At 34.4% G+C, this 120908-nt stretch overlaps 8 protein-coding genes across 12 annotated transcripts; 7 read left to right on the top strand and 1 right to left on the bottom strand.

The window, feature by feature from the left end:
- The first annotated feature begins 2408 nt into the window (after positions 1 to 2408).
- LOC135834472 (low-density lipoprotein receptor-related protein 2-like) lies at positions 2409 to 16967 on the top strand. Of its 2 annotated transcripts, XM_065348352.1 has the most exons (17): positions 2583 to 2907; positions 3185 to 3356; positions 3437 to 3767; positions 3856 to 3895; positions 3989 to 4102; positions 4188 to 4349; positions 4554 to 4771; positions 4922 to 4976; positions 6600 to 6713; positions 6792 to 6923; positions 6999 to 7219; positions 7306 to 7560; positions 15079 to 15228; positions 15335 to 15459; positions 15913 to 16092; positions 16189 to 16351; positions 16486 to 16967. In XM_065348352.1, exons 2-17 carry the CDS (start codon positions 3231 to 3233, stop codon positions 16908 to 16910), a joined length of 2811 nt encoding a protein of 936 aa, XP_065204424.1. In that variant the 5' UTR covers positions 2583 to 2907; positions 3185 to 3230; the 3' UTR covers positions 16911 to 16967. The 2 variants fall into 2 exon arrangements, with proteins under 2 accessions (XP_065204425.1, XP_065204424.1); XM_065348353.1 differs by lacking the exon at positions 16486 to 16967 and having other exon boundaries at positions 2409 to 2907; positions 16161 to 16299.
- Positions 16968 to 17846: 879 nt separating this feature from the next.
- On the top strand, positions 17847 to 31075 carry LOC135834474 (modular serine protease-like). Its single transcript, XM_065348354.1, has 17 exons — positions 17847 to 17991; positions 18275 to 18320; positions 18525 to 18656; positions 21229 to 21396; positions 24189 to 24403; positions 24499 to 24714; positions 24818 to 24970; positions 25091 to 25212; positions 25304 to 25483; positions 25567 to 25723; positions 26111 to 26335; positions 26412 to 26477; positions 29808 to 29905; positions 30021 to 30127; positions 30198 to 30460; positions 30529 to 30695; positions 30776 to 31075. Exons 1-17 carry the CDS (start codon positions 17937 to 17939, stop codon positions 30935 to 30937), a joined length of 2532 nt encoding a protein of 843 aa, XP_065204426.1. The 5' UTR covers positions 17847 to 17936; the 3' UTR covers positions 30938 to 31075.
- A 1098-nt stretch (positions 31076 to 32173) lies between these two features.
- LOC135834469 (uncharacterized) lies at positions 32174 to 52690 on the top strand. Its single transcript, XM_065348348.1, has 24 exons — positions 32174 to 32429; positions 39720 to 39768; positions 39890 to 40003; positions 40078 to 40257; positions 40604 to 40818; positions 41096 to 41314; positions 41417 to 41569; positions 41658 to 41782; positions 41901 to 42080; positions 42156 to 42312; positions 44606 to 44834; positions 46522 to 46736; positions 46843 to 47058; positions 47163 to 47315; positions 47432 to 47553; positions 47639 to 47821; positions 47986 to 48142; positions 48735 to 48959; positions 49043 to 49090; positions 49182 to 49279; positions 49417 to 49523; positions 49596 to 49864; positions 51950 to 52116; positions 52374 to 52690. Exons 4-24 carry the CDS (start codon positions 40184 to 40186, stop codon positions 52533 to 52535), a joined length of 3474 nt encoding a protein of 1157 aa, XP_065204420.1. The 5' UTR covers positions 32174 to 32429; positions 39720 to 39768; positions 39890 to 40003; positions 40078 to 40183; the 3' UTR covers positions 52536 to 52690.
- A 968-nt stretch (positions 52691 to 53658) lies between these two features.
- Positions 53659 to 63495, bottom strand: LOC135834479 (venom protease-like). Of its 2 annotated transcripts, none has more exons than XM_065348363.1 (8): positions 63240 to 63495; positions 62707 to 62839; positions 55604 to 55949; positions 55384 to 55525; positions 55134 to 55300; positions 54948 to 55052; positions 54695 to 54840; positions 53659 to 54595 (listed from the first exon to the last, which is right to left on the bottom strand). In XM_065348363.1, the coding sequence occupies exons 2-8, from the start codon at positions 62803 to 62805 to the stop codon at positions 54425 to 54427; spliced, it is 1176 nt and encodes a 391-aa protein (XP_065204435.1). In that variant the 5' UTR covers positions 62806 to 62839; positions 63240 to 63495; the 3' UTR covers positions 53659 to 54424. The 2 variants fall into 2 exon arrangements, with proteins under 2 accessions (XP_065204435.1, XP_065204434.1); XM_065348362.1 differs by having other exon boundaries at positions 62707 to 62819.
- A 612-nt stretch (positions 63496 to 64107) lies between these two features.
- LOC135834470 (uncharacterized) lies at positions 64108 to 73826 on the top strand. Its single transcript, XM_065348349.1, has 17 exons — positions 64108 to 64369; positions 65300 to 65348; positions 65462 to 65575; positions 65649 to 65801; positions 68393 to 68607; positions 68860 to 69075; positions 69150 to 69302; positions 69524 to 69645; positions 69747 to 69926; positions 69998 to 70154; positions 70344 to 70568; positions 71342 to 71517; positions 71633 to 72394; positions 72491 to 72600; positions 72674 to 72936; positions 73015 to 73178; positions 73339 to 73826. The coding sequence occupies exons 1-17, from the start codon at positions 64303 to 64305 to the stop codon at positions 73555 to 73557; spliced, it is 3345 nt and encodes a 1114-aa protein (XP_065204421.1). The 5' UTR covers positions 64108 to 64302; the 3' UTR covers positions 73558 to 73826.
- Positions 73827 to 74346: 520 nt separating this feature from the next.
- Positions 74347 to 83531, top strand: LOC135834475 (uncharacterized). 2 transcript variants are annotated; one of them, XM_065348355.1, is made up of 5 exons: positions 74347 to 74502; positions 75277 to 75353; positions 77263 to 79435; positions 82774 to 82849; positions 83106 to 83531. In XM_065348355.1, the coding sequence occupies exons 2-4, from the start codon at positions 75340 to 75342 to the stop codon at positions 82843 to 82845; spliced, it is 2259 nt and encodes a 752-aa protein (XP_065204427.1). In that variant the 5' UTR covers positions 74347 to 74502; positions 75277 to 75339; the 3' UTR covers positions 82846 to 82849; positions 83106 to 83531. The 2 variants fall into 2 exon arrangements, with proteins under 2 accessions (XP_065204427.1, XP_065204429.1); XM_065348357.1 differs by having other exon boundaries at positions 82774 to 82853.
- A 377-nt stretch (positions 83532 to 83908) lies between these two features.
- Positions 83909 to 89834, top strand: LOC135834478 (uncharacterized). Its single transcript, XM_065348361.1, has 3 exons — positions 83909 to 84227; positions 84844 to 84894; positions 88482 to 89834. The coding sequence occupies exons 2-3, from the start codon at positions 84881 to 84883 to the stop codon at positions 89695 to 89697; spliced, it is 1230 nt and encodes a 409-aa protein (XP_065204433.1). The 5' UTR covers positions 83909 to 84227; positions 84844 to 84880; the 3' UTR covers positions 89698 to 89834.
- Positions 89835 to 92719: 2885 nt separating this feature from the next.
- On the top strand, positions 92720 to 104168 carry LOC135834471 (uncharacterized). Of its 2 annotated transcripts, none has more exons than XM_065348351.1 (17): positions 92720 to 92984; positions 93751 to 93814; positions 93937 to 94050; positions 94339 to 94491; positions 97315 to 97529; positions 97617 to 97832; positions 97930 to 98082; positions 98202 to 98323; positions 98405 to 98584; positions 98817 to 98973; positions 101395 to 101619; positions 101916 to 102097; positions 102287 to 102565; positions 102675 to 102793; positions 102869 to 103125; positions 103227 to 103390; positions 103486 to 104168. In XM_065348351.1, the coding sequence occupies exons 1-17, from the start codon at positions 92861 to 92863 to the stop codon at positions 103663 to 103665; spliced, it is 2904 nt and encodes a 967-aa protein (XP_065204423.1). In that variant the 5' UTR covers positions 92720 to 92860; the 3' UTR covers positions 103666 to 104168. The 2 variants fall into 2 exon arrangements, with proteins under 2 accessions (XP_065204423.1, XP_065204422.1); XM_065348350.1 differs by having other exon boundaries at positions 102869 to 103131.
- Positions 104169 to 120908: the final 16740 nt, after the last annotated feature.

Genomic DNA, 120908 nt, shown 5'->3' with positions numbered 1-120908 from the left:
ATTCGTGCAGTGCCAATAAATAACCTTAACTATGTAACACCCATCAATAGTTGATAATGCTGTTTTTCGCATTTCCTGAACAATTTACAAAAATGGAGTTAGATATTTTACGTATTAGGGTGATGAATAGCTGTTTAAAATATCTATTATTGGTTTGATCATTGGTTTTATTCTCGATATTCGCGGTATTGATTGTAAATCCATCTAAATAACTCTATAAATAACTCGTGAATTCGTGAAAATAACTCTTAAATAACTCGTGAAAACTAAATAAATAACTCTAAAATTCATTCAAATAATGCATTAACGTAATTTAAATATCTCTGCTAAACGATGCTGAATAAAATTATCACTTTGATTAAATATCGCGAACAACTCTTAATTGTCATCGAATGCCTCAAGTATTAGGAGTGCAATGGAGAGATGGCTGGACAGTGACAGTGTCAGTAAATATTGCATATTCCCCAGTTAATTGCAATGTGTTGCAATTAACCAATCTCAGTAAGTCTGCATGAATATTTTACATGTTCTCATTTAATGTATTTGTGTTGGTTTAATAATAATGCTTTGACCCCAGTGAATAACATGAATATGTTATATTTCCCATTTAATATGTTCGTGCTATTTTAATTATGCTTAATCTAGGAATCACATATGTGACGCGGCACAACAAAATCGACCTTCGAACTGAAAACAAGTTTTTGAGTTATGGGGGGTTAAAGTTTTCAGTCCAGTTCTGCTCGTTTAGCGGAAGCGCTTGCGTTCTAATCACGTTCTCCGGCTAAACTGAGCTAAACATAGTCTTGGATAACGTTTCTTGCCTGTTTTGTGTGAATATCACTGGGTAATAGTATACTATTTTAATTTCATATGAGAGGAAAATAAATGCTGAAATTTAAAAAAATGGCTAATTTCGAATTTGTAAACATGTGAGGAAAACAGTTATTTTCCTCCCTAGGGAGGAAAGTAACTGTTTTCCGCACATGTTTAGATAGATGCGTTAAAGACGTATTTTCCAACCACAAAACTGTGTAGGAAACTACTCATTTTCCGATCATATGAAATTAAAATGGTTATTTACATTGATACAGGGGGCTCAGTCATGATTGCGCTCATTTTTTCAATTTATTTTTTATTTTTTCATTATTTTCAATTTTGAAATCGATCTGGAGGCGAAACAAAACGTTCTACGAGAAAAATATATCGAGCAAAGTTGTAGAGAATTAAATTTCCAAAAACCTATAAGAGGTTTATTTTTCTACAAAATGCATAGTTTTTCCGTTTTTCTCAAAAAACAGAAATTTTATGGTAATCATCATGAGGTTTTTGTTTTTTGAGAAAAACGGAAAAACTATGCATTTTGGAGAAAAATAAACCTCTTATAGGTTTTTGGAAATTTAATTCTCTACAACTTTGCTGAATATATTTTTCTCGTAGAACGCTTTGTTTCGCCTCCAGGTCGATTTAAAAGTTGAAATAATGAAACAATTTTTAAAAAATCAAAAAAATCAAAAAAATGAGCACATTTCTGACTGGATTACCATGTATATGGAGCTATGCAAATCATAGGGACTTCAGGGTGGTTTTAAATGATTTTTGAATGTCCGAGGACCAAAAATCCGTCAAAAAGTGAAAAATAATTTTTTCAGTCGGAAGGTCGATTTTGTTGTGCCGCGTCACATATGTGTGTGATTGCCTAAAGACATCTGCTTTATAAATACTGTGTATTACGACGATTAAACATATTCAGTACACCTTACGAGTATGGTTTATTTCTAGTTTTACACTCTTTAGTATGATGTATATGGAGGGTTGGAGTTATCCCAGTGTCCGAATTTGAGCTAGTCTGGACCATGTAATTATTCCCCACATAAGGAATAATTATTGTCTTAACCACCATATAAGGAAATGTCGACCCTATTCCCCTATAGCAATAATTCCAATCTCCTATATAACAGCATTAGTTTTAAAATGCTGCTTGCACAACTTTTGTCAATAGTGAAAAATAAAAAACTGAAATCAGAATCAAAAGATGGAAGTAAACCTAAAAACTTTGAAAATAAAATCTCAAAATAAAAATTCATGAAATCAAAAATTGAAAACGGAATTTAAAATTTTGAAAATCAGATCAAAAATTGAAAATAGAATTAAAAAATTCGAGTAATGCTGGAAATGAAATGAATTTGAAAACCTAAAGTGAAATAGAAAATCCAGAAAATTGGATCACAATGGGGGTGGTCTTCATATTGAAAGAAAAGTTATCGGTATTTAGAGAAATTCTAATGGAAAAATTGAAGGAAAAAAAACTATAGGTAGGGGCTACCTACCTATGTTATTTCCATTTTAATGATTTAGTATTTTAAAATTTTATTTATCGGGAATCTCAAGGTCACTTTTCTTTTTTGAACCAACGAGAGAAATCCACTGAAGCTCATTTGATATAGTCGATAATCCCTTAAGTAGGTAAACCTCATCAATTTCGCATTTAATCATTAAATTTAAGATTGTCACTCAATAATATAATATTCATAATAATCAACATTTCCATCAGATTTATCGCTCGAAGATACCTTGTGTACCTACTCGTATCACACTAATTCACACACAAGTGAGGCGAAAAAATTGTTAGGTAGTTATCTAGTTGTAAAACAAGTACGTTTACATTTTTAATGAAAAATCCCCACAATTATTTTTATAGAGACAAACGACTTACCTTCGAATTAGGAAGAATCATTGGCAGATTTACAAGTATTTGGAGTGGGATTTACACACTCATGCGAACATTAGATTATCATAACTTTTTTCCCGAGTTTTATTTCGCGTTATATTCGATCACGAGTTGAAAAAATTAAAGAAATACAAGTTCTGCCGTCAACAATGTAATCTGCTACTCACACCTACAAATACGTAAGTAAAACATGTCTTTTTTTTTATTCGTTGGTTTAAATTTAACAAGTGGTCTTTGTAGACGTTTTCTTAAAATTATTTAATTTAAATTTCGCCTACCTCATGATTGAAGAAGCTTCACCGCAATTCAAAATTCATAGCTCAATGATAATACAAGTGGCAAAAAAAAAAAATTACAAACAACAGCTTTCTCCAATATCTATTTGGGTAGTTTAATCATTTTTTTTCCAACGAATTTTCATCTCTTCTAATAGCATTCTGCCATTTCTTTACATAGGTACTTCAAGACTACTAAAAATTTGTTTAAAAAAAAAAAGAAAAAAATGAACTTCAATATTGAAATGTTCAAATGGTTTCACTTTCAGTATCTCGTTATTTTATTACTGGTTTGCGATAATACAATACTCAATCACCAAATCAATGGAAAAGAGATAACTGAAATTTACGATGTACGTATTCATTAATTTTTTAAGCCTCAATCACATTTTCATCAATTTGATTATAAATTTTTAAAAATTGTATTTTTTAGAAACCTTGCATCACACCGGATAACCAGCCAGGATATTGCATAAGTTTAACAAATTGCAGCCATCTCCAAAGTAAACTGGGAAAATTTCCAGTTCTACCAGAGCTGGTTACTTTTTTGAGAAAATCCCGTTGCGATCAAGAAAGTGTCGAAAAAACACACAAAGTTTGTTGCAGTGTTTTAAATTCAGCAGATACGAGTTCATTTCTCACTTCAGAATCACTCTTATCCCAACATGAAAATGGAAAAAATACCACCGGGTGTGGTAAAACAAACAGAGCTGTATGGAAATTAGCTGGAGGATGGAATTCAACTTTAGATGAAAATCAACAAAGTATGCATGGACTTGACCAGAAATTGAAACACTACGATTCATTCCTCATTCGCATAATTATTAATTATTTTTATACCCAATTTTGCAGCCGATTCGGGACCGAAAATTCAAGCAACGGAATGTAAATCGTGAGTACAATATTACGAGATTAAATTATTTTTACAAAGAATTAGATGTTGAAATGTTTGCTTCAAATGAAAAATTTTTCGAACATATTTCAGGTGGGAATTTAAATGTGACAATGGACAATGCATTAGTAAGTGGGATGCTTGCAATGGAACATCAGAATGTGAAGATAAATCTGATGAAACGTGTCATCGCTGTTTAAATACAACGTCGGTACACTAGACAGTACTGCATCAGCACATCCATGCATTTTATTCTTTTTGAAATACCGAAAGAAATTTTTGCTCTAAGCAGATGCGGCCATTCACGTTTCCGATGCGATTATGGCGCTTGTATATACGAGAACCAACAATGTGATGGGTCAGTAGACTGCAGAGATGGGTCAGATGAATCACTAAGAGCATGCAATATAACTATTGATGAGACTGAGAAAGAACAACTCATTGGATTTGAAGGGTAAGTCTTTATGGAATTCTTGTGATACGTTAATGAAGGAAATTCGCTTACCTATTTTTACTTCTCACTCCAAGAATATTTCCAGTGGCATTGGGAATTGAATTATTGATCATCGGGAGCAATACTGATTACTGATAGATCCTTTTTTTTTCATTTCCTGATACCTGCAAAAATAATAAAAACATGTTTTTTTTATGTACCTAGTAACTTTTGCACCGTGCTTATACCAACTCCTGATAAGACCATCACGTACCAATGTAATGAAAAAGATTCGCAGACGTGTGGAAAATCTGGAATTGTTCACGAAAACACAGTTGCATTGATCAAGTGCAACACTGGTTATTACACAATATACAACAAAACTGGATCCAGTTCTGTTTGCAAAAATACAAAATGGGTTCCATCGATAGCTGATTGTTTCAGTAAGTTGAAAAACATTTATGAAATACGTATCTGAATGCGAGATTTACTTTAGTTACCTACTCATGAGATGGTCAAACATAATACTACCTATCTATTTATTTGATGAGTTATTCATCAAAATCTTTTTCAATTTTTTTTTTTTATTTTAGCTCCTGCAGATGTGAAGGCAAAAATTCGAAAAATTCAAATGGAACCATGTTCAGAGTAAATATGTACCTACCAACCTACATATCTACAAGTAACAATATAAAACCTCTGTAACCAAAATATCAGTCACCTAAATTAATTTTTCGATTTTTGGTGAATTTTTGAAAATCCAAAAATGGAGATTTTGTGAGAACATTTTTACGTTTTCAAATGTACATATTTTTCCATTAATGAAGAAGAAAATCAGTTCTAACGTGAAGATGAAATCTTAATCAAAATGCAATTCAATTCAATTCAAATCATTTATTGAAGTAGACAGCTTTCACTGTATTTACATTTTACAATGTCAATAAGGTAGATAAGCTACGTACAAGGGTGCATCATTCAAATCTGAATGATTTTTTTCAATTTTCAAGAAAGTTTCAGAACAATGGGGACGTTGGTGAGGCCAAACCCAAAAAATGAGTTCATATTCGTATTCAGCATCCCCAAAAACCAAATAAACCATATGTCACACGGTTTTTTTTTCAATTTTTGGGATATTTTGGGGGTTGACGGGGGAGTTGGAGGGGTCAAATCAAAAAAATAAGCCGATATTCGAATTCAGCGCTCCCAAAAACCTAATAAACGATATGTCACACGATTTTTCAAATTTTTGGAAAATTTCTCAAAACCAAGGGGGTTCAAAGCCCCAAAAATTTTGGTCAAAATGTAAAAAAATTCCAAATATCGTGTGACATATCGTTTTAAATGTTTTTAAAGCTCTGAATTCGAATATGAGCTTATTTTTTCGATTCAGCCCCTCCAACGCCTTCATCAACTCCCGAAATTGCCAAAAAATTGAATAAAACACGTGCAACGGTCAATTAGGTTCTTAGCAGCGCTGAATACGAATGTTGACTCATTTTTTTTATTCATCCCCTCCAAAACTCCCACTGGCTTCCAAAATTTTCTGAAAATCTAAGAAATCGTGTTATATTAGAAACAAATTTATCAGGGTTTCAGGAATTCTGATCATGGGGAAAAGAATGATCTAAAAGTTGCCAGAAAAAAATGGTAAAATTGTATTTTTATGTTATGGTGAGTGTTGATAATGGAATATAAACCGAATTTCATCTCTCTACCTCGATTTTGATTCAATTCTGACTTTTTTTTCAAACAGAAAATGAGCTGTTAAAGTTTATTGAAAAATTGCCGAAAATCGAAACAATTAAATTTACTACCTGGACCTACTAGTGCATTTTCGGATGCTTTCAAGACTTTTCTTCTACCAGTTCAAATGAAATCTGACCAGACCAGTTTGATTAACTTATATCTGATCAGACTAGTCTAGATGTCACATCACATATCAGATTCAGACACTCTCTGGATCCAATTTGATCAGATCTAATTATTTGTATTTTCCCTCGAAAACTCAGGGAAATAGCAACTTGAATTTCGGTTATGGGATAATACATGTGATTTTCTTTTCAACCAAAGTAGATACTATCTATGTATTTTTGTGTATAGTCTAAAAGAACTGATCCAAGTAATAAATCATCATCTCATCCCTTTTCAACTGAATGATTTTCGACTGGGAAATACACTGACTTTCATTTTGGTTTAATTTAATGGAACTTTTTAAAAATAGACTCTCATTTTGGTGCAATTCAACAGAATTTTTCAAAAATAATGTTTCAGATTTGAATTTAGATGCAGTAATGGGCAATGCATTTATGAATGGTTCCTGTGCGATGGAATATCAGACTGTGTAGATAATTCAGACGAAACACTTCGCCAATGCTCAGCTACAAGGTGGGTAAGGTGGCATTGAAGAAATACTCAAATTATTTGTATCATATCTATTGATATTCGATTATTTATTTTAATCAGATGTGGAAAAGAGCAATTTCGATGCAATTATGGTGGCTGTATTGATGCACAATATCGATGCGATGGCTTAAAACAGTGCAACGATGGCTCAGATGAAGCACCTTCAACATGTGCAACAAAACAAGGATCCAAGTACCGAATTATTTTTTCAAATTTTACTCGTCGAAGGTTTCACCACTTCTTATTCTCTGATAATATCCATTACAGTACTAATTCATGTGCAGTACCCCAACCATCGCAAGGCGAAACTATCACATACACTTGCAATAACAATACGTCCAACCCGTGTCAAGTCAATGGGTATATTCCTGAACACTCATTCGCTGTGATTCAATGTAATCCTGGTTATTTCCTATCAAATAATGTATTAAGTTACCAGTCTCGTTGCATTAATTCGAAATGGGTACCTCAGATTTATCAATGCCTGAGTACGTGACCAGATGTAATTGATTGTTTCGACAAAATTTACTCATTTTTCACTTTTATTCGTATTTATGTTTTTCTTTTTCTACAGAACAGTGCGGTGAATTTACTTCGACGAACATGGGCGGGCGATGTTATTATAAAGGAATCCAAATCTCTTGCAATTCAAAATCATTCTTGGCTGGTACTTTAATACGTCCTAAATGCAAAGTTTTCTACACTGAAGCAGACACAGATAATACAGGCATTGGACCCGACTACACACAATTTACATGTGACCAACAAGGACAATGGAACCCAGAGATTACGTCTGAGTACGGAAATAGAGCTATATCTTGTGTTCACGGTGAATAATTCATCCATCTTAAATCGTACTTGTACACGCACTGGTGAATTATCTTTGCAATCAGGGTGACCACGTGAAGATGACCCATAATATTTCTTTTTTTTCTCATGTGTCTCACTAATGAAACTATTCAAATATATCAACATGCCCCAAATTTAAAAAAAAAGTTTTGCCCAAATTTGGGTGAGGAGGTTCTCCCCTTCATTAAAAGATCTCATCTTGAAAATTGAATATTTCAAAAAGCATCAAAAGGTACATCTAAGGAAATTTTTTTCAGAATTTTAAAATGGTAGCTCCCACTTACAGAGTCATTATGAAATCTGAACTTACAATTTCAAAGTTCAACTTTCAACTTTTGAACATTTTAAAACGCATGAAAAGTTCAAAATGCGATGCCCTTTCGATCTGTGAAGTTAGTTTGGATCAAAGTATCATATCTTTGGAGGCATGCGCTGCTGAAGTTGAGTACCTCGAGACAATGTGAAAATAATTTAAGCCCCCTCACCCACCCTCTGAGGGGTCTGGGACCAAACTGATTGCGATCCTGTACAATCAAGCTCTGGAAGTGCCCCAGGACAGGACGTCCACTCATTTCTGGAAATGATTTTCCCTGACTTTTCCAGGGTTTCCAGACCAATTCCTCCAATTTTCCAGATTCTTGAAAATTGAATTACACATGTGATCAGAGGGGGGGAGGGGCACCAAATTTTTTCAAACATCATGAGATCATGAGCTCCAAGAACTGTTATCAAACTATACAGAATATAACTTATGCTACACAGATGGTTCAAAAATTTCTAACATTCATACTGGTTATGCTTACTCAATTACTGACAAAGTTCTCAGTTTCAAAATTCACAACTGTGCCTCAATTTTCACTGCTGAACTCACTGCCATAAAACATTGCCTAAAAGATATAATTTCCATTCAATCAGAAAATAAAAAATTCTTAATCCAAAGCGACTCACTAAGTTCACTGCTATCTATTCAAAACATTTTTTCTGGCCATCCCATAGTCCAAGACATACATAAGTCCCTTTTTAACCTCCACAGTTATGATTACTCAATTAGCTTCATGTATGTTCCCAGCCACATAGGTATCACTGATAACAAAACTGTTGATAGATCAGCAAAAACATCCACTGTCCCCTCTCCTCTTACCTCTCTCACTCCTCATGATATTGAATCTTTAATTACTCACAACACATTTACCAACTGGCTGAACTTTTGGTCACAACAAACTTCAAACAAACTCTTCCAACATAAAAAAACGACCCTCCCATGGAAAAATCTAGGCCACCTGAACAGAAAAGAGGAAATCCTTATTACTAGACTAAGAATAGGCCACACAAAAATTACTCATAACCACTTATACCAAAAAGAACCAAAACCCCCATGCCAATTTTGCAGAAACGAACCCACATCCATTTAACACATATGTTTGAACTGTCCCCAACTGAAACAAAACAGACTTACTCTACAGATAAAAGAAAATCCACCTACTATATACATATCCCTGATGAACCTTCTGAAATACAAAAATTCATCTCCCTAATAAAAAACATCAACCTAACAAACCAAATCTACCTCCCCTTTTTCCGGGTGTAATAATCTTGTAATTATAAACACACCCCCCCCCCAAAAAAACCACATCGTTAATACGTAGATGTACAGTTGTGCCCATGCCCTTTTTTGCAAGCATGACTGTGTGCTCAATAGGGTGGCCCTTATTCAAACTTGGTGAGAAACTTTTTTATTGGTTTTTTAGTGGGAAAAATCAAGATTTTAACTTGCTGAGCTCAATCAATGGTATCAAAATTTTTAAAAAGAGAGACGAGAGACGTTCTGTTAAAAGAACAAAAATTGTATTGATAATTTGCATTCAAGCATAGACACAATGGTAGAACATCATTTTTCAAAAACTTTTTAAAATTTTTATTCCAACCCCGCAAACATCTTTCATTGGAACTTGAAATGATTGATGAACTGGACAGAATATGGAATTGAATACCTACTGAAATTTTATTTTATTTCATTTTATGTTTTTATTAATTTATTTTTTCATCCAATCTTTCTGTCATTCCGTCTTTCCACCCTAGTGAAAAAATACCTATCGTTTTAAAAATAACCCTAGGTTATCAATGATTAACCTATTGTAAACCATAAGTACATATGACAAAAATACCTATCACCATATTTTTGCCTTTTTGTTATTTTTTCCTTTTTGCCTTTTTGTCTTTCCATCTTTTTGTCTTGTCATCTTTTTGTCATTTTGTCATTTTGTCTTTTTGTCTTTTTGTCTTTTTTTGTCTTTTCATCTTTTTGTCTTTTTGTCTTTTTTTAACTTTTCATCTTTTAGTCACTTAGGTCTTTTAGTCTTCTAGTCTTTTCGTCTTTTCGTCTTTTCATCTTTTTGTCTTTTCATCTTTTTTTAACTTTTCATCTTTTAGTCACTTAGGTCTTTTAGTCTTTTAGTCTTTTCGTCTTTTCGTCTTTCCATCTTTTCGTCTTTTCATCTTTTCATCTTTTCGTCTTTTAGTCTTTTAGGTCTTTTAGTCTTTTCGTCTTTTCTCTTTTCGTCTTTTCGCCTTTTAGTCTTTTCATCTTTTCATCTTTTCGTTTTTACCGACTTTGCCGTGAAACGGAAAAGTAAGGTATTGTATTTGTCATGATGGTTGAGGATTTGGGTGGGGGTGGGTTTTCTTGACGTTTTGGAGTGTGCTGATCACGATAAGACATATGGCGCAAAACGAGATAAGTTTATATATATATTTATATATATACATATTCTAGGGGGCAATCTCGTAACCTTTTTCTAGATTAACCAGCAAACTCATAACGTTTTGGCAAACTCGTAACCTTTTTAGGACGTGACTTTGCGATGAGGTGCTATATGAATCTACAAGGTGTGGGGAGTCTACTGGCAAAGTTTGAGCAGGGACGTGAGATTGCTGTTTATACAATTTCTCATTCGACTCAATTTTCAAATGAGTGCATAGCCTAATTATTATCTACGAGGACATGAGAAAAAGGTGCTTATTGCCAAGAACCATTTTATTCATTTTTCAAGTTCTGTTTGGTGATTCTGGTGGTTGAAGGTCTCCTCTTTCACATGGCGTGGTCAAAAATCGTCTAAAATGAATTTTTGACTGCTCAATTTCAATTTAAAGTTGATTATACAGGTCCGCATTTTCGTGTTTTTCAACATTAACATTGATTTTACGAGGAAAGTATGCATCCTATGAAAAAAATGCTATGAAGGAAATTGTAGAGCATAAAATTTCCTTTCTGCTCAGAGCTGGTTATTTTTTTGTAGGATGCTTTGTTCAAAATGTGTTTGCGAAAAACATGGATGCATAGGACTTGAAAAAAAAGCTTTCCTGAAAAACTGATGTTTCGGCAATGAGCAACTTTTCCACAGGGCCCCCAAAAATCAAGTTAACGAATATAACGCGGCCTAACATCGAGTACTATCAGGCCTATGGGGTGACGCGTCGAGCGTATGCACAGCAACGAAGTTATAGAGGGGTCTTGAGATTGCTGTTTATACAAAACGTTACGAGTTTGCCTGTATGCGGCTATATATTTGCTAGCGACCAGACATGTCAACTATGCTTGGCATATATGCAGAAAAGTGAACAAAATTTTAAAATTGGTATAATTTCTGTTCTAAATCACTTATTAAAATTTTATTTGCAGATTCAGTCTAATATTAAAAAAATCTATGTTTTGAAAAAAGTAATCAGATTTTTAGGCTAAATTTTGAAGAAAATTTTTGAAAATGGAGTCAAAGTAATTTGAATTTTGAGAAAGTTATGACACCAAAAGAAAGCTTAAACAGCATAAAAATTTTTGATGTTTTTAAATTTTCCATAGGCCAATAAAATACTGAAAAATTTCAAGTCAAATTTGTTGTTGTGTACACTCAGGATCGATGTATTTGCATACATCTCCACCAGCACATCACATTCTACTCACTACAAATTGACTATAGACCCTGCGTTCGTCCTCGCGCCTTGATTTCTAAGCCATGCGCCCTCTGGTGGAAGTTTCTGAAAACTCATAGTTGACTTGTATAGCAAAATTAACCCATGACTTGTCAACTATAGTTGAGAAGTTGGTCAGTCCACTTGTATAGTAAAATTAACCCATTCAATAGTTGACATGTCTGGATACCAATACCTATATATATATATTTATATATCAATTTATGTATAAATTTGTGTCACGCTGAACTCAAAAGCTCCGAACTTTAAGTCGAACCTGATGATGGCAAAATATTGCTTTGATACTGAACTAGAGAAATTTCTAATTTGGTCGAAATCGGTTCAGCCGTTTACGAGATATGAACGTTTAAGTGTGTTTCAACGTTATGGATAAGCAGAAATTTCTGTAAACCCTTATATCTCGCAAACGGCTCACCCCCAACAAACAGATGGGGTGGTTAGGGTGTGTAGGTTGCAGATTGGTACGCCGAAGGTCGGGTGTTCGAATCCCGCGCGAGTCAAGAGGAGAAAATTTTTTGTTGATTTTTTTGTTAATTTTTTTGTTAATTTTATCCGTCCAAAATTTTTTTGCCATAAAAAATCAAAATTTTTCAAAAATTTCTAGTGTAATTTTTGTTTTAACAAAAAACATTAAGTTTTTGGTAAATAGCCAGTAAATTTTGATAATTTTTTTTTTTTTGTTAATTAATAGTAATTTTTAGTAAATGAAATGATTAGTTATTTTTGGTGAATTACTCGTAATTAAAGTTGGTCGAAAATTTTGGTAAATTGCTTGGGTAATTTTTGGTAAATTGGTAAAGTTTGGTAAATTGGTAAAAACCTTTGACAGTAAATTACTGGGGTAATTAAAATTCGGTAAAAAAATTGGTAAATTAGTGAGGAAATGTCTCGTAAATTACTGAGGTGAATGTTGGTAAATTGCTGGGGTAATTTTTGGTAAAATGGAAAATTGGTAAATTAATGGGTAATGTCTGGTAAATTACTGAGGTAAATGTTAGTAAATTGCTGGGGTAATTTTTGTTAAATTCGTAAATTTTGGTAAAGTGGTAAATTTTGGTAAATTGATAAATTTGGGTAAATTCGTAAATTTTGGTAAATTCGTAAATTTTGGTAAATCGGTAAATTTTGGTAAATTGGTAAATTTTGGTAAATTGATAAACTTTAGCAAATTGGTAAATTTTGGTTAATTGGTAAATTTTAGTAAATTGGTAAATTTTGGTAAATTGGTAAATTTTGGTAAAATGGTAAAATTTTGGTAAATTGATAAATTTTGATAAATTCGTAAATTTTAGTAAATTGGTAAATTTTGGTAAATCGGTAAATTTTGGTAAATTGGTAAATTTTGGTAAATTGGTAAATATTGGTAAATTGGTAAATTTTGGTAAATTGGTAAATTTCAGTAAATAGCTAAATTTCAATTCTGGATAAAAATTAAGCCATTAAAAACCTCTAAATTTTGGTAAATCGGAAAATTTAGGTAAATTGGTAAATTTTGGTAAATAGGTAAATTTTGGTAAATTGGTAAATTTTGGTAAATTGGTAAATTTTGGTAAATCGGTAAATTTTGGTAAATTGGTAAATTTCGGTAAATTGGTAAATTTTGGTAAATTGGTAAATTTCGGTAAATAGGTAAATTTCAGTAAATAGGTAAATTTTGGTAAATAGCTAAATTTCGGTAAATAGGTAAATTGGTAAATTTTGGTAAATTGGTAAATTTTGGTAAATAGCTAAATTTCGGTAAATTGGTAAATTTCGGTAATAATTTTGTTTTTTGTCAACAATTTTCCTGATATATTATTCCACTTGTAATATGACGGTTACGTCTTCATAAGTACGCTAATTTTTATTTGAAAATCAATTTCATAAAAGTGTAATATGATGGCTACTTATGATTGACTATTTTATTTTGTCAATGTTTTCGACTTTTCGTATTCATTAAATCGGTAAATTTGGGTACTTCTGCGCATTTTGATAAATTGGTAAATTTTTAAGTAATGTCTGGTAAATTACTGAGATAAATGTTGGTAAATTACTGGGGTATATTTAGAGCAAAGTCGGTTGATCTTGCGAACTGCGCAAGATGTTTTTTTTGTCTTTCATCTTTTCGTCTATTGGTCTTTTCATCTTTTTGTCTTTTTGTCTTTTTGTCTTTTCGTCTTTTTGTCTCTTCATCTTTTTGTCTTTTCGTCTTTTCGTCGTGTTTTCGTGTTTTTGTCTTTTCATCTTTTCGGCTTTTCGTCTTTTTGTCTTTTTGTCTATTTGTCTATTTGTCCTTTTGTCTTTTCGATGTTAAATGGCCCCAACAAAGCAAGGGCAAAAACTCTGGAAAATTTACAATTCCAAAAAAAGGACGACTTCATGAAGAAATACATTTTTTTAATGTCAACATTACTTGAATTTAATCAATACTTTTTTGAAATTCCAGGCCTCTTACATGTTTTTTCTTGAAAAAAGTGACTTCAGTAACTTAAAACGCTTAAAAAAGTAACCGAAAAGTAACCAAAAAAGTGACAAAACATAGGCAAACATAACTTACTTATTAAAAAAAAAAACAGAACTTTTCAATTGAGAATTTCAGCAAAATATTTTTTTTTTTTAGCAATTTCTGTCAAAAAAAACGACACATTAGAACTATTATTGGGAAAGAGTGGGAGTTTTCAGATGCAAAAAACAACACTATTCTTAGCATCTTTTTTGCAAAAAAAAAAAGAAGAAAATTCTTGACAATTTAGGCTAAAAGCTAGGCTTTTTGCTGTTTTTGACAGAAAACGAGACTTCCACAATAATTTCAGTAAAAGGCAGATTTTCTTAACCATTTTTATCAAAAAAGCGAAACATTTTAGCGCTAAAGAGCGAGATTTATTAATGATACTCAGTATACTCATAACTCGTAAGTTGATAAAATGCAATACATACTTTGACAATTTTTGCAAAAAACAAGATTTTCTGGGTATTTGGCAATTTATGACAAAACCGACCAGGGAAAAAATGGCCTGGACAAAGCGAAAGTGAATTTTTTCATTGTGAAAAATGGAAAAATCTGTTTGAAGTAACCTTTCACAAAATTCCCTGACTTTTGAGTAAAAAATGCTGTGAATTTCCAAAATTCCCTGACTACCGACTAAATTTCCTAGCTTTTCCAGGTTTTCCAGGCTTGTGGATACCCTGCAGGAAGGGCTGAACAAATCTTAACCCCCCCCCCCAAAACGTGGGGTTTTCGCTTCTGTCTCTAACCAACCTGTTTTGGGAGAAATGACTCAGTACCAAATGAAAGTATATACCTATTTGAGATTCTGCGCGCAGTGGTGCTAATTTTTGGCCATTACTGCCAAATTAAAAAAACTTGTAAGTTTTTGGCTATTTTTCTAGTTTTTTTTAATTGGCACCACTGAGCTATCAATATTTTGGTTCAACTTTTTTTTTAGCGATCCACCCAATTGTACAACTAACAAAGCTCTTTCAACATGCACTAGATAACTTATTCAACTCCATCATGTACTTTTTTTTGCAGAATGTGATCAGAATTTCGTTCAACGACAGTTTATAAGAACAGCTGTCGTAGAACCTGAAGGAAAGTCACCCTGGCAAGTTGCAATTTACAATGTGGATAAAATATTAATCTGCGGCGGTACAATAATTCGTCCTAAAATAGTTCTGTCAGGTTGGTAAAACATTCTCGCAAGTAAAAAAGCTACAAGGACTTGATTTCAAAAAAGAAAATTTTCAATTTCAAAACTAACAATAAGCATAATGAAAAATATTTTCAGCTGCGCATTGCTTCCATACGGATGCAAACAAAGGTGAAGTGAATATTGCTGATTACGAAGTCGTCGTTGGAAAAATTACTAGAGATTATTCGTTGATAGATAATGAAGAACAAAAGAGTTTCAAGGTGTGGTATCACAAAACCCCTTTACTGTACTGACCCGAAAATCAACTTTTTCGATTCTGGAGAGAAATCGAGTACTTAAGGTTGGAAGGTTGGAGCCTACAATAGGCACGTGGCACCTTTTCTGGTACCTAGTAGACCTTGTTTAAAAACCGTTCCCAATCAATTTGAAGGCTCCAAAATATGAATTTCAGCTTTCTAGATCTAATTCGTAAGATTACGATTTTTTCCCTAATTTTTGTATAACAACTTTGATTTTCAAAAAGTTATCAAAAATCGAAAAAAAAAACAACTGAAAATGTATTTAACATCCTTTTTTGATTTAGCTTTGTCTGGTTGGAAAATTTTTCAGCTAATTGGGAGACTTTCGCTTTTTAGAACTTCTCAGAATACGTTTTTTTTTTTTACACTAGGATAATTTCGGTGTGCTCTCACCTACTCAATTTTTCGTTTCAGATCCGAGAATTACGATTCTCCAAAAAGGGATATTTCGGTCTAAGTAATAATTTCGCAGCAGATATAGTAATAATAATCCTCGAACAAAGCATCACTTATGGTAACCTAGTTAAACCAGCTGAATATAAACCCGATTCATTATATTCTGCGAATCCTCCTGCAGAAGGCAATCCAGGCAAAGTAATTATTCTAAAATACCTACAGCTGTCTATCTCTTGCACTTCGAGGAGTCGAGATCGTTAAATCAGTTGGGTTGAAAAATAAAATAATTTCTAGGTTTCAGGATGGGGTCTGGATGAAAATGGCGACCTAAGCAGAGTACTCATGACTGCCTATTTGACTTTCATAAATCGAGAAAACTGTTTGAAAATTGTACCTGTTGATATTCAAAGGTTCATTACTTTGGATAAATTTTGCGCTGGTTCAAATACATATAATGGTAGGTATCCAGACACATTTATTTTGGAATGACCAATTCAAATATATTTTTTCTACAATCTCTCACACCTCACACCTGATAGAAGTAAAAATTGCAACTGATAAGATATCTGTTTGTGTTTTTTTTTGGTCAAGGTTCAACTGTACTTCAAGGTGACAGCGGCGGAGGAATATTTTTCAAAGTATACAGTACATATTATCTCCAAGGCATAGTAAGTGTGAAAGAGGGATCATTAACAGCCATATCAGCATTCACTGACTTAGCCGATCACGCCAAATGGATTTCCTCAGTCGAACAAGAAGTGTACAACTATTATGAGAAAAAACAAAGATCGAGGATGGATCTTATACCAGGAACAAGATTTTACACCGAGTCAACGGAGTGTCGAAATCGACAACAGAATAGTAAATTGATGAAAAATAGAATGAAATGTTTTTTGAACGCGAAAAATCGAAATTTTACAGAGTCGACGGGATGTCCAAAAATTTTAAACGTCAATACGCCGCCATTTTCGGAAGCATACGCGTGGTTATCGTATTCACGAGTTGATCGTTGTTAGCTTCATTTAATGTAAAAAAAATCAAATTTTGTACCAATAAAAATGAGTCATTTCCTATTGATTTTTTTTTTTTTTAATTTCACTAGAGAGTCTTGCTTGAAAATGTTCCAAAGGGTAGAAGGTACTTTGAACAGGTGGTTCAAGATTCAAAATAGAACTTTCACCTGAGCAAATCAACGTAAAAGTTGAGAGAAAAAAATACACAAGTGGAAGCAAAAATTACCATGAGAATTCAAACGTAATCGAGTAAAACCAAGTCTTCATTGAAAACCAGTTTTAATATTTCTGGTAATCCTAAACTCGAGATATTATGCATTATGACGTCTCTAAAATCACCCACCAACTTTAAATTCGTTCGACGATTAATAAAAAAAAAATTTCATTTGTAAATTTACTCAACTTCTCTACCACAAAAAATTTGAGAAATCGATTTTTCACATTCGCATCACTAATTAATGTTTTGCCTTTGGCAATAATTTACCTACCTACCTGTACAGGGTGGCCAGAAATATCGGGTACCCCTAAAAAAGTTTTCTAACTAAATACTTCGGTTGGTCACAGTGAATGATAATAATGATAACACATCATTGGTTGTTGGACTGGAGAGATAACATTCCACCAATCATATGCATCTATTTCACGTTGCCAACCTATATTTTTAATGAAAAGCTTTCTTAGGGGTACCCGATATTTCTGGCCACCCTGTACCAGTCCTTCAAATTTAATTTCGATTACCTATACTTTTAAATACCATTACCTATCTAAACATGTTGAAAAACAAGTTAAACGTTTAGATCGCAGTTTGTGGCATTCTTTCGACCGGAATCGCGTAAAAAATTTGCTTTGATTCTCCCACAGGAACGAATTATGATAACATAATCTATCAGAGATGATAAAATTATTTATTCAAGATGGGTGACATATGAATTGGTAGATATAAAATTATCATTTTCTCGCTTTCATTTTACAATTATTCGAATAATAGTAGTTTAATAATTGCCTAAAATTAATCGATTAGTTGTGAATATGAATCATTTTTTCATTTTTTTGTTCATATCGAGTGGTCACGTGTCCCTAAGCAGTGAGTTAATCATGAAATTATTATTTTTATTCGTCATTTTACAGTGAAATTATCCTTCGTTTAAATTTGTATTATAATTTTTAAATTAGAACTTTTACAATAATGAAAAATAAAAATAAAAATTTAAATTCGAAACTCATTGATGTTGGTGAATAGGGCGGGGAGGGGTAAAGTTAATTGTATATTCGTTTACATTCATGTATCATCAACGTATTAGTTTTGCTCAAGTCAAACGGAATTGTATAGAGTACGTCTTCATTTAATGATTGGTGTAATTTTTCAGCTCTTACAGAATTCGAAATCCAAGAAAAGCATAATGACATTTACAAGTAAATATTTGATATTATATTATTTCGTTAACTTTCCAACGAGGGCAAGAAATAGCACACGAAATGATTTGGAAATTAAAAAAAAAAATATTTTTAAACTGCCAGGAAGTTATTTTAAAATATTCTAAAAACAGACAATTAAAATAATATGATTGAAATATTGTAGAAAATATCACTTGGAATGCCAAAATAATGAACCAAAAGTCTATCTTCATATTTCAGGTCCAAGTTCAAATGTGACAATGGAAAATACATCGAAAAATCTTTTCTTTGTGATGGAATATCCGACTGTAAAGATAACTCAGACGAAACTCATCAACATTGCTCAAACACAAGGTGAGTAGGTACATACTTGCAGAATTATTCGTCATTAATACCTACCTATTTATTTATTTGCATGGTCCACTCACATTTTAACCCTTAAAGACCCAGGCTAATCCTGAGATGTTGTGTGAAAATGCTTTCAATTTCCTGAATTAGATCATCACAAGCATCACTTTAACCCACAGTTTGCCCCCCAGCCCCTTAAAGCCGTCTCGTAAAAGCCGTACCATTTTATTTAATTTTCCTTGAAAACCGAGAAAGCAAAAACCCCAATGAGGTCAATCATGGAACTGAATGCTATAGTATCATTAGGTGTACTGAATGAGTGAAAGCATATCCCCAAAGAACACCCCACCCCTTTTTGGGGGGCAAATTTTCAAAAAAGTTGGGATAAAAAAATTGGACCCATGCTCCATTTTTGGATAAACATATTGATGGTAGACCCTTCACAAAATGAAATCATGAAAGGTGTGAAAATGGTGGACCAGAGCGATTTTTTGAAAATTTTATTCGCTTGTCTCGATAAAAACCCGAAAAAACAGAGCATGAATACGCAAAGTACATAATATGGGAAATATAATCAAGTAGGCTTGAAATGACAGAAACAAGAATTGAAAGGAACACAGATGCTTTTAACAGCACATAAGTTCAGATAATCTACAATCCACCCATCAAATCTGTTTATCACTCCGTGGATATTCTTTCTCGATATTTGTCACCAAATAGTTACATCCTACAAAGGTTAGCAGTAAGATTGTTTTTCTGCAGAAATATCGAAATAGGTTTATCAACCACTTCGAAATGCTTTACACAGTCAAATTGCAGCACTCCCTGGCATTTCATAATGTTCAAGCATTCATGAAGAAGTCACTATCCCTTCTCGATCATAGATAATGTAGTTCTACATCATGAAAATTGCACGAGCAGAAGTCGAGGTTTACAATCATGAGATTGTGTCCAGCTTATGACTACAGGATTTAGGGGATTTGAGATTCAGTAAAAAGCTTTCAACTGTTGTTCAACCACAACTCTGAACTTTTGAATGTTTTGAGAAATTCCTGGTGAAGTTGATATTCTTTCTCGATATTTGTCAACAAATAGTTACATCCCGCAAAAGGTTAGTGGTACGATTGTATTTCTGCAGAAGTATCGAAATAGGCTTATCTACCACTTTGAAAAGCTTTACACTGTCAAATTGCAGCTGTCTCTGGCATTTCATAATGTTGAAGCATTCATGAAGAAGTCACTATCCCTCCTCGATCATTGATAGTGTAGTTCAACATCATGAAATATTATGATTGGAAACAACGAATTCTGCTCAAGCAATTTTCAAGATGTACAACTTCACTATCAATGATCGGGGAGGGATAGTGACTTCTTCATGAATGCTTCAACATTATGAAATGCCAGAGACAGCTGCAATTTGACAGTGTAAAGCTTTTCAAAGTGGTAGATAAGCCTATTTCGATACTTCTGCAGAAAAACAATCGTACCACTAACCTTTTGCGGGATGTAACTATTTGTTGACAAATATCGAGAAAGAATATCAACTTCACCAGGAATTTCTCAAAACATTCAAAAGTTCAGAGTTGTGGTTGAACAACAGTTGAAAGCTTTTTACTGAATCTCAAATCCCCTGAATCCTGTAGTCATAAGCTGGACACAATCTCATGATTGTAAACCTCGACTTCTGCTCGTGCAATTTTCATGATGTAGAACTACATTATCTATGATCGAGAAGGGATAGTGACTTCTTCATGAATGCTTGAACATTATGAAATGCCAGGGAGTGCTGCAATTTGACTGTGTAAAGCATTTCGAAGTGGTTGATAAACCTATTTCGATATTTCTGCAGAAAAACAATCGTACTGCTAACCTTTGTAGGATGTAACTATTTGGTGACAAATATCAAGAAAGAATATCCACGGAGTGATAAACAGATTTGATGGGTGGATTGTAGATTATCTGAACTTATGTGCTGTTAAAAGCATCTGTGTTCCTTTCAATTCTTGTTTCTGTCATTTCAAGCCTACTTGATTATATTTCCCATATTATGTACTTTGCGTATTCATGCTCTGTTTTTTCGGGTTTTTATCGAGACAAGCGAATAAAATTTTCAAAAAATCGCTCTGGTCCACCATTTTCACACCTTTCATGATTTCATTTTGTGAAGGGTCTACCATCAATATGTTTATCCAAAAATGGAGCATGGGTCCAATTTTTTTATCCCAACTTTTTTGAAAATTTGCCCCCCAAAAAGGGGTGGGGTGTTCTTTGGGGATATGCTTTCACTCATTCAGTACACCTAATGATACTATAGCATTCAGTTCCATGATTGACCTCATTGGGATTTTTGCTTTCTCGGTTTTCAAGGAAAATTAAATAAAATGGTACGGCTTTTACGAGACGGCTTTAAGGGGCTGGGGGGCAAACTGTGGGTTAAAGTGATGCTTGTGATGATCTAATTCAGGAAATTGAAAGCATTTTCACACAACATCTCAGGATTAGCCTGGGTCTTTAAGGGTTAAGTAGGTATTCAATAAAAAAATGAATCATTATAAATTGCATTCGATTATTTTATTAGATGTGGAGGGCAGTTCTTTCAATGCGAATATGGAGCTTGCATTAATAAAGAATACTTATGCGATGGTTTAAAGCAATGCAACGATGGATCAGACGAATCAGTAAAAATTTGTAATAAAACTACTGACGATCGAACCGATAATCAAAGAAGAAGGTCAAGGGCTACCAAGTAAGCTACTTGAAAATTGTACAGAAACATTTTGAAGCTCAGAAAACTGTAGTCCACATAAATTGAGGCTAATATCAAAATTATGAATACTACCAGATTTCTTTTAATATTTTTTAAAATAAACTTGTTCGAAAATAATTATGATAAATTAACACCACAAAATATTTACGACCAAATCCACCTATTTGACACCCAAAGGAAGAAATTTGAGTGCGATCAAATCATAAAATTGATCGTTTCTGAGCAGATCTGATGTGATCTGATTATATGCGAGCGTTTATATGAAGTCTGAATGGATGAAATTATATGACCATGGGAAAGTGATCAGATCTCTTTTAGTCGAGAGACTGGAGGCTCCAGAATGACTTAAATCCACCTGAAGTTGTCTTCACAGGGTGTTAAAATTGTAGTGCAGAGTTAATTTTAGCTTTTCATCTCCATTTGATGAAATTTTGGGGAAATTTCAAGTTCCAAAAATCTACTGTAGGCTCCAGTAATTTTCAAAAATTCGCTGCAGACTCCAAAACAACTTGAAATTCGCCTGCAATCGACTTCGTAAAGAATTGAAATTAGTTTGCAGAATGAATTTCGGCTTTCCAACTCCATTTGATGAAATTTTGTGTGAATTTCGAGTTTTAAAAATCTGCAGGAGGCTCCAGAACTGCTCAAAACGGTTTGAAACAGTTTTAATCGATTTGACAGGTCAAGAATAGGGTATATCCCAAATGTCAGCTTTCTAGGTCAATTTGGTAAAATTTTTATTTTTTTCCACGTTTTGGCCAAAATTTGATTTTTGAAAATTCACCAAAAATCGAAAAAGGCACTTTAGCACTTGAAATTTTGACAGATGATAAATTAGTGCCTGCTGTTTCGATTTAACTTTGTACAGTTTAAAAATTTCGTGCAAGTTCTATGTTGGAACGCAAAATCTGTGATTTTGGCTAACCTGTCAATCAAAATGGCCGCCATTTTGTAAGTAGGGCAACTTTTTTTTAAGGACAACGGCTAGAAATGTTCCTTAGGACTCTCTCTTCAAGAAAAAAGTTGTCCCGGAAGATTGGCAGGGGGGTGCAATTGATTCTTATGAGGGCCCCCCGAATATTTGGTTTAAGATGCAATCAGAAGAGCTAAGACTTTTTTGACTCACAAGGGGACCTCTCGAGGTGCGAATTTGTTGACCAAAAATCACTACCTTTTCACAACTTTTTCACTACTTACGTTTCAAAAAAAAAAAATTGCTACTTTCTAAAATATTTCCAACTTCCCCCTCAAAAAAATCGATTTTTTAAAATTTTTTTACCTTTTTTTTATATGTTTAGTTTGGAGTTGAAATTATTGACTCAATGATTATGAAACCATCGTCACATTTATTCAAGTTGTTAAAATTTCTCATGACCAAAAAAGTGAGGCTTGAGGGTGATTTTGGCAGAAAAATCATTTTGTTAGTAATTTTGGTTGAAAAAGCAGAACGTTCAGAAATGTTGACCTACAAAACAGAAATTTTTGGTACCTATATTTTGACAAAAAAGCAGAAGTTTTTGGCAATTCCCCCTTCCCCCCCAAACAAGACTCTCTCGTCCATGTTGGCAAACAGAGGCTTTTCAGAGGAATGATGACCGGGGGGGAGGGGGAGTCGTCGATTTTTTTACAATTTTTTTATTTGTGATAATTCATCATTCGAAAAAATGGCAATTCGATATTTTTTCATCCGGGAAAGTGTGTTCGGGGAAATTTTTAGGAACCTGAGTCGACTAGAAATTAATGGTTTTAAGCTGTTTTGAAGCCTCCAGAATTTTTTTTTGGAAATTCCAGTTTTCCACAACATTTTATAAGGAACTGACAGGAAACAGAGGAAAAATCAAAAATCGAATTCAGTCGAAACAATAACGATTGAAAATAAATACAGGTCGAAAGTTCAACGAACTTTGACCATGAAAATTATCATAGCGTCTAATGCGCTCAACAAGACTCGCCAAATAAACATCAAACAATGTTTTCACTCGATTAAAATTGACAAATTTGAACTATAAAAAACTAACCAACTATTTTCCATAAAGCGAACGTGTCATAAAAATCAGGTATGCAAACAGTGAATTTTACATAAAAATATCTACTCGAAATAGCGACAAATTTTGAATTTAAAATAACGAACCAATCAAAACGATCAAAACGTAACAAGAACTGTCTTAATGAACTTTGCCACTTGGTATTTCAAATTTTTCATTTTTCACTGCCTTTCCAGCAAAATAGCTAAAAATCACTACTTTTTCACTACTTTTACTATCGACTTTCAAAATCACCACCTTTTCACTACTTTCACTACTTTCAGTACCTGTAGATACCTTGGATTTGAACCGCGGAAACATGTTTTTTTTGGAAAGAACGTGGTCTCAAACTAAGTACATAACCAAAATTTCAGTCAATTTTGAATATCTTTCAAAAATAAATTCGTCAAAAAATGTATAAATCAATTCCACAGCTGAAACAATGTACATACATGGGTATGATCTTTCCAAAAATCACGACCCCGTTCAAATCCGAAGCAGACTCGATCCTCCAGATGTTCCCTCTTCAGACTTTCTTAATCAGATCTGATCAGTCCTGCTTACTTAGACTTGTTTGATCAGATTTTTCAATCAGAATTGGTCAGATTGAAATTTTGATTGGATTAGATCTATTCAGACCTGATCAGATCCAATTGAGGAAACCTGATTGGATTCCAACTTATCAGACCACATTGTTCAGACCTGATCAGACTAAAAAACCACGGTTTACGTATTCATATTTTACAGCAACATGTGTGCTGTGCCTGCATCTACTCCAGATAAAACAATAAACTATCGATGCAATGGAAAACAATCATCAAAATGTATTGTGAATGGATTTGTTCAAGAATCAACCGTTGCTTCAGTTGTATGTAATCCAGGGTATTCCACCACTGATGAAACGTACTTAGAATCTGGCTGTCTGGACAAAAAATGGTTACCACCAATTGCTACATGCACAAGTAAGATACTTTAACAATATACTTACCTCAATTTTAAAATAAAATTAGAAGGAATCATCAGTTTGTTTTTAAATGTATAAATGTTTTTTGAACAGAAAAATGCGAAAAGCTGACACCAATCAATGTTGATTTACTTTGCATTCGAAAAGGTATAGAAATCTCTTGCGACCTAAATTCGCTACTTGCTGGTACAGTGATTCGTCCAACATGTAAATATTTACACACCTACAGCAGCTTTCAACCAGATTATATAGAAATCAGTTGCAAAAGCGATGGAAATTGGGATAAACCACTTTTTTCATGCACTCCTCGTAAGCAAAAATGAAAACATCAATCAATAATTTCAGAAGAACAATACTCTGATAGCATCCTAGTAGGTTGAAAGTGACATTACCTCGATATAAAAATTTTCAGAATGCGGACGACCATATTCCGAAGCTTCTACCTTGATCACAGGAGGACAATTGGAACGTTTTGGAGATTCACCCTGGCATGTGGCGATTTATAATCAAGATAAGGAGTTGATTTGTGGAGGCACCATTATCAATCCTCAATTAATTTTATCAGGTCGGTGTTGAAAATAAAATTAGGATTCGATTATTTGATTTGCACGTCCGTAGAAAAATTTCCCCACCCATTGAAAAAAAAAAGTGCATTAAAATAGACCCAGACGTTTGCCTATTTTAGCTGCTCATTGTTTTGGTGAAAGTGCTTTAAGTAAAGTGAATGCTGCCAAATATGAGATAGCTGTAAGCAAAGTAACCAGAAACTATACGATAAAAGACAATCAAAACCAGAAGATTCATAAGGTATGGTAACTTTACTTTATTGGTTCGCAGAAACCAATACTGAGAATCAATAAACGTCCTCCAAGTCACTCTGAACCCTATTCAATTTCAGATCAAAGAGATACGTTTTTCTAAAAAAGGTTACATCGGTTTGAACAATCATTACGCAGCCGATATAGTAATTCTGATTCTTCAACAGCCAGTCACCATCAGTCCTACAGTTTTACCTGCTTGTATCGATTGGGCAACTTTGAATAAAGGAATTACTCCTTTAGAAGGCACACCGGGGAAAGTGGGTGCATTTATTTTTTTCAAATCGAAGTGGCTTAGAGACAAAACACGATGTTTAGATATATAAGCAATTTAACATTTCAGGTTGTAGGATGGGGACTCAATGAAAATGGTCGTTACAGTGAAAATCTATTAACTGTTAATCTACCTTATATAGGTCGTGAACGTTGCCTGAGCACTGTTCCTGATGATTTTAAACCGTTCATTACTCTGGATAAATTTTGTGCTGGTACTCAAACTGGTAGGTATGATCAATTTTAGCGTTCAATTTTATATTGGGTACGATTTTTCAACCTTCAAAAATCTACCAGAGGCTCTAGAACTGCTCAAAACGGTTCGAAACCGTTTCCAGCAGATTCAGGGGACTGCAAATATGTAGAATAAACATCTTCAGCTTTTTTTCCATTGCTGTTCTTTTGTGTATCAAAAATTCATCAAAATCCAAAAATGTACTCTGCACCTGAAATTTTGTTGTTTGGTTCAAAAATTGTACAACCACCCTCAATTTTTCAATTGGGCATCATAAGCAACCTTATGAATTTTGATGCTTTATTCATACTGAATGGTTACAAGGATCTGTAAATAAAATGTAGATATTATATTTCAAGCTCACCTATTTTATGTCAAGGTCCTGGCGTTCTCCAAGGAGATAGTGGCGGAGGTTTGCTGTTCCGGGAGAACGGATTATACTACATCAGAGGAATCGTCAGCTTGAAACAACCATCAATAACTGCCATTGCCGCATTTACAGATCTAGCTGATCATATTCAGTGGGTTCTGTCATTAGTAAATGAAGTGAAACAGGGCCTTATTGATCAAGAAACAACCCTGCAAACAAAAGCAAACCAAACGGGTGAATTAAACGTTCAATTTGTCTATGATTTATTATTAGAATAAAAAATAATTTGTTGAATTTTCCATAATTCCAGGCAGTGAAACACCCACACCCACACCCACACCAAACACAAAAAAATCAGAAACTATTGCTCTTGCAAGTAAGTAGGTACTTAATTCACATATCCACGATGAAAATTGATCTAGTTCTGGGTCATTCCACGACAGTTCGACCAAGAAGTGGTAGGGGGAGGGGGTCGGCGATTTTTTTTGAAATTTTTCCTGTGGAAACACCTTTTGAAGGGATGACCAATGACGCAAATCGCAGCCCTCTAGCCCTTTTTTAAAGGCTGCTAGGGGGTGTCAGTTTTCAGTGAACTTGAAATATCAAGGAGTTTTGAAAGGCTTTTTGTTGATATCATAAAAATCAGTATTGCCACTTTTTATTGTACGAAAAGTTAGCTCGAAAAATTTCAAAAAGTAGTTTTCATATCGTTCCGATTATCAAAAATTCTGAAAAAAAAATATTTAAGTATTTATTTATTTATTTATTTATTTTTTTTGACATTTTTTTATACTGGGCGTGTATAATTGCCAGGATTTTTACGCCCAGTTTCGAGGGGTTAGTCTAGATTTGGTTTGAAAGATATTCATTTTATAATTTAGGTGTCTCCAACAGCGTATGCCAATTACAGCAGAGACGTATATAGCTAACAAGTAAGAGATAAAACTAAAAATATAGATCTGAAAAACTATAACTTACAAAAAAAAAACAAAAATAAAGCAAAAAAAATCCATAAAAATAGACCAACAAGAAACAAAAGAAACAAAAAAACTAAAGGCAAAAAACCCAAACAAAAGGCAGAAAAAGAAAAAAAATCTGTGATATGAAATGGCTCATAAGCAGCTCCTACCACACCACACGCCTAAAAGCAGACCTACCCATACTATAGATATCGGCATCAGCACACCTAGAGATGAAAGCGTCAGAGATACCCATGATGTTATTCATAGGGGACCCCTTCATATGTACTTGATGTATTGTAATTGTGTAGGTAGAATATTCTTTTTTGCCTGGGGTGGACTTTTTGGGGCCCAGAAATTAATTTTTCCCAAAAGGTTAGGTACTATCTTTTACATTGCAGTGGATGAGATCATATAGGTTCTTTTTACAAACAAATCTACTTCAAACCCTTCTAAAAGCTCTTTTTGTGATAGATCATGGGGATAATATTCAAAAGTTTAAAATATGTGACAGGGCGTACAAAAAGGTTACCCCGAGCAAAACGTAGTTTTTGAGAAAAACCGGTTTTAAAGTTTTTGAAGCGTTTTTTCCATTTTTCCAAAAGTATTTTCATCAGCAATAAGTATTTCAACGTATATTAAAAAAAAAACCAAAAATTTTTTTTGCAGATTTTTCTTGGAGCTACCTCACTTTAGAGCAATTTTTTACAGGTTAAACGTCAAGATAGCAAACTGGCGATGGTTTTATTGGACTGTACAGCTAATTTTACATAAAAATAGTAAATAAACCAAACAATCAATTTTTTTGCTAGGGCTCACCTTTTTGTACGCCGTGTCACAATAGGTATTTCAGAAATCTGTTTTGAATTTTTTCAAGCTCTTTTATAAATTTTTTAGTAATGAGGGAACCAAATTAGTACACCAAACTCAAGTATTGATCTTATGAATGAGAAGTATAGGACTTTGAGTGTACTTATACTCTTAAAGGCCATTCTCCTTGCCTTCGCTAACACAGTATCTATTAATGTGATATTTAAAGGTAAGTCCCACATCAAGATTTATACCCAAGTCCCAAACAGTAGTCAAGCAACAAAGTTCTTCCCCATTAACTGTGTAAGTATACTTCGAAACATTTTTTTTTTCGAGTGAATGTCATTGTTGCACATTTGGAGATGTTAAGGGACAGTTTGTTCTCAATACTCCATTTCACAAACCTATCCTCTGCTTGAAGACCTTGGCAATCCTTTATATCCTTAATTTTCCCACAGATGGTAGGTCATTTACAAACAGAAGAAAGAAAAGGGTACCTAAGTTGGAGCCCTGAGGGACACCTGATGGACAGGGGTAAATTTTGGATATTTTGTTTTCATAAGAAACATATTAGACTCTACCATTAAGATAAGACCAGAACAATTTACACAAATTTTGGGAGAAACCAAGTCTAGCTAGTTTTTAAATCAGTAAACTGTGGCTTACACTATCAAATGATTTTTTAAAATCAGTAAGTATATATTGCATCTACTTGACCACCATCATCGAGGGAGCTCAGACTATATTCAACAAAGTTAATTAAATTTGTGTTGACTGATCTATCTTCAACAAAGCCATGCTGATTTGCTGAAATACTATTCTTAATTTTAGGATATAGTCTGCCCTATAAACAGTTTTGAGGGGATAGGGATTGATGAGATGAGTGGCCTATAAGTACATAGTTAGTAACTTTCCCTGGTGCCTCTTTTTTTTGGAACAGGAATAACTTTTGAGCACTTCCATGCAGTTGGGAACTTACACTTCTAGATTATCAAATTGAATATAAAGGTCAACGTTATGGACAACTTTTTATGCTGAACAACATATTGAAAAATTGAGATGGCATTATGTTATAAAGTCAATTAAAAAAATTGAAAGTTTCCAGAAAAAATTTGATTTTTCGATTTAAAGCATAAAAAAAAGTTTTGACTGATGAAGTTGACCCATTTGATCACTATTTTTATGTACTCGTTGAAAAAGTTGAAAAAACCCCTTCACTCAATAAAATAAACTCATCACAAAAAATCAAAATTTGAAAAAATCATTTTTAATTCCAAACATCAAAAAAAGTTTAAAATTCAGTTGTCTTATTATACGAGTATGACCTCTTTGTGGCGTATTTCATGAAAAATTTGATGAAAATCTCACTCATAGTAAAAAATTTAAACTAATTTATTTTTTGAATTCTTTCACATTTTGTTTTTTTGTTCTGATGAGTTTATTTCATCGAATGTAGGGATTTTTTCAACTTTAAACCTTAGATTTTTTTAAATCGACTATACGACATAATGCCATCCCAATTTTTTGATATGTTGTTTACCATAAAAAGTTGTCCATAATATATTTTTTTCAGAATTTTTGAGAATTGGAACGATATGAAAACTACGTTATGAAACTTTTCGAGCTGAATTTTCGTACGAAAAAAAGTGGCAACACTGATTTTCATGATATCACCAAAATGTCTTTCAAAACCTTTAACTATGGGAACAAGTTCCATTTTAGTAGGTATCGCGGTTATCGAGTAATCCGCTGCTGAAATGGATGATATTTCAAGTTCACTGAAAACTTTGACACCCTCTAGCAGCTCGATTTGCGCCATTGATTATCCCTTCGGATTGCCAAAACCTCTTACCACTTCTTGGTCGAATTGACGTGGATCAATTCAAGATGTAGTGAATGAAAATTACCATTTTCTTGTACATTTCTGTACTCTGCAGATTGTGAAAAATACTCAAAATATGCAACGGATTGCGTTCATGTGGTGATATCAAATAAAGGGGCAACAAACGCTTTACCAAAAGAATATCCGCACAACGTAAGTACCTAACATTATAGATATTCAGTTTAATGAAATTTTATACGTTCAACTTGACGGATAAAAGGTCTATTAAATGCTGACCATAAATCGACAAATTTATCATCTCCAACAGGCGTACATTGGAATTGATGTTGATGGAGATCCGGATTGGAGATACAGTGGTGTGTTGATCAGCGAAAAATTCGTTCTGAGTGTGGCTCATTATGCAAACGTCTCAAAGTAAGTGAAAATTTCCACAGCTAAAAGTAATTAATTCTCAGTTTCTTGATACCTATATCTTTTTTTTCAGAGAAGAATCAAAGTGGGTGTTGTTGGGTGAACTAGACAAATCGTCAAAAAATGACGACGCCAAACCAACAGTTTTCAGTATAGTAAAACAATACCTTCACCCGGACTTCAAACCAAATACGGTCTACAATGACATAGCACTTTTTCAGTTGAATGCTTCTGTCGTAATAAGTCCATATATAAGACCAGCTTGTTTGTACACTTCAACTTTCAACCCAGTAAATATCGAAGGCAAAGTTACAGCTTTTGGGGTGACGGTTCAAGGTGAGATTTCATTGAAAATAGGTACTCTTGCTTAATAAGGTATAGTGTAAGTACATAAATGTGTATAGGTGAACGAAATAGTGATCATTTACTGAGAACAACAGTTACAATACTCAATGATGAACGCTGTCGATCAAAGTACAAACTCGAACCGAATACTCGTATAGAACGTGGATATGATCCAAATACCATGATATGTGTTGGGAATTCATCCCTGCAAGAGAATTTATGTGTGGTAAGAAAATAATGATTGCATAACTTCACGCAAACAATTATCCAATAAGAATTAATCAATTTAAAAATCCTTTCTTGTAGGGTATCTCAGGAAGTCCATTGCAGTTTCCTAAAAAAGATCAGCCATGTATGACAACAATATATGGAATCGCAGCTATTAGCAATCCATTTTGCGAAGGTCCAGATATTTATATAAAAGTGCCTTATTATTTGGATTGGATCCAGAGTATTGTTTGGCCTTGAAATAGGCTTCAGGATCATAACGAATATTATACTCTAAAAATGTGTGTTACACGGAGAAAAGCTATCACATTGATAAAGGGAGAAGACTGAAAAATATTATTTCAAACATTTCTAAATAAAAAGAATTAAAATGTCGAATATCTTTCGTTATTTTTTGTTCAAGTTTGATTTCGATATTAATTTTTCTCTCAAATGAAATAGGTACGGGTACAATAGGTGTATTTGCAACTCGTCAATTCAGGATCGAGCTGAAATTCGGCTCACTGAAAATAATTTCTCAATTTAAGCATCTATGGTGAATTTTTTGAAATGGAAACGCCGAGATTCAAACCTTAAACTCGGTTTACTCACACACTATTGTATTAAAGTCAACTTGTTGAATCGATTGCCACCGTTTTCCTGTCGACAGAGAGCCTCCGGCAAAACTTGCCTTTTCTTCAGGAATTTCCAATCGCTGCAGAAAGCGTTGTAACCAACTTAAGTAGCTGAAAATTTTTCCTGTCACAAGATCGACACTTGGAATGGACTGCCTACGTACAACTCTGATGAGCTTCAAATCCGGGGAGATGAGTTGAAAAGTGTATTTTTTTACAAGCTGGGAAATCTAAAATTCTCAAGAAATCCAATGTCGTCAATTTTGAAGCAAAGAGCACAGAAGGACGAGTAGGGTGAAATTGCCTTTTGGAGCTAACGAGACGAAACTCCAGACGTAAGCAGGACGTAGGTATTATTATCGAGGTACATTGATCGTTGAAGTTTCAGACCTTCACATTGAGTAGTTCTCGAGTAAAAATACCTATAATTTTGTAATCATCTTCTTAACATGCTTAAAATTGAAGAGAACCTTTTTTTCACACTTTCTTTGAAAACTCTATGAGAAATGCCACCTACAAAATATCGCAGGATTTTGACCAAATTCAGTAGGAGCTGCCTCTGAAGTAGAGACAACGGTCCGCAAACAGGAGAAATTTCCAAAAAAAAAATAGAAAAAATAGCGGTTTATTCGCTATATAGTCTCTCTCAGGCGCCATTCACCCCGATGGGCATCTGGCTTGTCGTGACCTTCCTCGTTAGATGTTTATACCATATCACACCTAATTCAGTACATAGTTGAAAAACGAGTTATGTACAATACTTACATGTATATTTTCCCATTCGCAATACCTAATCGTTTAATATCTTTCAATAATATTTGTTCCTTTAAAAAAACGAATTTGCTGACTACTACTCGTACGAATAGTCCAGTCATGCTACGTACGTATGCACGTATGTACAAGTAGTTTCTTCTTCCATTTTCCCGCATTTAAATTGAAAATAATGTTGACAAATTTACGTAAACTTAATTTAATTTAAAAAAAAAAAAAACATTTTTTAAAGTAGTCTATTTTTGTTCATACATCTAAAACGAGAGTCGTGAAAATGAATAGATTAATCGAACTTGTAAATATACGAGTAGTTTTCTTCACTGCAAGTCTTCATTTGCTTTCAACCGGTGAGTTCAATATGAAATATTACAAATCACCTAGATATTTATTCGTCGAATTAAGTTTGTTAACGCTTATCTTTCTTATAAACTTGTCTCGTTCAATTTTACAAAGCAAAGCTTATAGTGCATTTATTTTTATTTTTGCCGCCAAAAAAAGCTCTACAGAGAGTTTCTCAATTGATGGATTAGAATTGAAGAATGATACGTACTTACTACTTAGTACTCTACCAGATTCGAAAGTCCAGCCAAGTTTCAACTTTTTTCAACGTTTTCTTTTCTAAAAGATTTCAAAAATAAAGTAGGTACTCGCTTTTTTCAAAAATTGATAAAAATTCTTGTCTTTCAGGCATATTGTTCAAAAAATTTCATCGCCAAAATAATTGTCAGAAAAGTGCCATTTTTGCCAAAATTTTACAGAAGTTTATTTTTTTTTTTAAATTACAAAAAAAAAATCTTAACCTTTTTCAAAATTTCCAAAAAAAAGTCTGTTTCTTGCCAAAATTATGGAAAAATACCTTTTTTTTGACGTTATCAAAAACGTCCTAATATTTTTTGCAGAAAAGACCAAAAAACTTTGTTGTTAGATAGCCAAAATTTCGAAAATTCCCGCTTCTGCCAAAATTATCCCAAGAAGTCCTTGTTACGTTTGTTGCCAGAAATTGTTTGCAAAACTCTGTTTTTGTCTAAATTGTCAAAAAATCTCGTGCATGTCAAAATTGGTAATATATACCACAATCCATACACGAAAAAGTGCTCTAGAAGTTGATTTTGTATTTTTTTTTCAGGAACCAAAAAAACGCGCTGCCAAAATGAAGGTACTATGTGCCCCATTCAGAAAAGTGCAATTTTGAAATTTTTCCCTTGCACAAATGGGGGGTGGACCCTCAAAAAGGTGATTTTGGGGACACGGTCGGAACCACAAAAACTCGACGGGGTTGTGTTGGGGGACTTCTCCCGATACCAAATATGTGATTTTTTTCCGTGGCACCCTGCACAACTGCATACTGTGGCACTTTTAATGCGATTTTTATGCATTTTTGGCCGATTTCGACGATAAAACGGCTCTGATGACCAGAGTATGGCCTGAAACCAATGGATTCTTGGACGTGTGTTGAACGGGGATATTTGAAGCCCAACTACGCAAACACGGTGAAAAAATACTTGCACAACGCGATTTTATGTGTACTAATAGGTTTGTTACCACTCCCCTCCCCCCGGTATTCAATAATGCATTGTCTATTTGATAATATCGATGCGACCCATCAAAGTGATATGAAATTTCGCGCTGAACTCAAAAATCGTAATCATTTTCAATTCTGACCCCCCCGCGGTGGAGTTTTGACTCCGAAACTGAATATAACGACGATATTAAACAAGTTTACCACATTACACGTCGATACTGAGGATTTATGTGTACGCAATAAGAATTATTTCTCATATTCGTTGCTGGGAATATTTTTGCTTCAAAAGTTTTCATTCAATCTGCACCCCCTCCCCTCCCCTTCCAAAACTATGTTTGAACATGGATTTGAAAACTTGATAATGACCTATCAAAGTGGTATAAAATTTCGCGCCGAGCTCGAAAATTGCATTCATTTTTCATTTGCACCCCCTCGGTGGAGTTTTGCCCCCCTCCGACCATAAATTTAACTACGAAAATGAACACGTTGCACATTACGTGTCTGTATAAATGAGGATTTATGTGTAGGTACGTATTTCAAATGATTCTCACATTTGTTATCTGGGCATGTTTCTGTTTCAAAATTTCTCATCCCATCTCCGTCCCCCTACCTTATGGGTTTGAAAACTTGACGCGACCCGTCAAAATGATATAAAATTTAGCGCTGATCTCGAAAATCTCATTAGTTTTTCATTTTGACCCCTCCCGCCTCTCCCTACAGTCGATCGATTGTTGTTTCTCATGACTGAATCGAAGTTTGGAAACGACGAAGCTCGAGAAAACATTTTCGTGTATTTCTATTGTTTTTAAAACACCCACAAATGAATGGTTAGTGAGACTCTAGTGAACCATTAATCAGCTAATTTCATAACACCATTTGATCAGCTAATTTCATAAAAACTTTTGTGAATAATTGTGCTCGGATTGCACAACATGTACGTGTTAGTTATGAAAAAATGAATTTTACCGAACCTATATTTTTTTCATCTTTCATTTTTTTTGCTTGCATTTTTTGTATTTTTCATATACGTTTCATTTTTTGGGTTGTTTAGGTATATTTTTTTCTCGTTTTTCATACCTATTTTGTATCTTTTGATGTTGTTCCATTTTTCTTGTTTACCTATATTTTTTCATCTTTCATTTTTTTTGCATGCATTTTTTGTATTTTTCATTTACATTCCTTTTTTTGGTTTGTTTATATTTTTTTCTCGTTTTTCATACCTTTTTTGTATCTTTTGATGTTGTTCCATTTTTCTTGTTTATCTATATTTTTTTCATCTTTCATTTTTTTTGCTTGCATTTTTTGTATTTTTCATTTGCGTTCCTTTTTTTGGTTTGTTTATATTTTTTTTTTCGTTTTTCATACCTATTTTGTATCTTTTGATGTTGTTCCATTTTTCTTGTTTGTATTATTTTTTCGTTATTCTTTTTTTCTTATTTCATCTGATTTATTTTCATGTATATTTTTTCACGTTCTTATTTTTCTGTTTTTTTTTTTTTTTTTTTTTTTTGTCATTTCATCTCCTTTTTTCATTTACATTTTTTGTATCTGTCATTGTTGTTCCTTTTTTTTTTCATTTCATCTCCTTTTTTTCATATACATTTTTTGTATCTGTCATTGTTGTTCCATTTTTCTTGTTTGTATTTTTTTCTCGTTTTTTCTTTTTTTCTTATTTCATTATCTGATTTGTTTTTATTTTTTCTTTCAATTTTCTCATTTCTAGTTTTTTCTTTTTTTCTTATTTCATTATCTGATTTGTTTTTATTTTTTCTTTCAATTTTCTCATTTCATTGAATGTTTTTCTCGTTCTTATTTTTCTGTTTTTTTTTTTCATTTCGTCTCCTTTTTTTCTTTTTTCTTTTTTGTATTTTCCATTTTTCTGTTTTTTCTTTCATTTTTGTATTTTTTTCCACTAATATTTTTTTTATAAATCCTCATGTACCCGATTAGCGCTCGGTGGCAGTAAAATTGCCAACTGCCAATTGTGAACTTTTGGCAAAAATTCGAGTAAAAGTTGGCAAAATCTCCACCAATGAAAACGCTTTATTTAATAGCCAACTTGACAATTTGTTGGCAAAATTTTTGCCAACTAATTGTCAACAGAGGCATATTTTTGTCAATTACATATACATTTTGTTTTGCCAACTAATTACCAAAAAGGCAATATTTTTGTCAACTACTCACATTTTCAAAATAACGGATACATTTTTGAATTTTAAATTTCAAAAATCAAAAATGAAGGGAAGGGTTGCATGTTTCAGCTTTTTGACTTCAGAAATGGTATTTTTCCATCGTGTTGCATTTTTCCTACCTATAATATATCACTAAACTTTCCTGACCTAAGGGGGGTTCGAACCTGTGTTCTCCTGCACCTAAAACCCTACACCTAACCCTACAGCTACCAGTACTACAAGAAGAACTGGACATAAAATGAATTCTTATCATTTGCTTGCAGGCTCGTGTTGCTAATTGCTTTGATTTAGGCCATGTCAAAAAAAATTACGAATATTTTTGGTGGTAAAAATTCCTTAAAGTAGTACCTAGATTTTTTAAATTTTAGTGACACTAGAAATTTTAAAGCTAAATTCAGAAATTTTTTAAATTCTACTTCAGAAATAAAATAAAAATAAGAAAATCAATTTTAAAAATTGATATCAATTAAACTGCAATTATTTTTTTTAATTTGTTGAATTCTGTGAATTGATTTTTTTATTTTCATTGATTTGGAAAAAATTATTTTGTAAAATGGAATTAAAAAAAATATATGAATTTAGCTTTACAATTTTTGGTTTTACTGGAATTTTTTTCGATCCATTATACCCATTCGGAATTTTTTTAGTAGTTTTCAAGCAATTTTAAATCAATTATCTTTTTAAACAAAAATTATTTATTACGTTGGAATAAAAAAAATTGAAAAGAAACAAAAACACGTTTTCCAATACAGTTATTCCTTTGTTTAATTTCTAAAATGAAATTTTAAAATATTTTCAGTCATACTTAAGTACCTATGTACCTAGTACCTACATATCAATTTTTATTATAATTTTTTTACGTTTCTGCCAAAAACAAAAAAAGGTTATAGCCTATTCTCAAAAAATGTTTAATTAAAATTGAGTACCAGGTATTGAAATTATAATTTTTTGGGGGAGGGGGGTGGGTTCAAAATTTAAGTGGCTGCTTGCAGTAGTTTTTTCAAAAACTGAGTACATATTTTTGGATTGAGCTTCAAAATTTTTGTTCTTAAATTATTCTGCTCAGATTTTTCTGATGATTTGGTTCAAAATATTATTTTGCATTAAATTGTTTCCTTTTTGAAATTGGCGATGACTCTGTGGAGAATTTTTTTTTTGAAAGTTTGAAAAACCCCACATGGGGGGGCTTTCTTGGTTAAAAATATTTGAAATCGTTCATAAGCCTTTCTTTTTCGTTTTTTTTCTAATTTGAGTGATTGCTGTGAATTTAGAAATGTTTTAAAATAGGTACCTACCTCGTAAATTATTTCGCATTTGTTTTTTTTTGTTTTTCCTTTTTTTTTTACAAAGTTTGACTGAGTGTAGGGATTTTTTTTTGAAATTTGAAAATACGAAATAGGTACCAACTTTGAAAGAAAAACTATAGTAAAAACCAAAAAAATAATTTAAAAATGTTAAAAATTTCTTTGTAATTGAATTTAAAAATCCAAACTAATACTTAAGATTTTAGTTTAATTTTAAACTTTAAAACCACCAAAATATACTAATTATTTCAATGAAACCCAAAAAATTTTTAGCACTGAAACATACTTGAATTTTGTAGCGCTTCAACTGAATTGTAAAAAAATTTAGTATCTGTAATGTCTTGCTGCGCAAGCGCATGGTGCTTATGTTGGCAAGAAATTGTCAAAATGTTGGCAATATTCTTCTAAGGAAATTATTGCCAACTTTTTCGCAATTTATTGCCAACCACAGCAAGATGCGCATGCGCAAATAAAATACGTGGCAGTGTTTTGACATTCAGGTGGCAATTTTCTCTTACCATCATTTTCTATTTCATAGGTGCCAATTTTATACTCGAAAATGCCAACGTGGCAGTAAAAATGACAAAAATAATTGCCACTGCGCTAATCGGGTACAGACACGTAATGTGCAACGTTTTCATTTTCGTAGTTAGATTTATGGTCGGAGGGGGGCAAAACTCCACCGAGGGGGTGCAAATGAAAAATGAATGCAATTTTCGAGCTCGGCGCGAAATTTTATACCATTTTGATAGGTCATTATCAAGTTTTCAAATCCATGTTCAAACATAGTCTTGGAAGGGGAGGGGAGGGAGTGCAGATTGAATGAAAACTTTTGAAGCAAAAATATTCCCAGCAACGAATATGAGAAATAATTCTTATTGCGTACACATAAATCCTCAGTATCGACGTGTAATGTGGTAAACTTGTTTAATATCGTCGTTATATTCAGTTTCGGAGTCAAAACTCCACCGCGGGGGGGGGGGGGGGGGTCAGAATTGAAAATGATTACGATTTTTGAGTTCAGCGCGAAATTTCATATCACTTTGATGGGTCGCATCGATATTATCAAATAGACAATGCATTGTTGAATACCGGGGGGAGAAGAGTGGTATCAAACCTATTAGTGCACATAAAATCGCGTTGTGCAAGTATTTTTTCACCGTGTTTGCGTAGTTGGGCTTCAAATATCCCCGTTCAACACACGTCCAAGAATCCATTGGTTTCAGGCCATACTCTGGTCATCAGAGCCGTTTTATCGTCGAAATCGGCCAAAAATGCATAAAAATCGCATTAAAAGTGCCACAGTATGCAGTTGTGCAGGGTGCCACGGAAAAAAATCACATATTTGGTATCGGGAGAAGTCCCCCAACACAACCCCGTCGAGTTTTTGTGGTTCCGACCGTGTCCCCAAAATCACCTTTTTGAGGGTCCACCCCCCATTTGTGCAAGGGAAAAATTTCAAAATTGCACTTTTCTGAATGGGGCACATAGTACCTTCATTTTGGCAGCGCGTTTTTTTGGTTCCCGAAAAAAAAATACAAAATCAACTTCTAGAGCACTTTTTCGTGTATGGATTGTGGTCTAATAAGTTTTTTTTTCAAAATTATAAAAAACTCCAAAATTATCCTAAAAATCCTGTTTTTTGCCAAATCATTGTCTAAAATTTTTGAAAATTGAAATTGAAATCGAAAGTATTTTGTGCAGTTACTGATTTTGAGTTAGGCTTCTGAACAGTGAACAATTTTTGAACGGTTCAAAGTTTTCTACCCCCACCGATATGATAAAAAATTTTGAAAAAATTGTGTTGAATGGTCCAAGCTTCCCCCTACACATACCGCGTGGTACCAGAATGTTCTCCCTACTACTCATGGATCCCGAATTTTTCTCGCAAAAAACACTGTCCAAGGAAGGTGGGATGGGGGCGGTAACTTCGCTCGAATTTTTTTTTTTTTAGAGGTACCCCAACAATAATCCGTCATAATTTTCCAAATCTGGGAACAGGGCAATTTCGCGTATCTTACCTGGAAATACCCTTTTCAAAATCTGAAGTATTTTATAGGTATGTACCTACTCAGTAAAATCCAAAATCCATTTTTAAAAGCTGCTATCATAGTAAGTACCTAGATTCTAGTGGATTGTAGATCTGCCAAAACCCAGTTTCACGAGAACCTGCCAAAATCCATGTAAAAAAGGCTTTATTTTTAAACAGAAAACAGTTTTACTTTGTATAGTTTAAATAGTTTACATAGTCTACATGTAAACTATCGTTGTCTACAGTAACCTTGTTTGTAGACTATCTACTTGCCAACCCTGCCGACGAGACAAGACGAAGCAAATTTTAAAGACGTAAAATTCCCTAAGTATTCATAGTCTGGACAAAAAATGACGTGAAAAACGAGTTATTCATCTTAGTGAATAATCCATCAAGTTTTTCCCCGATCATTCGCGGAACACATCAAATGAACAAACATACAATTTACCCATTATATGAATTTAATGAGATAATATCAGTTTCAAATTTTAATTATAAAGCATGAACGTACAACTATCACGAAGCCTATTAATTTCTGATCAAATAGGTATTACGTACCTACTGATGTATTCCTTTAATTTTTTCAGATGCTTTGGAATTATAAATTGATGGAAGAGATATTGGTGACTGCAATAAGTAAGTGAGCAGAAACACCGTCAGTTGCACTAGATTTTTGTTCATACGAATGCATTAGAAAAATTATTCTAAAGATGAAAAAAGTCCTTAGGCACTGAAGTGTTAATGAAAAATATTTCAGATTCGAATTGCAATGCGGAAATGGTCAATGTATTCCTAATTCTTTTCTTTGTGACGGAATATTGGATTGTAAAGATGATTCGGACGAGACTCGCGAGCAGTGTTTGAATAAAAAGTCGGTGATCATTTTTTCAACTTCAAAAACATACATCTCGAACTTACGCTATAATGAAATGGACCTTCTTTTAGATGTAATGAACAGTTTTTTCAATGCGACTATGGGGCTTGTATTCGTAAAGAATATCTATGTGATGGGTTTAAACAATGCCACGACTGATCTGATGAAAATGCGAAAATGTGCAGCGCTGCTTTAAATGGGACCAAGACGAATCTTGCTTTGGATGGGACAAAGACGAAACGAGCCGCTAAGTAAGTTCTTCAAAAACTTTCTTTAGCAAGTTAATAGGTACTTGGAAGCAATTTTTATCACATACGAGTACTAGTGAGGGAAGAGAGTGGGTGAAGAGTGTTTCATCAATCAACGGTTCAAAAAGGTTTTGTTTTTTGTCAAAATTGCAAAAAAATCTCATCTTTTTTTCTTTATCAAAATCAGCAAATAAAACTCAGTTTCAAGTCCAAATTGTCAAATCGACTGGTTCGTTTTTCATCAAAATTGCTAAAAAGTTGTTTTTTGTCAAAGTTGCAGAAATTTTTTTGTCCGAATAGGTAGATTAAATTTTACTGACGTCACAACATTTCTGTCTGCCCCTTGCAGTGGCTCTTGTGCTGCACTTCCAGTCACAGCTGATAAAACAGTCACCTACTCCTGCGGCATCGGCAATGGCACAAATAACAATTATTCCAATTCATGTAACTCGACGAGTTTTGCTTCGACAGTATGCAACCCAGGTTACTTGGAACCAGCATATGCTAAATTGGAGTCCCATTGCTACTATGGAACATGGGAGCCCAATATTCCTACATGCTTAAGTGAGCACGTAAAATATCAACCATAAATAAGGTCATAGGTAACACAATAACCAGAAATTCCACAAAATATCGAAACATGTTACTCATTTCAAAACCTCAATCTTTGATAATAGAAATATCATTAACTAAACGTTTTAATATGTACCTACTATTGCAAAGTTGTCCGTACAAAAAAATCACACATGCTGGGTACTTATTGTGAGAAGTCAATTTTTGACGTTCGAAGTCACACTATTCTGCATAAAAATATATTTGATTGTTTTTTTATTACTTTTAGGAATGTGTGAAAAACTAAATCCTATAAATGTCAATCTCCAGTGTTACTACTACGCCAAAAACATTCCGTGTGATACGAATAGAGCACGGTCAGCTGGTACCATAATTCGACCAACTTGCATACCATTGAATACGTACAGAGATTTTGTTCCTACTTATCAGGAGATCATCTGCCAGGATGATGGAAAATGGGATAATGATCTTTTTTCATGCGTTCCTGGTAATTCAGCGTTTATATTTTTCAATGGCAATATCTGCGTGTATGCAGTTTTTGATATTTTCTGTACCTGATTGCGTTATTGATGTTGATACAAATGCATAGAATGTGGACGGCCATATATCAATCATACTGCCTCGATTAGTGGGGGAGTTGCAGAACAATTTGGCGATTCTCCTTGGCACGTTGCAGTTTATAATGAAAAAAAAATTCTTATTTGTGGAGGAACAATTATACATCCATACATGATTATATCAGGTAAGATGACAAGACTTTCAAGTACCTAAGTGCGTATTAAGGGAACTTGAAAAACTGAACTTTTGTAATCGAATGCGTGTTATTTCAGCTGCACATTGCTTCTACGACCGAATCAATAATATAAAATTAAATTCCTCAAATTATGAAATAGTTGTCAGCAAATTTACTAGAGAGTATTCTGTAATTGATAATCACAATCAAAAAGCTTTCAAAGTAAGCCAAACACAACGCAATCCCCCTCCCTTCGAATTCACTTTCTTATTCTCACTATATGATCGTCCATGTTTACAAATTGATCATTGTGATCGTTTTCATAAAATTCAATTTTCAGATAAGAGAAATACGATTTTCCAGGGAAGGTTTTTTTGGTCCCGTCGACTATTTTGCAAAAGATATTGTAATCCTGATTCTTCAAAAAGAACTCACCATAAGCCCAACAGTATTGCCAGCTTGTGTCAATTGGGAAGGCTTAAGTGCAAAAATATACCCACCTGAAAATACACCAGCCAAAGTAAATTATGATGAATTTTAGAAATATTTCATCTCACTGTTTAACTAAATGAATAGATAATCTGCATCATTTCAGGTCGCAGGATGGGGACGGGATGAGCATGGACAGTATAATGAAAAACTAAAAACTGTCAACTTACCGTACATCAGTCGAGAACGATGTTTGAAATGGATTGATATAGATTTCAAAAAGTTTGTAACATTTGACAGATTCTGTGCTGGTCCAGAAAATGGTAAGATTAGACGGGGCAGTTATATTTCTTCAAAAATCCAAGCTTGCTTCATAGTGATGTAGTAGTCTATCATAAATGACTCCATCAAATATGCAGGGTTATACGGGTGTGCAGAAGTATCTATGCCGGAACGTAATGTAGGCATTCGTGAAATAGATCGAGGATGGGAGCGCGAAAGAAAGAAAGAGAGTCGAGGCGAGGCTGGAGTTAAACGTTTATATTGGCATGAGTACATGTAGCCGTAAACATAAGAACTAAATCTACAAGGTGTTGTCTGTATACAGGTACATGGAAGCGAGCAATGAGAGATACAAGCGAAGGAACGTGTATAGATGGCGATGAAGTGAAGATGGTTGCCGCAGTACAAGGACAATGACGAGAATCAGTTCCAGGAGAGGAATGCAAGCAGGAGCAGCGGCAACCCCCCCCCCCCCTTAGAAAGGAATTAAGGAGAAAGCTAAAAATAATTCTAACAATATGTATTTATACAATAGGTTCCGAGAAACGAAGATAAAAATATGCTAACAATAGACATTTATTGTAAATAGTTCGACAAAATAGAAACAGATTAAGTAGGTATTTACAAGTTCGAAAAAGATAGTTTATGAGATGATATTCAGAGAAACGTTTTTATAAATTTACGAAAAATACAAAGTCAACTGAAACGTAGTTGTTTAAAAATAGATCGAGTCGAATATTATGTGGCTATGCAATGGAAAGACTTCAACTCAAAGGTCTTGTCTCCCCATGCGTTTTGCCGTAGGTTGAGTATAATAGAGTGATGAAATAGTGTTTGGAGGAATCGAACAATAGGAAGGCAAAGAGTCGATAGGATAGGCGATGACGGTGTTTGCTGTATGTTTTCATGTGGGCTTCGAGCACACATGAAAAGATGATAGCGTTGCAGGTTGCTGGCTGTTTTCATGTGGACTTCGAGTGCACATAAAAAGGCGATAACGTAATTTAGCCTAAGTTAAACCTGACCATAGGTTTGCTCTGTCTACCCGAGCGTGTATAAATAGGGATAAGATTTACAATGGCAGGTTCTGTCACAGCAGGATCTGATGAGGTAAATGAGATGTTTGGCTTAAGCCTGTCAACCGAAATGTTGACTTGCTTGCCATCTTGATTGATAGTAAAGAATTTATCTGTTTGACAAAGTACTTTGAAAGGGCCAGTATATGGTGGCATCAATCGTCTCAAACAAATACGTGCGAACAAGTGTGTAGTTTCGAAGGGATAAATGATTTCTTAGAAGTATTGGGATGGCGAATTTCTTTGAAACATTTTACTGCTTCAGAAATACATTCGAGAAATTCGTGACAATGTGAAGATTGAGTATTGGCGAAAAAGTCTCCAGGCAGACGTAGCTGCTGCCCATACTACTTTGAAAGGGCCAGTATATGGCAGCATCGATAGTCTCGAGCACCAAAACATGAAATCCATGTCTCAAACATGGCTTTCCCAACAGTGTTGGCTCGTTGGTCAGGGATCGGTATCACTTCTGGCCAACGAGTCACGCGATCAATCATAGTGAGATAGTACTGGAAACCGTTAGAAATAGGAAGTCTCCCGATGAGATCGATCCATGTATGTGTTCTAAACGGCCAGCTGAATGAGTGATAGGTGTCAGAGGTGCAACAGTGTGTCATGTTACTTTGCACCTCTGGCAAGTAGTACAAGATCAAGTGAAGTTACCAATGTCCTTTTGGAGATTGGGCCACACGTAGCGATTCGAATTAAGGTGTCTGGTTCGTTTAATACCAGGATGAGCAAGATTGTGATATTGGTCAAAAATTTCCTGGCATAAGGACTAGGGTACATAAGGACTCTGATACCCTGTCTTGGAGATGTCACAGTAGACATCGTGACTTTGGAAATTGATTTTAATTTAACCAGTTCGAGCGAAGAGGGTTTTGCAATTAATTTGCAAAGTTCAAGGTCGTTTTGCTGGGCTTTTGAAAGATGAGCAGGAGAAATGCAATGAATGCTCCAGATAGATTCGATTTGAGAGAAACAATCTGCTACCTAGTTATCAGAGCCTTTGACGTAACAAATGTCGGTAGTGAATTGCCCAATGAAGTCGAGATGTCGAAATTGTCAAGGAGATGCTTTTTCTGGATTCTGAGAGAAGGTGTGAATCAGGGGCTGATGGTCAGTGAGCACTGTAAATTGGCGACCTTCCACCATGTGCCTGAAGAATTTCAATTTAGAACCTAGCTCATCTTGAATATTCCATCCCAAGATGAGCAAAAAACCTGACTCCACAAAATAATTTTTTTTTGTTTTGAAGGTTCTAGCATAGGTCCAGGAGACAGCGGAGGAGGTTTACTAATTCGAGAAAATAATTTGTACTATATGCGTGGTGTTGTCAGCCTACACAGAGGGTCTGCAGTGGTACCCATGACTGACTTGGCAGAACATGTAGATTGGATTTTAACCGTTCAAGATGATGTTGATCGTAGAATTATAGGCCTAAAAAGTAACTCGACCCTGCCAATACAGCGGCCTGCAGTAGTCAAGTAAGCTTCTGGAAAATGGAGCTCAGATGTTTTTGATTTTTTTTTTTAAATTAAACCCCCGTCACACTAGGCACCGAGGGTTTATTTTCATTTAAAAAAGAAAACAATCTTAATCGATTAAGAGGTTACTAGAGTAATAAATATATTATAGCTATACAGCTTCACCCCAAGCTTGGAACGAGAAAGGGAAAGGGGGGAGGTGTGACGGATTGTCCACCGTGACCCAAACCCCTAGGAAGTTGCCTAAGGCCCACTTGTCACTTCCCAGGTTTTGTTTGCACACGTACCTGATCAGATCACAACCGAGCCCCCAACCAGTCATGGGGTGAAGTTTGAAGGGGAGTGATCTCCAGATCCCGGCAAATTTGGTCTTGAGTACTTATTTCGTGTGTTGAATTCGGTTTCGGATATAATAATAATAGAAGTAGTAGAAAGCGTTGTTATAAAAGAATTAAAAGAAATAGGAAATAAAAGAAATTAGAAGATCAGATTAAAAAGATTTGATAGAAAAGTTTTAAATAGAGTGAATTAATAGAGAAGATTTAAATGAAAAACATCACTTATAGTATTTAAGCTGAAACCCTATTATACAGAGCACACACAAATATACAGTGGACCAGAAAGTGTCTAACTTTAAGTATACATAATTAAATCCGATCAGAATTATGTGCTTAAGGGAACCTTTCGAAGTGCTCCCTTTGGTTTGAACCGCGGAAACGTAATTTATGGATACAGCATGGTCCCTATAACTGAAATTTCAAATGGCTAAACTGATTTTCTGATTTTTGAAAACTCAAAAACAACCAATTTTCAGGCAAACACCGCGAGTGCTTCATCAACTAGCATAATTTTAATGGTGAGTGGATGTTGAACAAGATAATGCGCAAAACGAATCCTCAAACCACAATTCTGCAATTATATTTACGAGTGAAGAATTTTAAATTTTTTCAAAACGTGTGAAAATTAATGTAGGCAGCGGGCATCTCGAAAGGTCTCTTTGTCTGACCTTCTTGATCTGATCTGATCAGATCTACTTGGACCCTCTAATCAGAATCAGCTAGATAAAAATTATGATGGATTATTTAAGTATCTATGCAGACCTTATTATTTTTTATTTATTTTTTTTTTTTTAGTTTTCCCCAATCCGCAACAGGCGGTGGGTGTATTTTATTATTAAATAAAAAAACAATCTTAGACTAAGGGTTACTAGAATAAACATAATTATGTATCTAAATATAATTATAGCTTCACCCCAAGTCTAAGCAGGGGGAGAGGGGAGAGGGGGGAGGTGAGACGGATTGTCCACCGCGACCCAAACCCCTAGGCAGTTGCCCAAGGCCCAGTTGTCACTTCCTAGGTTTCGTTTCCACACATACCTGTTCTGATCACGACTGAGCCCCCAACCCGTCTCAGGGTGAAGTTTGAAGGGGGAGTGATTTTGCCTAGGGGTGATCCCAACAAGTTAGGTCCCCTAGTTATTGAGTAGTGGTCCTGATGAGGAGAATAAAAAGTCGATGATGCTAGCCTTGGATTCCCTAGTAATAGAGAGGATCTTCTAGAACAGGAGGCCCGTTTCATTATTTTCAGCACAAGACATAATTTCATCGCATACCTACACAACACACAAGCTTATAGATCTGCTCAGACAGCAGTTCCTTTTAAATCAGATTTTCCTCATCTTTTACAGCAAGATGTGTGCTGTACCTGTCTCTACTCCAGATAAAACAATCAACTATCAATGCAATGGAAAACAATCATCATCATGCATTGTGAATGGATTTGTTCAAGAATCAACTGTTGCTTCGGTTGTATGCAATCCAGGCTATTCCACCACTGATGAAACATTCTTAGAATCCGGTTGTGTGGACAAAAAATGGATACCACCAATTACTACATGCATAAGTAAGATTCTTTTGCAATAGACCTAGGTCTAGGTAGATAATACGAGCCTTAGTTCTAGAATAAAATTTGAAATGAACATTTTCTAATTTAAAATCATTTTGACCAGGAAAATGTGAAAAGCTGACTCCAATCAATGTTGATTTAGTATGCTTTCGTAAGAATACACAAATCCCTTGTGATCTAAATTCACTACTTGCTGGTACAGTGATTCGCCCAACATGCAAGTTTTTGCATACCTATAGCAGTTTTAAGCCGGATTATATAGAAATAAGTTGCAAAAGCGATGGAAATTGGGATAAACCACTTTTTTCGTGCGCTCCTCGTAAGCAAAAAAGCCAACATTAATAATTTATTTTGAAGTTGATATAGACAGCTTCTCTAGATCCAAGGTGACAGTGACTAAGACTATGATACACAAATTTTCAGAATGTGGACTACCATATTCTGAAGCGTCTGCATTGATCACGGGAGGACGATTGGAACGTTTCGGAGATTCACCCTGGCACGTGGCGATTTATAATCAAGATAAGTTGTTGATTTGTGGAGGCACTATTATTGATCCTCAATTAATTTTATCAGGTCGGTGTTGAGAAACAAATTTACAATTCGATTATTTTTGATTTTCATGCACATAGAATAATTTTGCCCACTTGAAAAAAATGCATTAAATACACCAACACGGTGGTCTGTTTTAGCCGCTCACTGTTTTAGTGAAAGTGCTTTGAGTAAAGTGGATGCTACCAAATATGAGATAGCAGTGAGCAAAGTAAGCAGAAATTATACGATAAAAGATAATCAAAACCAGAAGATTCATAAGGTATGGTATCTGTTGTTCGAATATAACAACATTTTACTATATTGATTCAAACAATCAAAAAACAAATGTTTTTATTTGATTCCAGATCAAGGAGATACGTTTCTCCAATGAAAAAGGTTACACCGGTATAAACAATTATTATGGAGCTGATATAGCGATTCTCATTCTTCAACAGCCAGTCATCATCAGTCCTACAGTTTTACCTGTTTGTATTGATTGGGCAAATTTAAATAAAAGAATTGCTCCTTTGGAAGACACACCGGGCAAAGTGAGTGCATATTTGAATTGTTTCTCAAAAAACAAGCCAGTCAACATTTTATGTTCATGTTTAAAATACCTAAGAAACAAATTGGACATTACTGCTTTGATTTAAGGATTCTAGATTTTTCACAAAAACACATGCACCATTCATTAAAGCCATTATCATTTCAGGTTGTAGGATGGGGGCTCAATGAACATGGCGACTACAGTGACAATCTATTGACTGTTAATCTACCATACATAAGTAACAGACGTTGCCAAAACACAGTTCCTGATGATTTTAAACCATTCATTACTCTGGATAAATTTTGTGCTGGTACTCACACTGGTAAGTATGATTGTAAATCAAGACTTTGAAAATATGTGAAATTATGATTGTGAACTATACAGGGACATACATAATGTAGTTTACTGGAAATTCGAGAAGGTAGTAAATACCACTGACCATCAGTCCCATTCAGTAAAACCCAGTTGAAAAATTGTTGTATAACGCAACATGAGATCTCACAAAAAAGATTTTAATCACAAAACGTGTTTCTATAGTTCCTTCTTTTTTGTTATTTAAATTTTCAAAAATAGGAAAATATTTTTGTGTGGGAAAAAAGCTGTTTTAAATGGTCTATAATACTTGAAATTCTGGAGGGTAATTTTCTGCATGTTTTTCCGATTTAGTTTTTTTGGTTCAAAAATTCTTCTGTCAGTTATTTGGAATCTTCTTCTGTTAGAATATTGTAAACTTCAGTAATAGGTATACCTATACCTACTCTTGACTTTTCAATTGGGAAGTTGCAATTTTTTGAAAGCAACATCCTTATGAGTCCATTTCCAAGATTTATTCAGCATGCTGAGTGGTCGAGCCAAATCGTACCTAAGTAAATTTAATACAATAACGATTTCAAAATTACCCTTTTTATGTGAAGGTCCCAGCGTTCTCAAAGGAGATAGCGGTGGCGGTTATTTATTCCGGGAGAATGGATTATATTACATCAGAGGGATCGTAAGCGTGAAACAACCGTCACAAACTGCCATTGCAGCATTCACAGACTTAGCTGATCATATTCAGTGGATTCTACGAGTAGTAAATGAAGTGAAACTGAACCTTATTAATAAAGAAACAACCCTGCAAACAAGAACAAACCAAACAGGTGAATTTAACGCTCAAATTCATCTATGATCAACGTATTACAATAAAAGAATAAATTAATTGTTGAATTTTCCACAATTCCAGGCAGTGGAACACCCAAAACAAAAAAATCAGAAACTATTGCCCTTGCAAGTAAGTAATTCACGTAGGTACCTCCAGTTACTATCAATTTAAAGTAGGGAAAAAAATTTACCATTTTTTCGTACATTTCTGTACTCTGCAGATTGTGAAAAATACTCAAAATATGCAACAGATTGCGTCCATGGGGTGACATCAAATAAAGGGGCAACAAACGCGTTACCAAAAGAATTTCCGCACAATGTAAATAAAATTATAGATACTTATTCAGTTTTATGAATCTTTTCGCATGATGCTGAGATGCACATTTCTAGATAGCAGATAAACAAAAAGGTAGATATAAAATGATCATACATTGACAAATTTATCATCTCCAACAGGCGTACATTGGAATTGACGTTGGTGGAAAAGTGGAGTGGACATACAGTGGCGTTTTGATCAGCGAAAAATTCGTTCTGAGTGTGGCTCATTTAGCAAACACCTCGTAGTAAGTGAGAGTTTCCATTTTTAAAAGTACCTATAGGTAATTCTCAACCTGTTGACATATCTTTTTTTTCAGCGGTGAATCAAAGTGGGTATTATTGGGCGAACTGGACATATCGTCGAAAAATGACGACGCCAAACCAACAGTTTTCAGTATAGTAAAACAATACCTTCATCCGGACTTCAAACCAAATTCGGTCCACAATGACATAGCACTTTTTCAGTTGAATGCTTCTGTCGATGTCGTAATAAGCCCATATGTAAGACCAGCTTGTTTGTACACTTCCAATTTTAACCCAGTAAATAAGGAGGGCAAAGTTGTAGCTTTTGGGGTGCCAGTTCAAGGTGAGAAATAGCTTAGTCATTTCTCTTAACCCTTAAACACCCAAGGAAATCCTGAGATGTTATGAAAAAATGCTTTCAATTTCCTGAATGAGATCATCACAAGTACCACTTTTACTCAAAGTTCACCCCCCAGCCCCTTGAAGCCACCTCGATAATGATGGACTTATTTATTTGATTATTTTCAAAAATCGAGGAAGCAAAAAACCCGATTGGGTCAATCTTGGAACTGAATGATATAGTTTCATTAGATGTAATGAATGAGTGAAAGCATAATTCCAAAGAACACCTCACCCCTTTTTGGGGGGCAAACATTGATAGAAGTTGGTATAAAATACAGGGACCCATGTCCAATTTTTGGATGAACATATTGATGGTTCAGCTTTCACAAAATGAAATTAAGAAAGGTGTGTGCATGGTGGACCAGAGCGATTTTTTAAAAATTTGATATGCTTGTCTCGATAAAAACCCGAAAAAACAAAGCATGAATATGCAGAGTACATAATATGGGAAATATTATCAAGTAGGCTTGAAATGACAGAAACAAGAATTGAAAGGAACACAGATGCTCTTAACTGCACATAAGTTCAGATAATCTACAATCCAAGTTACATCCCGCAAAAGGTTAGTGGTACAATTATTTTTCTGCAGAAGTATCGAAATAGGCTTATCTACCACTTTGAAAAGCTTTACACTCTCAAATTGCAGCTGTCTCTGGCATTTCATAATGTTGAAGCATTCATGAAGAGGTCACTATCCCTCCTCAATCATAGGTAGTGAAGTTCTACATCATGAAATATCATGATTGGAAACAACAAATTCTGCTCAAGCAATTTTCATGATGTAGAACTTCACTACCTATGATCGAGGAGGGATAGTGACCTCTTCATGAATGCTTCAACATTATGAAATGCCAGAGACAGCTGCAATTTGAGAGTGTAAAGCTTTTCAAAGTGGTAGATAAGCCTATTTCGATACTTCTGCAGAAAAACAATAGTACCACTAACCTTTTGCGGGATGTAACTATTTGTTGACAAATATCTAGAAAGAATATCAACTTCAGCAGGAATTTCTCAAAACATTCAAAAGTTCAGAGTTGTGGTTGAACAACAGTTGGAAGCTTTCTACTGAATCTCAAATCCCCTGAATCCTGTAGTCATAAGCTAGACACAATCTCACCATTGTAAACGACGACTTCTGCTTGTGCAATTTTCATGATGTAGAACTACATTATCTGTGATCGAGGAGGGGTAGTGACTTCTTCGTGAATGCTGGAACATTATGAAATGCCAGGGAGTGCTGCAATTTGACTGTGTAAAGCTTTTCAAAGTGGTAGATAGACCTATTTTGATATTTCTGCAGAAAAACAATCGTACTGCTAACCTTTGTAGGATGTAACTATTTGGTGACAAATATCAAGAAAGAATACCCACAGGGTGATAAACAGATTTGATGGGTGGATTGTAGATTATCTGAACTTATGTGCAGTTAAGAGCATCTGTGTTCCTTTCAATTCTTGTTTCTGTCATTTCAAGCCTACTTGATAATATTTCCCATATTATGTACTCTGCATATTCATGCTTTGTTTTTTCGGGTTTTTATCGAGACAAGCATATCAAATTTTTAAAAAATCGCTCTGGTCCACCATGCACACACCTTTCTTAATTTCATTTTGTGAAAGCTGAACCATCAATATGTTCATCCAAAAATTGGACATGGGTCCCTGTATTTTATACCAACTTCTATCAATGTTTGCCCCCCAAAAAGGGGTGAGGTGTTCTTTGGAATTATGCTTTCACTCATTCATTACATCTAATGAAACTATATCATTCAGTTCCAAGGTTGACCCAATCGGGTTTTTTGCTTCCTCGATTTTTGAAAATAATCAAATAAATGAGTCCATCATTATCGAGGTGGCTTCAAGGGGCTGGGGGGTGAACTTTGAGTAAAAGTGATACTTGTGATGATCTCATTCAGGAAATTGAAAGCATTTTTTCATAACATCTCAGGATTTGCTTGGGTGTTTAAGGGTTAATAATTTTTCTTTCGAAATACTCGATTTCTTAATGAGATATACTGTAAGTACAGGTGAACGAAATAGTGATCAATTACTAAGAACAACGGTTGCAATACTGAATGATAAACGCTGTCGATCACATTACAAACCCAGACCAAATACTCATATAGAACGTGGATATGACCCAAATACCATGATATGCGTTGGGAATTCATCCCTGCAAGATAATCTATGTGTGGTAAGAAATCATTGCACAACTTCAAGCAAACGATTCTTCAAGAACATTTATAAAATAATATATGTGACCCGCTCTGACAAAATCGACCATTTTGACAAAATTTCAAAAAATGTTTTTTCTTCAAAAATCTGATCTTTCAACCCCTAAAATTCATTTTGAACGTCATTATTTTGGACACTTTTTTTCGTCGAAATGGTCGATTTTGTCAGAGCGGGTCACATATGTAGTTGTAAACAATTTCAAATCCATTCTTGTAGGGTATCCCAGGAAGTCCATTGCAGTTTCCTATGATAGATCAGCCATGTGTGGCAACAGTATATGGAATCTCAGCTATTAGCGATCAATTTTGCGATGGTCCCGATATTTATATAAAAGTGCCGTATTATTTAGACTGGATTCAGAGTATTGTTTGGCCTTGAAATAGGCTCTGGGATCATAATGAATAATAATAATGAATATTATACTCTGAAAATGTGATACATGGGGCAAGGCTTACACATAAATAATGAAAAGAGCAGAAAAATATTGTTTCAAACATCTTGAAATAAAAAACATTAAAATATCAGACATCTTTCGCTATTTTTTGTTCGATTTTGAGTTCAATATTTACATAACACGCATGGCCCAGTATAGGGCAAAAGCCTCCCCCAGCCAGAAACGTTCTTTCCCCTCCTACGAATTCTGTTGGAAGTGGAGATGACTGATGGGAGTTGGTACATAATTTCCTGAAGTCATCCCTCCACCTAAACTTCTGTTTTCCTTGTCTTCTTCTTCCTGTACTGAGCTGGAAAGTTACTTTTTATGTCTATCTGTTAATCTAGCCACATGACCCCATTTTTTAAATTTCATCTTAATTGTTTTGATTTCAATCCAATCTTTTTTCATTAAGAATTTTGAGTAAGTAGGTAGTTTTTGTTTTTTGTTTTTTTTTTATCAAGTCCAAGTTTTAGAACCGCAAGTAAAATTTGTGAGGATGCATTTGGTTACAGATTTTTGGTATTTTGGAGAATTTTGAAAATGATTAATCATTTTCCACAAAGAGAGCAAACACATTAAAACCTTGAACTCGGTATACACTCGTATATTAATGTCAACTTTCGGAATTGATTTCCACCATTTTGCAGTCGATAGAGAGCCTCCTGGCCTTCAAAAAAAGTTGACTTTTCTCCAGAAATTTCAAATCGTTGCAAAAAGCGTTGTAAAATTGTAACCAAATTTAGCAGGCAGCTGAAAATCTAATCCAGTCACAAGTTCCACACTTGGTGAATTTTAAATATACGAGGAGACTAGTTGTAAAATGTATATTTTTTTTACAAATTGAAAAATCTCAAATTCTAAAAAAATACAAAGTCAATTTTGGGGTAAGTAAAGAGCACAGAATGATCAGTAAGGTGAAATTGCCTTTTGGAGCGAACGAGATGAAATTTCGGCAGTAAGTAGATTATCTAGATACTTTGATTGTCGATGTTTTAGACCTTCACATTGAGTATTAATATGACACTTGAATGCTCTAAAAAATGTGAAAAATAAGAAGCTCACATAAACTTTTGAATCTCTTTGTTTAGGAAAAGACAATCACGTAAAATAAAGAAGAAAAGACAAAAATATTATTTCATACATTTCAAATAGAAAGTTGATATTAAAGTATCAGATGCATTTTATTAATCAGTAGGTGAGTGAGAGTTCGATATTTTTTTCCTCTCAAGAAAAAACAATAACATCTCTACGAAATTGGTTCAAGCGATGTTTTTCAGCCTTTTGATCTCACACTCTCCGATTTCAATGAAATTTCAGTAGCTCTAAAGCTCAAATTTATATTTTTGATGAATTTTCAAACATTTAAAAAAAAAACATGTTTCAAGAGGATGATTTTCAAAAATCTTTCATGAGATACAAATTTTGTTGAGCGAAATGAACGAATCAATATGAATAATTCCTTCAATAACCAACTCCAACACATCAACAACTACGCATTGTTGGCCCTTAATTCCCGAGTGATTATGATTTCTGGAGAAATTTGAAAAACTGCTGGAGGCTCCAAAACGGCTCATTTGTGAGTTGAATTGAACGAGTTATTCACATGGGTTACCTTTGCTCAAAAAATTCACGTTTCGTGAAAAATTTTTAAAATCTCTTTAAAATAAGTTTTTGAAATTTTTTGAAATTTTCAAGAAATCCAAAAATGACTTAGTTTTGTTCAAACCAGAAAGTAGTTCAAAAAATTTTCTCGCTAGTAAGACAGGTAGATGAATTTACTAAATATGCACTTCTCGAACACAAAAAAATCATTCGTGTAAATATTATGATTTCAGCGCGACGTTCCAACTCCTGTGACACTATTGATCCAATCACTGAATTGAGCAACTCGAGTGTAAATGCCAGGATAATTGAAATCAGCACATTTGAGTCCATACGATACTATTCCAGCTAAATAGTAAGATGATTTAATCGGTATCATTAGAGGACCACCAGAGTCACCCTGTTCAAAAAAAAAATGATATTTTCATTATTAAAGAAACTTCCAAACGTATTCAACTTATTCATCAAAACTGAAACACATCGATTTCAAATCTATCACCTGACAAGAATCTTTCTTTTTCTTAGATGCACACAACACTCGATTATCAATAACTGATTGAGTCAGATTTCGGTATTTTTCAGTACAAGTTGCTGCATCAATTATTTCAAGTTGAACTTCTTGTAGTACATTTGACATGGGTCCTCCTACAATATATAAAAACAACACGTATAATATTATGTACTTATTCACTCTCAAGTGCTTAAAATGCTCATAACTTAGCATCGGCTAAAGGACGAAATAATCAGCTTACGATATTCTGTACTTCCCCATCCGATGACAAATGGAAGTTTTTTGGAATAAAATGCATCATTTCCGTATTCATTCTTGTTCGGTATACAAATAGGACGGATTTGCGCTGAAATTTTTTTTTAAATCACAGATGAAAAACATTATTGAAAGGAAATGCTTAAGCTTGTATCTCTGATTTGATACATACAAGTGAAAGTTACAGGATTTTTCAACCTCAATAAGGCAATATCATTTATGTACTGCTTAGAGTTATAATCGGGATGTGGAATACTTTCCTCTATTGGTATTTCCACTGGTGCGGCTCCATCATTGACAGCCTTATCAAGATTTAGTTCTCCCAATCGAGCTACTGAACTGAAATTGGATACGAATAAATAATTAGCTAGGTATACAAAATAAACTTGGTTTTCCGATATTCACACTGTGAAGAAACTGACATATTAAGTCTTCCAGTATTTAAAACGCAGTGAGCAGCTGTGACGATCCATTTATTCGAAATTAAACTTCCACCGCAACGATACGAAGGATCAGAATCACTGGGAGAAGTATATCCTAACGCTACCATCCATGGCCAATCGCCTAAAAGATTATTTTATTTTATTGCAACACTTTTTTCCTCGTTAATTTTCAATTTAAAAAAATACTCGTTCGAGTTACCTAAAGTTGTATTCCCTCCTCCGACAATTTTCCAAGTGTTTCTGGTTGTTTTACCGCAAACAGAGTACTTCTGCTCATCTTCACTCAATCTATTTTCAAAATCACCAGCTGACTTCGGAGTAGCAGTTCCTGGCGAAGGGGTCGAAGTTGCAGATAGGTCTACTGAAGTTGAAACACTACAGCAAACTTTCGGTGATTTATCGCTTTCTTCTCCACAGCGAGATTTTCGTAAAAAGCTGGCAAGTTCTGGTGCGAGTGGAACTCTTCCCAATCGTTCATAAAGATGTGTGCAATTTTTTAGTTTTAAGCAATATCCTGGTTGATTATCTGGTGTGGTGCAAGAATTCTGGAAAACAAAATGATTTGTAAGCTATGATCGAGTGATTATACTGGGTACTTTAGGGCAGGTGTCGAGTAATTTGCAAGGTAGGTAAGAAACCAAATCTACGAATGTGTAAGTTGGGCTGCCGACTCTATAAATCAAAGGGGCAAAGTTAATTACTATTTTTGTGTTCATTATTCACGATTTTTACGAGTGCAAAAAGCTTATTTTCAAAATTGAAGGAGCTATGTATGATTGAGACACATTTTCAAATTGCTCTAACACTTTCAATTTTACACTTAGGGAAATCAGGAACATAAAATTTTTCAAAAAGTATTTCAAGCTTTACAAGTTGAGTTCGGGATACTTATTCATTATTAACGTAAGCTCAAAACTAAAGGCACGAGAACAGTTTTTTTTTCAAAATTGAAGGAGTGATGCTTAAGAAAAATTTTGAAGTGTTCTAGCACTTTCAATTTTGCACATCATAGGCAAATTATGATCATTACTACAAGTCGAGTTATATTCATTTTTTGTCGAAGCTCAAAATTGAAGGCGCTAGAGAAATGAAAATTGATAGTTTTAATCAATCAACCAACCTGAATCAATCAATAAATCAAAGGTCTTCAAATTTTGTTGGTAGGATGAGTGAACTTTTTTCGAATTTAAATGGGGGCAAAAAAACATGACCAAATAACCTCAATAAGGCGCAGGAAAAATGTCAGATTTTTTGGTCAACGTTCAATCCTCATTCCCCTCCACGGTTTGAGGTCAACGTTTTCAAAATTTAAAAGATCTTCAAACAGTTTTTTTCAGTTTAAATGACCTCTTGAAGTTTTTAGTACTCGCATATAATCGCTTTCAGGCCATTAGAAAAGTTCAAAGTTCATTTTTGTCAAATGCAGGAGTTCTCAAAATATTTTTTTTCTTTTAAAATGTGATAGGTAACTAATTTCATGAGCTGAAAAAAATCAAATTTTTTTCGACGCATGTAAACTTTTTGAAATTTTTCAAAACTTTGAGCTCAAGCCATGGGGATTAAACGTTGATCAAAAAATTCAAAAAAATTTCTACGTCTTGATATAAATGGAGTGAGAATGATTAGGTTGGAAAGTTGGATATTAAGTAATCCTCTCTACATGAACGCGGCGAAGAAATATTCCTTACGTGGGGAATATTTGCCTTGTTTCCCAGACTAGCTCAATTTGGGAGAGTTCAATCATTCAAACCTTTTATAACGATATTTCTTGATACCATTTAAATAAAAACACAGCTCTACACCTTTCGATGATGTTTTTATTAAAAATAGTTCAAGTCTAGAGATATTTACACACGAATGTTATAACCTATGCATATTTACGAGTATATGCGCGTAAGTATAGACAGATGGATTTTTCAACGAGTTATTAAACACGCGACGCGAGTTTCTTAGGGATGAATAAAAATATTTACACTTCGTAAAAATGCGATAAAGTTACAATTTTACACTTATAAAAAATATAATTACGTTAAAAGCGACATTTATCTGGATGGGCGAACGCAGCCCAGGGAATAAATTGTAAGGTACTTACATAACAATGCAATATTACTGTCTCTCCTTTGCACTCCCTAATACTAGAGGCGGCGACAGAATTGGAATCACTAGATATTTAAATGAAAAAGTGTTTAAGTTTCGTTTAGCAGTAAAATTTCAATTAAGTTTCGTTTAGCAGAGAAATTCAGATGAAGATTATTTATCTAGTGTTATTTTTAGAGAAATCACGAGTTATTTAGATCACGAATAATTTAGCGGATCACTCCCGAAGTGAGATGATCCATGTTAAAAACCAATAAGAGATATTTTAAATACTTAGCTCTTGTCATGGTTAAATCTCCACGCCAAAAGTGGTACAGACAAAAATGCGATGACATGAGCAAGATGCTCATGCGATCATATATTTAGGTATAACGAGCAAGCTCGCCATACCCCCGGGCAGTGACTAAGAACCAACTATCTAGAAATCATAAGAACATTAGCGATTTTATGCACTCGTGCATTCGTATTTATGATAAGGGTTGTAGACAGGGTGAAGAAAGGTACCTGAGACCACCCTCTTTAGGTGCGAGCGCGAGCTGTCAGATTAGAAATAATATTCCCCTATGTTTAAAATAATGTTCTCCTATTTTTTACATTGTTTTACACCACACATATGCAACGAGCGTATGTGTGGGTGAGAACACCTATCTATTAGAGAATTTAACACATTACCAAAACTTCCAGTATAAGGGAGTAAAATATGTGTACTAAGGTACACATAGCTAGTGTACGTATTTCGAGACATCGTCTATGAAAGACTGATACGAATCACTAGCAGAGTGTGTAGGGCAATCCTTCCCATATCAGTCTTATTGAAATCATTTAACCATGATTTTTCAGCTTCACGCTGCATAAAAATACAAAAAAGGTGAAAAACAACCCAATAGATAACCTTTTTTTGTAGAGTATCCAAAGTTTCACTAGCTGGGTTGCATTTATTTCACCAAAACTTGAAATTGAAACAACTTGAGTTATAAAAAAAAAACAACAACAAAAAATTGCAAAATTTGACGTGCTTTGGAATTTTCAAAACGTTTCAGCTCCCTAAGTTTTTTAGTTCAGCAAACAATGAATACAGCCTGACTTGAAGCGCTTCGAACGTTCTACATATAAGAAAAATTCATGTTCATAAATTGTCCATCTTATAAAATTGTCGGGGAGCCCGCATAAAGATCTATTGCCCCCCCCCTCCGGTCGATCCTCCGGGACAACATTTTTCTCAAGGAGAGAGTCCTAAGGAACATTTCTAGCCCTTGTCCTAAAAAAAAAGTGGCCCTACTTACAAAATGGCGACCATTTTGATTGAAAGGGCAGTCGAAATCGCAGATTTTGCGTTCCAACATAGGACTTTGCACGACATTTTTTAAACCGTACACAGGTAGATCGAAAGATCAGGCAAAAATTTATCAGCTGTCAAAATTTCAAGTGCTAAAGTGCCTTTTTTGATTTTTGGTGAATTTTTGAAAATCAAATTCAGGCCATAGAAACATATTAAATGATTACCAAAAAAACAAAAAAAAATCAGGCCAAAAATGAGGGGAAAAATCAAAATTTTACCAAATTGACTAAGAAAGCAGAAATTTGGGATTTACCCTATTTTCAACACTCCAAATCAATTGGAAACTGTTTCAAACCGCTTTGAGCAGTTCTGGAGCCCCCAGCAGATTTTTGAAACTCAAAATTCCCATAAAATTTCATCAACTGGATTTGGAAAGCCGAAATGCATTCTGCAAACTAATTTCAATACACACGAAGTCCACTGCAGATGGATTTTAAGTCGTTTTGGAGCTTCCAGCGACTTTTTAAAAATTACTGGAGCCTTCAGTAGATTTTTGAAACTTGAAATTTCCCAAAATTTAATCAAATTGAGATGGAAAGCTGAAATTTATTATTCAAACTAATTTCAATACGCTATGAAGTCGAGTGCTGGTGGCTTTGAAGTCGTTTGGGAGCCTCCAGCGACTGGTTGTATGGCGTTTTTTGGAAAAATGAAATTTCCAAAAAGTAGCTGGAAGCTTCAAAACAATGTGGTTTGCGAAGTAAATTTCAGCTTGCTAACTCAATTTGATATCAATTTGATAAAAAGTAGTGGGAATTTCAAGTTTCAAAAATCTGGTGAAGACTCCAGTAATTTTCGAAAAGTCGCTGGAGGCTCCAAAACGACTTGAAATCCACCTGCAGTTGACTTCGTAGCGTATTGAAATTATTTCGCAGAATGAATTTCGGCTTTCCAACTCCATTAGATGAAATTTTGCGGTAATTTCGAGTTTCAATAATCTGCTGGAGGCTTCAGAACTGCTCAAAACGGTTTGAAACGGTTTCCAATCGATTTGGCGTCTCGAAAATAGGATATATCCCAAATTTCAGCTTTCTCGATCAATTTGGTAAAATTTTGATTTTTTCCCCTCATTTTTGAGCTAAATTTGATTTTCAAAAATTCACCAAAAATCGAAAAACGCACTTTAGCACTTGAAAATTTTACAGGTGATAAATTTTTGCCTGATCTTTCGATGTATCTTTGTACGGTTTGAAAAATTTCGTGCAAGTTTTATGTTGGAACATAAAATCTGCGATTTCGGCTGACCTGTCAATCAAAATGTTCACCATTTTGTAAGTAGGGCCACTTTTTTTTTGAGGACAAGGGCTGGAAATATTCCTTAAGACTCCCCCTCTAAGAAAAAAGTTGTCCCGGAGGACCGACCCGGGGGGAGTGCAATAGATCCTTATGGGGGCCCCCGACTTAATTGATAGTGTCATTGCACTTCTAAAATTTCAATCCATCGCAACAACTTCAATTTTGAAAATGATTAAGATTGAAAAGAACCTCTTTTACACCTTCTTAGAAAATTCTGAGAAATGCCACAAAAAAAAATCTCGCAGGATTTTGACCAAATTCAGTAGGAGGTGGGACCTCAAACAAGGGACATTAGAGATAGCATTTGAGATTCCACATCGTCCATGGCCATTGCCATAAAAATCCAAGACCACTTTTAGGGTTCTACTCACCAGTTGAAAATTTGCAAAAATCACATTACTTCAAAGAAAATTCGTGTTTTGAAAATGTTTTATTCTCAAATATTTCGCATTAATGATGCTAAAGCATGGAGAGATATCGTTCCTGAAACTGAGAAATTATTTTGAAATACAGTGGTGCCAACTTTTTAGTTGTTACCGCCAATCACAAAAAAAAATTCCAAAATATATACTCTCCCATGTTTCAAAAATGATATCTTTCGATGAATTGGCTCAATTAATGGGTCATTCCACGTCAATTGGACCAAGAAGTGGTAGGTGGGTTCGGCGATTTTTTTGAAATTTTTCCTGTGGAAAGACCTTCCGAAGGGATGACCAATGGCGCAAATCGCAGCCCTCTAGCTCATTTTTAACGGCAGCCAGGGGGTGTCAAAGTTTTCAGTGAACCTAAAATATCATCCATTTCAGCAGTGGATTGCTCGATAACCGCGATATCTACAAAAATGGAACTTTTCCCCAAAGTTAGAGGCTTTGAAAGGCTTTTTGGTGATATCATGAAAATCAGTGTTGCCACTTTTTTTCGTACAAAAAATTAGCTCAAAAAGTTTCAAAACGTAATTTACATATCGTTCCGACTCTCAAAAATTCTGAAAAAAATATATTATGGACAACTGTTCATGCTGAACAACATATTAAAAAATTGGGATGGTAACTTGTAACAAAGCCGATTTAAAAAAATTTAAACTTTGCGAAAAAATGCGATTATTTGATTTAAAACATGAAAAAAAGTTTTGATTGGTAAAGTTGACCCGTTTGACCCCTATTTCCACGTATCTGTTGAAAAAGTTGAAAAAACCCCTTCACTCGGTGAAATTAAGTCATCACAAAAAAATCAAAATTCAAAAAAATTCAAAAAAAAGCAAATTTCATTTTTTTTGCCGTGAGTGAGATTTTCATCAACTTTTTCATGAAATACGTCAGAAAGTGGTCAAAATAAGACAACTGAATAAATTTAAACTTTTTTTGATGTTTGAAATTGAAAATTGCATTTTTTCAAATTTTGATTTTTTTGTGATGAGTTCATTTTATTGAGTGAAAGAGGTTTTTTCAACTTTTTCAACAGATACGTGAAAATAGGGGTCAAATGGGTCAACTTTACCAATCAAAACTTTTTTTCATGTTTTAAATCAAATAATCGCATTTTTTCGCAAAGTTTAAATTTTTTTAAATCGGCTTTGTTACAAGTTACCATCCCAATTTTTTAATATGTTGTTCAGCATGAACAGTTGTCCATAATATATTTTTTTCAGAATTTTTGAGAGTCGGAACAATATGTAAATTACGTTTTGAAACTTTTTGAGCTAATTTTTTGTACGAAAAAAAGTGGCAACACTGATTTTCATGATATCACCAAAAAGCCTTTCAAAGCCTCTAACTTTGGGGAAAAGTTCCATTTTTGTAGATATCGCGGTTATCGAGCAATCCACTGCTGAAATGGATGATATTTTAGGTTCACTGAAAACTTTGACACCCCCTGGCTGCCGTTAAAAATGAGCTAGAGGGCTGCGATTTGCGCCATTGGTCATCCCTTCGGAAGGTCTTTCCACAGGAAAAATTTCAAAAAAATCGCCGAACCCACCTACCACTTCTTGGTCCAATTGACGTGGAATGACCCTTATGCAAAATATGTATTAAAGAAGTAAACATTTTCAAAGCACGAATTTACCCAAAATTGAGCGATTTGCAAGTTTTTAACCCCTCAGTAGTTCAGTAGAACCAAAAATTGTTTTGGGTCAATATGTCAATGGCCCAGGCCAACACAGAACCTCAAATACTCGAATTTTTTGAAATTGTGCCAGATCTCAATCTTTCCTCAGGGCACTTCCCAAGCTGATTTTTTTCTGAGTTGTCTTTGCTGAATTTGGTCAAAATCCTCCACCATTTTTCCATTTTACGATCTGCCCTAACATGGCACAATTATAGATTCGATTCTTCTGTACTTAATATTCAAAGAATACGCCAACTTTGAAGAATGAACACAAAATTGCCCTCATTTTACCCCTTCAGTTTTGAGTGTCAACAAACCAACTTACTTGTATGTACTTAATTTTGATTGCTAAATTACCACGCAAAATATTCGACATCAGTCTCTGAACTCCCAGTACCACCTATACTCGCTCGAAGTAAATTTAAAAATACAAATAAATAATGGAAAATAAATAGCATTCTTACATCACCACTTTGTCTAATCACTCTTCGATTGATCTTGTAGCTAAATGCATCATCGCAGAGCACCATCAACACTCCAAAGCACAAATAATGAAACCGCATTTTTTTGTACTAATCTGCAACATAAATGTCCGGTCTGGAAAATCCAGTAATATTTTATATCTATTTTACTTCATCAATTCATAAAAATTCTCGTTACACTCGTCACAGCAGGAGATTTTTATTCGTGTTGAAAAACCCTCACGATTTGCTATCGCTGACCACGTAGGTAAACCCAATTTAACATTGCACGTGTGAAATTTAAGGCTTCTTGAAAATTGAAAAATTATTTTTTGACTGATGGAATAATAAATTAATAAGTACCTAGCCCACTACTTGTTCGATAAAAATAATTAGCTTTTTTAGCACATTTCTCGATCAATTTTGTTTTAATGGTAGCATAAATTGGGTATTACCAAGGTACCCAGCCTACCTAAGTAGGTAAATCATACTTCAACATTACATACGAGTAAGTATTTAATGAATATCATACTTACCAATATCAATATTTCCAACTTATGCAATTCCACAGACACATGATTAAATCAAAATAAAGCGCCGAATAAAATGTAAAAACACCACTTATTATTCACTCGAACCATAAAAAATTACAAACCAAATGAAAAATTATAATAATTCAAGACTGGCGTAGAAATTTCGTTACAAAACAATAATTTTTAGCACTTGTTCGCACAATGTCAAGGTAGCTCAGATTAGATAGGTAGCTTAGCTACTGTATTAGATTTTCTATCATGCCAGGAACTAGAAGATATGATTTATCAACTCTCCCCTCTTCTCTTCATCATCAGCGAAATTAGATAAAACCAGTTCAATTTTTTTCCCACCTACGTTGATACATATACGAGTATATTTTGTTTTCAACGTCATTGTTCAGAGAGTCCCAATTTTTTTCACAACGTTGGTTACCATCATACCTAAGTAGACGTATATTGGACGCATTTATCCATCCAGGGAAATAAAATGAGCTCAAATTGTCTCCACATATCGAAATGATAATTCGCTTTGGTGAAAAATAAATGTACAACGACTCCATTTTTTTTCTCAAATCGTCAAAATAATCGATTCAAAAAAAAAATATAATGGTAATAAAAAACGTTTCTTTCTTTAAATCAACATCACAACTACATGGCACTTGGCATTGATTCACGAAGCAAAAACCCAATCTTGATTCCGGCTACATACGCTTCTTCGATGTTTATAGTTTTATACCATATCCCACCTAAGCGAGTAGTTGAAAAACGAGTTATATCTTCTCATTGCAATAATCGTTTAATCTCTTTCAAAAATGTTTATTCCTTTAAGAGAATGAACTTGGCGATTTAGAGAGAAAAAAAAATACCGCAAGATACGCAATTCAATACGAGTATTCCAGTTAGGCTATGTACGAGTACCTACTCGTATAGTTGCTTCTTCCACAGTTTTTTTTTTTTTCATTTCCCATTTGAATTGAAAATAACGTTGACGAATTCAGTTTGATAAAAACATGCCTTAGAGTAGGCTATTTTTGTTTATACATTTTATCGTAATAGAGTCGTGAAAATGAATAGACTGATCAAACTTGTAAATATAGTTTTGCTCTTTGCAAGTCTTCATTTGCTTTCAACCGGTGAGTTCTACAAATAAGAAATTATGTATTACTTAGATATCTATTCGTCGAATTAAGTTTGTTGACCTTTCTGTTCCATATTTTTTCCCCAGTAACTTGGCACGTTTAATTTCACTACACTTAGAGTACATTTACTTTTATTTTCCCGCCAAAAAAGCTCTATTTTGAAAATTTTTCAATCAGAGATTTGGTTCAATCATGTTTTAAAATCCAGCTAAATTTGAATCAGAGAAATCCTTTAAAAAATGCATAGAGAGACACATTATGAGGGGGAGTGATTGATTGGTCCATTTCTGAATTAGGTATTGATGTAAATCAGGTCAGAACCAAATCGATTCATTTTAACAATTTCTTAGACTAAGTAAAAGCTAAATGGAAACTTCATGTTTAAAAAACTACGATAATATTTAAACAGAGCCCACCAAGTATCAACAGAAATCCATCAGAAAAAGCTCAACCTGCTTTAGCACCCCACCCCCCATGTGTGTTTTAAAAAAAATCCATCAATTCACTTTTAAAAAATAAATTTAAACCCACGAGACATTGAGACAAGACGAAGCAAATTTTAAAGACGTAAAATTCCCTATTCATAGTCTAGACAAAAAATGACGTAAAAAACAAGTTCCTCTTCGTGAATAATCCATCAAGTTACCCAATCATTCGCGGAAAACATCAAATGAGCAGAAAACATACAATTTACTCATCATTATATTGCCCATTTAATGAGATAACATCAACTTCAAATTTTAATTTAAATATAAAGTTTCCTTTTTCATGATTTTTATTATGAAGTACCTACGATAAACGTACAATTACCAAAACCTATTCATTTTTCATCAAAATAGGTATACAATTATGTACCTACTATGTTATTTTTAAGGAACACGAAGAAGTTTGATTTTATTAATTTTTCTTCGTTCAATTTTTCAGATGCTTTGGAATCAAAAATTGATATAAAAGAGATTGGTGACTGCAATAAGTAAGTGACCATCAGCTGCACTAAATTTTCGTTCATGAATGCATTAGAAAAATTATTCTATGGATGAAAAAAATACCTATAGGCACTGAAGTGCTCATTGAGAAATATTTCAGATTCGAATTTCAATGCGGAAATGGCCAATGTATTCGTGATTCTTTTCTTTGCGATGGAATATCGGATTGTAAAGATCATTCGGATGAGACTCGTGAGCAGTGTTTGAATAAAAAGTCTGTAATATTTTTTTTCAACTTTAAGCATATATCCTGAACTTACGCTATTATTAATTGGACATTCCCTTAGATGCGATGAACAGTCCTTTCAATGCGATTATGGGGCTTGTATTCGTAAAGAATATCTCTGCGATGGTTTGAAACAATGCCAAGATGGATCTGACGAAAATAAAAGAATATGCAGTGCTGCTGTGAATGGAACTAAGACAAAACGAGCTGCTGAGTAAGTTCATACGCAGATAATGGTGTTTTTCTCAGACAGTTGAGGGATGAGGTAGCTAGTGTCACACGATAGTTCAAGAAGGTCTTCGTTTTTTGTCAAAATTTCAGAAAAATTACATTCTTAATCAAAATCGCCGTTTCCAAGCCCAAATTATCAAAATGGTTGGCTTCTTTTTTTTAAATCGAAATTGCCAAAAAGTCTCTTTTTTGTCAAAATTGCCAAAAAAAAAAAACTTTTCTCATTCAAATCTCCGGAATTTTATTTGTCGTAAAAAACAAAACTTTGCTCAAAATTGTAAACAAATTGGGTTCTTATCAAAATTACAAAAAAATATTGCATTTTTTCCAGGATTGCAAAAAAACCTATTTTATTGCAAAACCTGTAAAACAGATCTATTCCTTTGTCAAAATTGTAGAAAAATCAAATTCTTTTTATTAAAAATTGCTATGAAAACTCAGTTTCAAGTCCAAATTATCAAAATGACCCCTTCGTTTTTCAATAAAAACTTCCAAAAGTCTTGTTTTTTTGTCAAAATTGCAGAAGATTTTTTTAATCCAAATTTTAGAAAAAATTTTTTCATCCAAATTTTAGAAAAATTTTCCTCTTTTGGTTGCAAACAAAAACTCTGCTCAAAATTTCAAAAAAATCAGTTTTTTAATCAAAATTACAGAAAATTTTGCATTTTTTCCAGGATTGTAAAAAAAACCTATTTTATTGTAAAATCTGTAAGACAGGTAATTTTTTTGTAAAAATTGTAGAAAAATCACTCTTGTAATCAAAATTGCCAAGAAAACCTAGTTTCAAGTCCAAATTATCAAAATAATTGGTTTGTTTCCCTACAAAAATTGCCAAAAGTCTTGTTTTTTTGTCAAAATTGCAGAAAAAAACTTTTTTCAATCTAAATTTTACTCTTTTTATCGCAAACAAAAACACTGCTCAAAATTGCAAAAAAATCAGTTTTTTATCAAAATTACAAAAAATGTTGCATTTTTTCCAGGATTGCAAAAAAAAACCTATTTTATTGCAAAATTTGTAAAACAGGTCATTTTCTTGTCAAAATTGTAGAAAAGTCACACTCTTTTAATCAAAATTGCCAAGAGTCTTGTTTTTTCGTCAAAATTGCAGAAAAAACTTTTTTAATTTCCTAATTTCAGAAATTTTTCCTCTTTTTATTGCGAAAAAAAACTCTGTTCAAAATTGCAAAAAAATCATTTTTTTAGCAAAATTACAAAAAATCTTCTATGTTTTCCCAAGATAGCAAAAAAAATATATTTTATTTGCAAGAGCTGTAAAAAAGACCCATTTTTTGTCAAGATTGTAGATTACACTCCTTCAGTCCAAACTGCTCAGAAAACTCAGTTTGTAAGTCCAAATTATCAAAATGGCTTATTCGCTTTTTTTTTTTTTTTTTTTTTTTAAATTAAAACAACTGCCAAAAAGTCTCGATTTTTTGACAATAATGCAGAAAAAAACTTTTTTATCCAAATTTCCAGAAAATTTCCCTTTCTATGTGTCTGGCAAACAAAAACTCAGCTCAAAATTGCAAAAAAATTATTTTTTATTACAAAAAATTTCCTAGATTCTCCCAAGATAGCAAAAAACAATATTTTATTTGCAAGAGCTGTAAAAAAGACCTATTTTTTCTCAAGATTGTAGATTACACTCCTTCAGTCCAAATTGCTCAGAAAACTCAGTTTCTAAGTCCAAATTATCAAAATGGCTTATTTGTTTTTTTTTTTAAATTAAAACTGCTAAAAAGTCTCGATTTTTTTGACAAGATTGCAAAAAAAAGCTTTCTTATCCAAATTTCCAGAAAATTTCCCTTTCTATGTGTCTGGCAAACAAAAACGTTGTTCAAAATTGCAAAAAAACGGGTAATCAAAACTATACAAAAGAATCTTAAATTTTTGACTGGTTTCTTTTTTTTAAAATCAAAATTGCTAAAAAAAAGTGTTGTTCTTTTGTAAAAATTGTAGAAAAAAACTTTTTAGGAAGTTTCCTTTTATTATCACTATAACAAAAATTTTGCTCAAAATTTTTAAAAAGTCGGTTTCTTATCAAAATTACGGATTTTATAGTAAAAATTGCCAGCAAGACTTATTTTTTGCCAAAATCCCAAAAACCTTTTTTTTTTTTGGTACTTAAACAAATTTATCTGGAAGTGTTACTTTTCGTTCGCCAAAATAAATTGAAAAAAAAAAACATATTTCTTCATTAAAATTGCAGGGAAGACTCGTTTTTAGCCAAAATTTCTGCCTAAAAGTTTTGTTTTGTCAACTGAAATTACAAGAAACTCTACTAAAGTGTTTGAAAATTATGATTTTTGGGGAAATTTCATTCGAAGGAATTGTTGTTTGGGGAATACTAATTCGGGACCTTAGATTCGAAAATCCAAAATCCAGAAAAAAAAACATTGGGAAAAAACTTGTTCAGAGAAATGGTCATTTGGGGTGGTGCCAGATGGGGATGATGGATTCGAGGAATTATCCCAGAATCGTCATTTGACACATTTTATAATTATAAAATTCAAATGAACAGTCGAGTAAAAAAAAACACTCACCAATATTGTCAATTCTGTTTGCTCCTTACAGTGGCTCGTGTGCTATACCTCCAGTCACAGCTGATAAAACAATCACATACTCTTGCGACGGAAACGATTCCACATCATGCAACTCGAATGGGCTGGTTCGTGAATTCTCTGTTGCTTTGATGGTATGCAACCCTGGTTACTTTGCCACAAACGATGCTGAATTGGAGTCCCATTGCTACAACAGAAAATGGAAGCCTAATTTTCCTAAATGTTTAAGTGAGCACAAAATATATCAATCAACCGTATAAATTAAATATGTAATAGGTAACACAATAACCAGAAATTCCACAAAATATAAAATCAATCCTCCATTTTTTGATAATAGGAATATCGTTAACGTTTTAATATTGCAAAGTTGTGTCTATGCGAAAAATTACACATGCTGGGTATTGTGAGTAGTCAATTTTAGAGATTCAGAGTTCACACCGTACATCATCAAAATGAATCGGATTGTTTTGTTATTTTTAGGAATGTGCGATAAACTAAACCCTATAAATGTTGATCTGCAGTGTTACCACAGAGGCGTAAATATCCCTTGTGATACGAATACACTGTTAGCTGGTACCATAATTCGACCAACTTGCATGCCATTGCATACGTACAGAGATTTTGTTCCTACTTATCACGAGATCACCTGCCAAGAGGATGGGAAATGGGATAAAAATCTTTTTTCGTGCGTTCCTGGTAAGGCTGACTTTTTTTTTGTTTTCAAACACAACATTGCAATTTTTGATTGGTGTTTTGATTCGAATTTGCAGAATGTGGACGACCATATAGCAATCCTACTGCATTGATTAGTGGAGGAGTTGAAGAAAAATTTGGTGATTCTCCTTGGCACGTTGCAGTTTATAATCAAGTTAAAATTTTGATTTGTGGAGGAACAATTATAAATCCGTACTTGATTATATCAGGTAAGATGATAACAAATAAGACTTTGGAGTACTCAGGGGAAATGACTGGATCAGATCAGGCCCAAACAGATCTAATCCCATTAAACTTTGATCAGATCAAATTGAATTCAAGAAATGTCCGAATCTAATCAAACCTGATGAGATCCAATCATTTCCAACCCGGTATCTATTTTGAGAAGTTGAAAAATTGAAATTTTGCTATCAAACGTATCCCATTTCAGCTGCACATTGCTTCCAAGACCAATCCAGTAACAGAAAAGATTCCTCAAATTATGAAATAATTGTCAGCAAATTTACTAGAGAGTATTCTGTTATTGATAACCATAATCAAAAAACTTTCAAGGTATGCCATAGACGATGCAACTAACCCCCTTCACTTCACACTCCAATGTTACTGCTCAATTGGGCCCGTTTCTCATCGTTTATATGAATTTCAATTTTCAGCTAAAAGAAATCCGATACTCCAGCAAAGGTTATTTTGGTATCAACAACTACTTTGCAGCCGATATTGCAATCCTGATTTTACAGGAAAAACTCACCATAAGCCCAACAGTATTGCCAGCTTGTGTCGACTGGGCAAGCTTAAGTGCAAACAGATATCCACCAGAAAATACACCAGCCAAAGTAAATAATGATGAATTTCATAAATATTTCAACTCACTGTGTAACTAAATGAATAATCTGCATCATTTCAGGTTGTAGGATGGGGAAAGAATGAGCATGGAAAGTTGAGTGAGAAACTGCAGACGGTCAATTTACCATACATCAGTCGGGAAAGATGTTTGAACACTGTTCCTGATGAATTCAAAGCGTTTATAACATTTGATAAATTTTGCGCTGGATCGGAAAATGGTAATATTACACTAGATTGTCAAGTTTTAATAACATTCTACACCTTCAAGCTTCAGAGTTCATAGAGTACTTAGTCTGTCATAAATAGCTACCCCCATCAAATCTTTATTCTTTAAATGCAGATCCATCATTAATGCTTTTCCCAAGATGAGCAAAAACATATTGTAGAGAATATTTTTTGTTTTGAAGGTCCTGGTGTACTTCAGGGAGACAGTGGAGGAGGCTTATTATTTAGAGAAAACAATTTGTACTATCTTCGTGGTGTTGTCAGCTTGAAACAACCAACATCGACCGCTGTGGCTGCATTTACTGATTTGGCAGATCATATAGACTGGATTTTAGCAGTTCGAAATGAAGTTGAACGTGAAATGATAAACAGAGAATCAACTCTACCAATAAGGCAGCCCGTTGTAGGTAAATTGGGTTACTGCATGGGCATATTGCATAATCATGCTACTTACTGCTATAATATAAATGGAAGTGAAAAAGGAGTGGGGACTGATCAGATGTAATCAAATAAGTCTAAACTGGGCTGGTTTGATAAAATCAGGAATTTGATCACATTTGAGCAGACCTGGCTTGGTACAGGATTATCTGAACAGAGAAAACCAGATACACTGTAGATGACAGCTGATAAGATCTGATTGTAATACTGGAAAGTATAGTTCAAATTCATCAGATTGGTTTTTGGTTCACTTTGGGTAGATTGGAGTTATTCAGGCTCCATCAGATGAAATCAGGTCCCGACATTCCCTGAGGTCTGAACTGGTCTAATATAACTGGGAATTTTATCTCATCTCCACCTATTTGATTTGATACATGCTTATTTGAACAAATGAATCATATATACCCAAAGGAAAGTCGAAACATCTGATGCGATAATATTAGATCTGATCACACATGAATTTATTAAAATTAGAGCTTACATTTTGTCAGCACCCTCGCTTACTTTTTAGACATACAAGATGGCAAAGATATTCACTTTTCTTGAGTAGAAAAAAATTGACGTGCAAAAATTTTTCAAACACGGGTTTTTCTTCATTTGGTTTTTATCATCAGTTATGCTCAAACAAATTAGGATCAGACTAAGCCTTGTCAGAAACCTCTAATTTCTTGAATTTTTTAATGATAGGTACTTATACTGCACAGAAAATGTAATGTTTCCATGTTTTTTGAATTTTCTACAGAAAATATCTGCAAAGATTACGCCAAACATGCTTGTGTGAAAGTTCAAGACTGTCCAACTGCTAATTACCTCATTTCCAATAATAAAGCAATCGCATGCAGTTTCAATTCCAATAATGCTGTAGAAAGTATCTGTTGTCCACTAAGAGAAGCAAATCAGACTAGTTCATCAACAATGGTAAATCATTTCAACTTATGTTAACAAGAACATTGTCTTACAATTATCTCTTAATCAGCTGAACAGAATTCAGAATGATGCAGAAATGGCTGAATAAAAATGTGTTTCTGTTTAGGCAACATCAACCAGTGGTTCTTCCAGCATCACTACATCACAATACACTACACCATCTTCCTCTTCAATGGCACCACCATATTATAAGCCTTCTTCCACAAAGACACAATACAATACGCCTTCTACAACTAGCACAAGACCGTTTTATTATTATCCACAATCTTCAACCAGCTCAAAACCACAATACAGCACACAAACTTCAACATCCACAGCTGCACCATACAAACCCCCACCTTCAACATCCACAGCTGCACCATATAAACCTCCATCTTCAACATCCACAGCTGCACCGTATAAACCTCCTTTCAATTACCAAAGACCTCCACCTCAACCACAATACAACACAACCTACACAGTGGCCACTCGGCCACCGTATAACATTCCTACTCAATCTAAACCCCAATACAATATGTTCTCCACAGCGACTTCCAGACCGCAATATACATTTTCTACAGCAGCCACTCGACCTCAATACAACACACCTACAGCATCTTCAGAAGTATCTACAGCAAAAACCCAATCAACTCCTGAGGTAGATTGGAAGCCACAATATAATATATCTGCTGTACCACCAACATTTGTAGAACAACAATATAACACACCACCTCCAGTACCTCTAAGACCATTTAACATGAAACCACAATCTAACACACCATCTACAGTATCTGAAGAGCCACAATACAACATCCCTAATTTTTCCACTTCAATGGCAACAGTGAAAGATGAAAGAGTTCCTGTGAAACTAGGAGAGTATCCTCATATAGTAAGTCTAACGTAAGCTGCATCCTTAAAACAAAATAGAAACTGGTTTCGGTATACTGTCTTCTGATTCAAAACACTTTTGACTTCACTGATACAGGCTGTCATTGGATATGGGGATGGTCAATACATTGACTGGGCTTGCAATGGGGCATTGATCAGTGAACGATTTGTCATCAGTGCTGCACATTGTGGAAATAGTTCATCCGGGTAAGATCACATTTTTACATAATGAACATTTTTCTCATGTCGACAACTTGACAAGAAACATCTTCTGTTGCAGGGTTGAACCAAAATGGGTCAAGTTGGGAGCCATTAACATGTATTCTACAGCAGATGGAGTTGCTCCTGCAATTTATAGTATTTCAAAGAGATATCATAACCCAAATTTCAAACCAACAGATTTCTACAAAGATGTGACTATTTTTTTGTTGAACACTTCGGTAGTAATTACTCCACATGTTAAACCAGCCTGTCTTTATATGTCTACTCGTAATCCAGTTGATACCAGAGCTAGTGCTATTGGTTGGGGATTTGAAGATCAAGGTATGATACACTACTTACCTACTAATTTCATTTCTCTTTTTCTTTGAATAATTTTAGATGTTGTTGCGTGGTTTATAGCTGGACAACCTGATTATCATTTACAAAAATCAACGATAACAGTAGTTGATGATGAAAAATGTAGAACTGCATATCAAAGTGGTGCTCCTTACCTTGATCAAGGCTATGACTCCAACACAATGGTGTGTGCTGGAGACTCGAATGAACACAGTGGATTATGTGGGGTAGGTTAATGATTTTTTTTTATGCACAGGTAATGAGGGGATACTTGAAAAAAACATCAAGTTTCCCTGTAAGTTGCGCACCCACCATGCATCTATATTCCCTAACAATGCATCTGAATCATCAGATATTTTATTTATGATGGAAAACATCATGTTACAGACTCTTTTAGGAAGTCCACTACAAATTCCAACGACAAACCATTCCTGTCCCTGGATGATTATTGGAATAAAGTCTTTTGCAGCATCGTGTGAAAATAATATGCTGAATAATCAACCTGCTGTGTTTTCTAAAATATCATACCATCTGTATTGGATCCAGAGATTGATCAACTGGCCTTTGGATATGCTGGAGAACCAAATTGACCCATTTTTCTTCTAATTTAAGCAACTGATGGGTCAATTTGGGTCACCAAAATATTGCTAATAAATTATGTTACAATCCTAGTATACTGTACATATGATCTAATTTAATTGACATTTGTAATGCATTTAAAATCAAATTTGAATGTTCCTCTGTGATAAGTAATTTAAATTAAAATTCACTCAAATAAAGTGACGAAGTAAAATAAATATGCGATATTATAGAAGATGGTTAGAAGTTGAAATTTAAAAAAAATAGATGGTTAATAAACTGCCAAACTGATAACACCAGGCTTATTTTGATCCTAAGATGAGCCCATAAAATTTTGGTACCAAACCAAAACCCAATCACAGAATTGTTTGGACACACTTCTCTGCAGAAGCAGGTTGTGATAAGTAATATTGTCTTCTGATCTAAACACTTTTGCCTTCACTAATACAGGCTATCATTGGGTATGAAGATGGTCACTACATTGATTGGGCTTGCAATGGAGCCAGGATGTTTTCAATTTGCATTTAGAATTAAATATGTACTAGAAGCAAAAAATCCGTATTCTGATTTGATTTTTTTTTCAAATCAACAAGATAAAAAAAATAAAATAAACACAAAAAAACTGCGTAATTGGAAATACTTTGAGAACCTCTGTGCACTCGTCGATGATGTAGTTAGGATTAATTAATTCGAAATATTTATACAAATCAGATTATTGCATTTGTGTAAACTGTGCACATAGGGAGTTATCGTGAATTATCTGATGGCTATCGTGAATTTTCAATAATCTCCGGATTTTGTAAGAAGCTAATCTTTTAAAAAGCGGGGGTACAGGAAATTAAATACATATCCCGTGATATCAACTCGTAGTTTATTAATCGATGATCACTCAACGTATCTACAGCTTCCTGAAACGACTTCCAAGGGTTACTTGAAGAAATTGAATCGCCTTCAAAATTAACGTGGTATTAGGTACGTATTAAATTTTTCTTTTGTCTTTTCCCATAAATTATAAAACTAAAAATTGAATTGAATTAGAAAAAATAAATGTTCAGAAAATTTAAATTCTAAAGTTGTTCTGGAAGTTTATATGTAGGTAAATAATGATAACATTTGTATTCTGTAAGTTATTGAGAAAATTTCGATGATCTGCGAGATTTCTGGTTTGATTTAAGAAAAATGACCTCTTTTTTCTAATTTAGATTTTTTTTCTTAATACGTTCCTAATCTTTCCAAATGATAATAAAAAAAAATTGGCTCAAGTTTCTCAGAATACGTATACCTATATAAAAAACAACATCCAGAAATTTTCGCCATGACGAAAAAAAAATCATGTTCCACTATTCAAAATATCTGTTGTAAAAAAAATTTCAAGATATTTAAATTTTCTCAGAATTTCACAATCATAAATGCCTAAATTTACAATTTCACTGATAGAAACTCTGAATTAAAAAATTTTTTGATGTCCTTAAAATGTGAGGAAATTTGACATTTTGACTTTTATCTGGCATCTCCTGCAAAAATTTGGACATTTTATAGTATCATTATTCCCTCAAAATTTCAGGGATCATGTGAAAATTCCAAAAATTCTTATGACACGTCGATATTACGTAGGACACGTACAAGAGCTGGAAAGGAGTTTTTAAAAAAGCCACGAAAAAAAAATTCACACCTAGGTGAAAAATGGTATTCCAAAGACCTATAGAAAATTTGATTCAATCAAATGTTTTTGTTTTTTGTTTTCAGTTATCACCAGTTTGACAAGTGTGGTTTTTCCCCTCGTTTCATTCTAACGTTCAACCTCTCGCCATGGCTGCTATTAAGTAAGTACACAATACATATTGGCGATTCATTTTTTATCAAATTTTTCCATTCCCGATAAAAGTTGTTTATCAAGAATAGGTAGTTCCCAAAAGTTGATATATTTTATTGGAAATTCTAATCAGCAGATCTTTTGCTTTGAAATTGAATTTTAAATTGTTATCTAGTAATCAACTTTTCAACTTGATAATTAATCACAGCGGCTTACGCACAAAGGGCCAGGAAACCAAACTCCCCCCACCAGAACAACTCGAAATTTTTTCTGTGCAATAGTACTTCCCACTGCGAGTGTGATATCACCAAATACTGAAAATTTTGATTGTTCTATTTTTTCTCAAATGAATCATTTCTTCATTGTACTTCGAAAATTTGAACCCTCTAGGTCAGTTTGGAAGGGCTACAGGCTGTCTGAAAAATAGGAAAACACGTAAAACAGCAAAAAAGGTCACGTTTTTGACTCTGGAGAGAGGTCAAATAGGGTTGGAAGATTGAAACCTGAAAAAAGCACTTCGGATATATCCTCCCAATGTACTGTGAAAATTTGGACCCTCTAGGTCAATTTAGAGGGGTTACAGGCTGTCTGAAAAATTGGAAAACGTCTAAAATAGCAAGCAAATCCACTTTTGTGACCCTGGTGAGAGGTCAAATAGGATTGGAAGGTTGAAACTTGCAACAGGCACTTCGGATATATCCTCCCAATGTACTGTGAAAATTTGGACCCTTTAGGTCAATTTAGAGGGGTTACAGGCTGTCTGAAAAATTGGAAAACGTCTAAAATAGCAAAAAAAATCCACTTTCTTGACCCTGGAGAGCGATCAAATAGGGTTGGAAGGTTGAAACTTGCAAAAGGCATTTCAGATACATCCTCCCAATGTACTGTGAAAATTTGGACCCTCCAGGTCAATTGGGGGGGGGGCTACAGGCTGTCTGAAAAATTGGAAAACACATAAATTAGCAAAAAAAGTCACTTTTTTGACCCTGGAGAGAGGTCAAATAGGGTTGGAAGGTTGAAACCTGCAATAACTACCTACTCATGGGGCCCCTCCCATTGTACGCTGAAAATTTGGACCTCCTAGGTCAATTTTAGGGGCGAGGGAGTCAAAAATAGGGGTAACATGTCGTTTTTTCCACCTTAAATAGGGTGGGGATGACCTAGGAAGCTGAAATTTGGATATATTGATCACAATGGGAGTACTGACCTATGGTATGATTTTGGACCTTTTTCGTTCATTTGGGGCCATATTATGCCCCTCCAAAAAAATGACCTTTCTGTAATTTCCAACTTTGACCCTTAAAACTTTGAGGGTCAATTCTAAGTGCTAAAAGAACCCCATCTGCCAAGTTTGAGTTGATTTGATCAATTAGAACAGGTTCCAGGTCATAAAATGTAAAAATTCAAGTTTTGGTGAAACTTCTATACAAATACATATAGAAAATCTGACACACCGGGAATCGTGTAGTTTGAGCTCAAAATGTCGAAAACTATCAAAATTTTTGACCCCCGACCTTTTTATCCAAAGTTGGGCTTACCGCAATAGCCATCATTTTTTACAAAAATTTGGCTAAAAATGTAGTTCTAAAAATAATGTGTTTGAGAAGAAATCTTTACGTCAAAAAAGATTTTGGCTTGGAATAATTATTTGAAAAACAAATTGAATTTGAAAGAATTTTGGACTTGAAAAAGATATTACTTTTACTAGCCTCCGAAAAATTTGGGCTTGTGGCAAATTGCCCCCTTTCATTATACCTTTTTAGAGTCTCTGGAAATGTGTACTGGGGGTAATATTTTGCTTTCCGTGAAAAAATGTAGTTCATATTTCACTCTTGTGTCAGAACCAAATAATAATAGCTTAAGTTGTGATTTCAATTTCCGTAATTAGGTACTAATTACCAATATTATAATTTTTGCAGATTGTTGCATATACAGTTGTGGGTTACAATGGTTTCATATGCCAGTCACTTTACATGGACTCATGATGTACTGGCAGATAGTTATGAAACGCAGGTTTTTGAAACAGGGTTTCCCTTACCTGAAGCTATTGATCCGAATGTTCACACGTTTCAAGATCTTGTCTGCCACAGTCGCGCATTTGTGGATAATTCTTTACTGATAAGATATATGGCTTCTACAAGCAGACTAATGGTAACTCTTCCGCGCGCTTTTGGCAAAAGCATCAACTTAGATATGATTAAATATTTTTACCAAATGGAAGTTGATAAAGCCACCCTAAAACCAATACCTCGAGAAGAAACGAAGTCGTATAAGACATTCGAAATGGGCATGATGTATTGCGATGGTAAATTCGAAAAATTGAAGGATACATTTCTGATTAGTGGTTACAAGAATGAACGTTTTTTTAGACAGCTAGGCTCAGTCCCTGTAGTGCGCCTCAATATTGGCCAGCCAACGTTGTTCGAGTCTTTAAAGGATGTCTATGAAGGAGTAAAAGAAGTAATTCGAGAAACAATCAACGACCACAGCTATATAATGAACGTTTCATACGCCAACATCGATGCAAAAGTTAAGAATTGTCAAAATATGTTTAGAAGCCTAGAAGAATCATTAAACAGCGACACCGGAGATGGGAACATGATGTCTGATGTTATACCACAATTAATCGATTTGTTGTACAAAATATTTGATAGAAAGGTATTTGTAATAATCGACGAATACGACGCTATTCTAAATGAAGTTTATTTCGGTACTTCGACGCTTAATGAAACTGAAATGACTGCCGTTGCAGCATTTTTTGCAGACTTTTACAATGCTATAGTAAAGCATAACGAAAATGTTGAACGGGTCTTCATGACTGGTATTCTGCGTTGGCAAGGAGGACCTACAATTTTTTCCAGCATCCTCGATAGAATGGAGTTTAATACATTGAGCGGAGGCGATGCCATTCATTTTTATGGTATGAGTAATGATAATGTTTTGAAATTATTAACTAATGCAGGATCACACGACGTGTTTGAAAAAGTGGTGGATCATTACGGTGGATATAACTTCGAGACTCGGCCGAATCGTACCAGCAAATTCAACCCTTATTTGATATCATGTTTCATCTCACAGAATGGAATCCCAAAAGAGAAGAATTTTTGGACGCAAACGTCCAACACTTCGGCAATGTTGACGCATCTTATAAAATATAAAAACTTCAACGAAAACTTCCTGCTTTTAATCTCAGGTAGAGCAATCAAACTCGACGCTTACAAAGACATCGCTACATTCACCATTCAGGATTTTGAAACCTTTTCGAATGTTATGCTTAAGGCAAAACAAGCCCACAAATATGAATGGAGTTCGCTGGAAAGCATTCGGAATAGGGATAATTTCGGATTTAATATCCTGCGCGCGATTGGTTATTTAACGGAAACCAACCATCGTCCTTTTAACTACGAGGAATCTGATATTAACTACGAGGAATCTGAGGTCTCCTATTTCAAGAATATATGGGTCAAAGCTACGAATAAGGAAGTCTTGAAAGCTCTCGCAATAGACTACGTTTCCATTTTTACCGGGAAACCTGATGAAAATACAGCTCGCATGAGTATACAATGGACATCTCTTCTTGAAGATTGTGGCAATGCACTGACACAAGTTTTTCAAGGCCCTGACCCAGATTTCAAACAATTTGCCATCTCGTTCGAACAACTGATTAACATTTTTTTAAATATAACGTGCCAGATCGAAGATAACGGTGAAAAAGCGTACGCCAAAGAGGACATTTTTGAGAAATTGTTAGCAGCTGTAATCAACCACAGTGTATATGACATCGGCATAAAACGTCTGGAAACACAACACCAGTTCGAATACACTAATGATACGAGAAGACCAGATGTAGTTTGTCAGAAACATAATGGTGAACTGTTTATATTTGAGCTAAAGTATTGTAGAGGAGATAGACTGAATATGGAGAAGATCAAAGATATGTTGGAAAATGGCACCACCCAAGCATCAGGGTATGCTGATTGGTATTTGCACGGAACTGACCATCATCTGTATAAGGCTCCCAATGCAACTGTAGTAGTTTTACTGGTGACGGGATATGAAAAACGAGTCGTGCTGCAAACTTCTACTAAATTAGTAAGTGTTCATAAATTAGTAAGCGAAGCGCCACAGGTCTGCAGGATGACGATGAATCGCCTGAAAAGAAACGGCTATTATGTTCAGAAAATAAAATCAACTTTGCACGTCGCTGATAAGGGTCTGCAATGCCCTAAAATGGAAAATTTGCATCTGAATGCAACAAAAGTAGGTGAACCACCAAAGATCTGGACTCAACGAACAGTTTCCGAGCATATTATCAGAACCTTATCAGTGATGTGCTAAATTGCATTTTTTTTTTCTGAGGACATGATCGCCGTTCTCTGTATGCTGACGACATGCTTTCCACCTCCAAAATCCAAAATATTTTCTCCAATTTTTTTTTGTCAACATTAGGAACCTATTATCTTAACCAGCTAAAAAACTTTTTCTCAAAATTTTTTTCAACATAAATATTTTTCAATACTTACCTACTAAATTCTTTTCGAAAAAAATTTAGGAACAAAAAAATTCTAACAGGGAACCTTTTGAGGTGTCACCCTCCGATTTGAACGGGACCGCAATTTTTGGAAAGAGAATGGTCTAAAACCTTCAAAACCAAATTTTCAACTGCCCACTTCATTTTCCAATTTTTTGGCGGGCTTTTGAAAATTCAAAATTGACTGTTTTTGGTGAGCAATGCTTTTTAAAAAAAAGTAGGTTCGTACTTGATCAGTGAAAATGATCAATATAAGTCCTAAAACTGATATTAATTCTCCAAATCCAAATTTCACCCATTTCCAGCTATTCGGAACCTCCAGCGCGGCGATTTTTAAATTTCTCCAGAATTTTGAATATGCTCCAGAAGGCGTGAATATGAAGTTGGCCTGCTAAAAATCGAGTTGTGTGTTATACTCGATCTGCTTAGTGAGTTTATATGTACACATTTGAACCGATTTTGGGAGGGAAACCTCAAGAATGGTTTTTTGACCAGACGTTTACAGTTACAGAAAAACACGCTGGAGGCCCCAGAATGGCTGGATGACGAAATTTGCCCTGGAAGGGTTAGTTCTGGACGAAATACTGCGATTCGTGCAAATTTCAAAAATTTCCTCACAAACGGAAAACATTTGATTTTTTGGATATTTTTTTAACCCTTAAAGACCCAGGCTAATCCTGAGATGTTGGGTGAAAATGCTTTCAATTTCCTGAATTAGATCATCACAAGCATCACTTTAACCCACAATTTGCCCCCCAGCCCCTTAAAGCCGTCTCGTAAAAGCCGTACCGATTTATTTAATTTTCCTTGAAAACCGAGAAAGCAAATACCCCAATGAGGTCAATCATGGAACTGAATGATATAGTATCATTAGGTGTACTGAATGAGTGAAAGCATATCCCCAAAGAACACCCCACCCCTTTTTGGGGGTCAAATTTTCAAAAAAGTTGGGATAAAAAAATTGGACCCATGCTCCATTTTTGGATAAACATATTGATGGTAGACCCTTCACAAAATGAAATCATGAAAGGTGTAAAAATGGTGGACCAGAGTGATTTTTTGAAAATTTGATTCACTTGAAGTTGTACATCTTGAAAATTGCTTGAGCAGAATTTGTTGTTTCCAATCATGATATTTCATGATGTTGAACTACACTATCAATGATCGGGGAGGGATAGTGACTTCTTCATGAATGCTTCAACATTATGAAATGCCAGAAACAGCTGCAATTTGACAGTGTAAAGCTTTTCAAAGTGGTAGATAAGCCTATTTCGATACTTCTGCAGAAAAACAATCGTACCACTGACCTTTTGCGGGATGTAATTATTTGTTGACAAATATCGAGAAAGAATATCAACTTCAGCAGGAATTTCTCAAAACATTCAAAAGTTCAGAGTTGAGGTTGAACAACAGTTGAAAGCTTTTTACTGAATCTCAAATCCCCTGAATCCTGTAGTCATAAGCTAGACACAATCTCATGATTATAAACGACGACTTCTGCTCGTGCAATTTTCATGATGTAGAACTACATTATCTATGATCGAGGAGGGATAGTGACTTCTTCATGAATGCTTGAACATTATGAAATGCCAGGGAGTGCTGCAATTTGACTGTGTAAAGCTTTTCAAAGTGGTAGATAAACCTATTTCGATATTTCTGCAGAAAAACAATCGTACTGCTAACCTTTGTAGGATGTAACTATTTGGTGACAAATATCGAGAAAGAATATCCACGGAGTGATAAACAGATTTGATGGGTGGATTGTAGATTATCTGAACTTATGTGCTGTTAAAAGCATCTGTGTTCCTTTCAATTCTTGTTTCTGTCATTTCAAGCCTACTTGATAATATTTCCCATATTATGTACTTTGCGTATTCATGCTCTGTTTTTTCGGGTTTTTATCGAGACAAGTGAATCAAATTTTCAAAAAATCGCTCTGGTCCACCATTTTTACACCTTTCATGATTTCATTTTGTGAAGGGTCTACCATCAATATGTTTATCCAAAAATGGAGCATGGGTCCAATTTTTTTATCCCAACTTTTTTGAAAATTTGACCCCCAAAAAGGGGTGGGGTGTTCTTTGGGGATATGCTTTCACTCATTCAGTACACCTAATGATACTATATCATTCAGTTCCATGATTGACCTCATTGGGGTATTTGCTTTCTCGGTTTTCAAGGAAAATTAAATAAATCGGTACGGCTTTTACGAGACGGCTTTAAGGGGCTGGGGGGCAAATTGTGGGTTAAAGTGATACTTGTGATGATCTAATTCAGGAAATTGAAAGCATTTTCACCCAACATCTCAGGATTAGCCTGGGTCTTTAAGGGTTAATGAGAAAAAAAAAAAATGGACAAAAAAACCACTTTTGAAGTGTACCTCCCCAAATCGGCTCAAATGTGGATAAGCTCGTTAAACAGGTCTAGTATAACTCACAACTCGATTTTTAGCTGCCCAACTTCACATTGACGTTTTCTGGAGCACATTCAAAATTTTGGAGAAATTGAAAAATTGCGCTGGAGGCTCCAGAATGGCTGGAAATAGTGAAATTTGGATTTGGGGAATTAATATCAGTTTTAGGTCTTATTTTGATTATTTTTACTGATCAAGTAGGTATGTATGTACTTATAAAAACAAAAAACAAATCACCAAAAACACTCAATTTTGAATTTTCAAACGTTCACTAAAAATCAAAAAATGAAGTTGGGCTGCTAAAAATTCGGTTTTGGGGGTTTTGGATCACGCGCTTCCCAAAAATCGCGATCCCGTTCAAATCGGATGGTGATGACACCTCAAGAGGTTCCCTTGTAAATATGTAAATTTTTCCAAAACATTTTAAAAAATTGCCATTTAAAAAAAAAATAAATTCTCACTATACACAATTCGTTTTCATTGCAGAAGAATTACTCGCATTCCGACGGACTGACAACTGGGAACTACTGGCCAAATTCATTCCATCCGCTATCATAAATTTGTGAGTAAATATTTTACCTATGTACTTGGTTAGTTTCCGTTTTTGATAGAGTAATTTAAATTTTAATTTAAAAAAAAAACTATGCAAAATACCTACTATAAAAAAAATACAATTTAAGTATCAAATTATCGCAATTGGATACTTGAAAAAACATAAAGTTTCCCAGCAAGTTGCGCACTCAGCATGCATCTAGATTCCCCAACAATGCATGTGAATCATCAGATATCTTATTTATGATGAAAATATCGTGTTACAGACTCTTCTAGAAAGTCCACTACAAATTTCAACGACAAACCATTCCTGTCCCTGGATGATAATTGGAATAAAGTCTTTTGGAGCATCATGTGAAAATAATATTCTGAATAATCAACCAGATGTGTTTTCTAAATTTATTATCATATCATCTGTATTGGATCCAGAGATTGATTAACTGGCCCTTGGATATGCTGGAGAACCAAATTGATCCATTTTTCTTCTAATTTAAGCAACTGATGAGTCAATTTGGGTCACCAAATATTGGAAATAAATTATGTAACAATCCTAGTATACTGTATGATCTAATTTAATTGACATTTGTAATGCATTTAAAATCAAATTTGAATGTTCCTCTGTGATAAGTAATTTAAAATTAAAATTCACTCAATTAAAGTGATGGAGTAAAATAAATTCAATATTCGTAGAAGATGGTTAGAAGTTAAAATTTTTTTAAAATAAATGGTTGATAAACTGCCAAACTGATAACACTGGGTAAATCTTGATTATAAAATGAGCCCATAAATTTTTGATCCCAAAACCAAAACCCAATCCCGAAATTGTTTTGGACCCACAGCTCTGTAGAAACAGGTCACTGGTAAGTAATTATTGTCTTCTGATCCAGCACTTTTGATGATTTTGAGTTTGCAAAGGGGCAAGGGATGTTTTCAATTAGCATTTAGAATTAAGATAGCAGCACGATTTCCAATATTTTGATTTGATTTTTTTTTTCAAATCAACAAGATAAAAAGATAAAATAAACGCAAAAAACTGCGTAATTGGAAATACTTTGAGATACTCTGTGCACTCGTTAATGATGTGGTTTGGATGAATTAATTCGAAATATTTATACAAATCAGATTTGCGTTTGCGTACACCTTGCACACAGGAAGTTATCGTGAATTATCTGTGGCTATCATGAATTTTCAATAATCTCCGGATTTTTTGAGAAGCTGATCTTTGAAAAAGCAGGGGTACAGGAAATTACATATCTCGTGATATCTACTCGTAGTTTATTAATCGATGAGCACTCAACACACCTACAGCATTTATCGAAGTGGTATGCTTCCTGAAAAGACTCCCAAGGCTCACGTGAAGAAATTGAATCGCTTTCAAAATTTACATGGTACGTATGTATTAAATTTTTCTTATGATCTCTTTTCCATACATTATGAGACTATTATCATGTGGGGGGGGGGGGTTGGTGTATTTTTAAAAATTAAATTGAATTTAAAAAAAAAATAAACACAGTGGCATGACATTTCACATCTGAATTTCTTCAGAATTTCGCCAAGTTTTTAAAAGTTGAATAAGATGTCAAAATTCTATTGACGTTCCAAAATTTTGTTCAACTTCTGCTGCAAAAAGCGACTGAAAAACGGTCTTAAAAATCACATTTTGATATTTCGAATCCTAATTTCCTTAAAATACTACCAAAAAATTCAAACATCATTAATATTTTGATATTTTTTGTCTGAATTTAGTAAAATTCTGCGAGAATTTTAGACGTTTTGGCATTTACACATTTTATATCTTTATTTCCTTAAAATTGCTGGGATCATGTGAAAATGCCAAAAATTCTTCGATATTACGCAGAACATAAGAGCTGGAATAGTTTCTTTAAAAAATTCACACTTGGGTGAAAATTGGTATTTCAAAGGCCTATAGAAAATTTGATTCAATCAAATGTTTAAAACTATGAAAACCATACCTATTCATTAAATGCTTGTTTTTCTTTTCAGATATCATCAGTGTTCCGTTCTAACGTTTAACCTCGCCATGGCTGCTATTAAGTAAGTACATACCCTATACATATTGGCCGTTCATAATAATTTTCTTATTACAAGATAAAAAAATGAAGACTTTTTATCAAATTTTTCCATTCCTGATAAGAGTTGTTTAGGTATCAAGAATAGTTTTCGAAAGTTGATAAATATTTTATTGGAATTTTAATCAGCGAATCTTTTACTCATACATAAGAAATTGAATTTGAATTTCTAATTTTTATCTACTTATCAACCTTTTCAACTTGATGTCCAAAATCTAAACTTTTTTATACCTATATTATATTAATAATTAATTCGATTACCTATTATTTTTTATTTGAATTAAAAATCATCAATGAAGAAATTCATTTAAGAAAAAATAGAATAACCAATTCCAATAAAATATTTAACCAAGCCCCGATTTTAAAAAACTGAAAAACATTATGAAGTTATAATAAAAGAAAAAAATGTAGTGTTGAAAATAATGCAAGTAGTTTTGAATTTGAGACGAAATTTTTACGTCGTGCACTATTCTGACTTGGAATAAATATTTGAAAAACAAATTGAATTTTAAGGAATTGTGGACTTGGAAAAGACATTACTTACCTATTAGGGTGGGCCCTCTTTGATTTAAAAAGTTGTGGGGGGACCTCAAAAGAGTGTAGGAAAGATTTGGAGTCTCAGATTCCACCCAGCACTTTGCAACCGGAGCTAAAAATTTTGAAATTTTCAAAAAAATCCAAAAAAAAATTTTAATATTATTTTTGATTTTTTTATGGTTATTGGTCGCATTATGCCTATTTAAGAGTAAAAAGCCATTTTCAATCGGGTTTTTCACTTTATTGGAGATTTTATTTCGTTTTTAAAATATGCAAAAACAGCCATTTTCAAGATAGTTCGCGATTCATTTTGAATTTATTTTTTACAAATTTGTTATTCATTTGAAGTCTAGGATGCCTTATGTCACTACATGACTTGAAATGGCTCCTCCTCTTGCCTCCCTCCCTCCCTCCCTTCCTCCCTCCCTCCCTCAACTTCCAGAGATTCTCAATTAGCGCATAATTTTGTTCTAACATAGAATTTTCCATCCTCCGAATCGACTTGTGGGGTGATTTCGAGCTGTATCAACTCCTAAAGCCTTTTTAAATTTTTTATTCCTCGAGAAAACACGATTAAAATCTGAATCTGAATTGGTAGAAATGATTTACGCAAATACCAACCTATAATCTATAAAAAGCCGCGAAATTGGTAATGAGAGTTTACACGTTCCGAATTTCGTTTTGATCATTTTTATGGCAATTGTTCCAAAACTGAAAAATTCGAGAACACCACCCTCCCCCCCCTTCGGAGACTCTACAACTCAAGATCACCATTAGTCGATTCAGCACGTTGAAATGAAGCATAGGTACGCAAAATTTCAATCTTCCTATTTTAAGTGCCGCGATTTAATCAAATTTTGATGCTTTCCCGTACGGAAAAATACTATGGCGAACTATAGTATTTTCGCGAACTATAGTTAACTATAGTAACCATGAATTTTTTTTTCAATATTTTGGGCAATTTATTGGCTTACAATGCCTGAAAACACACAATTTATCAGTGCAATGATAAATTGTGTGTTTTCAGGAATTATAAGCCAGTAAATTGTCCAAAATATTGAAAAAAAAATTCATGGTTACTATAGTTAACTATAGTTCGCGAAAATACTATAGTTCGCCATAGTATTTTTCCGTACGGGTTTGTAAGAGGGTAAAATGGCTTAAGGTAATGATTGGGTAGTACCAATAATTAGCTGTTGGTGTTGTTTCCTGGAAATATCCCTTAAAGCATTTCTTCTAAATACTTACCAGAATACCTCACATGCTCGGCTAGGGCGTGAGTAGGAAAGGTTGCATTTACACTCTTAACAGATGTTCACACATATCATAAATAACAACAAGAAAGACATGATGAAATAATATAATGTGCGTGATATTAACAACACTTTACATGAGCTACACAATTACATACAACGATGTACTAGTATAGGTTAACATGACGCATTTCTTAAGACTAATCATTCACTCATCGGTGAGGTTTCATTCACACATCGGTGAGGGGGTGGCAATAAGGTATCTCTCAATGGAGATTCCCAATAACGTTCCAATAACGTATTCTAACCGTGATGGCGACGAGTAGATCACTAATCCTTCTCGCCTACTCACCTCGAACCTAATCGCAAGTGCATCGACCTTAATAATAAGTAAACTAATAAAAACTAAATGAAGAAATTAACATAATCACTTAACACGCGCGAGTAAAACTTATATACTAAATGACTGTATTAACCGATTAGCAAAGGGAATAACCTACCCGTGTCGACCCGGACAAGCTACTAACGTTCTGTACTCTCGTCGCTTGGCTCGTACGGCTAGCTGACGAGAATACAACGCAGTGTTGCCGACACGATGCAGTGTTGCCGACACGATGCAGTGTTACCATGTGGGCGCGCCCCAAACATACCACGTACGGCATAGTAGTATATCACACTTTTACAAAGTAAAAAGTACTTTTGAATTTACCCTGTTCAGAATTAAAGTTTGGCGTTTCTTTTCGATTTCTTATCAGTTTGATTGTGCTAGCTATTTTACATACCATCAGAAATTCTATTTTAGATTCGTTCACAGTAGCTTTGAATACCCCTGTAAACGTCTTTTTTTGACAGCATTCTGATTAAATTTTCGAATTTCTTCTCTCACTGCAGTTTAGTAGATGTTTGAAAAAATTGAACCCAAAAGCAAAACGAGAGAATTTAGACAATTTGATCGAAATGGCCACACAAAGTTTTGGTAATCGGGGTATTTAGAGAGAGAATCGTGGGTAGGTATGTATTTTTTAAGATTTGATACCTACTAATACCTACCAATATTAATTTTTTATCGAAATTGTGCGCTAATTGAGAATCTCAGGAGGTGGAGGGCGGGAGGGAAAGAGAAGGAGAGGCGGGGCCATTTAAAATCTTGTAATGACAAAAGGCATCCTAGACTTCAAATGAATGACAAATAAAAATTTATAAAAATCAAAATGAATCGCAAATTATCTTTGAAAATAGCTGTTTTTGCATATTTTAAAAGCGAAATGAAATCTCCAATACAGTGAAAAACCCGATTGAAAATGGCTTTTTACTCTTAAATAGGCATAATCCGATCAATAACCATCAGAAAAATCAAAAATATTTTTTTGAAAATTTCAAAACTTTGAACCTCGCGTCGGTTGCAAAGTGCTGGGTGGAGTCTGAGACTTCAAATTTTTCCTACACTCTTTTGAGGTTTCCCCACAACTTTTTAGTACCCGCCCCATCCAAATTTCCAAAAAAAGTCAAAGACGACCCATCCTATACTTAAGTTACTAACCTCTGAAAAATTCAGGCTTGTGGCAAATTGCCCCCTTTGATTATCCCTTTTCAGAGGCTCTGGAAAGGTGTACCGGGGGCAATGTTTTGCTTTCTGTAAATGTAGCTCCTGTTTACGTATGTTTCCCTCTTGTGTCAGAACCAAATAATAATTTGTTCAAATTTTAATTTCAATTATTAGGTACGAGTATTAATTAGGTACCAATATTATATATTTTCGCAGATTGTTGAATATGCAGTTGTCGGTTACAAAGGTTTCATATGCCATTCTGTGTGCATGGACTCATGACATTACTGCATCAGCACTCATCACACACAGATATGAAACGAAAGTTTTTGAAACAGGATTTCCCTTACCTGAAGCTATTGATCCGAATGTTCACACGTTTCAAGATCTTGTCTGTCACAGTCGTGCATTTGTGGATAATTCTTTACTGATAAGGTATATGGCTTATACAAGCAGACTCGTGGTAACTCTTCCGCGCGCTTTTGGCAAAAGCATCAACTTAGATATGATTAAATATTTTTACCAAATGGAAGTTGATGAAGCCACATTAAAACCAATACCTCGAGAAGAAACGAAGTCGTATAAGACATTCGAAATGGGCATGATGTATTGCGATGGTAAATTTGAAAAATTGAAGGATTCATTTCTGATTAGTGGTTACAAGAATGAACGTTTTTTTAGACAGCTAGGCTCAGTCCCTGTAGTACGCCTCAATATGGGTCAGCCAACGTTGTTCAAGTCTTTGAAGGATGTCTATGAAGCAGTAAAAGGAGTAATTAGAGAAACACTTAATGACCACAGCTACATAATGAACGTATCATACGCCAACATTGATCCAGCAGTCCAGTATTATCAAGACGTGTTTAAAAGCCTAGAAGTATCATTAAACAGTGACACCGGAAATGGGGGTGTTATACCAAGATTAATCAATTTGTTGTACGAAATATTTCATAGAAAGGTACTTGTAATAATCGACGAATACGACGCTATTCTAAATGAACTTTGTTTCGGCACTTCGAAGCTTAATGATACTGAAATGACTGCCGTTGAAGATTATTTTGACCATTTTTACGGTCAAATAGTAAAGCATAACATACATGTTGATCGAGTCTTCATGACTGGTACCAAGTGTAGAATTTTTTCCAGCATCGCTAGAATGAAGTACAATACATTAGGCGGAGGCGATGCGATTCATTTTTATGGTATGAGTAATGATAATGTTTTGAAATTATTAAGTAATGCTGGATTACACAACATGTTCGAAAAAGTGTTGGATCATTACGATGAATATAAGTTTGAGACTGGGCCTAATCGTACCAGTAAATTCAAGCCTAATTTCATAGCACGTTTCATCTCCCAGAATGGAATCCCAAAAGAGAAGAATTTTTGGACGTCAACTTCCAGCACTTCGGCAATGTTGACCATATTATAAAATTAATAAGTACCCCAACGTTTTTTTTCCCTCATCACCCTGAAAAATATATACCTATTTTCCATTGTAATATTAGTCTTATGAATTTTGTGCCAAAAAAAAACTGCGTTGTCTGAATAAAATTATTTCTAGGGTCATTCCCTGTCAATTGGACCAAGAAGTGGAAGGGAGGTTCGACGATTTTTTTGAAATTTTTCCTGTGGAAAGACCTTCCGAAGGGATGACCAATGGCTTAAATCGCAGCCATCTAGCCCATTTTTAAAGGCAGCCAGGGGGTGTCAAAGTTTTCAGTGAATCTGAAATATCATCCATTTCAGCAGTGGATTACTCGATAATCGTGATACTCGTATCTACCAAAATGGAACATTTTCCAATAGTTAGGGGGTTTTGAAAAGCTTTTTGGTGATATCATAAAAATCAGTGTTGCCACTTTTTTTCGTACAAAAAATCAGCTCAAAAAGTTTCGAGACGTAGTTTTCATATCGTTCTGACTCTCAAAAATTCTGAAAGAAATATTATGGACAACTTTTCATGCTGAACAACATATTAAAAAAATGGAATGGTAACATGTTGTGTAAGGTGGCATTATGGCCTCACTGTCCTCTCAGTGCATCTTATAACGATTCTTAAGTTGGGGAAGATCCTATAGGACTTGGTAAATCCATCCTTTAGGTCTTGACAACTTAGGGATCGTTTGATTTATTAAGGTAAAGTGTAGATACTTGCGAATTCGAATATTATCAAATACCAGCAGGGGTGCCGGATAATTTTCCATCACACCAGGGGGTCCGCGCCAATATTATTTATATGGGCGGAGAATTCGCATAATTACATCTATTTTATGATTGGCTAGTATATTTCCCCCATCTTTCAGTAAAAGTAGCGCGAGCCTATCAGCAATCGAGATCGATTTAGGAACTTTTAGGTGCTCTAGGCATAACTTTAGCTAGGTTCGATCTTGAAATCACTTCTTGTTCGTTCGTCGAGTCGTAGATACGTAAGTGTAGTACAGACCAGTACTTAGGCGATCTATGAATTGGTGGACTTGAGCACTTGGTCCATTTTCCTTCAACTTAATCGTTTGAAAACTTATTCTTTTCCTCGTTCTACCCTTATTAGGGTTCGGTTAATTTGTACCTTAATTAAGAGCAATCAACCACTTCATCTTAGTTGCCCTGTCGTGGAATTGTGATTAATTAAGTTCTCATTGGTGAATTAGTGGTGAATTTGACGTGATTAGGCGGTTGAGCATAGTGTCTCTGTTCTAATTACGCTATCTGGTAAAATCGTAAATTGGTGAATGTATATATTTGAAGAAAACCTTATAATTAAGAGAATGTAATTTGTTACACCGATTACATTGGAGAAACTAACGAATGTGTTATTATTCCACGAAAGTGGGCCTAATTGATACATTAGTTGGTATTTATGTTGACGTATCCGACGCGATAGTAGTATAACCGCCGAGCTAGCAAGGGGTAAGTGTAAATTGTTCCTTCTTGATATTACAAAGCGCTGTATAAGGCTACTGGTAATCTTTCACCTGCTAAGGAATATTTCTCATCCTCTATCTTATTACCATACGTGCTCGAATACAGTCTAACAGTTGCAAAGTTGATTTTAAAAAATTTAAAGTTTCCGAAAAAAATGTGATTTTTTGATTTAAAACAAGAAAAAAGTTTTGATAAGTGAAGTTGACCCATTTGACCCCTATTTTTACATCTGTTGAAAAAGTTGAAAAAACCCTCTCCTCGATGAAATAAACTCTTCACAAAAAATCAAAATTCGAAAAAATTCTATTTTTAATTTCAAACATCAAAAAAAGTTTAAATTTATTCAGTTGCCTTATTTTGACCTCTTTCTGACGTATTTCATGAAAAAGTTGATAAAAATTACACTCACAACAAAAAAATTAAAATTCGTTCATTTTTTGAATCTTTTTGAGTTCTGATTTTTTTATGAGGAATTCATTTCATCGAGTAAAAGGGTTTTTTCAACTTTTTCAACAGATACGTAAAAATAGGGGACAAATTGGTCAACTTCTTTTATCAAAACTTTTTCCTTGTTTTAACTTAAATCAAAAAATCACATTTGCTCGCAAACTATAAATTTTTTAAAATCAACTTTGCAACATGTTATCATTCCAATTTTTTAATATGTTGTTCAGCATAAAAAGTTGTCCATAATATATTTTTTTCAGAATTTTTGCGAGTCGGAACGATATGAAAACCACGTTTCGAAACTTTTTGAGCTAATTTTTTGTACAAAAAAAAGTGGCAACACTGATTTTTATGATATCACCAACAGCCAACAGGCCTTTCAAAACGCCTAACTATGTGGAAATGTTCCATTTTGGTAGGTATTGCTGTTATCGAGTAGTCCACTGCTGAAATGGATGATATTATTGATATTTTAGGTTCACTGAAAACTTTGACACCCCCTGGCTGCCTTTAAAAATGGGCTAGAGGGCTGCGATTTGCGCCATTGGTCATCCTTTCGGAAGGTCTTTGCACAGGAAAAATTTCAAAAAAATCGCCGAATCCCCTACCACTTCTTGGTCCAATTGACGTGGAATGACCCTCTAGTTAAAATCAAAAATGAATTAATCGAACTGCCATTTGCCGATTCCTCTGTGTAATTTCCAAGGAATCTTTATTCGCTATCATTTGACATAATATTCCAGCCAAGACTCGTCTAAAAAATACCTATACGTACAACTTGCTTCACTGGCGATGCATTTTTCATTACCTTACTACAAGAATTTAGAAAACCCAATAAGTACACCTGCTACAAATCATTGAACACGGTTCTCACAATTCCTGGTTAATCCCTCTCAGTTTTAAAAATAAATATTTAATGCGTGATTAGAATCTTTTATCATAATAAATATACATACGCAGATCACCTAATTTTAATAACATCAAAAAGCAGAAAAACAAGTTATTTGTCGCGATATCAACACTATCGAGAAGTGTTCATGGTGAACATTGATTTAAAACGAAAAAAAAAAACAAGTAATGTACTAAGAGGAAACTTGCGGTTAGTCTATTTTCCCCCAGTATTTTTATATTAAGTTTTCTATTGTATAGGTACCTACGCAGGTTACGTCGACTGAAGTTTTTTTTTTAATATTTTAACGTTGTATAACTTTCAATTAGATAAAATGTGTTTTTTAAATTTAAATCGTGATTTTCGTACCGTGAGAATGATCACTTTCATTAAAGCAGTCAGTAGAACGAGTATATGTAGTTGTTTGTTCCTGTTAAGTCTTAATATCTATGTAAATGGTGAGTTTATCGAAAAATTTCTACTTTATTACCTACCTAAAGTCCTATACTTTTTTTTGAATAACTATCACAATTTTTAAATTAAATCACGAAATGAATTTCTCAATTATTTATACTTTTCGATGATTATTCTTAAAATAGAGAATTTAATTAATATCATCTCACCAGGGCCAAAGTGATAAAGATACGATAATCGACAAGTTTCGGGCACCTATCTCTAAAATTATCATTCGCCAATTTTTTTTTCATTCTTATGCCTATATTTTAAATTATATCCGCAGACGACGATGCATAGACCATTTGAAACGTGTCACAAAGACCAAAAATCACGATACCGAGCCGCATGGTCAGTCAACATCGGACAGACATTACGGTAAATTACGAGCTATAATCTATATTGACCTTCGTGACATTAAAAATACAAGTCGTCTGTTAGACTCGAAATCCCAGAACTTTTATTGGCTCGCCAGTAGGTGCCCATGTTCCTAGAACGGTTATCGCGACACGTTTTCAATATGCAAATTTCAGTTTCACTTCACTGCAGGTGGAAATTAATGAGTTTTTTGTCTGCTCACGATCAATTTGGTCCAGAAGCATAATGGTTTCCGATTCTCATTGGTCCTTGTGAGACCCTCTATGTGTAAATTCGATTTTGTAGTTTTTCAAAGGTACTCTATCTGCCTTTACGATTTACTACTTATTCGATTGAAAAATTTATTTTAATTGACAATTTGTTTTGTTACGATTATTTTTTTTTTATACATAGCTTTGCATACGTCAAATCATTCCACACTAAGCAGACGTGAAAATATTATTAGTCACTGTAAAATGTAAGTAGATGGGTTAAATTAATACGAGCTAATATTGAGTCGAAAATAGTTTATATTATTTTGCTACAACTTTGTAGAAGTAGGTATGCGATATTATTCACGTATTTGAAAACAATTTTCAGATCGGAATTTCAATGCGAGAATCTTCAATGTATCCATGCGTCATTTATTTGTGATGGGATACCTGATTGCGCAGATGGTTCCGATGAATCATATGAAAATTGCCAAAACACGATGTTAGTATACGATGTGGTTATTTTTACGTAAATTGATTTTCAGGTTTTGAGGAGACAGTGTTACTAGTACATATAAGGTAAACAGAGGAGAAAAAATTCGCCCAGAGGAACAAACACCTCTCTCTGGCTTCGTGTTGAGATCGAAGAGTAATTTTGATTTCATTTTTTTCACTGCATACTTAAAGATGGAAAAGTTTACTCTTCAACTCTCTACATTTCCTCTACTTGAATAACATTATGTTTTATGGAAAATATCAGATAAATAATAATTCTTATTTGCCCATTTAGATGCAATGAAAAATTTTTCCAGTGCGATTATGGAGGTTGTATACGTCAAGAATATCTATGCGATGGCTTGAAACAATGCGTTGATGGATCTGACGAGTCACCACAAATATGCAACGTTACCAGCGACGAAATTAGAAGAAAACGAGCAGCAAAGTAAGTTTGTTAAATCAAAATATCAAGAATGTACAAACAAAACATCTTTACAAGGGAGGCATCTCAAAAGGTAGAAACATTTTCAAACAGGACAAAACTAAATCAAAACAGTTGAAGATTTCAGGTACTTGGGAGCATTTTTCTATTTTAATGAAATTTTGAAAATCTTTGGGACAAAAATTGGAAAAAAATCGAAAATTTTACAGAATTGCTCCAGATAGCTGAAATTTGATGAGTAACCCATTTTCGTCCCTCGGAGTCGATTGGAAATGAGTTTGAACCATTTTGAACAATTCCAGGTGAATTTTTCGATTTTTGATGAATTTTTGAAAATAGTTGGGCCAAAAATACGAGAAAATGAAAATTTTACAGAATTGCCCCAGAAAGCTGAAATTTAATGAGTGGCCTATTTTCGTACCTCGGAGTCGATTGGAAATGGGTTTGAACCGCTTCGAATAGTTTTAGGTGTATTTTTGGATTTTTGAAAATTTTTGAGACGAAAGTTGAAAAAAAAATTTAACAAGATTCTCCCAGAAAGCTGAAAGATAAGAAACCTAATCTCCAGGGCAAAAAGTTCGAAAAAATCCAAATTTTACAGATTTGCTCCAGATAGCTGAAATTTGATGAGTAACCCATTTTTGTCCCAGGGAGTCGATTGGAAATGAGTTTGAACCATTTTGAACAGTTCTAGATGCATTTTTGGGATTTTGAAAGTTTTTGGGACAAAGTTCGAAAAATCCAAATTTTACAGAATTGCTCTCCACATGGCTGAAATTTGATGAGTAACCCATTTTCGCCCCAGGGAGTCGATTGGAAATAAATTTGAACCATTTTGAACAATTCTACGTGCCTTTTGGATTTTTAAAAATCTTTGGGACAAAAGTTTGAAAAAAATCCAAATTTTACAGAATTGCTCCACAGACTTGAAATTTGATGAGTAGCCCATTTTCGTCCCTCGGAGTCGATTGGAAGCGAGTTTAACCATTTTGAACAATTCAAGGTGCATTTTCAAATTTTTGATAAATTTTAGAATTAAATCTTTGGGCCAAAAATGGGAAAAAATCGTTTACAGAATTGCTCCAGAAAGCTGAATTGATGAGTAACCTATTTTCGTTCCTCAGAATCAATTGAAAATGGGTTTGAACCTCTTTGAACTATTCTGGAGCCTCCAGTACATTTTTAAAAGCTGAAATTTCCACTAAATTTTACCAAATGAAGTTGTAAAAGTCAAAATTTACTTTGCACTTTCAATTTCAATATTAAAAGTCCATCAGAATTGGTTTCAAACAGTTATGGGGCTTGCAGCTGTATTTTGGAAGTTTCAGAATTTTCAAAAATATGCCGGAGGCTCCTGAAATACTCAAAACGATTCAAAACCATTTCCAATCGATTTGGTGGGTCAAAAGTAGGATAAATGCCAAATTTCAGATTTCTGGAACCATTCAGTAAAATTTTGATTTTTTTTCATTTTTGTTCCAAACTTGATTTTTTTTTAAATTATCAAAAAAACGAAAAATTCGCCACTTTTTCGTGCTATTTTGATTACTTATTAGTTTCTTCCGGCTCAATAATATGTAGAACTATACAAATTTTTCAAAGTACCCACGGTTCCAAATCGGTGGAAACCGATATTTGAACGTTTTCTAGGGCACGTTCTAGAAATTTGAAAATTCCAAAATATGACTAGAGGCTGCAGACAGGACGCAGAAGAGAGGAGGGGAGGAGGCCCACGCTTTCTGGAGGGCTCGGCAAAATAAGGGCCTGTGATGAATAAAAACCATCTTTTTTTACTTCTCGAAACACAAATTTTGTAGGGCTTTTGCCCTCCTCGCTTCGTACGGGCTTGTTTTCTTTTTTTCCAAGATTAAGAGGGAAATTTCTAAAAAAATCAAGTTTTGGGGTTTAAAACCAAAAAATTAACTCTCCATAAAACATCGTTTTTATGCCTCTCGAAACACAAATTTTCAAATGCTTTCGTCACTTCGCTCGACCCTATTCTCTTTACTTTTTCAAAATTCACTTCCTAAAAAAAAAATCATTAAAATTCTAAAATTTTAAAAACCGAAAAATAAATTTCTCGAGTTGAAAATACCTTGTTTTTAGGTATCTTGAAATACAAATTTTTGAAAACTCTCGCCCTGAATGCTTCGCTGGGGTCATTTTTTTCTCGTTTTAAAATTAACAAATTTTACTTTCAAGGACTCCAAAAATCTAAAAAAGAAAATAAAAATTTTCAAAGGTCGTATGAATATTATTATAGCAATTGGCAAAATCGATATTCATCTTCCACAAAAGTCGACAAATTTTCCCATCGCCCCCTCCTCATCCTCTTGAAAACCTCAATATAACTTTTGCTTTACAAATTGAAGCTACTTCCAATCAACTCAGAATGTTGAAATTGGGCTATAAAGTAAATTGTGATTTTTAAAATTCAGTGGGAAAAATGTTGAGGAAATTTAAATTTTCAAAAATTTGTCGGAGGCTTTAGAATTGTTCAAAACGGTTCAAAATCATTCTCAATCGATTTGTGGGGTCAAAATGTACATTTCAAATTTTCCTCATTGTATGCCGATACAGTGAAGGTTCGTTTTTGTTTTTCTCATTTTTGGCCCGAATTCAAGATTTTCAAAAATTCACCAAAAATAAAAATTCATTTTTTAGCACGATTTATTGGGATCCAATCAGATCTCAAGCTTTCTCCCGGAGATATTTCATTTGTATTAGACTTTTAAAAATCCAAAGATCATGCGATCACCATCGATGACTTGCCAAACCTTTATTTCTGTGTACTAATGACCAACGGTCAAAACTGTTTATTTTTAGTGACTACTGTACCGCACCCCCTCAATCACCTGATAAAACAATCACGTACCTATGCAATGGGAAAGAATCACAGAATTGTAATATCGGCGGATACGTTAGAGAATTCACCGTTGCTACGATAAAATGTAATCCTACCTACTCTCCTGTGGAGGATACCCATTTTCGGTCTGTTTGCCATGACAGAAGTTGGATTCCACAGATTGACAACTGTTACAGTAAGTAGTCGCCCCGAGAGACTATCGAATAATCAATTAATTATGATCATTGAAACAACGAGAGCTAAATTAATTATTTGTTTTCAGGGATGTGCGAAAGACTAAATCCTGTAAACGTTGATCTACAATGTTACCGTAGAGGTGTGAATATTCCTTGTGATGTCGATGCTTTGCTGGCAGGGACTACGATTCGGCCAATTTGCAAGGCATTACACACCTATCGAGATTTTGTTCCTACTTATCACGAAATTACCTGTCAGGATGATGGGAAATGGGATAAGACTCTTTTTTCATGTGTTCCTGGTATGATAAAATTTTTTCATGATTTTCATTTTCATTCAGCTAATTTAATTTATCGGATATTTTTGATTTTTAAAATTTTTTTTGGTTATTGTGATAGAATGTGGAAGACCTTATACCAATCCTACTGCCTTAATTAGTGGCGGTGTTGTAGAACATTTTGGTGATTCTCCCTGGCATGTGGCAGTTTATAACCAAGATAGAGTTTTAATTTGCGGAGGAACTATTATAAATCCGTATTTAGTCGTATCAGGTTTGTTTTTAAATTTGAAAAATCGTTAACATTTCGAACGATCCAACGCACCTGCCATTGAAATCGTCGTTCGATTGTACTCAATTCGGATTAATAATTAAACTGGTGTCATCTTTCAGCTGCTCATTGTTTCCACGATCAAGCAAACAAGAGGAAATCTGCTGTTAATTATGAAATAGTTGTGAGCAAATTTACCAGAGACTATAATGTGTTCGACAATAAGAACCAGAAGGCTTTCAAGGTACGATGAATTGACATGAGGAATATTCCTTCTAATTTACATTCAACATTAAACATTACATAACCGAATCTTTGATTTCAGCTAAGAGATATACGTTATTCCAACAAAGGTTACATAGGAATAAATAATTACTTCGCTGCTGATATCGCGATACTAATTCTACAAGAAAAGCTGGACATAAGCCCGACAGTTTTGCCTGCTTGTGTGGATTGGGCAGGCTTAAGAACCAACAGATATCCTCCTGAGAACACACCAGCAAAAGTGAGCATTCTTAACGAACTTATTTTACGATTACTCCTGTTCTCTGACTTGACGAGATCTGATCGGACCAGATTAAAGTTTTGATTAAATTAGATTTTTGATCTGAATCCACTGGAGAAAATTTGACTGAATCGGACCAGATCTAAATACATCTGATCAGATCTGGCTTAATCAGATCCAATAATTTTCTCGTAGGTGATCACTAAAGAATGCATTTTGTTTGTTTTTTTAGGTAGTAGGATGGGGAAAGAACGAGCATGGTAAATTAAGTGAAAAGCTTATGACAGTCGACCTTCCCTTCATCAGTCGAGAAAGATGTTTGAACAATGTGCCAGATGAATTTAAAGCATTCATAACGTTTGACAAATTCTGCGCAGGATCAGAAGATGGTAAAATTATAAGACAGTTTTATTTATTTATTTATTTTATGAGTAATTTCGTAGAAACTAAGATCGATGTATTCGAATCAGCAAATTTTTCTTCAAGCAGGATCGGTGCTCAAAAATTAATTCGACTCATTTTTGAAAACCCACGATTCGAGATTCATGAATGCGAATCACAAATCATTGATCGTAAAAAGTGATTCGAAAAAAAAAAAAAAAAAACAAGAAACGATAACATTTGAAGACGAAATTATGATCTCGACGTTTCATAAATTGCATGAAATAAATATTCAACCATAAGTAAGTGCATAATAAAGCATCAAAAAAACTAAAATTAGCAAAAAAAAATTACCTGAAGTTCCCTAAAAATTTGGGAGAAATTGTGAAAAATCACTTGCTGAAAATCGACTCAGGGGTATAACAAAATTTCAAAATGAAAAAGCAGTTCTAGCAGGACATTTTTCAAACACTTGGAATTTCTTTAGAGGGGGGCAAGGAAAAATTAAACATTCAATTTTTTCGATTTTATAGTATCTTCAAACATCCCAAGATTTTAATTTTATTTTCACCTTTAAGGTTCTTGCAAATGAAATGAAATTGGCTGAATAAAAAACTTTTTTCAACATGACAAATTCTTAAAAAATTATACCAATTTTTCGAAATAATATGGCGAGTTTTAAAATAAAATAAGTAAGAGATGAAATAACAATTTTGTCATTTGATAGGTATAATTTTGCATAATATCCACGTAACGAACGTATAAAAATTTTCATTTCTCCTTCAAGTTTGGAATTTTTTAAACAACGAAAAAAAGAACAAACTGGCCCTGGCGAAGCAAGAGCAAAAGCTTTCGAAAATCAGTATTTCGAAAAGTTATAGTTATAAAAATTTATTATTTTGCTTCGTAATTTTAAAATTCAAATTATGACAGTTTTTTTTTGAAAAATTCAAAATTGAAAAAGAAAAGGAAATCAGCCCCAGTGAAACGAGGTCAAAAACTTTCAAAATTTTATGTTTTGAAAAGTAAACAAAAAAAAAGTTTTTTATGCAGGAAAGAGTTTTCTTTTCTGATTTAAACTTTGAACATTTCTTAAAGATTTGAACAATAAGTTTTCTATTTGGAAAGAGGAATTTGATAATTTGAAGTCTGATTGAAAAAAAGCAGGACTTTTGGATGAAAAATGAAAAAAGCAGGATAACTGTAGGACTTGCAGGAAACACCTAGATCGTTCAAAAATAATGAAAACACTCCCAAGATGAAATGATAATTCAAGTACAATAAAAAATTTTAATTTGACTTACTAATACTATATAGTTAGGTATTAATCACTGAAAATTAACATAAATTGATTTTTAACAATAATTCAGCATAATTATGGAAAGTTTTGAGAAAATCGCTCAAAAATTTGTTGAAATTTCATAAAAATGGATAAAATTGGCTGAAATTTGATCGCAAAATATCGCATACATGCTTAAATAGAAAAAAATTGTTGAAAATTTCAAAAAAATCGATGAAAAATATTATCAAAATTTAATAATGTTATGAAATTTTGCACAACTTCGCAACAAACGCTCAAAACATCGTTAAAACAATTTGTTTGAGTGACATAAAAACATCTAAAAACGACCTAGAGTTCATGAAAAAACTTGAAATTTTAGTAAAATCTTGCAACAGTCGACCAGCTTGTTAAAAATTGATAAAGTATTCCTAAAATTGCATGAAAATTACGTATAATTATTTGATAGAAAAAAATCGACACAATTCAGCAAACTTTGCAAAAATTATGTACTCGAGAATTTGTTAAAATGGAATGAACACTTTGAAAAAACTGAAATTTGTGTAAAATATCGCAAAAATGCTCAAACATAACACAAATTGAACAAAATTTTACAAAAATTAAAGAAAAGATACCCGAAAAACTCCAAAATTGCCATAAAAGTTTCAAAAAAATTATCAGGCAGTTGATGAAATTTTTGTAAGTTAGGTACCTTCATACCTACTTGAAATAATGTTAAAATTTGTTGAAATGTGATGAAAATAATTTTTAATTGCCAAAAAACTGATAAAATTTATAATATCAGGATATGAGTGAAATTTCGTGAAAATTGCATAGACTACAAAATATTTCCAATAAAATTGATCAAATAGGTATTATCAAAGTAAAATAAAATTTGGCATAAATCACAATGAGGTAGAAATCATAAAAACTGTAAGATGAAATTGACTAACAATTCCCAAAAATTGATGAAATTTCATTGAAATTGAGATAGGTACCTCTACCTACATTTGGTAGCATTGGGTTCGAAGTGTGGATGCACATTGCACATGGTTGCTGAAACAGTCATTATATGTAGCTTATGGTACATTCTTGAACCCTTATATTCGAATGTATAACATTAACAACGTGATTCAATTCATTTTTCAAGGTCCTGGTGTACTTCAAGGAGATAGTGGAGGTGGTCTACTGTTTCGAGAAAACAACTTATACTATCTTCGTGGAATAGTTAGCTTGAAACAGCCAACAGCGACTGCAGTTGCAGCATTTACCGACTTGGCTGATCACATTGATTGGATTTTGACAGTTCGTAATGAAATTGAACGAGAAATGATTAAGAAAGATTCAACACTGCCTCAAAGGAGGCCCTCGCATGGTAATTTCAACTTAAATGTACTTTCACTGACATACTCACTGCTTCAAAAAAAGGGAGGGAGTAAATTGCATGGAAAAAATTATTGTTTCATGTTTCATTAATAAGCATCTACATCCATTTTTTTCATCAATTTTTTTCAAAAATCAGAATTGTAATTCGAGGTTTTCCATTTTTTTTTTTTTTTTTTTTTTGTTTGAAAGAATTTTAAAGCATACCTAATAATTTATTGAAACATTTCAAAAATTACAGTAGATAAAATAAAGCATTTTTCTCCTTTTTTTTGGTACGATCTGAAGAAAACGCATGCCAAAATCAGGCGGACCACATTTGTGTAAAAGTTCAAAATTGTCCATCAGCGAATAATATTATTGCCAACAATATAGCAGTGGTTTGCGGTTACGATTCGACTGGTGCTGCAGATAGTATATGTTGCCCACAACTTGATCCCATTGATATTCTGCCTCCGACTTCGGCTCCGGTAAACATTTTACAAAGTATCTACCTTTAGATCAAACCTATTCCTTATTACATATACACAGATCAGTAAATCATGTTAAAATAAGATGAAAATTTAGAACACGAAATAGTGTTTGAAAAAACTGTTCTCTGGAACTTCTTTTTTCAAATGTATGTATAATAAAAATAACCCAGTATTTTTCTGATCTAGATTCCATCAACTAGTAATTTTCCTAGTATTAGACCTACTGCCCCGCAATACAATACACCACCTTCGATTGCTACCGCACCTCCATACAAACCTCCAGCGACACGACCTTCAAGACCTCCACATAACACACCTCAATACAATACACCACAATACAATGTACCTCAATATAATACACGTCCTCCTGCAGTCACCGGATCAGATAACCGTAGACCAAATTTCCCATATCCGTCTGGCACTGCAACACAAACCACAGTGCAGCCAGGAGAATATCCACATACAGTAAGTCTACACTTTACACTCTACAGAAATTCTCCAACTTGGAATTATTTCAAAATTCAAATGACATGTTCTCTGATCTAAAAACAAATAACCATTTATTCTCATTCAGGCTCTTATTGGATATCAAAGTTCGAGAAGTGAAAGTGACATCGAATGGGGCTGCGATGGTGCCCTAATCAGTGAAAGATTCGTCATCAGTGCAGCACAATGCGGAAATACACCAAATTGGTACATCTACCTACGTTTTTGCATCCTCAAAGGCAAATATGTTACCAAATAATGATTTTTTTTTTTTTTAAACAGGGGTGAAGCAAAATGGGTGATGCTGGGCGTTGTTGATTTATTTTCACCTGCAGATGAAGCAAGGCACTCTGTGTATAAGATTGAAAGACGCTACGACAGTCCATATTACAAACCACCTCAATTTTATCACGACGTAACTATTTTCTTATTGAACGCCTCGGTTCCAATTACTCCATTCATAAGACCAGCGTGTCTTTTCAACTCCGCTCATAACCCATTCAATACCAAAGCCACTGTCACCGGTTGGATAACGACAGGTCCGGGTAAGAAGCTAGATACCTAATTTTCCTCAATTCAATACTCACTCGTGGCTCATTTTAACTTAAGATGCTAATTTTCACACTTTGACTTTTTGTAGTGCAACAGAGAGGAACAGCTTTACAAAAATCAACCATTACAGTAGTAGATGATGAAAAATGCAGAACGTCTTATCGTAGTGGTACTCAACGCCTTGAACAAGGATACGACTCCAATACAATGGTGTGTGCTGGAAACTCGAACGAAGGAGATGGATTGTGTGCGGTAAGTTACCTCAAGTACCATATCAAACACTATTTCCATAGAATAATGGGTAATATTTATTAACAGACATACTAAAGTGAAATTCCCCATTACAGTCTCTAGCAGGCAGCCCTTTGCAGATTGCAACAGGAAACGAAACATGTCCTTGGATATTACTCGGAGTTAAATCATTTGGAGTATCTTGCGGAGTACGAGAGAATGCTCAACCTGATGTATTTACCAAAATATCGTATAATTTGAGCTGGGTTCAGAGTTTACTGAGTTGGACTTTCTAACAGTGTCTTCAGCAATGAAGATGAACGTAGCAGATGAAAAAAATTTCAAATCTGGTTTGTACGTTGCTCTTCGACAAAGCAGATTTAATTGCTTGAAGGAATAATGTTCCATTCTCATAGGAAAAAGGGAAAATGAATACATTTTTTTCATTGCCACATGTAATTTGTTTAAGCATGTCGAAAGACCTTCTTGTTCTTTGAAAGGTGATGGGATTCATGAAGTGAATTTGTAATTACGATGCCTCAACTTTTTTTTATTAGCAAAAGGATTTTTTGAGATTTTCTTCAAGATTACTATGTATATCATTAAATGGAATTTGAAATTTAGTTCGGCCTGCTGCAAATTTATCAAAATATGGTTCATGTGGTCGCATAAAGTTCAAGATCTGCCTTCGTTTAAAAATGATAAATTTTATTTCACTTATTTATTGAAACGTGTACCTAGAATGATTCTATTTTATTTTTTCATAGAATAGAAATACAATTTACGAAATGGTGTTCAATTTATTTGAATTGATTTGACGTCATATCCGTGATGCAAAATGGTGTAAGTACGAAAAATAAAAAAACAAACTTGAGAAAAAAATCAGCAAAAAAGGAAGAAATACAAAAAAGGTAAGGAAAAAAAGTAGCGAAAAAATTGGAGATGTAAAAAAAAAAAACAAAATTGAGGAGGAAAAATGAAAAATAAAAAATTGCATTTGCCTGGGTGCATTAATAGGAAGAGGGGCCACCTAATTTCCCAAGTTTGGTGTTCTTCAGAAAAAACCAAGTGAAGTTAGTTATAGTGAGAGTAGTCTCCTAATTATGCATCCAGTCTATCGGGCTTCTGGCAGAAGTGCACTTAATTCCACTTCCAAGTGCATTTTTCAAGCAATTTTATTATTTTAACCAAAAAAAAAGTTATCCTCAACTTTCTCGATTTTTTTTTACTTTTTGAAATCGATCATCATAATAATTTTGCATTGAACTGAAAAATAGTAAACCAAACTGCAATATTTTGCCTGCGAAAAAGAAGTTTTTGCAATACATTAAAATTTTGCTTCAGATTCAGAAATTGCAATAATTTTATAATTTTTACTCACCATAAAAAAATTTGCTGGATTGCAATTTCCCTCAATTTGAGAATGACAAATTCAATTTCTGAATTCAAAATTTCAGATTTTTTCGGTAAGTTGTAAGGATGCTTTGTTTTCAGTTTTGTTGAGATTGCAAGAAAAAATTCACCACCAGATTCTAATTTTCCAGTTGGATGACATCAATTATGTGATCGGAGTAGAAGTCGTCCTTATTTTCATTGTGAAAGAGACTGGCCAAAAAAAATCTTCACGAGATGATTTCAAGAAAACATGTGTTATGGTTAGGGTAGGAATTATCCAGAGGTATATTATAGTGGATATAGGCATGATTACCCTGTGATGTTCGCTAAGAAATATTCCCTAGACAGTGAATATTTTCCTCTTGTCCCTGACTATCTCAGATAGAAGACTACGCGGCAATTACCTACTCACCATAAGCATATTTTAAGTTCTTCATTAAAATAACAATACAAATTCACACCGTTCAATGCGTTTATTGCGTTTTATTTATTAATGATATTGCACCTCGGGAGTAATAAGGTGACATCTCAAAAAAAATTGATTTTGATGTTTTTGCATTTTTGGGGCCTGTATGACCCCCCTCAACCAAAAATAACACTTTGAGTTTGGTACATTATCTAGATCATGTAAAAAACCCAAATGGCCTAACTCAAAATCCCAACAACATTGCAAGTTGTTTGGAGTTATAAGGTGACATCTCAAAAAACTCCACCTTTTTTGAGCAAATTTTGTACATACAAAGTGTTAACAAATAGTTTTGATTGTTTTGAATGTTTGTCAGTTAGAAATAGTCACAAGGAGTGCATTTTTGTCTATATTAATGACAATGTAAGAGGATAAAATGACTTGAAGCATGATAGGTATGATACCTATAATGTTGTGTGTTCTTTCATGGAAATATCCCTTAGAGTATTTCTAATAAATACTCACCAGAATATCACATGATCTGCTAGGGCGTGAGTAGGAAAGGTTGCTTTTACACCCTTAACAGATGTTCACACACACCATAAATAATCACAAGGAATACAAGTAGAAAATGTATAATGTGTGCAATATTAACAACACGTTACATGAGCTATCTAATTACATACAACGATGTATTCGGATAGGTTAACATGACACTTTCTTAAACTAATTATACACACTTTGGTGTAGGTGGCACTAAAGTATCTTACAGCAAAGATTCCCGATAATGTTCAATGACATATTCTTACCGTGATGGCGATGAGTAGATCCCTAATCCTTCTCACCTACTCGCCTCGAACCTAATCTCAGCGCATCGGACCTTAATAATAAATAACACTAACTAAAACTAAATGAGAAACTAAACATAATCACTTAACACGCATGCGTAAAAGTTATACTTAAATGACTGTATTAACCGATTAGCAATTGAATAACCTACCCATGTCGACCCGGACAAGCTACTAGCGTTCTGTACTCTCGTCACTTGGCTCCTACGGCTAGCTGACGAGAATAAAACGCAGTGTTGCCCGCAGTGTTACCATGTGGGTGCGCCCTAAACATACCATGTACGGCATAGTAGTATATCACAACAATGTGTAATATGTCGATTGATATGTTTTCGAGGTTGTAGAATCCGAATCTGCAGGGAGTGGGGGGAGGCGTGGGGAGGGGAGAATTTCAAATTTTCCACACATTATTGTGTAATATGTCAAATAATATGTTTTCAAGGTCGTAGAATCCGAATTTAGAGTTATTTTTTTCGTAAGAGTGGGGAGTGAGGCGTGGAGAGGGGGAATATTTCAAATTTTTTGTACATTCCTGTGTAATATTTCGAATAATATGTTTTCGAGGTCGTAGAATTCAAATCCGTAGTCATTTTCTGTGGTGAAGGTGGAAGGTGAGTCGTAGGTTCATATGGGTGGGGGATTTCAAATTTTGCTTATAAATTATAGTGTAATATGTTGATTGATGTTTTCAAGGTTGTAGAGTTCAAATCTGGAGTTGGTTTTTTGGTAGAATGAAGAAAGTAATAAATTCCAAATTTGATTTTTAGGTATTTATCTTAATGTTTTCTTATACCACTGATGTTCAAAGTTGACAGTTTTTTATATAAAATCAGAATTCAGAACATGTTTTGAAGAAAAAAAATCCTATACAATCAGACAATATCATGTGTTTTTTTTTTTGCAGGGTGATGTCAGATGTGTATTTTGGAGTGGTGTATACTATGTTTTGAGGAGTTTTTGTTTTGTTTTCTAAATTCTTTATTTGAGATACACGCGGCAGCATTGCTGCCATCTTATTAAGTTAAGCATGTAAGTACATAGAATACAAATTTCAGCTTTAAATATAAAAAACTTGATTAAAACATAAAAGATGAAGATTTAAAACTATGGGTACATAAAATCTACTCCAGGTTATTTCAAAAAATTTGAACTCTTATTGATCCGGGGAGCTGAGATATTCTTCCAGGGTATAATAAGCCCTAGTTATCAGCCATTCTTTCAGGACATGTTTGAATTTTTTTGCAGTTGGCTAGTTTTTTACACTCCCTGGAATCCGATTGTATACTTTTGCAGCAGATGATACAGTGCTACTCTGGAGAAGTTTTGTGCGGTAGTGGGGAGTTCTGAGGTTACCTCATGATCTGGTACTGTATGGATGGGTAATTTTTGGAAAGGTTATAACCCCAGTATAAACCATGAGAGATATGCCCAGAATATATTGTGATATTGTAGTGAGAATTTTATTATCAACAAAGGTGGGTCTGCATGTTTGTCTTAGAGGTAGTTTATAAATTGTTCTTATCGCACGTTATTGTAGTGTGAGTATTTGCTTGACATAAGATCAGGGCTGGTGACCGAAACGATAGTTTTGTTCCGTTCCGTTCATGAACAAATCACTTCGCATTTTTACTGTTCTGTTCCGTTATGTTCATCATTTTTTTGTTCCGTTCTGTTTTGTTCTGTTCTGTTCTGTTCCGTTCCGTTCTGTTTTGTTCTGTTATGTTCTGTTCCGTTCCATTTGTTCTGTTCTGTTCTGTTCCGTTCCGTTCCGTTTTTCTAGGAGGGGGGGGGGGGTGATCCCACCTGACAGAAAAATTTTTGAACTGGACAAAGTTAGATCGAATCATCAAATTAACATGCAAAATTTGACACCATCCAAAATTTTAAAAATTTCAAGAACTGAAGTGCATATTTTTGTTTTTCATTTTTTGATGAATTTTTTAAACTCAAATTTGGTCCCATGTCCCAAAATGACTATGAGAAAAAAGATCAAAATTTTACCGAATTCATCTAGAATGTGCTATAATCAATTAACCATGTCCCACCACTCCCGGCCCGCCGAATCAACTGAAAATGATTTTCAGCCATTTTGAGCAATTTGCATTTCTGCAACCTTCCAGCAGATTTTTGAGAATCGAAATTTCCACTAAATTTTCCAAATGAAGATGGAATTGGAAAGCTAAAATTCACACTTGACTGACTTGACCACCCCCCCCCCCATTGTAACCTCCTGAGTTGGCAGTTGGCTGATAGGCTGATAGTGTAGGTAATTTCAAATTTTTTCATTTTGTTCTGTTCTGTTCTGTTCCGTTCCGTTCCAATTTTTTTTTTCTGTTTTGTTCTGTTCTGTTCTGTTCAAGAGCAATTCCTTATCTTATTTGTTCTGTTCTGGTTTTGTTCATTTTGTTCTGTTCCGTTCCGTTCTGTTCTGTTCCGTTCTCAATAAGATTTTTTCCTGATTTGTTTATTGTTCCGTTTATTTGTTCCGTTCTGTTCCATTCCACCAGCCCTGCATAAGATGCATTACCTCCCCAAAAAACTACCCCATAGGCCATTGTGGAGTGGAATAGTCCAAAATATGCAAGTCTGAGAGTTTTTTGATTTGTAATTTGGCGTACTTCCAGTGTTGTCATAACGTTATTCATAACGTAACGAAAAAACGAAAAAATGAAAAAAACCGAAATTTTTTCCGTTATAATAATGTAACGATAAACGAAAACGAAATTTTCTACAGAAGAAACGATAACGAAATTATAACGTTATGAAAAAATCTTTGTGCCATAACGAAACAAAAAACGGAAAAACAGAAAAAATTCCATTATTTTTTTCGTTTTTTTCTGTTTTTTTTTACTAAGTAAGCATTGATTTAAAAAAATAAAAAATGTACAAAATTTTTAAAAAAGTTTGCAAAATGATTAAAAAATTATTAATTAATAAAAGTAGTCCAGTCAAATTAGAAATTATTTTTGCGCCAAAATGCTCAGGATGGTGTCCTAAATGACATACTAAAACCCACCCTAAATCCGCCTGGAGCTTCTCCCCCCAGACCCACATTTGTACCCCCTAGCACAGTTTTTCGCCATTTTCTCCCCCGCATTGCATTTTAGCGAAAAATATGTGGTTAGATAAAACATGAAAGAATCTATGTCAAATTTCCGATCTAATGATGTATCAACTTTCCTTGTATGTTCAAGGGGGTACAACTATTCAAAAAAGGGGGGTTTCCTGAAAAGTACATAAAGGATATAGGCGCCTAAGGGGGGTGAAATGGTCCCCGAAAGCATTCGAGTTCATATCAGCATGGAAGGTGGGTACGATGGAGAAACTTGCGCGTGAAAAATTTCAGATCCACACCCCCACCCCTTTTTGGACCCCCCTTTTCTGAAATTTCAATAACACTTTTCTCAGCCCCATGTTGACCGATTTTGAAAATTTTTCTGGAAGTTATGTATTATGTATATCCTTAGTACGTATCCCCACAAAAATTTTCAACCCCAATACTGAGAAATTTTTGAAACATTTTGTACTTTTTTCAGTTTTTTCAGAGTAACCCCCAATTTGGGCATTTTTGTACTATAACGAAAAACGAAACGAAATAACAAAATAACGGAAAAATGAAATGATATAATAACGATAAACGGAAAACATAACGTAACGGAATTATCTGTGTAACGAAATAACGGAAAAATAACGTAACGAAACATTTCACAATTCTGAAACGAAACGATATAACATAACGGAAAAAAAATTTCGTTATGACAACACTGGCTGAAAGAGTAAAAAGTTTATAGATGACAAACGACTGGTTAATTTAGTGATGTATACATCCCATTTTAAATTGCATTGAACATCAACCCCTAAGAACTTTGCAGCACAAGAGACATTAGGTAGAGTTGAGAGAGTTTCTGCTACCAGGTCTGCCTCCTTGGGGGTTACATTGAAAGGCACTGTTACTGTTTTTTCCAAGTTTAAGCTCATGCAATTTGCATTAAACCAGCAGATTAAGTTTTTGAGAACACCCTATTGACAATTTCAAGTGGCAGAATGCTAGCAGCAGTGCTAGCATGACCATGCTAGCACTGGTTGCACCATTTTGAACACCTTTCCTAGCATATCTGCTAGCAAACTGTTGCCAGCAAAATGCTAGGAAAATGGTACTAGCACCACGCTAGCAGCATTTTTCTAGCATTATGCTAGCGATGCTTTGCTAGCAGATATGCTAGTACAGGTGTTCAAAATGGTGCCATTGGTGCTAGCATAGTCATGCTAGCATATTTCTAGCATATGCTGGCATACAATTGGCATAATTCTAGCAGGGGGACTAGCATTATGCTAGCATCAGTTTGCTAGCAGATATGCTAGTGCAGGTTTTCAAAATGGTGCTACTGGTGCTAGCATGATCTTGCTAGCTTTTTGCTAGCATATGCTAGCATGTGTATAATATGTATAATGCTAGAAGTGCATTAATTTCCTTATAAAAGAATACTTAGGGTATTTTTAATTATGGTATGTTTCCCAAAAATATCCAAAAATAGGCAATTGCCCTACAATGCTAGTTAAGAACTAGCATTGCACTGGCATCTTGTGCTAGTATAAACTGAGTGATTAGTTTGCCAACTTCACTCTTCTTAATTTAAACAGGAAACTGTATTGAGCTTATATTCGACTTGACTACATACTTCATCTAAGAGAAGTTAAGTGTATCATAATAAAGAACAACGCTAGCAATTTGCTAGCATTATGCTAGCACTTGACTGCTAGCACCTGGATAAGAAGTCTTTTAACAAAAATCCAGCACCATGCTAGTACTTTGACTGCTAGCTTTACCAAGGTTAGAATAGCGCTAGCAGTAGACTAGTGCAAGTTTACCTGTGATTGTATTTCTAGCATGTAACTAGCAGATTGCTAGCATGCCTTTTGCTAGTTCACCTCATGCTAGCACCATTACAGGGTGCTAGCAATGCACTAGCAGTATGCTAGTAATGGCTGCTAGCTTTACTCAGTGGTTATGCTGCTAGCATGTAACCAGCAAATTGCTGGCCTGTCTTTTGCTAGTTCACCTCATGCTAGCACCATACCAGTTCTATACTAGGATGAATTTTCCAATAAAATGTCTGCTGGCAAAGTGCTAACACCATTCTAACTGGTAATCTGCTAGTTGATTCCATGCTAGCACCGTGCTAGTATTCTGCTACTAATGCTAGCATTCTGCTAGTAAAATTGTTGATAAGATAATTTATCTGCTAGGATTAACTAGTGTATGGCTAGTGTACTTTTTACTAGCTCATATCATGCTAGCAACATGGTAGCTTTATGCTAGGAAAAACTGCCAGCATCGCTCGGTAATTATGATGCTAGGATATAACTAGCATGTTGCTAGCGTACATTGTGCTAGCTCATCTCAGGCTAGTATTATGGTAGAATAATAAAAGATATAAATGAATTTAGACCTATAACAGACCGAATTGCTCTACTAAATATAGTTTTGGGGGGAATTGAAACAAAAATTATACAGGTCTATGCACCCACTTCAGCTTCAACTGAACTAGATATTGAGAATTTTTATGAAAAATTAAGAGAAGTAATCAATAAACAGAGCGAGAGCTCAAAAGATATTTTTATCATGGGTGATTTCAATAGTCAAATAGGTAAGGGCAAAAATGAAGATGAATGTGTAATTGGAAGGTATGGATATGGTAAAAGAAATAAGAGGGGTTGGAGGTTGTTGAGGTTTTGTGAAGAATTTAATCTGAAAATAATAAATACCTTCTACAAAAAGAGAGAAGGACGTTTATGGACCTGGATATCACCGAACCAAGAGTTCAAAGCTCAGATCGACTACATTATAGCCACAAATGACGTTGATTATGTAAAAAATTGCGAGGCAAAGAACTTTAGTTACTACTCTGATCACAGGATAGTTATATGCATGCTAAATCTACAAAAATCAAAAAAGTTTAGAGTCTGTAACTCCAAACACAACTACAAAATTGATAAGGAGAATGCTTTGGCCTATAAAAAGGAAATAAACACACAAATACTAAATGACCCTACAAAAAATATTGAAGAAACTATCAAAAATGCAAGTGAAAAAGTAGCAAACAAACCAAAAAAACAAAGCAATAACGGAATACCTACAGACATCAGAGAAATGATAAAAAATAGGGAAAAAATGAAACGTATAAAAAACAAAACAGACCATGAAAAAATAGAACTAAATATACTATGCAAACTAATAAAGAAATCTCTGAGAGAATATAATGACAAGAGGAAAACAGACATAATTAGGGGTATTTTAGAATCAACAAAAAGTACAAAAGCAATAAAAAAGAGTCTAATGATGGGTAAAACTTGGACAATTTATTTAAATGACAAAAATGGTTTGAAACAATACAATAGGAAAAGAATGAACGAAATTGCAACTGATTTTTATAAACAGCTCTACTCAGACAATACAAAAGAAGATGAATTAGCCATTTGGGAACCATACGAAAAGGAACCAGAGTTTATTCTCGAAGAAATTGAAGAAATTATAAAAAATTTAAAAAACAATAAAGCAACTGGTCATGATCAAATATCAAATGAACACTTCAAATTTGGAGGAAAACTTTTGGCTAATAAGATGAAAGAATTTTTCAATTTAATCATGGAAACCCAGAGTATACCAGAAGACTTCAAACTTTCTGATATTATTCTTCTATATAAAAAAGGGGACAAGCATGATATTAATAACTATAGACCAATCTCACTGAGTACGACAGTGTCAAAAATTTTCTCAAAAGCCTTGGGCAATAGAATACGTAATATTTTAAATCAACAACAAAAACGTGAACAAGCAGGTTTCAGAAAAAACTTTTCAACTATCGATCACCTTCACACAGTCAATCTGATAATCCAAAAAAGTAACGAATATAAGCTCAATGTCCACCTGGCCTTCATAGACTTTGCCAAAGCCTTTGACTCACTGAGACACAATTTTCTGCAAAAGGCTCTCCTGGAACAGGGTGTTACAAAGGCTATGGTAAACATAATAAGGGAAATGTATACTAACCTAAAGGCAAGGATAATTACAGACGTAGTAGGAGAGTATTTTGATATAGAGAGAGGAGTAAAGCAGGGAGACCCCCTCTCTGCTGATCTTTTCAACTGTGGGCTAGAAAAAGTTTTTGGATCAACTGATTGGGAGGATAAAGGAATTTTAATCAATGGGGAACGTCTTAGTCACTTACGTTTTGCAGATGATGTGGTTTTATTTGCTAATAGTATAGAAGAACTGGAACAAATGATTGTAGAACTGAGCAAAAAAGCAGAAATCGCAGGGCTAAAAATTAATTATAAAAAAACCAAAATTCTCTCAAAAGATACAGAAAAAGAAATGAGAGTTGAAGGCCAAAAAATAGAAATAGTATCAGAAGCAATATATCTTGGTCAAATTATATCTTTTGAAGATAGTACAAAAAAGGAGGTAAACAGACGTATAACTTTAACTTGGAAAAAATTTTGGGCGCTTAAAAGTATTTTTAAAGGAGCTTATCAGAACCATCTTAAAAGTCAGATCTTCAACGCATGCATTCTGCCTACCCAGTTGACCAAATGCTAGCAAATTTTGTGCTAGCGTAAATGGTGCCGGAATTTGAGACACTTTTTTAAAAAAATGCTAGCAAATCAGTTGCGATTAGGTCGCATTAGAGTAGCAGAATTGCGCACAAATAGCTAGCACGTAGCCGGCACAAAGCTAGCAAAAAGCTAGCATTTTGTTGGCACTTTGCTCTGCATTCTGCTAGGTACATGCGACTAAATCGCGACTGATTTGCTAGCAATTTTTGCAAAAAGTGTCTCATATTCCGGCACCATTTACGCTAGCGCAAATTATGCTAGCAAGAAGCTAGCATTTTGCTAGCGTAGAAAAACTTTGATCAGTAAAGTAATTACTATTAGTTAATTTTTAAAAATTCTGGGTGTTTACCTTTAACAGGTGGTAGTTTTCCAGGAAATTCCAAAAATTAGGCGACTGTCCCAGCTCAGAGCTAGCATAACGCTAGCATCTTGGGATAGTATAAGAAGAGTGATGTCACTCTTCTTACTTTTCAACAAGATACCACCTTGAGCTTATATTCAACTTGATGACACACTTTATCTAAGAGTAGCAAACTATACCATGAGAGAGATCGACGCTAGCAATTCGCTAGCATTATGCTAGCGTTTAGGTTGAAAAATCTCTTTATTAAATAAAAAATGAAGTTTTTTTTTTTTTAAATAGAAAAATTGTCAAAATTTAAAATTTGAAAATAAAGTATCAAACAAACCATGAAAATGAAAAATTTCAAAAACATTTGAACAACATTTTAGTCCACGGCAATGGGAGTAATTGCACCCCCTGCCGATTCTCCGGGACAACTTTTTCCTTAAAGGGGACATCCTAAGGAACATTTTAAAGCAAACTTGCTGAAAAAAATTGGCCTTACTTACAAAATGGCGGCCATTTTGATTGAAAGGTCAGCCGAAATCGCAGATTTTGCGTTTCAACATAGGACGTGCACGAAATTTTTCAAACCTTACAAACGTAGATCGAAAGATCATGCAAAAATTCATCACCTGTCAAAATTTCAAGTGGTAAAGTACCTTTTTCGATTTTTGGTGAATTTTCAAAAATCAAATTTTGGCCAAAATGTGAGAAAAAATCAAAATTTTACCAAATTGACCAAGAAACCTGAAATTTGGGATATACCCTATTTTCGACATGCCAAATCGATGGGAAACGGTTTCAACTTATTTTGAGCAGTTCTGGAGCCTCCAGCAGATTTTTGAAACTCAAATTGAAGTTGTAAAGCTCAAATTTATTCTGAAAACTAATTTCAATACGCTACGAAGTACTGCAGGTGAATTTCAAGTCGTTTTGGAGCCTCCAGCGACTCTTTGAAAATTCCTGAAGCCGCCAGCAGATTTTTGAAACTTTAAATTTTCACAAAATTTTATCAAACTGACAATGAGATGGAGAGTCGAAATTTATTCTGCAAACTAATTTTAATACGCTACGAAGTCGACTGCTTGTGGATTTCAAGTCGTTTTGGAGCCTCCAGCGACTTTTCGAAGGTTGTATGGCGTTTTTTGGAAAATTGGAATTTCCTAAAAGTAGCTGGAAGCTTCAAAACCATTTGAAACCTGCGAAGTAAATTTCAGCTTGCCAACTCCAATTGATAAATTAATGTTGTGGGAATTTCAAGTTTCAAAAGCCTACTGGAGGCTCTAAAATGACTTGAACCCACCTGAAGTCGTCTTCAGAAGGTGTTAAAATTGGAGTGTAGAGTAAATTACAGCTTTCCATGTCCATTTGATGAAATTTTGCTGTCCCCTTTAAGAAAAAAGTTGCCCCGGAAGATCATCCGGGGGGGGGGTGGTGCAATTACTCCTATTGTCATATGCAGGAATATTTTTAATGATTTTTGTATGCATGCTGAGGGATGGAAAAGATACTTGCTCGCATTTTGCTACAATTATAAGTAACGCAGAAAAAGGTTTATTGGTGAGAAATGCGTAAGATCTGGTAGCACGTTCCTATCATTTGACTATGTACAAAGAAAACGCCAAATCACCAGATGCAGAAACTAGAGATATGCTTACATTTTTCTAGAGCCAGATGGCTAAGTAAATGCTAGCTCAGAGATGCAAGAATATTACCTGAAGTTTCCTATCATAAAACTGTGAGCAGGTACATATTAGTCAGTGATACGCTGGCATTAAGCGAGCAGGTATAGAGTGAGGCAAAAGCTAGCTGAGATATGCGAGAATATTGCTTGAACTTTCTTGGCATAGAATTGCAAGCAAGTATCCATCAGTGATACGCTAGCATCAGGCGAGCATGTATGAAGTGAAGTAAAAGCTAGCTGAGATATGCGAGAATATTGCTTAAACTGTCCTAGCATAGAATTGCGAGCAAGAATCCGTCAGTAATACGCTAGCATAAGGCGAGCAAGTTAAAGTGAAGTAAAAGCTAGCTGAGAGTCGCTGGAAAACAGCTCGAAAATTGCTAGAATTGAATTTGCTAGTGAAAAACTGCAAGAAAATCGCTTACTTTTAGCGAGACAATTATTGCTGGCCACAAAAAGCGAGTAAATTGCTAGCAACTTATCAAAACGCGAATAAAACGCTAGCTTTTTGCTAGCATGTGGTCAACTGGGTACTTTGGCCTACGGATCCCAAACATGGACATTAACAAAAAAAATTATGAAAAAAATTGAGACTACCCAAAACTCATTAGAAAGGTCCATGCTAAACTTCAAAAAAAGGGACAAAATTAGAATAGAAAGAATGAAGAGAAAATTGAGAAATAATCTTAACTTCAAACACTGGGTTAGAAGAAATAAATGGAAATGGGCAGGACATGTGGGCAGGATGACTGACAACAGATGGACTTATAGGGCAACTTTTTGGTTTTTGGGTCACGAAGCAAGAAAAAGAGGAAGGCAGAGGGCTAGGTGGACGGACGAACTTGATGAATTTCTAACTCACAAACACTTTCACAGGGTTGCACAGGATAGAATCGAGTGGGAGAGACTGCAAGAATCCTATGCCCGTTTCTGGGCCTAGCGGAGACGGGTTCTATTTTTATAGTTTACTCGTTAATTTTGTAAAACTAATTTTAAGAAAATTATAAGAATTCGCTAATAAAGGATTATGTATGTATGTATGTATGTATGTACTTTTTTCAGTTTTTTCAGAGTAACCCCCAATTTGGGCATTTTTGTACTATAACGAAAAACGAAACGAAATAACAAAATAACGGAAAAATGAAATGATATAATAACGATAAACGGAAAACATAACGTAACGGAATTATCTGTGTAACGAAATAACGGAAAAATAACGTAACGAAACATTTCACAATTCTGAAACGAAACGATATAACATAACGGAAAAAAAATTTCGTTATGACAACACTGGCTGAAAGAGTAAAAAGTTTATAGATGACAAACGACTGGTTAATTTAGTGATGTATACATCCCATTTTAAATTGCATTGAACATCAACCCCTAAGAACTTTGCAGCACAAGAGACATTAGGTAGAGTTGAGAGAGTTTCTGCTACCAGGTCTGCCTCCTTGGGGGTTACATTGAAAGGCACTGTTACTGTTTTTTCCAAGTTTAAGCTCATGCAATTTGCATTAAACCAGCAGATTAAGTTTTTGAGAACACCCTATTGACAATTTCAAGTGGCAGAATGCTAGCAGCAGTGCTAGCATGACCATGCTAGCACTGGTTGCACCATTTTGAACACCTTTCCTAGCATATCTGCTAGCAAACTGTTGCCAGCAAAATGCTAGGAAAATGGTACTAGCACCACGCTAGCAGCATTTTTCTAGCATTATGCTAGCGATGCTTTGCTAGCAGATATGCTAGTACAGGTGTTCAAAATGGTGCCATTGGTGCTAGCATAGTCATGCTAGCATATTTCTAGCATATGCTGGCATACAATTGGCATAATTCTAGCAGGGGGACTAGCATTATGCTAGCATCAGTTTGCTAGCAGATATGCTAGTGCAGGTTTTCAAAATGGTGCTACTGGTGCTAGCATGATCTTGCTAGCTTTTTGCTAGCATATGCTAGCATGTGTATAATATGTATAATGCTAGAAGTGCATTAATTTCCTTATAAAAGAATACTTAGGGTATTTTTAATTATGGTATGTTTCCCAAAAATATCCAAAAATAGGCAATTGCCCTACAATGCTAGTTAAGAACTAGCATTGCACTGGCATCTTGTGCTAGTATAAACTGAGTGATTAGTTTGCCAACTTCACTCTTCTTAATTTAAACAGGAAACTGTATTGAGCTTATATTCGACTTGACTACATACTTCATCTAAGAGAAGTTAAGTGTATCATAATAAAGAACAACGCTAGCAATTTGCTAGCATTATGCTAGCACTTGACTGCTAGCACCTGGATAAGAAGTCTTTTAACAAAAATCCAGCACCATGCTAGTACTTTGACTGCTAGCTTTACCAAGGTTAGAATAGCGCTAGCAGTAGACTAGTGCAAGTTTACCTGTGATTGTATTTCTAGCATGTAACTAGCAGATTGCTAGCATGCCTTTTGCTAGTTCACCTCATGCTAGCACCATTACAGGGTGCTAGCAATGCACTAGCAGTATGCTAGTAATGGCTGCTAGCTTTACTCAGTGGTTATGCTGCTAGCATGTAACCAGCAAATTGCTGGCCTGTCTTTTGCTAGTTCACCTCATGCTAGCACCATACCAGTTCTATACTAGGATGAATTTTCCAATAAAATGTCTGCTGGCAAAGTGCTAACACCATTCTAACTGGTAATCTGCTAGTTGATTCCATGCTAGCACCGTGCTAGTATTCTGCTACTAATGCTAGCATTCTGCTAGTAAAATTGTTGATAAGATAATTTATCTGCTAGGATTAACTAGTGTATGGCTAGTGTACTTTTTACTAGCTCATATCATGCTAGCAACATGGTAGCTTTATGCTAGGAAAAACTGCCAGCATCGCTCGGTAATTATGATGCTAGGATATAACTAGCATGTTGCTAGCGTACATTGTGCTAGCTCATCTCAGGCTAGTATTATGGTAGAATTTTGCTAGCAGGAGCTGCTGGAATCACTCGATAATTATGGTGCTGGATTTTAACTAGCATGTTGCTAGCATACATTGTGCTAGCTCATCTCAGGCTAGTATTATGGTAGAATTTTGCTAGCAGGTAGGAGCTGCTGGAATCACTCTATAATTATGGTGCTGGATTTTAACTAGCATATCCCTAGCATACATTTTGCTAGATAATCTCACATTAGCAATATGATAGCATCATGCTAGCATGGACAACTGGCATTATACTAAGTAATTATGAGGCAAGGGTTTGACTAGCACATTGCTCGCATACATTTAGCTAGCTCACCGCATGCTAGCGATATGATAGCATCATGCTAGTATGAACTGCTAGCATCACTTGGTAATTAAGGGGCAAGGGTTTAACTAGCATATTGCTAGCATGCATTGTGCTAGCTCATCTCATACTAGATATATGATAGCATTTTGCTAGCGGGAAATGCTAGCTTCATTCGGTAGTTATGTTGCTAGCATGTAGCTAGCTAATTGCTAACATACTTCTTGCTAGTTTGTATCATGCTAGTAATAAGCTGGCATTTTGCTAGCATGTTATGCTAGTTCATTTCATGCTAGCATAACGCTAGTATCATGCTAGTTTCCTGCTACTCATGCTAGGTGGGTGCTACTAATGCTAGCATTCTGCTAGTAAAATTGTCAATAGGGCATGTTCTGTTTTTTTAAGCAGTGTGTCCCAGCTACCACCTTTTAAAAACATAGTTGTATCATCTGCAAACTGGGTTAGAAGTGCATTAATGTAAGATGACAAATCGTTAACATAGAGAATAAACAATAAAGGTCCAAGTATGGAACCTTGGGGGACTCCTTTGTCTATTATTTTCTCTTCAGAAAAGGTGCAAGTCTCACCATTTTGGATTTTGACTATTTGTACCCTATTTTCAAGGAAGGATTTCAGCCAACTGTGGATTGGACCCCTTATTCCATATTTTTCCAACTTTCCCAGTAGAATTCTGTGGTTCATGGTATCAAAAGCTTTCGATAAATCACAGAATATTGCCAATGAATTTTCACCCTCTTGGCCAGCTTGGAGAATTTTGTTCAATAAATTAAATATTGCTTTGGTGGTGTTTTTTCCACGACGGAAGCCAAATTGTGTTTCACTTAGAACGCTGTTAGCTGATAGGAATCGTATCAGTTGATTATACAACAGACGCTCAAAAATCTTTGAGAATACTGGTGTTACAGAGATAGGCCTATAGTTGTTTAAATTTGATTTTTCTCCTTTTTTATGTACAGGGGTTACAATACTTGATTTCAAGCTTTCTGGAAATTTTCCCTGATCTATGGAGTCATTAAAAAGTTCAGCAAGTATATGAGATATGTAGCGATCCGCTTGTTTGATAAGACCTACCTACATCTAAACCATAACTTTACTATCCCTGGAGTTGGAATTTTTGAGACCTTGTATGACATTAGAGACTTCCAGAAGATGATGATTATTTCTTCTCTTACATGAGTTTTTTAATTTTTTACAAATACATTTTTGTACTCTACAATAAATTGTCAGATGAATTGTTTTTCTGAAGTCACCACAAAGACAGCGAAAATGCCACTATGGAGGAATTAATAGGCAGGAGAGGGATATTTCTACAAATCGCCATTTTCATACACATCCGTGTTTTTGAGCGGAAGGTATTTAAAATAATCATTAGTTAGCTCATTTCATCACTATTCCAACTTCCACGGGGCACAGTGGGCCACGCCCCTCTTCCCAAACGGTGATACTTAAATAGCACTCGACCCTAAAAACTAGCTCAAGATTCGAATTCTGCGACCCTGAAAACATATCAATCAACATTTTACACAATAATATACGCAAAATTTGAAATATCTCCTCTCCCCTTACCTCGCCCTCCATCCCTGCGAAAAAAATAACCCCAGATTCGAATTCTACGACCTCAAAAACATATCAATCGATATATTACACTTTAATATATGCAAAATTTGAAATTTCCTCTCTCTCCCCTTGACTCACCTCCCCCCTACAAAAAAATAACTCCAGATTCGGATTCTACGACCTCGAAAACATATTATTCGACATATTACACGATAATGTAGGAAAAATTTGAAATTTTCCCTCTCCCCACGCCTTACCCCCCACTCCTACAAAAAAAATAACTCCAGATTCGGATTCTGCGACCTCGAAAACATATTATTCGACATATAGCACATCGATCGGGGTCGAATCCTAATATCACCAATTAATTTTGTAGATAATTCTAACTTACCCCAAAGCGGGGTAAGTC

This window comes from Planococcus citri, chromosome 2, assembly GCF_950023065.1.
Source record: "Planococcus citri chromosome 2, ihPlaCitr1.1, whole genome shotgun sequence".
Lineage (NCBI taxonomy): Eukaryota > Metazoa > Arthropoda > Insecta > Hemiptera > Pseudococcidae > Planococcus > Planococcus citri.
Note: the sequence above shows the minus strand (reverse complement) of the source record. Positions and strands in the feature narration are given on the sequence as shown.

What these genes read in the sequence shown, in the direction of transcription:
- LOC135834471 (XM_065348350.1), top strand. Translation starts at nt 92,861, where the DNA reads ATGTGTTTTTTAAATTTAAATCGTGATTTTCGTACCGTGAGAATGATC. An exon ending in ATTATTAGTCACTGTAAAAT is followed by an intron (nt 93,815 to 93,936) that starts GTAAGTAGATGG and finishes AACAATTTTCAG; the next exon opens with ATCGGAATTTCAATGCGAGA. An exon ending in TGCGGAAATACACCAAATTG is followed by an intron (nt 102,794 to 102,868) that starts GTACATCTACCT and finishes TTTTTTAAACAG; the next exon opens with GGGTGAAGCAAAATGGGTGA.
- LOC135834474 (XM_065348354.1), top strand. Translation starts at nt 17,937, where the DNA reads ATGAATCATTTTTTCATTTTTTTGTTCATATCGAGTGGTCACGTGTCC. An exon ending in AAGCATAATGACATTTACAA is followed by an intron (nt 18,321 to 18,524) that starts GTAAATATTTGA and finishes ATGAACCAAAAG; the next exon opens with TCTATCTTCATATTTCAGGT. An exon ending in TCCTCAATTAATTTTATCAG is followed by an intron (nt 24,971 to 25,090) that starts GTCGGTGTTGAA and finishes TGCCTATTTTAG; the next exon opens with CTGCTCATTGTTTTGGTGAA.
- LOC135834479 (XM_065348363.1), bottom strand. Translation starts at nt 62,805, where the DNA reads ATGCGGTTTCATTATTTGTGCTTTGGAGTGTTGATGGTGCTCTGCGAT. An exon ending in TGATTAGACAAAGTGGTGAT is followed by an intron (nt 55,950 to 62,706) that starts GTAAGAATGCTA and finishes TTTGTTTTCCAG; the next exon opens with AATTCTTGCACCACACCAGA. An exon ending in AATACTGGAAGACTTAATAT is followed by an intron (nt 55,301 to 55,383) that starts GTCAGTTTCTTC and finishes ATCCAATTTCAG; the next exon opens with TTCAGTAGCTCGATTGGGAG.
- LOC135834472 (XM_065348352.1), top strand. Translation starts at nt 3,231, where the DNA reads ATGAACTTCAATATTGAAATGTTCAAATGGTTTCACTTTCAGTATCTC. An exon ending in ATCGATAGCTGATTGTTTCA is followed by an intron (nt 4,772 to 4,921) that starts GTAAGTTGAAAA and finishes TTTTTATTTTAG; the next exon opens with CTCCTGCAGATGTGAAGGCA. An exon ending in TCCTAAAATAGTTCTGTCAG is followed by an intron (nt 15,229 to 15,334) that starts GTTGGTAAAACA and finishes AAATATTTTCAG; the next exon opens with CTGCGCATTGCTTCCATACG.
- LOC135834470 (XM_065348349.1), top strand. Translation starts at nt 64,303, where the DNA reads ATGAATAGACTGATCAAACTTGTAAATATAGTTTTGCTCTTTGCAAGT. An exon ending in GAGCAGTGTTTGAATAAAAA is followed by an intron (nt 65,576 to 65,648) that starts GTCTGTAATATT and finishes ACATTCCCTTAG; the next exon opens with ATGCGATGAACAGTCCTTTC. An exon ending in TCTTTTTTCGTGCGTTCCTG is followed by an intron (nt 69,076 to 69,149) that starts GTAAGGCTGACT and finishes TCGAATTTGCAG; the next exon opens with AATGTGGACGACCATATAGC.
- LOC135834475 (XM_065348355.1), top strand. An exon ending in TGCAAACTTCTACTAAATTA is followed by an intron (nt 79,436 to 82,773) that starts GTAAGTGTTCAT and finishes TTTTCATTGCAG; the next exon opens with AAGAATTACTCGCATTCCGA.
- LOC135834469 (XM_065348348.1), top strand. Translation starts at nt 40,184, where the DNA reads ATGTGCAGCGCTGCTTTAAATGGGACCAAGACGAATCTTGCTTTGGAT. An exon ending in CAATATTCCTACATGCTTAA is followed by an intron (nt 40,819 to 41,095) that starts GTGAGCACGTAA and finishes TATTACTTTTAG; the next exon opens with GAATGTGTGAAAAACTAAAT. An exon ending in AACAAGAACAAACCAAACAG is followed by an intron (nt 48,960 to 49,042) that starts GTGAATTTAACG and finishes CCACAATTCCAG; the next exon opens with GCAGTGGAACACCCAAAACA.